The sequence below is a fragment of the Anopheles funestus genome, chromosome X (genome assembly GCF_943734845.2).
Source record: "Anopheles funestus chromosome X, idAnoFuneDA-416_04, whole genome shotgun sequence".
Classification (NCBI taxonomy): domain Eukaryota; kingdom Metazoa; phylum Arthropoda; class Insecta; order Diptera; family Culicidae; genus Anopheles; species Anopheles funestus.
Window position 1 is genome coordinate 9,896,428 of NC_064597.1, and position 121,896 is coordinate 10,018,323.

General features: G+C 45.8%; 11 protein-coding genes across 17 annotated transcripts; 4 read left to right on the top strand and 7 right to left on the bottom strand.

The window, feature by feature from the left end:
• Nucleotides 1-1,193: 1,193 nt before the first annotated feature.
• On the bottom strand, nucleotides 1,194-6,427 carry LOC125766145 (pupal cuticle protein 27). Its single transcript, XM_049431834.1, has 4 exons — nucleotides 6,285-6,427; nucleotides 5,868-6,067; nucleotides 1,900-2,155; nucleotides 1,194-1,826 (listed from the first exon to the last, which is right to left on the bottom strand). Exons 2-4 carry the CDS (start codon nucleotides 5,877-5,879, stop codon nucleotides 1,435-1,437), a joined length of 660 nt encoding a protein of 219 aa, XP_049287791.1. The 5' UTR covers nucleotides 5,880-6,067; nucleotides 6,285-6,427; the 3' UTR covers nucleotides 1,194-1,434.
• Nucleotides 6,428-27,360: 20,933 nt separating this feature from the next.
• LOC125766060 (uncharacterized) lies at nucleotides 27,361-40,055 on the bottom strand. The gene is made up of 2 exons (XM_049431647.1): nucleotides 38,531-40,055; nucleotides 27,361-30,933 (listed from the first exon to the last, which is right to left on the bottom strand). The coding sequence occupies exons 1-2, from the start codon at nucleotides 38,567-38,569 to the stop codon at nucleotides 29,194-29,196; spliced, it is 1,779 nt and encodes a 592-aa protein (XP_049287604.1). The 5' UTR covers nucleotides 38,570-40,055; the 3' UTR covers nucleotides 27,361-29,193.
• Nucleotides 40,056-46,704: 6,649 nt separating this feature from the next.
• LOC125766032 (syndetin) lies at nucleotides 46,705-53,892 on the bottom strand. Its single transcript, XM_049431613.1, has 5 exons — nucleotides 53,357-53,892; nucleotides 50,708-53,227; nucleotides 49,350-49,462; nucleotides 48,859-49,273; nucleotides 46,705-47,640 (listed from the first exon to the last, which is right to left on the bottom strand). Exons 1-4 carry the CDS (start codon nucleotides 53,408-53,410, stop codon nucleotides 48,886-48,888), a joined length of 3,075 nt encoding a protein of 1,024 aa, XP_049287570.1. The 5' UTR covers nucleotides 53,411-53,892; the 3' UTR covers nucleotides 46,705-47,640; nucleotides 48,859-48,885.
• Nucleotides 53,893-54,486: 594 nt separating this feature from the next.
• On the bottom strand, nucleotides 54,487-56,182 carry LOC125766129 (inhibin beta chain). The gene is made up of 2 exons (XM_049431808.1): nucleotides 55,490-56,182; nucleotides 54,487-55,422 (listed from the first exon to the last, which is right to left on the bottom strand). The coding sequence occupies exons 1-2, from the start codon at nucleotides 55,697-55,699 to the stop codon at nucleotides 54,592-54,594; spliced, it is 1,041 nt and encodes a 346-aa protein (XP_049287765.1). The 5' UTR covers nucleotides 55,700-56,182; the 3' UTR covers nucleotides 54,487-54,591.
• Nucleotides 56,183-56,256: 74 nt separating this feature from the next.
• LOC125766115 (uncharacterized) lies at nucleotides 56,257-57,794 on the top strand. 3 transcript variants are annotated; one of them, XM_049431789.1, is made up of 5 exons: nucleotides 56,257-56,366; nucleotides 56,434-56,606; nucleotides 56,691-56,939; nucleotides 57,029-57,191; nucleotides 57,280-57,794. In XM_049431789.1, exons 1-5 carry the CDS (start codon nucleotides 56,275-56,277, stop codon nucleotides 57,563-57,565), a joined length of 963 nt encoding a protein of 320 aa, XP_049287746.1. In that variant the 5' UTR covers nucleotides 56,257-56,274; the 3' UTR covers nucleotides 57,566-57,794. The 3 variants fall into 3 exon arrangements, with proteins under 3 accessions (XP_049287746.1, XP_049287753.1, XP_049287736.1); XM_049431796.1 differs by having other exon boundaries at nucleotides 56,434-56,603; nucleotides 56,688-56,939; XM_049431779.1 differs by having other exon boundaries at nucleotides 56,434-56,939.
• Nucleotides 57,795-57,915: 121 nt separating this feature from the next.
• Nucleotides 57,916-60,017, top strand: LOC125766093 (carboxypeptidase N subunit 2-like). Its single transcript, XM_049431697.1, has 4 exons — nucleotides 57,916-58,246; nucleotides 58,314-59,109; nucleotides 59,187-59,356; nucleotides 59,426-60,017. Exons 1-4 carry the CDS (start codon nucleotides 58,229-58,231, stop codon nucleotides 59,939-59,941), a joined length of 1,500 nt encoding a protein of 499 aa, XP_049287654.1. The 5' UTR covers nucleotides 57,916-58,228; the 3' UTR covers nucleotides 59,942-60,017.
• Nucleotides 60,018-60,110: 93 nt separating this feature from the next.
• On the top strand, nucleotides 60,111-62,621 carry LOC125766102 (E3 ubiquitin-protein ligase Hakai). The gene is made up of 3 exons (XM_049431727.1): nucleotides 60,111-60,860; nucleotides 60,941-62,078; nucleotides 62,142-62,621. The coding sequence occupies exons 2-3, from the start codon at nucleotides 61,088-61,090 to the stop codon at nucleotides 62,333-62,335; spliced, it is 1,185 nt and encodes a 394-aa protein (XP_049287684.1). The 5' UTR covers nucleotides 60,111-60,860; nucleotides 60,941-61,087; the 3' UTR covers nucleotides 62,336-62,621.
• Nucleotides 62,622-62,712: 91 nt separating this feature from the next.
• Nucleotides 62,713-71,309, bottom strand: LOC125765992 (regulator of nonsense transcripts 2-like). Of its 2 annotated transcripts, XM_049431569.1 has the most exons (3): nucleotides 70,833-71,309; nucleotides 63,335-66,268; nucleotides 62,713-63,257 (listed from the first exon to the last, which is right to left on the bottom strand). In XM_049431569.1, the coding sequence occupies exons 1-3, from the start codon at nucleotides 71,301-71,303 to the stop codon at nucleotides 62,931-62,933; spliced, it is 3,732 nt and encodes a 1,243-aa protein (XP_049287526.1). In that variant the 5' UTR covers nucleotides 71,304-71,309; the 3' UTR covers nucleotides 62,713-62,930. The 2 variants fall into 2 exon arrangements, with proteins under 2 accessions (XP_049287526.1, XP_049287530.1); XM_049431573.1 differs by lacking the exon at nucleotides 70,833-71,309 and having other exon boundaries at nucleotides 63,335-67,109.
• Nucleotides 67,384-68,324, bottom strand: LOC125766150 (probable phosphomevalonate kinase). Its single transcript, XM_049431847.1, has 2 exons — nucleotides 68,143-68,324; nucleotides 67,384-68,071 (listed from the first exon to the last, which is right to left on the bottom strand). Exons 1-2 carry the CDS (start codon nucleotides 68,238-68,240, stop codon nucleotides 67,591-67,593), a joined length of 579 nt encoding a protein of 192 aa, XP_049287804.1. The 5' UTR covers nucleotides 68,241-68,324; the 3' UTR covers nucleotides 67,384-67,590.
• Nucleotides 71,310-71,877: 568 nt separating the features above from the next.
• LOC125766068 (uncharacterized) lies at nucleotides 71,878-78,047 on the top strand. The gene is made up of 4 exons (XM_049431659.1): nucleotides 71,878-72,441; nucleotides 73,323-74,601; nucleotides 74,676-74,928; nucleotides 75,127-78,047. Exons 2-4 carry the CDS (start codon nucleotides 73,558-73,560, stop codon nucleotides 75,471-75,473), a joined length of 1,644 nt encoding a protein of 547 aa, XP_049287616.1. The 5' UTR covers nucleotides 71,878-72,441; nucleotides 73,323-73,557; the 3' UTR covers nucleotides 75,474-78,047.
• A 2,557-nt stretch (nucleotides 78,048-80,604) lies between these two features.
• On the bottom strand, nucleotides 80,605-117,267 carry LOC125765944 (uncharacterized). 4 transcript variants are annotated; one of them, XM_049431512.1, is made up of 5 exons: nucleotides 117,027-117,267; nucleotides 115,162-115,875; nucleotides 86,544-92,560; nucleotides 85,223-86,462; nucleotides 80,605-85,041 (listed from the first exon to the last, which is right to left on the bottom strand). In XM_049431512.1, exons 3-5 carry the CDS (start codon nucleotides 92,483-92,485, stop codon nucleotides 84,403-84,405), a joined length of 7,821 nt encoding a protein of 2,606 aa, XP_049287469.1. In that variant the 5' UTR covers nucleotides 92,486-92,560; nucleotides 115,162-115,875; nucleotides 117,027-117,267; the 3' UTR covers nucleotides 80,605-84,402. The 4 variants fall into 4 exon arrangements, with proteins under 4 accessions (XP_049287469.1, XP_049287460.1, XP_049287452.1 ...); XM_049431503.1 differs by lacking the exons at nucleotides 115,162-115,875; nucleotides 117,027-117,267 and adding an exon at nucleotides 95,060-97,956 and having other exon boundaries at nucleotides 85,223-86,459; XM_049431495.1 differs by lacking the exons at nucleotides 115,162-115,875; nucleotides 117,027-117,267 and adding an exon at nucleotides 95,060-97,956.
• Nucleotides 117,268-121,896: the final 4,629 nt, after the last annotated feature.

Genomic DNA, 121,896 nt, shown 5'->3' on the forward strand with positions numbered 1-121,896 from the left:
AATCTATTTTGAACGGGTGTGCAGATGTGTCAGAAAGGTGGAACAGTTTGTTTGAAGGTGATTACTGTTTGTACGCGCATATATCGATTCCTTCCTTGCGGTTTTCGTAGTGCACCCGCCTCTGCTTCAGGCTATTCGGGAGAAGAAGAAGAGACACACACACAAGAACAAAAAACATCTTACTAGTGATGGGTAAATTCGACAAAAAAAACGGAATCGCTTCCAAATGACTCCATAAATTTTGGAAGCGACTCCGGCAGGTAGGTGCAATACTACGAATTCGGAACCGTCCGGAGCCGTCCGGATCCGCTAGTCGGCAGCCGTAGCCGTCGGAACCGTCCGGAGTCGTCCGGAGCCGCCGGAGCCATCTGGAGCTGTCGGAGTCGTCCGGAGCCTTCGGAGTCGTCCGGAGCCGTCCGGAGCCGTCGGAGTCGTCGGAGCCGTCGGAGTCGTCGGAGCCGTCGGAGCCGTCCGGAGCCGTCCGGAGCCGTCGGAGTCGTCGGAGCCGTCGGAGTCGTCGGAGCCGTCGGAACCGTCCGGAGCCGTCCGGAGCTGTCCGGAGCCGTCGGAGCCATCGGAGCCGTCCGGAGCCGTCCGGAGCCGTCGGAGCCGTCGGAGCCGTCCGGAGCCGTCGAAGCCACTAGTTGACAATGATATAACCTAGAATATTGCACTATCAGCAAATTTTATATCATCTGGTAAAAATAACGAGTTGAAATGAAACATTTGCTTATTTCAACTAGCGGCACTGACGACTCCGACGGCTTCGACAGCTCCAGGCGGAATCGTGGTTTTAACCTAGCCGGAATCGGAGCCGAAGTTGCTATACTTGGAAGCGGTTCGGAGCCATGGGTGCGATTCCAAGAACCCATCACTACATCTTACCCCGTATGATATTGCGATTTGGTGAGAATCCGTTTTTATCATCATGTTTTACGAGTTACCTGAAAACAGTTTGGAAGAAATAGATGGACTCTCAACCCAACTTCCTGGCTGGAACTCCACATCCCCTTTTGGGGAAGATTTATCGATTCCCGTAGGCAATCGATTATTACCAAACGAGATGTTTTTTGGTTCCAGTTCCAGAGCCCAGAGGAGATTGCATGAACACCGTACATCAATTACAACCAATTCTGTCAGATCCAATCGTATCAACCTAGTAAAACACCTCTTTTCAAAACACCGTGTGAAGTTTATGTTTTTTTGAGGGGGAAAAATCGTTCTCTACCACTTTATTGCGCACACCCCTCCCTGTTGACTTAGCTTGGAACAGGAGTGGAGTGGATGAAACCTAATGTCGCACCATATTGGTGATTGGGTGGTACATCGCTATGGGAGACATCACGTTGACTTAGGATATTAGAGTTGGAGTTGGAGTGTGTGTCTGTGTTGATTTGGATTGTCTGTGCAATTTTGCCTTGCCACCCATCTTGCCTATCTGCCGGTGTAGCTGAGCGAGTACGAGCCAGTGTTGATGTCCACCTTTGCGTTCGGATGCCAGTAGTCGGCACGCTGCTGCGGCACGGGTGCCGCCGGCTGATAGTACTGCTGCTGTGGCTGCGGCTGGAATCGGTGCTGGGGCTGCGGCTGGTAGGTCGCTGGGGCAGCCTCCGGTGCGGCCGTGTTGCGGTAGTACTGCTGCGGTGCTGGGTTGTATGCTACCGGCGCTGGGCGCGCATTGTACGGTGCCGGTTTCGAGTTGTAACGCGAGTCCTTGTAGTAGATGCTCGGATCCTCCCGATACTGACCATCGTCTTCCTCGTTCGGGCCAAGCGGTGGGTAGTTGCTGTTGCTCAACGTTGGTGGTGGGACGTTGATGTCCGTACCTGGTGTAAGGTAGAGTGAACGAGCTTAGTACAAGCTATCGAAAACACCATCGCATCTTCTGATCTGACTTACCCTGCGGCTCGAAACCACGATTACTCGCGCCGTACTCGATTTCACGCAGCTTACCACCGTCATCCACGTAACCGTACTTGCCCTGCACCTCACCGTTCGGGTACTTGGTTTCGATCTTAAACGTACCATCTGCCGCCTCATAACCGTAGCTGTAGCTGCCATCCTCGTTGTGTCTGTTGATCTGCTTTAGGATGGGCACCGGCGTGGTGTAGTCTCTCTGGGCCGCAATAATCGTCACTATCGCGGAGAGTAGTAACTGTCAGCGAGCGAAACAAAACAAAACTGTGAAATCAATTTTACCCAAAAAAGGTTCTTTCTAGTTTCCGACCACCACAAAAATAAAAACTCCCACTCGTCAAAAGTCCGCATGTGTGTGTGTGTGTTTGCCCATATTCCCATTCACTCCACATACTTACACGGATTGGGCCCGGAAATAAAACAACAGCAAAGACGGAATAGACAATGAAACTATAAAATTCCACATTTCACATTCCGGGAATAAAAACCCGGGAATGCTGCAGAAGACATGAAGCACCCACACAAAAAAAAACGCATCTCCAGTATCAAAAGTGGTATTGGATATTTTTGGGGGGCCGACCGAAGCAGAATATTTCCGAAGTCAACATGTTGACACATCCCAAGGTTTGCCGTAGGCCATGCCCGCTTATTTACATACGATGCCAAAGTGATTCATTCCACCACCGTTCTGTCAACAGCTGTGTTCCCTGTCGCTGCCCTCTAACACCGGGATTGGTATGTACCGGGCCCAGGTTATCATTTCTGCTCTCCGATCGAAAATACTTCCGAAACCCCGGGCACGGTGATCCCAGTAAACATGGAACCGGCGCAATCTCATATCGAGCGTGCGGCTGCCGGGTGGCATTATTTTTACTGCTTCAAAGCTCCATCGGTACTTGTGCCTGGGTAGGTTAGATAATCATCCCTGCCTTCGCATGAATGTTGTGTAGGAATCTCGTTGAAACCCGCCTCCGCCAAATCCGTTGGATCCTTCTGGGTCACATCCGAGTGGGGACGGTGAGTGAAATTGCCTTCCACAGGACCGCCATCTTGCCACGGCCGGAAAGCCAGCTCGTTATGGTGAAGGTTACATTCTATTTGTCTTCCCTTTCGCACTTATTGCGTACACTGGCGAAAGTACCCAAAAGTACCAGGTACAGGTAAGATCATGAGACTGGGACCGATAGTTAACGTCACGATTGCAAATAGAAACGAACGAGTGTACGGTGAGTGCTCTTAACGCTTGTTCTCCTCAAAACAAAAAAAACCCGGCTACACCTTCCGCTGCGCGCGCAAAAAAGGGATTGGCATTTAATTGAAAAATGTTAATTCTCACAGATTAGCATGCAAAATTTAAGTCCAAACCTATCCACCGTATGCCGGAAGGTTTTACGCAGTTTTTTGGGAGGGTGAGAACACAGATATTGGAAGGATTTTTTTTTATTGGAGACCGTAAACACGGAGAGTTAAAAGTACCATTTTATTTCACGTCGCTTTCACACGCAGAAATTGGGCCAAGGGGGTGATGAAGCGGACGGGGACGGGTGGCAATATTTCTTCGACAGCAGAGAGAAGAGGAAAAAAAGCAGTGTGATCTGGAGCATTTGCACGTAAAGCCAACATCTTATTTCGGGTACGAACCTACCTTCGCAGAAGTCTCTAACGACATTCGGCTGAGAGTTTTAAGGTTATTTTTTTTTGTTGGAGAGCGAAGACATAAAGTAAGATGGCATAATAGCATAAACGTGCTAAAATTTTGTCAATTTACGGTCCTAATGATTTTAGCACAGGGGCCCAACCAAGGTTTCCTAGGAGGGTAAAGCCCTCCCATACCTTCATCTACCATGGATCATTGGATTACCTTCCTGTTGTTAAGGCTTTTTTTTTTGGGTTGTCATCTTCAACACCAACCATTTTTCTTTATAATCCAAATCTTTCCCAAAATCCTAAACGTGTACGGATAACTTATACAGCACAACAGCAAACTCATCCATTTGCAGTAGCTCGAGTTCTTCAAGGTTGGAAGCAGAAATTCCAATCTACTTACGATTGCTTTTTACCATCTTAACTCACAACCGACAGCACATGTTGCTCGCATCATTTAATCTTCCCCATCATCAGCTGTGCTTTCTTCTTTTTGCAACAACACATTGGACATTATATGGTCAAGCATTGGGCCATATCGTTTTTGGAGGCGCTGGCCCTTCCAAACGACACTCGAAAATGGGCAATGTTGAGATGGATGTTTCGCTTGATCGAATTCACTAATGGGCAGCGGATGAGCGATTTTTCGACAGAACTTTAGACACTAACCCCGCTCCTGCCGGTCCCCTTTCTCATGCCGCATGACTCAGTTTCTTTATTTTTTTTTGCTTTCCACCATCACTGCATATAACGATTGGCAAGCTAAATGAGTTGTGCAATAAAAGAAAAGCAACCCAAAAATCCAAAAAAAAAACAACAAAAAGGGCACATTGAATAAAAACCCATTAGGATGTATAATACATCTTGTCAGAGCGCATGCCCTCACACACATGTTGTGCCACACACATATGGGGCACTTCCTTGTTTTGCTCCAACAAGCAAAATAGGTGTCGACTCCGGCAGGGAGTGGGGGACCCGATATAGCCTGCACGCCTTCAGCCAGCTAATGAATAAATAAATAAATTATGAGCACCTCCTCCATTCGCGGTACACCGCGACAGATTGTCTATAAATCATGGCCCTCGCTTCATCACCCTCCCCCCCCAAAAACCCCGAACTCGCTCCACCTGCCCGTACGGTGTTACCCATCTGCCCGGATAATTACGCGTCGATGGCGGTGAAAAGTGAACCGAAAGTGAGTTGATACCTACTAGTGTTACGGTGAGGCTTTTTGGGGGGGGGTGCGATCGAAACTAATAGCACCGCAGCACCTGTCTGCTAGCTAGAAAATGGCGTTGTATATATGTCCGGGACACCAGGTCTTTCTGTTTTGATAATGGATTCTGATTTCTTCAGTGCGGTGTACGGTGCGTAATGGGTGGTATAGATAAGAAGGCTCGTGGTTTAGATTACTCTCTGCACGTCCCACCATACTCCAACCTGCTGTCCGCGACACTCGCCAGAACGCCAAAGTTAATTGCCACCCGCCGCCATCTTGCGAATGATGGTTCATTTTCCTGGTTGTTTTTTTTTTGTTTTTGCTTCATGCTACATTTCTTTTGCCCTTGAACAGAGAGAAACCAAACTGGGACTGGCGGAGAGCTAGTGTGCATCAAAATGTCATTAGCAAACCAAGAAACTGGCGTCCAAGTCAACGGCATCACGACCCGTACCGAGATAACTAGATTCTCGACGTACTTCTTTTTTTTTCACACTACTTCTCATTTCCACTCGCTCTCCTGAAAGCAGAACTACAGTTACGATGTCCATATTCGTCCTCGTCTGCGTGTTTGAAGCGACGATTGAAGTTATTCTAATGGCGGGGAGGTAGAGGAGCAAAAAAAAAGTATGTTCACTTTGGGCAAACAGCGGTAAAAGTTATCTTTCCTGAACCGGGGTACCGATAACGAGCTTAGGAAAAGCTGACCAGTCACATAGCGAAACGATAATGAGTTGTCTTTCCACCACTGTTTCTGTGAGGCTGCAAAAAGCTAGGCTTTTTTCTACTAGCTGCGTCTGGAACTCCTCCATCAAGAAACATAGCCACCTATCTCTGATTCGTCTTTCCGCTTCGAAACCTTCAAGAATTCAATCCGGTTCCCGGGTTTCTCCTCCAACAGGTCAACCATGAACAGTTCCACATGAAAAAAAAACCGGGAATACCAACTCCTCCTTTATGGAGTTGACACTTGTTTCCAGTAAAAACACGCATCACTTTGCCCAAGCACATGCAATTTCGCCTGTTCTAGTACTTTGATTTTTCGATCCCTCAAAATGCATCCATGGTGTGGTTGCGATTCACTTACCAGAGACTTCATTTTTGGTTGATTGTCTTGTGGATGTGAAGATACGGTGAAGATAAAAAGCGTTTTACAGGGACCCTCCGCTTGTGCTGCGCTTGGCTGGTAGCGAGATTGACTGTCTGTGCTGGTTGCTGGTTCGTTTGAGCCGGTTCTTCCACTTACTGTAACCGTTGATGCTTGCTGTTGGCTGCTGCGTCGATGACCTATCGTATGGTTGTTTTTTTTTTACAGTTCACAAGGTCACACAAACCGCAAAAGAAGATAAATAAAAATGGATCAGATGTCTCGCTTGTAAGCGGATATTACACTCTACACACGCCACAGAAACACCGGGGCACAGACACACCGACACACAATCCTCACAAGCGCAGACACATATGCACACAATCAAGAAAAAAAGGGTATTAAAAGACTGCGTACCTGCACCGAAACACTGTACTGTACAAGTCGACCAAACTCAAGCTCCAAAATTGGACTGATCCCGAGATATCTAGATGTGCGGTGGCGCGTTCGCAACCGCTGGCAAAGTTTGTTTGTAAACAGATCGTACGCAAATACGGCGCGTTCGCTTATATATAGACAGCACTCCCGCCCGGCTACACTACACCTGTTTCATTCGCTTGCAATACGGCTGCCCTCCTCACACCAAGCGCACTGGAGTTTGCCGGAGTGCGTGGGGATCGGCCAAACGGTGAACAGACAAGAAAAGGGAATGCAACGGCACGATCAGCTCACCTGCTCGCACACAACCTGCTTCTCCCCAACCCGACCACTAGCATAGGGTATGTTACCACCGCGCGTGCACACACCAGCAAAACCCAACCTAACTGTGGCACTATATCTTTAAGCTGACTTTATCCTTTCTCCTCTTGCACGCAGCGGGTGCCTGATACAGTGGCACGTTACGTTACGTCTGTGTGTCCTGCTCGTACGATCGAGCCGCTCCTTTCGACCGTAGACGGAAGTAAGTGCAGTACCACGACCGAACCGGTGGCGTTGGTGTTTGGAAATTACTGGAGCAGCGAACGATTTTTTTGTTTTCGGGCACCATGCGCCTATTGGGTTTTGGGCCACTTTTAAGTGGCTTAACGTACGCTTGACTGCACTACACAACAACTACAACAACAACAGCAAAAGACGAATCATCTGATCCGATCTAGTGCCTTTCTTTCGTTAACTGCTTTGACCACACGACAGGTGCAGCGCAGACGCTCAATCATCCATGACGAGACACGATTAGCTTCACGTGCAGCGAAGAATCTGGCATTGGACGGTGGCATTGGTTTTGGGCGATAGTGACTAATGAGCTGAAATAAGAGTCAGAGGCGTTCGCGTTAAATTTGCAATATTAAAATCCGAATCGAACAAAAATCCCCCACACATCGATGACCCCCCTGTGTGAAGCAGCTCCAATGACAGCTGTCAAACACCACTAACCGTGTTACTAGCAATCTGACATTTGTTACAGCCGAATAGAGCATTTAGACAATAAAGCGATATCCGCTGGCACAAGCGTAATTGTACGGTCGCGTTAGATTCCACAAGCGTTTTTGATTGATGATTATAAAGCGCCCGCATGCGCCGGCTGCTTTCGCCCGTGTAACCGTGCACTTGCCAACCATCGTTGAAGGCCTATAATCAGAACTCAGGCTCTCCAGTTGCTTGATTGAAGGCCCACACCACAAGGATGCGATACGATGTCTCGACCGGTCGGTTTGTACCATTTTTGTACCGATCGATTCCATTCATTCCACAAGTAGGCAAAACCGAAATGACTCTTATTGTGCTGGGCTGGCCTACTTCACGCGGAGTGGCATTCCATTTCCGCTAGCGCGCCGTTAAGCATTCGGTCGCGGAGACAGTCACCGGTGGTTGTGATTGTATGCCTGCATTCCGGAGGGTTTTGTGGTGCGCTTTAGAAGGGCAGAACTGCAACAGTTGCGATCCTAGAACGTTCTAAAATAATTCAAACGTTCAGCGGACATTTGCCGTGCACGGGCCGGAACGTGGTACTGCAGTAGGTACACGGTACCATAGACCCTGGACCACACCCTACTGCCAGCGATTACTACGTCCGTTTCCTAACCATAATACCACCACAACCGTCGTCCCGTTCTAGGCGACGCTGGTTCTGGTTTCTGTGTGGGTTGTTTGAACGGTGCCGTTCCGCAATCGTATTGCAGCGTAATGGCTGGTTAGTTCCTGCCACAGCCCAACAAAGCTCCAACACCGGTGCATAATCAAAAGAATCAGTCCCCCCCCCTAAACCTCATGCTTCGCGTAGAGGTTACTATTTCAGTTACCAATGTTCGACGGACTTTGTGTAGGATCACGGAAAAGCAATTGTCAACATGGCTGGTTGTTTGCCTGCGGCCAGCGGCTAGCGACCAGACGTCGAGGTCATAAAAACTCAGCAAACGCCCAAAGTCAACAGCACCTACTTTGGTTTTGGATGTTGCGTGTGGGTTATTCTGTTGTTGTTATTTTGCGTGACAATCACAGCACAATGTTTTTACACGGGAGTGCGTTATCGTGCGGCGTCGTATCGTCTGCTGGCGGGATAATTCTGAGGACGTACGCAGAGGTAAGGAAGTTACGGTATATGTCATACCGTACACAGTCGCGTTGTGGCACAAATACAACAAATACCGTGACATATTTCAACTATCAGGACAATACCTTAAATCTGTCAATCTTCATTATGCATTTCACTTTTCCGCGGTACCCGGCACACGGGATGGTTTTTGCTCGACAAAACTGACACGAACGTGCCAAGATGCGCGAACACCGGTAAAATGGTGCCACACCAGAGAAAACAAACCCCGTAATACCGACCCACCCAACCTGACAATCAAAGCTTTTATTGCAAAGACAACTACCAGCGCCAGTTACAAGAGGAACGAAAAGTTGTCCCTCGAACCACAGAAGTACCACATCGTTCCTCAATATTTCTTGAAGTAACTCCGACCCCGCCACCGGATCCGGTGGGACAAACCACCGGGGGATCGTGTGTTTCGTAGCACCATTCTCGACTACATTTGACTTTCTGATTATGCGGGAAAGAAAAGAATCGTAATCCTGTATTCTCACACCCCTTCTTGTTCTGCTCGAGTGGAGCCAAAGTTTCTTCACACATTCGCGCAGCATCCTCAATCCACAAAACCGTAAAAGATCCTTTAAAAGTTAACTCTCGTCGCTTTCTTAATTAGTGAAGCTGCCTGTGCCTTGTTTCAGCTGACCGCATTCGGCCAAAAAAAGGACCGCATTTACAAAAACCGTAACTTTGCCCCTCCCGCACATACGCAAAACCCTTCTTAACTCCCGGTTACACTACCTTTCATGGGTTTTTTTTGTTAGGCTCTCTCCAAAAGGTAGTAAAGTTCTGGGAAGATCTGCAACAAGGCGCAAGAAGCAAAATTTGGGTTAATAAGAGATAGAGAGAAAAAACAACAGTGGAATTGGACCTTTTATCTGGGTAGTATCGAATTCTGGGAAAGCTGAAAAGTTCATTCGTCTGGAAATCCGATAAAGCCCATCGTCATCGCTATTTCCTTCCGGTTCCCGGTGGTTGGCTCCCGTAGCTGACCCGAACTGACCCCCTCCTTCACCTTCCCCTTTCCTCCATTTACGTCCCGTTCGAACCCGTTTATGCTACTAGCATCGAGTACTTTGCAGTCGGTACGCAACTAGATAATAGCAACCAGATGGTCGACAGTATGTATGCAGCGCATTCGGCTTTTAAGAGCAGCCAGCCGGTATGTGTGGCGTATGTGTATGTGCGGACGGCACACATGTAGGTCGGTCCACCTATTGTCACCCGGTCAAAGGTTTTGCTTGATAATGGGATTGCAAGCGACCGCGTGTGCAGGAGAGGAGCAAAGACAAGCATTCCATTTGCACAAGCATCTACATCACCATTGTTCCGCCATTTTCAATGCATATTATTCAAATTCTATGCATGATGTCGGTCGGTATTGCTTGCCCCAGCTTGCTAACTTGCATCTGGGACTCGTATCTTCGTTCCCCCCTCAACTCCCTGCTTTGCTGTTTGCCGTCAGCCACGGTTGTTAAACAAATTGCAAACTACACTCTAGCAGTACGGGCGCACGGACTCACTGACACTAGACCACGTGGTTGAGGTCAACGCGATTCGGAGAAAAGCCGTTCGACTGAGAACTCCCAGAATTTCGGTTCTCGCCTTTTAAGCACATCCCGACCCCAAAAAAAAACCCTTTTCCCATTTTGCGAGTTCTCCAAACAACGACCGGAATGAACTTACCTCCCCAACAAAAAAAAAACCAAGCGTGCAGTAGCACACGGAGATAACTTGACAGGATTTCGACAGCTTCTTGGGTGTGCTAGCTCTCTAGCTCTTCGTTCCTACGCCTGCAAAACCCCCTTCAAAAGTGTGGTATTCCGTTGAAACCCATCAGCCGTGATAAACCCAGCACCAAGTTCCCAAGTGCCTCCGGTAACTCCGATCTGACACGGGGACATCAGGACATTTTTGGGAAAGCTCAAAAGCTTCACGTCTATTTCCTGGCCCGACACAAACACTATTTCTGGCCCAACACCTTGCTCTTTCGATTTGCCGATGACAACAGAAGTGTTGTGCACAGCTCGTTGTTTTTTTGTTGAGGATGTGAAGAACGGAACGCACCATTACCGCGTCCATCATTCAACGCGTTGGTCGAGCAGTGTGGACGAGCGTGGAATATAAAGTTGTTGTGACCGCGTTGTGAATGCGTTCCGTCCGTTTGGTACGGGGGCACATAGCGGAAGTCAAAACAGCACAGGAAGGAAGGATTACGTGGCGCTATTTATATTATTTTTGTACTCTCGTAATCTCGCTCAATATGCATTAAAGGGAGCAGCAGACTTGTTTTATTTTTTTCTTTTTGTGTTTTTTTGTCATGTTCAATCCACGCGGATGAAGAAACGGTGGCACGGTATGCATCCACACCGGGGTGCTTTACTTCATCCGAATGCCCCAAACATGATACCAAAACCTGCTGCTGTCCGCCGGAAATGTGGCTGGGCGTAAAAATATTGTCAACAATATATATAGACTGACAATAAAACAACACCAAACAAACGAAACAACAACCTTTTTTACAAAACAAAAGCACAACATTTTACCGAAACGAAGTAACCGACCCAAAACATGAACAAAAAAAACAACGCCCGACCCCGTGTCGAGTGCGCGAGAAGTCCTCCACAATTGAGCAGCAGTTTGCGGTGACTCCTTGCAAACACTGCCTCGGATCGGGCGCGCACATGAGCCCACCAGTTGACAGACAATTGGTGGCATTTTCATGAATAAATTTACAGCCCTTCCCCCAGGGGTGGGGGAGTTGTGTTTTGCCCTTTTTTTTGTAGTACAGCACCGGCACAAAACACTCGAACATCCGAGCATCCGAAAATGACACACCGATGCCGGGTGCAGTTTGTGAGCGCAGATAAAACAAAAGGAAGTGCAAAAGAGTTGACAACGAAAAAAAAAGGAAAAAGAGAGGTAAAAGAAATGCATTCCAGAAATAAAGGACCAGAGTTCCAGTTCTGTGTTTTGTTTAATGAAAATTTATTGCTAGCCATAGATATTTTTTGTGCTCTTGTCTTCACATCCCCTTTTGTTCACACAATCCTCTCACAATCTCACCCATTCTATTGTGACTGCTGCACCATCAAGCAGACCAATGTTTCACAATCATCTGCCCGGATTCAGGTGCAGCTCCCCGTGAGTGTACTCAAGTACACGCGGTACTTCCCTTTTTTGTTATGCAGGCGAAGCAATTCATCCAAGTACCTGCTAGATGGCGCTAGTTTATCCACCTGGAAGAATGCCAATTGGAGCCTTTGGGAGGGGGCAAAGTGTACACAAGCACAAGCGTACATCCTTCCGCGTACTGGTGGCGAAAGTGTTAAAATTTTAACAAAAGGTAACATGCGCTGCATTGCGAAAGACATTACCCATTTCCAGGGAACAGGGAAAATTTTTGCCCAGCTTTACGCCGCCCATCGTGTACCAAAAACGGGGCAGAAACGGGGCCCACTGCATATTTAATTTCCCGCGTCTCTCCACACCAACGTGAACACAACGTTACTGCATCGTTTGCGAGATATGCTGATGATGATTATCAAACAACGTGCTCCGGATGTAGACACTTTCCCGGGCACAAACCGCCAGGGTTGGAAGGTGGTCTTATTGAGGGCGAGTTCCCCCTTGGTGGCTTCCCTGGTGGGTTTGCCGGGGGGGAATTGGAAATGCAGGTACTATCACGCACATCACACCAATGCGTTACGGTGCTCACCGTGAGTTACCTGGGTCTCCCCCCCCTCCTCCCCCCGTTTTTGGGTAAATAAATATCGCATCACCACAAAGGTACAAGTCACACTTCATTACTTGGGGTTTTTGGGTTTTATAATTGCTACCGTACCTGCCGTTACCTAATCGATCTGATTGATATGACAAACGTTAAAGGGTAGAAAGCCAAAACCTAGGGGTGCTGAATCGGAATGGATGATGCGTGACAGTATCGATTTTGCTTTGTTGTGATTGAATCATTAGTTTTGAGTGCTTTCTTTCCGTATCGCGGTACATTCACCAGTTTGAAGTCATCATTTGAAGGTAGATTTAGACACTTTACTTAATCGTTTTGTGCTAGTTCGCTTAATTAATTGTTGCAGAAAAAAACAGGCATTTCTCAACCGATTATAAACGCCATCTCATTGACTCTGGCTTATTCCATTCTCCCTTGCATACCTACGACGTAAAACATTTGGCTAGCATTAGTTAACCAACCAGCGCCAGCGAACCAAACATTAATGTTCACCCCAAAACAACATCTCCGGGCGGTTTGGGTTACATTTCCAAATATCGAGCAAAACACCACCCAATGCTTAATGAATTGGTGGTACGATGGCTTTTGTCAACGTGTGCCTAACCACTCTGTTGCAAAACGCTGCTTTTAATCTAACTCCAAAACGGCAATCATGTATGCAGTTTATGTACATGGAGCACTTTCCAGCGCTTGTGTGTTTTTTTTTTGGTTATTAAAAACGCTCGTTCCGCAATCGATCGAACTATATGGTGCTCTGTATGTGTGCTGTATGTGGAGTACAAAATGGGGTTCGAATAAGTGAAGTTATGAGGCGGTTTGATTAAAGAATTTTTTTCTCCAAACAGTCAACTCCATCAGGCATGAACTCCCCCCCAGTTTCTCATGTTCCAGACTAGTTCTCATTACCAGGAACACGAGCACACACACACGATTGAAATCCCTATTTCTGCAATTGCACTCACCTGGTTCGGGAGGTGAAACGGGTGTTGCACTTACATAAGTGATCCAGTATTGCCGACTTTAGTTTTACACCGTTTCATACGGAGTTTTGGAGTTTTCTAGCGAGGACCTCCTACCCAAAAAGAACCATGTCTCTCCTGGTTTTTTTGGTTTGGAATATAGACCTCCCGAGTGAACACAACTTCAATGTCCAGAGTTTGGGGGGGGGGAGGGGGAAAAAGTGGTTATAGTCACTAGATCTCATCAACTTCTTTTATCCATTCCTTCCATGCGCTGGTTACCACATTTGATCTCAACCAACCTGAAAACATTGCAAAAGGTATGTATTTGGTACGGTTCCCAGAAGTCCTGAAGCAAAACGTGTGGGGGTTACACCTACACCCCCGTACCAGGGCTGGACGTAGAAAGTCATGAGCGACTAGACACCCTATTCGCTTAGGTCTTAGATTACGCAACAAGGGAGTCACGTTTGGATCGTTGTCCTGGAACTCTGGGCCACTTTTAAGCTGTAACGCTTAAGTAACGATAGAAATAATCCATGGTACAAAGTGTCCACAATACTTGCGCAATGCGAATCACGCATCTCAAGGCCGTACGGTCTCTTGAGACGACTACGTCTTTATCGTCTCAAAGGATACTAATGGTGTGGTTCTAACCGAACCCCTGCCTTCTAACGGTGAAACCTGTCCATCGCAGCAGATGGAGCGTTAATTGGCCACCCTCGATAACACATGCGCGACGGTTCCTTTCCTGTTGTACCGCGATTCGCCTTAATTATTGCTACCACTTTCATCATAGCGCATTCCACGACCCAACCTCCAGAGTTCTTGGCCGCAAACGGGGAACTGTCTGCTGACGTATGCAGCATGCCACACCATCGATACGAAATGCAACAACTCAAGTCGGTTGCCTATCGACGAAATCAACACGAAATCAAAAATGGAATGCAGTTCCCAGAAGGGGTTGGTTAAGAGGTTTTTTTTTCACTACTCCCACTAACCGCGCTGCTACTATTTTCCGCATCCAGAGGCAACGCTCTCGATGCGTTCGCAATACAACAACAGCAAAGCTAAATAAACAGCGCAAGGCCGTCCACCATGTGTCCGCCGGTCAGAAAATGGAGCAAGCGGTGCCAATTCGTCGATGCCGTGCAGAGTTACGTGAGTGCAGTGCGGACAACAGTGTGCAGCAGAACTGCAGCAATAGTGCAGCAGTGAGCGCGGCGTGTACCACGGCCAATAGTGCGCAATTACAGCGAAAGGCAAACCAAAAAGTGCTGGATAAATAACGAGATACCGCGTTTGGAAAATTAGTCCAAAATAACAAACAAACCGAAGCACCCAAGCAATATCCCGTGTGCACGCCACAAAGAAAAACACCTCGTCCAGAGGCTTGGATTGGTTATAACGAGCACACTTTCATTCATCAGCGAGTGTGATGACAAAAAAAGAGACAACACACACACGCATCCAACACCCAGTAACACAAAGCAGTGAAATGCGTTTATAGTGCGGAGTTGCCTCGTTTTCCTGTTGCGCGTGACGCACCTTGGCAACCTGTTGCCATGACGGATCTCTGTCCGGAATGTGAATGTAGCTCACCTTGCAAACGTTCCATACACTTCAAACTAGGCAGAGACACAAGGAATAAAAAACACAGAGCCAAAAGCCAAAATTATAACCGGTTTTCTTTCTTTTTTTTTTTGACAGTACGCCCTTTCTTTGCCGTTTGATAGCGGTATCTTTTACTGCACTGCGTTCCTTGAAGAGTGACAGGTGAAGGTTAATAGGGGATTTGAGTGCGATGATCTGTGTTCGATCATTACATCAAAATCCGAGCATTTTCGTTGACGTTACGTTGAGGCAATCGTAGCGTAAGTTTGGCTGCTTACAATGAATTCGCACGACTTTACATATCTGGTGCTTCTCTTCAATTATCTTCCAATTTTAACCTCAAACGAACATCAATCTTCAATTGATATCCCCATCAAATTGGTAGTAAAGCTACCATTTATTACTTCCCGTTTTTGTTGTGTACGATTCACCAAACACCAAATACCCCAAAAAGCAATGGATGTTTCCCCAGTTTTTTTTTTTTTTGCTGTGCCCCATTTCTTTCTCATCTTTCTGGTACTGGTTTGGTTTTTTTTGCGACAAGAACTATTCTTTTAACGATTTGGAACTGCACCGATGCGTTCGCATAAGCGCACCACCATAACCTTTCCGAATGCCTTTGCAGAGCCATCATAAATGAAGTCATAAATGCAGACCGTCATTAAGCATTTAATGATCGGCATGCATCCGGAACACCGTCCGCCCTCCTGTGTACCACCATCGGTGGAATGTATACGTCAGGGTTGACGAATTTTGTGCCCGGTTGGAAGCACTTGGGCCACACTGGCGCTACACTGGCGGTAGAGATCTATACTTTATTGGGCGGTTGTTCGAATTCGCTTGTACGAATGGTGGTGCACTCAATAACGTTGCTATACGGCAAACCATGTGAAACATGGTGTCCGGTAAGAATGGCAAATCTGTCGATGAAATAACCGATAGTGCTGTTATAGTTTTACGATCGGCAATTTTATTACCGCCATCGATTGCCAACTGTTCAACTATTAAATGTCAAACTTTTGGTATGAAATTAAGTTGATGGACTCTGGCAGATATGAACGCATACAAAGTCAAAGATGTTGATGATATAAAAGACTTGAGACTATTCGTGTAGTAAGATAAATTCATCAGCTATCTCTTAATGATGCTCAGTGTATTCCAGATATTCGAGTAATGACCAAGAAATTTGAGACTTGCAATTAAGTAAACTCTGGGAGACATAAATGTATACAGAGTAAAAGATATTGAAGATACAGAAGACCCTCTAACAAAATGCGTAGAACACCTTCATTGGGACAACTTTATCTACAATATCTTCCTCATACTCAGTATTTTCGACGAAAGCGTGACGTACTCAAACTTTCTTGGATATGTTCCAAGATATCCAATATATATATTTCTCTTTTAACTCTAAAAACACCAAGAGTTATTATGAGCTTCAGGAAGTTTCAAGAAAAACGGAAACCACCACATCATCAAAGAGACTGTTCCTAGGTACGTATGTAAACGTTTCCTTATTTAATCCATCGATCAACAACAAGAACACTGCAAAGCAGTTCTCGTTGGGTCCACTACTCTCCAATCGAGATATAACCCTTTCCCCTCCGACCTGAGCGTGTGTGTAGGTACGGGAAGTGATCCGCTCATGGGTCTCAAGAGCCTGACTCCCTATCATTACCTCCACCATCTCCATCAAGACAGCGCGGGTTTTCATTCTTTCGCACACTACTTTTTGCATAAAATGCTTCCTTTTCGCCCTTTTTTTTCTTTATGCCCGAGCGTGTGTGTGTGTGTGTGTGTGTTGGGTCACAAATTCCATTCGACGCAGCGAACTCCACTCCACTCAATGAAAGGAACGGGAGGGGTAGCTGGAAACTATCTTCGGGCAAGGTCGTGTCAGGGGTGGGCAACACGAAACCGGTTCCACAGTGTGACTGGTAACTGGGGACGGGACCCCTGATGCTCCTCCGCAGCAACCTAGCCATAGAAGAGAGTCCGTAGAATTGCTGCGACATAACACAACTTGCAGGTGATCTAGTTTCTCGGGCGATACTTCCTTGCTTGTAAGCCGCTCGCAAGTGTCCAACACGCACCAAGACAAACCACTGTACCGCTGTGGTGGAAATGGTAGCACACACCGTCGTCACTATTTCCAACACTTCAAACAAACAGTTCAACGACAACGGCGCAAAATACTGCCGTATCCTAAATGGGTAACGGCTGTGAGCGGAATCCTATCATCTACCGTACGAAATTCCATCAACCAGTGAAAATGTCAACGCTATCAGGGGTATTTGGGGTGTTTTTTTTGTTTTTCTTCTTCCCTCACATAACAGTCTCTGTCTCACATACCGAATGCCGCCCAATAAACAGGCATTAAACCCATAAACAATCTCTTTATGGGACTATACAACCTTTCCTTTGGACCGAAAAATAAAAGCACACACTAATGACCCGCGTATCAAACGGCATGCAAACGGACTTGCCGACAGAAATGTCACAACTCGCACATCCTACAATGGGGCAAACACGACACGGGGCCCACCGGGAGCGTGTATAACGATTGGAACAAATGCCATCGCGAAGGCCTTGCGAAAGCGCAGTGCGCGTGAAAGACGCCCGGGAGGAAATCATGTAACGCGAAGCGGGAGATAAATGCCTGGAACTGGATTTTGAAAACCGATGGTCAAAAATATGTGAGTGACAGAATCAGTGAAACCGTAACAAAATGCCAGTGGTAATAACAGCAGTCAAAATAATAAAAATTAAAAAAAAATAAAAAAGAACGTAACAAGAACTATATCAAGCGTGTTTATCAACTGAAACAAAGCGTTAACCATATGGTCGAATACATATGGATCGGATCGATGCGCGGGGGAGATTAAAATAAGGTGACCGCTATAAAACACCCATCGAAAGTGTGTTTTATTTTCGCGTGCTGCTTTGTCTGTACGATATTTTAGGGGCAGCAGTTTATTTCCCTTTCTCCCCCTCCCCCCCTCCCCCCCTTCATTTACACGGCAGGCTGCATTTAACGTTTCGCGCTACGGCTCGCCAGGAATGGCCGGGGCCAATGAGCCTGCGGGTGTGCACCGAACGGTATCAGGAAACCTGTTCTTCAAGGACACACGCTCATACCAGCGTCAACAATCGCGCGGCACAGGGTGATCCTTCATTCCTTACGGATGATTTGAATTGTTGAACAATCGCTAAACCCCGCCGTAAATGGAACCGTCCGTCAGGACCTGTAAATGGGCTAGATCTAGTTTGTTATAACCTTCAAACGGAGGAGGTAAACAGGTGGGTAACAAGGTGTCCGCAACTACTATTTTCACCTGTAGATCTTGACGCGAACTAGCTCAATTAGGGTGGTTTCGATTAACAAGCATGACGCAACATTGTTTTAACCAATTTAAGTGTGTTTACTGAAACGAAAATGATTTATACTCCACAGATTACAAAGATTACTTTGTAAATTTTTTATACTACTTATACCATTCGAGTACAATACCTTTTCAGCATAAAACATTAATCCCGAAAAACAAGTATTATGAAATGATTTTTTTTTTCATTATACATCTAGAATACAAATTGCATATTGCACTTCAACAAACAAAACTGTTGAAAACATAAATTGCGCCTAAAGGTATGCAATTTGCGTTGCCAAAATTACCTTTCTGTAGCGTTGTTAGCCGGCGTACATTACCGAAATCCGAACCATTGCTGTGTAGAGAGAGCATTCAAGAAACGGGAACCGTTTTTTTGTTTTGGTAAATATTTTCAAAAAAAAAGAACCCCATGCTATTTATGTGTTACCCCACCTGTTTTGTTCATCTCGCCACCTTTCTGTACCATACTGTACCATACTTTGTTTTTTTCTTTATAATTTATTTTCCCGCCTTTGTTTAAGCTACCGGCGCTTTTCTATTACGCATAAACATTTTCTAATTATCGCCAACAATAGCATCCGGAGTGGGGGCCAACAACAGGGTGCCGGAAAGTGGTGGGGAAGGGCTACAAACACATTAAAAAAACGGAAACTGCAATAAAAACAGCCCAGGACAGCCCCCGTCACCGGTTCGCTCCCACCCATCCGCCGCCGCTTTCGATGATTTAAAAGTAAAACAAAAGGATCACGGAGAGAAAAAGTTGCATCGTTAATTTGGTGTCGAGCGGGCGGATGATTTCGATCGGTGTGGTAAAAGTGTTGCGAAGCGTCACCCCGTACGGGTACCGACCCACACCCGGGTAATTTATCGCGAAACACTACGTAGCCCGCTTCGGCTACACAATGGCGCACAATATTTATGTTTTTATTTGCCTTTTTTTTTTCCTTGTTGTTGCTTTCCTCCTGTGGTTGTTGTTGCTAAAAGTTATGCTTTCCCGGTACACCTTGGCATCACTCAACGGTAAACCAGCGTAACACGGTATGGATAGCGGGGTAAGGTGAAACAGGCAAAGCGGTTTCGCGAAAATGTGTGGAAAACAAAAATCAGGGATCAAAAAAAAACGGGGCATCCAGTAAAGCATCTTGCCGGTGAACGTTTCACCTTTTTTTGCCCCCTAAATTGCTTCATGCGTGCCTACATTCAGGCGCTTGAACTTTTATGATTGATATTTGCGCGGTGCTTATCTTCTTTTCATTGTGTGTATGTGTGTGTGTGTGTGTGTGTGTGTGTGTGTGTGTGTGTGTGTGTGTGTGTGTGTGTGTGTGTGTGTGTGTGTGTGTGTGTGTGTGTGTGTGTGTGTGTGTGTGTGTTCAAAGATCAAACCTTAAGCACCTGCCAACCGCATGGTTGGATATGAGCTGTTGCAGAAACAGTCGGGAATATCCGTAAGCAAACGTGAATTTGCGCGCTGGCAGTATTGTGCGAAAAATTAGCCTGGAATCGATCCCGGCTACCAAGCGATTGTGTACATTTTAGATCCAAAAGAGACAGCAGCAAACCGATAACAGGGTGGTTATTTTTTTATTTTTTTTTATATTTCCAGTCGCTTGTTTTCTTTCCTTCTCTACTTCCTTCTACTTGCAGCTACTCCCTGCTTCCCGTCATCCTTTTCATTCAACGATATCATCATATCCATACAGAAGCACTCTCTATTGTTGCGACTTTTTTTACATTTTTTTTTCTTTTTTGTTGTTGTTGGTATTCTTCTACTTCCCTGCGGTACCGCACGGTAAAAGTGCGAAAGCTTTACCCGTGGTCGAGTGGCATCGAATAGCAGCCACATCCCTCGACCTCGACCGTGATATCGATTGTTCGTGATGCGCGCGGGAACACACTTTAGGAGTAGCGTGCGAAACACGAAGCTTTAACGTGTAGCTTCAAGTGGATGCTGGCAACCAAACCAAACCAAAAAACAAAAAACAAAAAATCAGACGAATACTCACCCACTCCAAACGGGGGAACCAAAAGGCAAATGGTGCCTTTTTTTCCCAGCAGGCGAAATTACTTTACGCATTGTGTAGCATGTAGCCAGTGGGCGATAAATTGTAAATTCTACCACCGTAGCTAAATGTGAGCAAATAGAAAGGCATAATGGAATAAGTGTATTACATACTATTCAATATTCGTTTCCACGTAAATTTCGCTGGAACGTAACGCATTAGTTATAAACGCCCGTAAAGTATGCAATTGGTATAGAAAAACCCCAATACACCACAGCTCTGTGGATTGCATACCCCTTAGGCGCGAATAATTTTACTGTATTATGAAACGTATCATGTTGCATACTTTCAGGCTGACAGAAAACGCTGATTGATTTTTTATAGAAAACCCTTCCTGTTTAAAACCTGTTTAAGCAACGTATAACGCGCATTTGCCTACTGGAAACATAAGCTCTTGCGGAAGTTTTATGATGGTAAAGTCACCCTTTGAGAAGCCTCCTTTAAACTACTCGAAGCGTAATTAAGGTGAAGTATCGAACGTACATGTTTATGTGCGCACGCGTGTATATGTGTGTGTGCATACTGATAAGATTGCTGATTGCAAGGATAGATACGATAGGTTTTCTCGGTTTCTAGTCGAAAAGTTGTTGCGGTTTGGTTTTGAAAACTTCTACCAGCTTCTTGCCAGCCGTACCGATTCGGGAATGGGAATGATTTTAGCCATACCGCAAACCTTTAAAACCACCGGATGCTGGACACTGTGTAGGAGAGGAGCACAATAAAAGGGGTAATGTGCAAAAGGAAGGAAAAATGTCATGAAAAAATATGTTTTTTTTCTGTTCTCAATCTCATACTGGGGGGAGAGAGAGTGAGAAAGAGAGAAAAAGTGGAAAAAGCACACGCACACAAGTGAATCGTGCAGAACGGGCGCATAATCAAATGTGCCATTATCATTGCCACGAAGCGAAGCGTACTTGGGAGTTTAGTGCCCTTTTCCTGCCCATTCATGCGATGGTTGCGTCTTACATTCTTGCTTCTCGTCCTTTTTTTTCCTTTTCTTTCTTTCGTTCCCTGCCGGCACAAGCTGCTTTTCCCGCATTTCCTTCATCTCACTAAAAGCATCTAATTCTATCATTTTCATTTCATTCCTTACATTGTGCGCTATAGAATCACCCTCCCCCCCCCCCCACCCTCACCCCCTTAAGGGCCCATGTACACATTAACGTCAGTCCTCGTTTTGTCTTGCGAAAGTTCGTCTGGATGCGGTTTCATTCATCTGGACCGCATGGGCGCACGAACGCATGCCAAGCGAATGGAGCGTGTATTCGAATCATCCATTAATTGATTTAGACGAGTCTTAACCGTTCCGGCAATAACCGTTCCGCCACAAAAAAAGGGGGGAAAGCTGCTAAACAGTGCTAAGAAGCGTTTCTTTGCTTCTACCAACTTCTTCAGAGCCGTGCACACACACACACAAACACAAACAACCAGGCACGTATCCGCACGATGAAGCCGAAATGGATTCTTTCGCAAGCAAGAAGGCATTTCTCCTTGGGCCGTGTTCATGTTCTTGCCTCTGTCGGTTTCAGCGCGTATAATGATCGATCATTCGACGGTACGATAGTGAAGAAAAAGGGTACGCCATTGCTAAGGATCCTTCGGAACCCTCACCAAACATAGCCCTAAAAAAAGGCCTACACATCACTCCAATTGCCTACATTTAGGCGCTTATGCATCCATACTGTTCTACGCGTTACAGACATCAGCGGCAAGCTAAATCGATTAACCTACTCCACTGCCTACTCTGGCCAATCCCGTGAAGTATTGCAAAGATTTATCTTAGTTTTTGAGGATTACTCGCTGACCTAGTTATGCACATGATCTCGCATACGATGGGCAACGATACGCGCGACCTAACGCGGCGCATACATTTGCTTTGCCTTCCATTTACGCCGGGTTCATCAGCACATTTGAGGATGGGGCGGTGGGACATTTTTCAAGTGCAGCACACTATTGACCTAAACCATGCCGTAGGGATGGGTCCTGATATGGTGCTGTGTGCTTCAAATATATCGCAAATGGACGCTTTCAATATACCGGGGCTGGAATTTCGTTGCTCATCTGCTCATTCCTACGAGAAAACCACCCACGGCCGTACCCGGACCAGAAAGGTACAGTGAAATTCTTTGTCTAAATATCCGAAATTCCATTCGAACGTGTGCGCTCCTGCAGAAGAGAATAAAAAAAAATCCAGGAATGTCAAGCTAAGCAATTATTAATATTGATTTCCCAATCCCTCCAGCTTCCCAGGGAACAAGCCTGGACGAGGGAATAAAAAGAATACATTTAAAAAAAGAACGTCGAAAAATTCTACCAAAAATTGTTTTAACAGCGCAGACGGAGTTGAAGAGCCTTACTACCCCTCGCAGCAGAAATTGCCAAGTATCAAGCTGCCGAAAAAAAGATTGTACAGTGTGGCGCTAATGTTCGCTAAAAGTTTTCATATCGATCCATCGTTAAGCAGGTACTTGGTACACATTTAATGATTATTATCACGTTTGCAGGCTCTTCTGTGAAGCCAACCCCTGCCAAACAGTGACAGTTGGCATCGGATTGCAACGCCCGGGACGAAACATTTTATTGGTGAAAGCGTGCACCGCGTACCGGAAGTGCGCCACGGGTGCGTCACGGCTTAAGCGTGCCAGCGTTGTTTGCACATTTTATCATGTTAAAATCATGAAAGCACGTACAGTGTGTCGGACAACGGACAAACTAAAGCCTGACCGAAGGTTTATGAGGAATGGAAGGGTGGGGAAAGAGATGCGTGGATAGAGGAGGTGGATGAAATGGGGCTGTAATGGCCATTCCAGGCACGTAAACTAATTTGCGCCTTAACCCTTACCTGAAGGCGCTTGCACGCAAGGTGCGAGTGAAGCGCAGTGAAGGTGCTGCAGTACAGTACCGTTTCGTTTACGTGCAAGATACCGTAAATAATCAAAATGTTCTTAATTGCAATCTGGCCATTCCTTGGCCGAATGAATCGGTCGGTTCGTTCGAGTTTCAGGACACTCTCGTTTTTAACACACAATTACTCTCTTTCAACATCCTACTCTCTCATTTTCTCTCTCTCTCTCTCTCTCTCTCTCTCTTTTACCAGAATGAGCGAAGTTGTTCATTTATACGCAAAAGCTTTGAAGTGTTGTTGGTCGATTAAAGCTTACCGCCGTTTGCTCGATCAAGGAGAAGCTTTTAGCTCAGGGATGTCAAACATGAAGCGTACAGATGGGTTGAAAAAAAAAAGAAAAAGTAAATAAATCGGCTAAAGTCTGAAATAAGGACCCCCCCTCTCACGGTCACTCATCTGCGTGTCAATTTTTCGTATAGGGTGGTTTGGAGACTATGCAACGTGGCCTGAATTTGATTTTTTTTTACAATTACGATTAAATTGTAAGGAGGTTTTCACGTAGTTAAAAGTGATTTATTAATCGAGGAACCATGTCCCTTACCCAGTTTGAGAAAATGTAAAATTTTCCTCATTTTTGAGCAATTTAGCAAAACTTATAAATATGATATATTTGAATGCGAATTTGTTGCAATAAGTTTCTTTTCACTCAAATAATGCTTTAAATTAAAAAAAGAATAAAAAATCAGAAAAAAATTTAAAAAAAAATTCAACTCGAAAATTTCATAAGGCTTACCCCTTACGATTTTTTTGGGAAATTTTGCAAAAAAAATTAAATTGTTTTATTTTAATGCCAATGGGTTGCAATGAGTTTCATTTCACTCAAATAATGCTTTAAATTGAAAAAGATTGAAAAATTGTAATAAAATAACAAAAAAATCTATAAAATTGCCTCTCCTAGGCTCATTTTTGCACCAACTTTTGCCTATAACTCGGCCGGTATCCAACGGATTGCCAATCTTTATCCTGTGGTCGATAGATGGCACCAATAGCTACATTTTCTTTTTGGACGCCCATGCAATCAGATGTCTGTGCGAGAAGTTATGCGAGGAACCAAGTTCCTTACCCTGTTTGAGAAAATGTAAAATTTTCCTCATTTTTCTGCTATTCAGCAAAATTTTTAAATGTGATATACTTTAATGCGAATTGGTTGCAATAAGTTTCTTTTCACTCAAATAATGCTTTAAATTAAAAAAAGAATAAAAACTAAGAAAAAATTAAAAAAAAAATTACACTCGAAAATTTCATAAGGCTTACCCCTTACGTTTTTTTGAGAAATTTTGCAAAAAAAAATAAATTGATTTATGTTAATGCCAATTGGTTGAAATAAGTTGTTTTTCACTCAAATAATGTTTTAAATTAAAAAAAGAATAAAAATCAGAAAAAAATAAACAAAATCGAAAAATTTGAAAATTACATTAGGCTCATTTTTGCACCAACTTTTGCCTATAACTCAGTCGGTATCCAACGGATCGCCAATCTTTAACCTGTGGTCGATAGATGGCATCAATGGCTACATTTTCTTCTTGGACGGCCATGCCCTCAGACGTCTGTGCCAGAAGGTATTCGAGGAACCCAGTTCCTTACCCTGTTTGAGAAAATGTAAAATTTTCCTCATTTTTGGCCCAACTTTCCTCCATAACTCGGGCGGTATCCAACGGATCGCCAATCTTTGACCTGTGGTCGATAGATGGTACCAATTGCTACATTTTCTTCTTCGACGGACATGCCCTCAGGTGTGCCTCGAAACATAATTTAAAAAAACACGCAGCCGTCACAATTACGATTGCGAACCACCCTGCACGAAAAATAGTCACTCAAGTGAGTGACCGTGGGTGGGGAGGTCCTTATTTCAGACTTTAGCCGAAAAAATAAATAAACCATTCAACAACACATCAATAGACCATCTAGTTACAGGCAATTAAAATATAAAAAAACTCATAACTCTATGCACGATTAGCCTAAGGAACGACGAGTTTGACACCGCTGCAACAAGCGATTGCGCTTTTCCATTCAAAGAAACTTTAATACAGAACTTGGAAAGCTCATAAGCTTCTATTTCAAATATCCTTGTGGCATAGATTTTATTTGTTCAACGATGCTTCGTTTCATATGATAAACAATCCAGGAATTTCAAGGCCCTCCTGAGAGATCCTAGCCTTAAGGTTTAAAAACAGAGACATTTCTTAATCCTTCTATTATTCCAGATCGATTATTCTAGAATATACTTAAAGTTCAATAATAGAAGCAAATCAAGTAAATGATTCATTCTATCAATCGATCAGTTTGCTGTGTACTCATAAACATTATCTTCCTTGCTATCTTCAGACTGTTCATCCTTCTCAAGAAAGGTTACATATTTCACCTTCGTACAGCGGCGCTACTATTGGCGCACCGTCCATCGCACTCATCTGTCAAGCGCACAATCATCCGGAGATCGTACGCCAGTCAGCTTTACATCTTTGCTATCTGGTTTCGGTTTGTTTTATTACTATCGAACGAAGATAAATGCTTCAATCACATCCCGTCCGCGGGACCAGATGTTGGGTGGACGACGGCACGCGCAACCACCAACACACTGTGCTGTGCTTATTGCCCTACTCCGTCAGATACCTCCGGGGGTCAAAACGATTTGTCATCATTGATGGTGTGCTAACTAGCCACATTTATTGCGGAATTGGCATGCCAGCACGCACGCGCTGCTTTATCTCCTTACACTTTGAAGGTAATTTCAGGCTGATGGAAAGGATGCTGCGAGATATGATAGCTGCGGTAACGATATGAACCAGTCTGCAGTGAGCGAATCCCTTTGTTTTAGTGACCGTTGCCGTACCGTGGTACGGTTGAGGTCGATGATCATTGGTTGGAAGAACTCCGGAAACTCCAACAATTGCTCAGGCTTCAAGGACACCACTGTACGGACATCCTAGGGCAGTGCAACCGCATCCGGATACTGATCGGCAATAAAATCTAGTTTTGTGTTGATTCACCAGTGTTTGGGGTTGCTGCAAGCGAACCATCTTGAACCGATCGTCCAGGGCAGATGCAATAACTTCATTAGCCTTTGGTGCCAGTTTTGCTACATGAAGTCGTTGGAAATATGAGCCCAAAAACGTTGCTGCCGGATTATGCGATCGACCCATAAATTGCGCTTCGTTACGAGCCATTCCGTGCATTAAGATTAATGGCTGATGATTAATAATCCATCAGTGCGCTCTTCCGTCGGTATGTGTGCAGATACCGAACCTTACGGGGTGTCTTGTTTCGGAATACTGGACAAACATCATTAGGCTCTTCAGCAGTTTTAATACCCGCTGCTCTCTAGGGCGATAAACCAATCTCAGTTAATTACTCCCGCTGGAGTTACTGGAGATCTTGGGCGTTGGCACCCAAGCAGGCAAAGAGGTTCGTAAGCTCCCGGACCGGAAATCGCGTGGCGCTCCCATTCGCTCCAAGCTTGCGATCAGATCTCGGCAGGGGTTTAACCTTCTTCCAGGTGGTTCCAAGGCCACACCGGACGGCGCCCAGCACCGAATTACCGATGGTTGATAATCCATCATTACCAACACCTCGGATATCCGCTACACAGGCTCTGCATCTTGGGTCCAGCTGACAAAGCGGCCCGCTAACACTGCTTGCACAGAGACAACGCCTACGATACACAACCGGAGGCTAAAGACAGGTTAGAGGACATACGCGCTCGCTCCTCATGCGCGCGCTACCATGCCCGCACACCGCCTGCAAAAGCGTTCCCAAAGCATGTCCGGCTAGTTTTGCATACTGACCGTTTCGTCCATTACAGTAGGGGGAAGCGAACGCATTCATATCTATCGGTTGATACTGCTGAAGAGTGCAAGAGTGAGTGCGCACGTTTTGTCCCACCTTCCATCGTTCGCTGCGTCCTGATTTACATGCACAACAAGTTCCCAAGATTCCATTTTACGAAACCTATTTTTAGCCATCACGACGTAACGTACGGTTTCTTTCACCACCGTACCGAGACGCAGAGACCCGTTGAGAGGAAAGAGACAACTGCTGCTGAATTTGTTCACGAGCATTCGGTTAGCTGGAGGCAATATCTGTATGATATTGTAGGACCCATCATGTCCTCAGGGGTGTGTATATCGATATGGTGTGATATCTTCACGATAGAATCGCGGAAATGGATCACCGCCCAATTACTAAGCCGGGAGAACTATTGGAAACTTGTTCCAGTGAGTGGAAATGGTAGTTATTTTGCTGAGGAAAGGGAAATACATTTATTACACAATTCTTATCGAAATTAATGATTCGGTTCTGGTGCAGTACATCCGGTTGGGCAAGAGAAGACACGTTGTGAAGTTGTTACGAAGGAAGAAGTAGATATATAGCAAAATACATCTAGAGCGTAATAGAGACAGGGAGAGATAGTGAGAGAAAGCGAGAGAGAGAGAGAGAATTTCTGAGGACCCCTGGAATGAACTACCACAATCTTATCAACTTAATTTAATTGGAGTTTCGTCACTATTTCCTCAAGATTCTTCAAAACCAAGATACAGCTTTTCTTACAAACTGATTACCTAACTGCTTTACCCTGACCGAAAGGATGCTTCTATACTTATAAGCCTAATATTCTACTGAACCTTTACTGCTAACCTATCCCCCTGGTAGCATGGTTGACAATCGATATATTGCTATGCCAAACCGTTTACTCCTAATAATCCTAAGCAGTGAAACGTTATAGTACTTCTTCGCTGCAGTTAAATATAGACGATAAAACTTGTTTCCGAGGTCGAGCTACTCGATTCCATATGGCAAAACCCGAACATCGCACTCTAGAGGATCGCCCTATTACCTTTCTTCCTCCTGGATCCTGACCTTCCTACCTGGAACTAGCAAACAGGCAAGGGCAACATTAAAATTGACTTGAGCAAAAAAACACACGAGCACAGCTACTCCCGGGAAAGGCGGGGGGGGGCAACAAGTGATGAAACCAATGCCTTACCAGTATACGTTAAGTTAAGTTAAATATCTCTACACTATTATCACATTTTAATTCAATAAAAGGGGTGACGTGAAGGACGGTGCTCCGGAACGTTTGACGTGCTGGGGCCCAAAAGGGGTCATTCTTCAATTCGAGCAAGTGACTGTTACTTCCTTCACCATAACTCCCATCATTTAGCGCTGGCCGGGATGGCCTTACGGATTTAGTACATACAGCGAAACATAACCCCCCCTACATCTCTATCTCTAGCTTCCGTTGATGTGCAGCGAAAACCCAATCAGAGTGGTATATACACTGCTAGAATTCTTTTGGCAAGTTACTTTCACCGCGCAACGTCTAACAAACACTAAAGGTAAAGAAACGGAAGCATATGGCAAACTGACGAGCCTGAGGAGCGATTACCTATTATACAACTATCTAGCTGGACTAATATCTGTTAAGCGGAGATGACTGCTGTCTCGGTCGAGTCATCCATCAGCGTGCTCTTAACATTGGTTCATCCAGTTCATGCGTTACCGGTGCGCTTCAAAACGGGGAAGATATTACTTATGTTTGGAATGCAGGCAATCCTGAGGATTTATTATTGGAGCAGTAAAAATTGGGCAGTAATTGGGGAGCTAGTAAATTCGAAAAGATGTAATGTGCCTAATATATTAAACTAGACTAAAAAGCTAGACTGTCTCTGTCTGGATGCATCTGTCGAGTTGGTTAGGAATATGGCATCAACTACATCTGCATCTACAGCATCCAACCCGACATAATTTCTAGCTTGCTTATCAATTCTTCACTCTTTCTCACCTCCATTCTTCCCTTCCCTTCTCTCACTTTCTCTCTCTCTCTCTCTATTTTTATCTCTCCCTCTTTTTCTATATGCGTCTCCCCATCTTTTATCCTAATTTTCCCATTATAATCGTGATTCTATCTCCTTTGACATCCAATCAGTTAAGCTCATCGCGCCCGAATGACTGTATATATGCCTTGCGCACTCTGTTACAACGATTTCTTGTTGTTGACTTTTTTGTTTTTTGGCTACTTATGACTCGACTTCAGACGCACGACACACTTTCGGGGCGTGAGGTTTCATAACGAAAGAAACTTCAGCAGAGCATCGTAGATCAACCGCGGATTTATGTCGGAATCGGCCGTATAGCGGACGCCACGAAGATTACCGTCGTTGTGCGACAGTACACCATATTCGCCGACAATGAAACCATCCGGGGTTTTCTCCTCCACGCGGTACTTCCGATAGTTGCGTCCTTCAACAACGTACCCTACCTTCGAATCATCTCCCGAACCGGGTACGGGAGCCAACGTCTGCACTACCGGGCCTGCCGGTGGTTGTACCGCAAACCCGTCATCCGGTGAATCACCCTGCTGTTCGGTTTTATCCAGCCCGTGGCTTTGCTTCGGGACAAACTTCCCGATCGCGCTGTGGATCGATCCAGCATCTTCCCCATCAACCGTCGGTGCATTTAGCTGATCATACGGGATTTTGTCTAGCTCGTTAAAAACTAACCGCACCGGTCCGACCGTTGTCCCGGTCGAGGTCGCAGGTGTGTACGATTCCGAGGTGGAGGACTCCAATGTAGTGGATGCCGCTGTCGTCGCGGAAGCGATAGTCGTCGAATCAAGTGCCGAATAAGCCGTCTGCCAATAACTAGACGGTTGGGAGTAGATCTTTGCCGGCTCCGAGTATACTTTAGCGGGCTCGGAGTAGATTTTCGCCGGCTCCGAATACACCTTCGCCGGTTCGGAATATACCCGGGCAGGTTCGGAATACACTTTCTCCGGCTCCCCGTACACCTTAGCCGGTTCCGAGTACACCTTCGCCGGTTCGGAATAAAACTGTGCTGGCTCGGAGTAAAACCGTGCCGGTTCAGAGTACATCTGGGGGACACTTTTATCCCTCGTCGACTTTAGCTGCGCCTTCTGGTCACTCTCCAAACGCGTTTCGCCGTTTATATCGCGCCATACCAGACCGTCTGTTGGTTTACGGTCGCGATAGTTTACCGCCTGGAAGGAGGGACCACCTTTTGACTCTTGCTTGCGCTGTGTACGATATCGCTGTTGGGATGTAACGGGGGGAGCTACCAGCTTCACCACCGAGGTTGATTCTCCCTTGGCCGAGTCGGGTTCTTCCTCCTTGCTGATTGTCGGTCCCAGCTCCTCGACCGAAAACTCACTCCGATGCGCATTCGAATGACGGACTGGAGATACCACCTTCGCGTAGTCTACCGGTTGCTGGATCGCTTTGGCACGCTTGGCGTGCCGTCCAGATGCTCTTACCGTCGGCACTATCGTCGCCTTCTCCTCCTCTAGTGACGGCCCAGCGGTTACCGTGGTAACGTCCTCTAGTGTCGTGAGCTCGGTACTCTCACCGGTGGTTCCATTCGTCTCCATCAGCGGCGTCGTTGGCTCGCCGTCAACGAACCACGAGGGTGATGAGGTAGTGACCGGATCGGTTGCGTCATGCACCGAGACCACTGGTGGTACCGTCGTTGTAACCGGTGCCGTACTACTGCTACCACTGCTAGCGCGCTGTCCACCTTTCCTGTAGCCGTAGAACCGCGTACTACTCCGGTCCAGATCTTCCTGGGACGTGAACAGTGCCTCGATCGGCAGTATCGTATCATCATCCGTGCTGGACTGATCGAAGAAGAAGTGGCGAAACTTGCGCAACCCGCGGAAGTTGCGCGACGGTTGCTGTGGTGCGGCAGCCGTTTCTTCGCCGGTCGGTTTCATGAGTATCGATAGGAACTCTCGCCCTGATATGATGTCACTCGGTGCAGGAACGCTGCCTACGCGAACGATGGCCAAAATCTAAGAAGAGAATAAAAAACAAGTCAAATCGATGAGATACTTTACACCGATTCTTGGATTCCCAACATAAACATAGTTTGATGCAGTAAATGCTTCAATCTGATATAATCAGGCAGAAGCTTCTCATTATTTCAACATTTTCATCTTCCTTCTCTTTAAACTCCAATAACCAATATGGCGCCTTCAATCTGACAACTTCGTCGTGCTCATCATCAATATCGAGCAAAATCTAACTTTATTTATATCAATACAGTAGGAAGTGAGAGATGCTTTTTGCGTTTCTAGCTTCCAAAGGAGTCTCACATCCACAAGAGTACCATCATTAGCCGACATAGCATTTCCTGTCTTTCAGCACACAGGAACCGCATGACATTTGCAAACTAATTAGTTAATTTTAACTACTTCCCCGCGGCACCAGCACGAAACATACGCAAAAGGTTAAATCTTTCGCTTCGAATGATGTGCGAGCAAGGGTAATAAAAATCTTCCAACTTTACCAAGGTTTTCCAAAATTCCGGCTGGAAACACCAAAAACCATTGGCTAGAAAGCGCAAGTTGGTAAGAAGGGTGTTTTGTTTTCGGCTGGTTGTGGGGTTTCATCTTCCCGTGAACGATTGCGGTCTATGTGTGAATTCTTGCGTACCATACCAACTCTGTTCGCGCGTATCGACAAGAAGGCGAACGACCCAGAATAGTGCTGCGTTGATGGCATCTTAGGACAGCACAGTCGCCACAACAGCAGAGCACCACACGAACGCTTCATCGCGAGGAGTGGCCAGGGCGTTGTTTCAGGTTTTTACTGCTGGTTTATTGTTTCTACCTATTCGTACGCATTACGTACGTACGACATACGTTCCGTTCCGAATTGGCAAACGCTGCCCATACTCCCTTCCATACTGTCCTGGGTGAGTTTTTGGCTCGCATGGAAAAAAATGGAAACCCGCGGCATTGCGGCTTGTGAGTAGCGCACATAACTTGCCTTCTAAAACAACAACAACGACAGCGCGTCGTCCATCCACCGCTCTCGATCCAAACGGGTCCGGGGGGGGAGGGCATCCCTTTACGGTGAGCAGCAACCGTACAGTGATCCTGCCATAGCGCATACTCTCGGCGGAGTATAAACAAAGACCTCACCGCTGTACGGGTGAGGTGGTTCTGCACAACCACTAGCAGAAGAAGGCAACCGTAGCAACAAAAGCCGGTAGGGGCCTAAATGTAGAACGGCCTACACCGCGGTTGAACGAACGGAGCGAAGCAAAACGAAGCAAATAAAGCCAAGTGAAAAGATAGACGGGGCGGGTGGTGTGTTGGGCAAACGAGCAGGATCGAAGTAATCGCCGATCGCCGATTGTAAATCGCCCAAGGCACGAATGTGCAAAAGGAAAGGAAAAACTTACCCTCAACCAACCCACCTTCCGCTTACCAACCCCTGCATACTCTCTTCTTCCTTCCTTCATCACCCGTGTGGTGATTCTCCAAACGAAAGAAGCGACCGGCACGAAAAGCCCATCCCAGCTGCAGGCAGCGAACGCGCAACAGCCAATTTCATGGCCATCCAAGGCCGTTCAATGTCGTTACCGTGGGCACACGCAAAATCTCCTTTCGGCTTGGGCAGTACCTCACTCAATCCGCGCGAACGGAAGGTGGGAAGCTTGCGCTTCTTCGCGTGCAGTATTCGGACGTCCGTCATATGCTAGCTGACCGCAATCGGACGAGGTAGATTTTGCAAAAAAAAAACGAGAGCTCTCCTAGCCGGAGACTTCGGCTTTCGGGTTGTGCACCCGGATTCTAACCCGGAACCTGCAATGGTGTCATGATTAATAGGGACATCAGGAGCGTAACTCCACAAAACCAGACCCTCGTACAACCTCGAATCGGCAGTGATTCATGCCAGCTGTAAGTGCACTGAATACCAGACTCCGTTAATAGACCACATCGCACCGGAATCGTGTACCTCCGGTGCGCTCAGGTTAGAGGAGTAGGACTTAGACCTAGCGCCAGGAATAGAGTGCTGCGTGTCGCCTGGTGCCTTGTCTATCCGTGGCCTTTGCAATGGCCTTCGCTATGTTATGACCACCTCGGACTCGCGTTTACTCGCCCCCGGGGAGGTGTTTTGGTTGGGCAAGTGTTAGTTTCCCCATATTTTTTTTTTTTTTGACCACAGACCACGTTCGCGGGTTCGCATGAATGGGCAATAATTAGCTCTAGCGCAGTAGCGGTCGCAACACTGCGCCACATATGCGACTGCGTGGGCGTCGAGTGTCGAGACCCTTCTGCAGAATCCATTCGCGTGGCCCTGAAATGCTTTTGCACATTGGTTTTATTAGAGACCGGCCAGAGCTTGTCATGTGCACTGTACCTGGTGCCGCACTGGCAAATCTAACGGGCGCTAGAAACGGGTTGTTTCGTTCGTCTAAAAGCCTAAACCTGCCGGATACGTATCAATGAAACGAGTCTTGGCCTGTGGTCAAACCACAAACACTGTTCATCGCACTCGGGTCCATTGATGAGCGTTTCACAAGCAGCAGGACGGCAGGCGCCGCATTCAAGGGCTCTCATTCCCGCACCCATGTTTCGGAAACTAGTGCGGCTTGCGATCAACGCCATTAATCACCAGTCGGTCTGCTGCCACCTGAATTCCTCACCGAATTGCCGAACGGTAGACCTGATGTTGGTGGTAGCGTCATCCAACAGAACCACGGACCACAATAAAAAAAACCAAAAAACACTTCCTTCTCCGCACAAAAAAAGCAATGGATGAAGGAGCCGGGGTTATATTGGTCCAGGAGCATGTCCACAGGAAATGGAATCTCTTTTGCGCCCTCACGCCCAGCACGATCGTACGAACAGAATTGCGTCAAACCGACAATGAGGGCAACATTTGTCTGAAGCTCAATCCCAAACCCCCGAACTCCATTAATCATGACGCAAATCATCCTTTTTCAGATCATGCCTGGAAACTTTTTACTCCAAACACATGTGACGTACTAAGACGCGTCTTAACTGTCAAATTTCAAACTTTTTTTGGGTGCGGCATCCTCAGGTATGGAGGGTGCAACAACAACAACAAAAAAGGATCGTGTACCTAAATTATCGCGTCACACCTTCGGGCCTGCAAAAGCGCCATCGTCCAAAAAAACACACACGATCTGCGGATGCATACACATTCCGGACAGTTTTAGGGATTCCTGGCAAAATGTCACATTCAGCTGAGCGTGTTCTTGAGCGTGACTTTGACTCCGTTAGGCGACGTCCGAATGGAAAGTATCGCATTACTACAACTCCCTCCCGCCGTGTGGTATGCCAGCTTGGCTCCAATCCGCAAGAAGTCGGCAAGCAGAAAGTCTGTCAATGTCAGGTGGCGTCCCCGCCCCCTCCTCCTCACCGACCACTCAATATACCGGGTGGGGATGTGCTGGGCAGGGAAACCTAATTTCTTCGGTAACTCAACCCCGGCGTGGAGGCATCCGATGCGCGCTGGTCTCATTTCGGTTAGGCCTTGCACTCGATGCCAAACGATACGCGAGAGAATCACGCGTGCCGATGCGGTAAGACGCGAACCTTTGCGCTGGTGTATACTACACCTCAGGCGCTCTGCGAGGTACTTTCACATCTGATGCGTACGCAGTACGCAAGTTCTGAATTGAACATTCCAACGGGAGTTTACTTTCAACGTCTAAAGAAATCCAGACAACATTGCTTATACCGGAAGCAGAACATTTCGTTTCATTTCCGTCAGCTAGTCTCAGGTAGTCGTTGCGACGTCACTCCCAAAAATTGAATTCTGAAATGGATTAGCCGTTAACTGTACGGACCAGTCGATCAATCCATCAAACGACGATCGCAAATTTGTATGTGTCAATTTTTTATTGTTTGTGTTTTGTTTTTATTTGTCTTTAGTCTCTGCAATCCATTCAACGTACAGTAATAGGACGGCGATTAATCGACCAGTAGCTACACAAGAAGCAAACACAAGAACCAAAACCAAAAATATCGCCTTACCTTCGCTGTGTCTCCTTTCTGTTATAAGAGCGTAAAATCGAAAGTATTGAAGGTAGTCGCTTTTAATCGCGTAGAATTAATATTCCCAGCAATAGCAATTCCCGCTCAACTTTGCTGCTTCATTCGTCCGTAGCAGCAGCAGTGGACCAAACAGCGACCCCGACTAATTACCATTTTTGCAAACTAAACATTATCGCTCCTTTTCATTCGCTCTGTTTTTCCCTCGTCATTCTCTCTCTCTCTTTTTGTCTCTCTTTGTATTTCATTTTCTACTTCCCGCAACTTCCCTTTGGCGGCAAGGATAAGGAATTTTGGGAGTGTTCTCACTAGTGGACCGTGAGAAACACACGACTCGTGCTGATGCTGTGATTATCGCTCCATTTTGCGGCCCCACCGCTCACCTGCCCAGGGTACCGATGGTGGTCTTCTCGGGTGCGTCACACATTTAAGCGCCATTGGGACTGGGCAAGATTTAGCGATAAGATAGCAAGATAGCTTAGTGCTCCCGGGGTGCAAATTAGCTACAACACTGACGCACCTTCAGGTGTTGGAGATGGTGAACGTGTGCGTAGTGTTGATGGATCCTCAAGGAGTTACACTCGTTGGTTACGTAATGCAGAGATGCGGAGAAGCAGATCGAGTCAAGGAAGCAGATCGTACCTCAGGTCCTCAGGTACACCGAACCAATATATCATGAAGGAAACAAGACGTCTGACAGGTTGCCTTACTTCCTAGCTGCTTCCAAACGGTCTAACGTGGTGGCACGTGTCACCCAAGTTACGTCGTCTGGACAGATAGAACTGATGTCATCAGCGAATTGTTATCCGTGATCGTCTCTCTCTCTCTCTCTTTCTCTTCTCTAGTAGAATGTGAAGTGAAAGCGTTGTATTGTTTTATTGGATCATTCTGTGATCGGTGATTTCGGTAACAAATCAGATGCCTGCCACAACAAACTGATACGAGAGCGTTGAAGTACCGGGACACAAACCTGTATTTCCTTTCAAGTTCACAACCAAGCTGCACCACCACCGTATCACAGCAGGGGCAGGGTCCGACCATCGGGAGGACTTGCAAACTTGTCCAGAAAGAGCGATCGGCTGCAACACGCCTCTGCGTTCTAATTCAGCGCATTCGGCTACGGCATACAATAGGACGGGACCTCTTTCATTCCACCTAGAGACTTGTCTCTCGCTCGCTCTTGCTCCAACGGTTGGGGGGACTCAGAATCTTGACTGTAGCTTGGAATGATCCAGTTTTTTTTTGTTGCTGTTGCTCCTTTACGTTCCCTTCCCATTCAGGTTTTTCAGGCAGGGGGTCGGTTTTTTTTTGTCGATTGTCACACTACTAGTGCTGAGCGGCTCCGTAACTGTTTCCTCGTCATATCTGACATATGAATGTGATCACTGATCGATCACGTGATCCTACGAGCTTGACGGATGACGTACCCGGAGCGTATGATCGTCCAGTACTTACCGAATGGTGCACGGCAGCTCTCAAAAAACCAACGCCCAAATAGGTACCTTCAGATATATTCGCTCTCCATACAATATTCGCATGCTCATTCTTGTGCTAAGCGATCATCACATTCGTTCTACTCTACTTGATTTTAAACACCTATGGTGTTAGAGAATGAAGAAAAAAAAAACACTCACAAAAAAAATACCCAATAAATAAATTACATACCCACTTACAGTGAAGCGGAATGGAAAAGTGAAAGTCACTCCACCCGCGCGCGCGCGCGCACTCGCGTGAAAACCGAACCGACCGTACCCAGACCCTTAATACACATACTGCGGTTCCGTGCCGCAGAGTACTCGCGGTCGGCGAAAACAACAACAACACAAAAAAAACATTCCTTCCAAGAACCAAAACAAAAAATCAATGAACCACTCTCGGGAGGGAAGCATTAAACCATTTCTGTTTCCCTTTTTTTTGCCGGTGGTGGTGCGGTGGGAGGGGGAAAATAAGATCAAGGTTGAATACTAATTAGTTCGCGCGCCAGCACCCAGTTCCTCCAATTGAACGGGGCAACCAACCAAACCAAACGAAACAACAACGTGAAAAAGAACCAGAACGGACACCTTAAGTCGGTGTCGGCAACAACGAACTAACTGTTCGCACAATAAAAAAAAATACAAAAAAAGGCCCACCTCGGATCCTCGGACAATCGACTGTACCAGGAACCTTTCATTATCAGGCGCCCTACTGGTGAAGGGTGAAGACACACGCAACTCTCAGCTAGGGGAGTTAACTCCCTGGGTGATTTTAATTTCGAACAGCACCTTTGAGAACCGGAGTTTTAAACGATATCCTCCAAACAAATAGACGTAGCACGGAAGGACTATTAGAGTCTATGATATCTTAAGTTAGAATGCCTAAATGGTACGACACTATCTACCAAACAATGGAGTAAATATCCAGCAGGTTGACTAGTTGAAGATATGATAGGCTCCATTATTTCCTGATACGGAAATACTCTCAATCATAGGAATTCTCAAAAAAGGTATGATTCGGTGAAGAGATGAACTTCAAAACCAAGCTTTAAATATCCTATTAGCCGATGGAATGTGTTGCAAAGTGTCCAGGGTCTACATGTGCCATGAAGCCACCTCAAAGATTTTTGTTGTTGTTGCTGTGGACGATGGTAGGGTTATGGATACGGTGGGAATAACACACGCAGCACAGCTGACCAGTAGCAGAAGGTCACGGCTAAGACACGCTTGCATGCATCGCAATGCGCATGCAACCGGCGTATGCTTTCACCACTCCACTCACAACACTGCCAATGCATGTGCGATGTACGCCGATGTATGGCGAGCAAGAATGCACCGCCGTCAAACGCGGTTTTGCACAACATTCCGAGGACTCGGTACGCGTTCGTTCGGAACCGATCGGAACTGGCAGGCTGTGGGCATGTCTAGGGCAAGGTTAATCGCTAGATCTTCATCAGCACCGGACGTAAGGACGTGTCCGTGTGTCCCATCCTCCGAAATGTCAACCTGTCAGCCTGTCAGACCAGGCAGACCGCATGGATAGGCACGGGTTAGGCATTACAATGGCTATTCTGGGCGTCCGAACCGCACGCTGACATTAGACGTCTTGTTCCTTCCGACTGCCCCGGGCCATTAATTGATGTCAATGGCACACAAGACGAACGAGCAGGGTTGCGTGTTTCACCAAAAGCGCTAGAAAAACGCACGGTGTGCCACAATTTCAACACCGTGCAACACCGAAAAAAAAAGAACTTCGTACAACCGTCGGAGGAGAAAGTTCCCGAAAGTTGCCATTCCCCAGGTGATTCGTTCCCCCACCCGCTCCGGAAGATCGTGTAGCAAGCGTACCACCGTTCTGACGACACTCTGTGACATGGTGATCGCCTTTTTTGGAGCATCACCACGGGAGGGAAACACACACATCGCTGGAATCATGCTGGTCTAATCACCCTGATCCCGACCGTGCACTGAGTCACCACTGACCGTCGTGGTTTCCCACGGTAAGTTCTTGCTTGCATGGGGATTTTGGAACTGTTGCTCCCAAACGTTACCATCGTGGAAAATCCTACTCGGTGTCAGGTTACTTCTCGCGCAAAACTTACCATTAAAAAGCAGACAATCGAGGTAACGATCTGTTCCATCCTCCCGGCGGTGCCTGTCGTCGTGCGAAGGAGGCGATTATTAGTGGGGGGGGGGCTGAGAGATCGTTGTAATGTTCCTTGTGTGTTCCAGCTGATGAGGACGCGTGGGTCCGGAACGTGACGTTTATAGCCGTTATTCTTCCGCCTTGCGTTGACTAATATGTACGCCTTACTGTACGATGAAAGACTTCCTTTCAGAGGCAGCTCGGCAATGTTTCCTTCTGTTGGCACCAAATTACTTCCCTTAACGATGGCGAGGAAGTACGGCAAAGAACTGAAACTAATTATCCTGCTACTAACGCTGTTTCGACTACTTGGTCCTGTACGGGTTTGAACCGTTAGTAGTAACCTCACACATACACACGCACACACACACAAACGCGCACACACTTTCTATCCCTCCCAGGGGGATGCACAATGGATGACAGTGAGAACAAACGGGAAAAAAAGCTTAACAATTACACTGTCACGTAATGTAATGCTCTGTCTTCTGGTTTACAGTTTGTCGCTGATTGTTTGAGCCAGTTCTGGCGCACACTCCGACCAAATCCTAATACATTGCATTCTTGATAGCAGGGCAAGCAAATGCGAGGAAGTGATCCGTAGACAGGAACAACACGACTCGCTTCTGCTGCTGTACGAGCGGTTGCTCCTTTGGCTGCACTGACCGGCAGACACAAGGCGTCACCCTACTGGTGGAACAGTGCACGGACCCAACCATATTGCATTCTGCAATCAGAACTTCACACACAGATGCAGCAAATATCCAACCAAAAACGTCGCGTCCCGTCCTGCCAAGGTTGAACTCGTCGCGCTAATGAGTTGATTGATTGATGTGCCAAAAATGCCTCGTACTTTCCAGCAAGATGATCCGGTTCGTGATCGAAGCTTCTTACTATCCAGCTAGCGTACTCCCAGCTATTGGGGATCGATTGGAGTGCCCCAAAAATCTGTTCTCGTTCTAGTCTGCTGACGGTACGTAACAAAGCATGCGACTTCTTGGCCGTACCGGTACGGCTCATCAAATTCCGGTTGATTGATAGTGGTCACCGAAGACAGAGTGTACTTCCTTTCTTTAGCTCAGGGAATCCAGAGAATTTCTATTGGACGCCGATATCGCAGCAGCATGCAGCTTCCGGGGACTTCTGCTCGTTCGTTGCCGGCTAACGCCACCGGAGTCGCCTTACAAAAAAAAGTACACACACCTTTTCTCTCTCTGATTGCGTTATCAGCAGATTCGAATCGTACCTCACCGCACTAGCGATAACAGGCGCGAGTACTCCTCTGCGGCTCGGAGCGATCCCGAGGCATCTATTCTACAGCGCGGACGATTCAGCACTGACAAATGCTAAGTGAAACAGAAATTAAATTGGCACGATATACATATTTTGTTTCCATTCTCGCCACCGCTGCTGCTGCTGTTGCTGGCTGGTTTGCTGCTGAGCGGGCTTCACCTCACCCAACACCTCACCACACCACACCTGTCGCCATTTGTGAGCTCGTTGTTTCGCGGTTGGGCTGCTCAGGCAGCAACCGGGCAGAGGGCGTACAAGACAACGGCAGGCAAAGCGGAGGCAAAGCAAATGGAGCGGTCTGTTCGTTCGCGCGTTCTCGTTCTGGTCCGCTTCTACGGTGGTGAAGGTCCGCCGCAGGTCCGGACACCGCACGATGGTGGGAAGCTGCTAGGAATGCGGAACGAGGGGAGGGGAGGGGAGGGGGCTTTGGTTGGTAGGATGGAAGCTACAAGCGGAAGGTGTTCCCGGCGCAAGCGCGCATGAGTGAGAGGGAGTAACTGGCAAAGCGCAACACCGCGCACGCCGCACATACCCGATGTAAGAGCACACGGGCCACAAACGATGTGTTGCGGCTGATCGCACTCGCGTGCGATCGATCGCTTTACTTACATACACACACACACCTAGATATGCGCACATGAGCGATCAACTGCCAGCGCTAGAGTGGAACCATCGACACCGACTCTTTAGACGTCGAAACGGAATCTGCAAAAAACAGAGGACATATCGAGGAATGGTGGGTAGATGTCTTACGGTAAAGGAATCCAACTCGGAACCGGCCATGATTAGACACTCGGGAGGTTCGATCACAGCCAGCGAACCCGTGGGAATGTTTCAGCAATCAGCCAAGTCCCAAGAAGACATCAGAACCTTCTTATCAACAACAACGAACTACCTCCAGAAAGCATTGTTCAACTTCCTTATCACATACTCCCCAAAAACAAATCGCCGACCTGACACATCTCACCGGGATGTCCTTTCCTGAAGGATGCGAATTCCTTACCAAACAAACTTGTACTCTCTGGACAATGAAAAACAAAAAAAACCTCACCCCAAGATCAACCAGTTATGCGAAACTATCCCATTCATTATTCTGTGGGCCAATACCCCGTGGTCGGATGACCATTAAGCGCAAGCGGTGCGTAACGCGGTGGAAAATGACAATCATACACAAAACGCTCCATACGGACACCGCAACGAATACTGCAGTCGTACACGGTACACGGTACAGGATCAGCAAAACCAACAAAATAAAACCAAACCCAAAGGAAAACGAACAAAATCAAGTAGCGCGCGTTGCATTGTTGCGAATGGCGCTGTAGCGCCAATTTGCGAACGCCTAGCATCTCCTGCGTATACCTGAAGGGAATTGGCAAGGGTACGGTGACTTCCTTTCACCGCACCGGCAGTTGCGCCATTATGACGAAACGTGTCTTCGTGCCACAGCTGGAGCTTAAGAGGAGGGAGTAGTATCCAGTATTCCGAGTGTCAAGTTCAAGATCACAAGGGCGTAAGGGAGTTGTTGGAGTATTTTTTTTTTGCTTTTGGTTTTGTTTTAGATTGTACAACCATTTTGTTTCCAAATTCATGACATTCGTACATTGAACTTGAAGCTATTCGCTGGCGTTGAGTGTTCAATTCGTCGGTAATGCCCTTGGACGTGATGCAATTCGACCATTGGTAAAGATGACAACCTATTGGCGTTTCCCAAGATCAAGGACATACCGAAAACTGGTTACTGGCGCACCAGAAGACCAACACCCGTGGCAGGAAACCATGATTGACAATCTTCGGCGTACTCGTGTACGGTGAACGTTCGCTAATCTGTGATGATCAATTGACGACACGGGATGCACGGGGTTGTGTCGTCGAAGCGATTAAACCGGCAAACGACAAACGGCAAGGGTTCATTACCTTTTAACGCATTGCCGTGTAAGACCTTTTGCGCAAAGGATTGCAAAAGTGCGATCGGTGATAATTCGATAATTCAATAAACGTTACTACTCCATTCGCCGCGCCTCGTCACTATTCCCGGTTTGCTGGCGCTGGCTTTGGGTTAAGAATCCCAACCGTGTGAATCCATGGACCCGGGTACGTGTGGTCTCATCCGTTTGCTAATAGCGTCTCAACTACTGTAGTTGCGTTTGTTTGTGTTCACCGCTTCGCTCCTAATGTGTTTGCCGGTGGTCTCTGGCTACTCGACGCCATTTAGCCATTGCCTACGCCTTCCCACCTGCGGCGAACCTTGTGAACTCTCCTGCTGGGTGCGAAACTGTTGATAAACCTTATGCACTTCTTCTGCCCGCGATGATACACGAGCCATATATACCGCCACAACTGGACAACACCCGAAATGCCTCGCAAACTCGCGATGCTCAATTGCACTCATAAACTGTACCCACGTTACATCCATTAACGTTCCTCACTGGGTTTTCTTATTCTTGTCTGTTTTAATTGTTGCGGGTTGATGAACGGCAGCGAAGAAGAAGAAAAAAAACAAATGTTAATACTACAGTGTGCACTTCGGGTGCAACTATCTACCCGTCCTGTAGATCATGCCGGTTGTGTTTAACTGGAAACCAGCATCAAAATATGTAATCTTGTTGCAGGTATTCGTGGCTAGTTTGTTCTTGCTTGCTTGGAGAACCTTTATGTTCTGCTCGTCTAACCACGTAAATGTCAAACAGGGATGGATGGTGGCGACGACCAGTTTCTTCCAGCTCATTGAATCGAAAAAAAGAAGAGAAAAAACACCGATCGTGTGCCGCCTGAAAGGGTTCCTGTCCAAACAGGGGATCTTAAAGGCACAATGGCACGCAAAAATCATCAACCATGCGTCCGGGAAGATTTATACCGGCGAAATCCGCCGCCATATTGGTTTTGTTGCCGTACAGATCTGTGCGATCCGTTCTTTTAAGAATCGTTTGTTTTTCCTTACTTCTGCATCCCCAACGGATCTATCAGTCCCCGTTTTTTTTTTTCTATATCAAAATTGGTTTTGCTACAAGTTTAATAAGCTAGCACTCGCCACACTCCAAAGACAAAGTGGTTCTGAGACCTGTTTAACAACAGGTAGCATTCCCGGGAAGGTCCACTTTGCCTTCGTTCGTCTTCTGGCGGATGTTTTTTTTTTTTTTTGCACGAGTGTGGTTTTGCAGAATCCATTTCGAGCGTACGTCTACCTACCGATAATGGTACCAAAGCGATCCTTCCCATACCTTCCCGTTCCGGGGGTCCGGTTAGGATTAAACACACACACCCGCTAGCACCGGTGTACCGTGAGACTCTTTCCGGTACGCCATACTACCGTACTCGCCAGTGTTTTGAATGATGATAATTTGCACCGATCAGGCGTGGTCACGAAGTCGCCGCAACTACACCGAATGGTATCGGATGACCTTTTCTGCGATGGCGGCGTACTAAAAATAGCGCACGCAAAATTGACAGCCTTCGCTGATGCGCGAGTAATGCTGAGGAGATCCCGATGTGTGGACGAAGGCCCAGAACGCAGGACAATTTGATAGACTCGTACGAACAAATAGACGCAACAAACTTACAACAACAACTCACACACATTCTTAGCAGTAGAAGTCTGCAAAGTGCGCTGGCACGTTCATGATCGGCCAGCCGTTCGAGTTGCTGCCAACTTTTGGGCAGGTCCGATATACTGCAACAACGCAACCAGACCGTCCAGAGGAAACCAGTTTCCAATACCATGCTCCGAGCGGTGTGGAGCAAACGAGAGGTTGGAGATCTTCGAACGTACTGCGCTGATTCTCGCATCGGTGGTGATGATAAATTCGGTATCGACATGGGCGAAATGGGCGAAGCGACATTTTTGCCCATCAGATCTTCAAATCCTGTTGCGGGGAAGAGGCGCCAACCGGGCCTCCAATTAATCAATTAAAGCCACCACACAATCAGTGGTAACATCATTATTTCGCGCATTATTTGCATATTTAATCACACACTTCCAACCACGACCCATAATAAGTACCCACCCGCTGTGTAGGGAGGGTCACCAATTCCAGGGTTTCCCAGTGTAGACTCAGTTGCATAGTCTCACATCTCACAGAGTTGGGACGGTGCAGTAGTGGTGATCTTACAACATGCAACAGTCGACCAGCCCTGCATCGTGCGCTGATTGCACAAAATGGGTTTTTTTTTGCACATTAATAAACGATCCGGTAATACATTGGTGACAACGTATCGAACAAACGCATGCGGATCTTCGACACTGGCGAGCGGCAATTCATTTTACTGACGCCTGTGTGTAGAGATTCGTTCGGACAATTCGTTTAACTTTCGCTACGGCGAGACTACTTCCGCGCAGCTATGATTATACTAGAGCGCGCAGGTACTGGCTAGACGCCGTACATTGAAAAGACGAGCCGCCGATAAGGCGCAGCCAGTTGGAGACATCGATCGGAGACGTCGGGGATTGGCTTGACTGTCGCAGATCTTGACCGTAAGCTACAATTAAAGCGTTCTTGAAATAATGAAGACCTATACTAAGGTGTAGAACTTATTTGGACGATGCCTTAACTTTAAATTCCACAAATCTACATTACTCTGGAGCATCTCTTCCACATGCGGCCATCTGATGGAAGCTAACCTGATTGCGCACCAATGAATTACCCATGACGTGGTGAGGAATTTTAACCGGACTGGTCAGTTTCGATCAGTGCGCGACGCGCATCGATCGTAAGGAATGCTAAAGGTGTACGGCAAAATTGCTTCCAATCAATCGTTTGGGGATTTTTCCATCGTTGCGGATGGAAACGGGTCAGACGGTGCACTCAAGATGCAAAGCTGTTACGATTTACGTAGATGCTTCCAATAAGAAGACGGATAGGCTTAATTGCAAGATGAAAAAAAACGGTGGTAACAACAACAAACAAAAACCATTCTAAAAAGCTACTATTACTATTATCCTGCATTGCAAAAACCTTGTGAGCCACATTCTCCAGGTACTTTGGGTCGTAAACTATTAGTACCTGGTACTGAAATGCTGATGTAATGTTCATCTCGCAAGGGCACGGTTTTTGAGCACCAGGAATCACATACGAGGTGACGAGGAAGCTACTGCAGGCATTTATGCGTAGGAAGCGAAATGTGCCCATTCTGGTTGCGGGAGTACACAAATAGAGCAGTCGGTCCTTCCATCGATAGTAGCGCAATGCAAATCGGCTACGTCTTTAATGCAAAACTGCTGCTGCTCACATTAATTCCAATCGTTTCGACGCGGCCGAGGATTAAGACGGGTCACCATTTTTACGATTCCCGCAACGCCCGGTGCGTATATGGATTATAAATTTCCTACTTGTTCACAGTAGCCATGCAGGAAGTGCTTACGTAGAAGCGTTTCTCTGGGTTTTTTATATATCACCAGAAGATCATGCAAAACTGCCTCCCAAAGCGATCAAGCTCTGGTGCCGCTGGAAACCCTTTTACTGAACACCGGTGGAAAAGAAAACACTATTAGCAATGCTTGCCTGTCAACTTGCCTCACCCAGGACGGCGGGGAGGGAAGTATGTATCAATAAATATGAATATCACCACCGTACGAGTGCGTGTGACATGTGCCACGAGACGGGCGATCGAAGAAGAAAAAAAAAGCTCACGAATCGCATTCACCAACAACCCCCTCCCGGAGGAATGGCTTTCTGGTGCCTAATTTATGTTGTTTTTTTTTCCTCTCCACGGTTTAAATGCATGCACGTCTTCGCGTTAAGCCCTTGTACGGAATGTGGTGGACGGGAGTGTAAATTTTAATTTACGACCTGCGCAACCACACACTGGACCCAGAGCGCTGGGTTTGCTGGATACCGGAGTAAGGAGTAAAGCAGATTTGTAATCGGTTTTACGAGCAAAGATTAGGCGAAGTTTTAATGGAGTGTTTATTACGCCGATCTGACGGGTGACAAAACGGATGTAATCTTCACGTACCGCTTTAAGTCGTGCTCAAGGTATTCCGGGTACATTATAGAGCTGGAGCTTTTCTGTACAGCATCATTAAAAGGGTTATAAGATTATAATCACAGGTACAAGAATTTCTCCACCGAGGTTAATTGGTACATACCGCAGTGGAAATAAGGAAGTAATATTAAAGATAGGTAAAAAAAATTACCTAACGCACTGTACATATTAAATATCTCTTAGCAAGTCGTTCCAATTTTATTGAAGATGACCTTGCAAGACCTTTCGAATTCTAATTGTTTTGGAATTCCTTATGCTACCGAGACATAAACGGAAGACTCCTAAACGGAGCCACTCCTAATAAAGTATTTCTTCTACTTTTTTGGATCTCAGGCTGAGCGTAAAGATGTACATCTGGTCGATGTAGCCATTAGTGATGTGACTCCGACTCCGCGTATGAAAAATTGGTTCCGACTCCGACGACGAACCAAAATTGACTCCGGCGAGTTCGCCGAGTACGGCCAAGTCCGGTCGACTCCGAGTTCGATCGAGTCCGAATGAGTCTGATCGATTCCGGATGAGTCCGGATGAGTCCAGATGGGTTCAGAACCTCCGCCAGACACCAGCTCCAGCTTTATAAAAAAATATTATTCCATCCCAAGGGATCTATATCCAGTAGAGTTGTAATAACTTGGATACTCAACCAAAGTGAGGGATCTGCAAGTCCATGTCCCGAGTTTCCAATCGTTGTCCTTGCTTCGGTGCATGGGTCTGTATCTGTTAATCCGATTCGAAGTGTCTTGGTTGCTATGGTATTGGAGGTAGCTTGCAAGGCCTCTCCCCTAACCCCCTGTCTCGTCGGAGGGCCTACGCATCCTAGCTGTTTAAAGTCCCGTCAAATGGGACTGGACCCAGCCGTGGATGGAGGACTGCAGCCCTGGACCGAGTTTCCTGGAAACGGATTGGCGACCAGGCCATGTCTACACGACGTGCTCGACCGTGACCAGGCCAGATATGAAGAAGACTCATCCAAAGTCCCGCATCTTCAAATCTACTCAAAGAATCGGATGTCTAGGATCCACTATTCCGAATGACTTCTGTACCAAATTATCCCAAAGTCTTATCTACTGTCTGCAGCGATGAAAATAGTCTTTAAAGATCGTCAGCTTGCACCTCACCTCATATGACATGTAGTGTACAGCTTTATTGTACACTTTTATGGACAAACTTTAAAACTGCATCAACGAACCTAACAATCTTAACAGTCTGCTGAGTTCATTTGCTATTCTTAGAAGGTTAGAACTACCCGCACCTTCTGCTCTTGTCGACGGTTCGTCAAAGTACGCAACAACTTCCACAGCTTTTTTTGTTTGTTGTGTCTCACTTGACCGTCTATTTTGGAAGGCGCTGTCAGACCATCATCGGCTTTGATCTAATTATTATAATTTCGACGCGTACGCTTCGCACCACTACCTCGGTTCAGCCCAATGTCCGTGTGCTGCAAGCCTTCATTCCTTTCCTTTTTTTGCTGCTGCTGCTGCTGTTGTTCTACATCTTTACAAGTGACTTATGGGCGGTCATAAATCAGGGAGAAATAAAAACACCTATATTGCGAACCGTACGGCTAAAACACAGCAACCGCAGGAACCGCTGTTTGCTTTTGGCCGGTTGTGTGCTTTGATGATGGTCTTCTTAGCTTTGCTTAAAGGCTGTTTTTTTTTGTTTTCTTACAAAGCACCAACTTTACCGAACGACTCGATGTCCGGATTTACTGCATCTCTTTCCCAAAAAGCGTACCAACATCCTTCGCGTTGGGTGTGGTTTACTGCCGACAATTGGCGAGTAGGAATTTGCGATCTATAAAAAAAACACAAAGTAACATATAAAGTTTCCTTACGAGACAAAACCAAACTACACCCTAATGCTGTGTTCTTTTAAAAGAATTAAAAAAAAAGCTCGACATAGGTCAATTGATCAGATACTGACAGATATACTGCCAAACATGGAGTGTGAGAATTAAAAAAAACATACATACTTAAACCAATAAAATGAACAAGTTGAGCTTAAAGGGAAGTATTTAAACCGGACCTCTTTAAATATGTTTCCTCTCTCTTGAGGTCCATTATTAATTCATCAGCATTCTCATAAATATATGCATTCATACGAAATATCAAGCTGTAAATGGCAGATACTAAAACTTCCGTACGTTTACAGTAATTAACAATGTAATCTTTTCAGTTAAATTAGACAAGTAACGCATTCAAACCATACAACTGTTTTTTTTTTTCTTTTATTTTCCACTGTTTCAACCATTTCTGGTTTGTTGTCTTTTTTTATTTCATCAGGTGTTAGCTTACAACTAAATAAGATTCGTTCTAAAGTGCGTTCCGAGAAACATAGGAAACACGGAATGGTGAGGAAACACCGATATTTCTGTACGATCTGTCGTTCCCTTCCCGCTTTTTTTCAGTAAGATTCATAATCGACTTATCGTTCCATCGGAACCGGAATACTTGCAGCGGCAAAATCCGCTCTAAAGATAATAACGGATGAGCGTATAACAATCATAAACTACACTAACTACCAAAACGATGAGGATACGTTATATTGCAAATGAGATAGAGAGAAGAGATATAATAAAGAAAAGAGAGAACAATAAGAGAGGAGCAATATTAACGAAAATATAGTAATACAGGTCATGCGTTACGTTTTGTTCGAGATTACAATTTTCTTCTGTTTTAGCCCTGATTGTACCAAAAATCCCATCTGGAGCAGTATCTTGCGTTGCAAAATTGTCATTACGACAAGAAGAAGAAGAAGCTCCGTAGATCCTTTTCGGGCTATCGGTGACAAAAGGAAAAGCTTTTAAAGACCAAAAAGGTCAGTTGCTTTCGAGATTTGAACCCAACCCCTCCGGGGTGGGCATACTTGTTAAGCTATCACGGGTACGGACGAGTACTGTGGGACAGGTCCCAGCAAAAAAAAACACAAAGAACCAAAACGAACATAAAGCATACCACTACAGCCTAATGGAGGGAAACGTAACAAAGCAAAAACAAAGCGATAAAAACCGACCACCACCAACAAGCAGGTTCACGCGATTTAGTTGTCGACCTTTTTCGGTCCGTCGCTCAGCGACGTACTATCAACGGACGGTTGCTGCTGCGTTGGTGATGCGTTAGTGGTGGCTCCGATTGGCGTTGTCGCCGACTCGACGAGCGCAAGCAGCCGTTGGCGGGTTTTCTTATCACTGCTGCACGCACACTGTACCAAACCAATCAAATGTTTCGGCGAGTAACCGTGCGGTTCGAGCAGCCACTGTTCGAGCAGATCCTTCGGCAGATAGTACGCCTTCACGTACTGTTCGACGTAAAGGCGGTGCTCGGGATGTTTGCCACCGGATACAATCTCCAGCAGGGACCAGAAATGGGTAAAATCAAGCTGCATCAAGGCCCGTCCACCGGCCGAGCACTTTTTGGCGTTCGAGAATCTGTGCGGGTAAAGGGAAAGACTTGTTAGTAGTTTCGTTCCACAGCTGGGAGATGAATGTTTCATCAGGCCATTACCCTTCAACGAGCAGATGCGTCAGTACGTGCACAAAGCTATCCCACAGTACATCTTGCGGCAGCATCACGGTGGTGGTTTGTTCTTCCAGCTTCATGGCAAAGTACTGTATACCCTGATAGGATAGAAGGAAGATAGAGGATGAGAAAATCGTACACCCCCGCCCACAAGCGTAAACCACTAGTGTTGGGTAAAGCTGATTCAGATTCATGAATTTGAATGAATCTGTGAACTGACTGAATGATTCTGAATCTGAGTATCAAAGATTCATGAATCATCAAAGATTCATGAATCCTCGAAGATTCATGAATCCACAAAGATTCATGAATCATCAAAGATTCATGAATCCTCGAAGATTAATGAATCTTCGAAGATTCAGGAATCCGTGAAGATCCATGAGTTCTCGAAGATTTATGAATCCTCAAAGATTCATGATTTTGCTTATAAGTCTTGATACGGCCAGACCGTTCTAGCCGAACAAGAAGAAGAAGAAGAAGACGTCAAGATGCGTAAAGAATACGCAAAATCATGAATCTTTGAGGATTAATAAATGATTCATGAATCTTTGATGATTCATGAATCTTCGAAGATTCATGAATCCTCAAAGATTCATGAATCCTCAAAGATTCATGAATCCTCGAAGATTCTTGAATCCTCAAAGATTCATGAATTTTCGAAGATTCATGAATCCTTGAAGATCCATGGGTCCTCGATGATTTATGAATCCTTAAAGATTCATGATTTTGCGTATTCTTTACGCATATTGACTTCTTCTTCTTCTTGTTCGGTTAGAACGGCCTGGCCGTATCAAGACTTATTTTACCACGTAGCAGGATAGTCAGTCTACGGGGAGACGGTCCGGATGGGATTTGATACCCAGTCCTGCAGTGTGTACCGGCGCCGTTTATCACATACACCATCGGGCCGCCCCAAGGCGCAGCAAGGCGCAGCTACACTACGACATTAAATAATTTGCTCTAAACTTTCCCACCTGCTAACAACCTGGGAAAATATTCATAAAAAATGCAAACCGACTTCCATCCACAAAATGGTTACAATTGAAGTCAAGATGCGTAAAGAATACGCAAAATCATGAATCTTTGAGGATTCATAAATCGTCGAAGACTCATGGATCTTCAGGATTCATGAATCTTTGAGGATTCATAAATCTTTGATGATTCATGAATCTTTGAGGATTTATAAATCTTTGAGGATTCATGAATCTTCGAAGATTCATGAATCTTCGAAAATTCATGAATCTTTGACATTCAGATTCAGAATCATTCATTCAGTTCAAAGATTCATTCAGATTCATGAATCTGAATCAGATTTACCCAACACTACTATAAACCACTCTTACCCGATTGATCGTATCGATGTACGGTGAGTGTTGTACATTCACATGGTTTACATCCCACTTCACCTTGGCCATCGCATTCAACACCGCCTGCAGATCGATAACGCGCGCGGTCGAGCACATGAAGATAGGCTTCCGTACATCCGGCACATACTCCGCAGTGCGCACAAGATATTCCCTCAATGCTGCCTGCGTCCAACCATCTTCGCCATCGGTCAACGGTACCGTCACCGTGCCACCGAGCAAACCGCCCAGATAGCTTTCCATCTGTCGGAACTGGGCGACCAGCGTGACGCAGCTTTCGGACGCGACGATACGCTTCTGCAGCCCGTACAGTGTGTCGGGATCGATCAAATCCGGCCGTACCATCTCATCGGACAGGGGCCAAACGCGGCGCAGCTTGGGCAGCAGTTCCGCCTGTATGCGCTGCATGGCGGACCGTAGCCGGGCGCTCGATAGATTATCGCGCGGTACGGGCAAATCGGCCGAGAAGAGATCGTGCGCGGAGTACAGATAGTAGTCGATTAATTCGGCCATCGAACGCACGATGTGGGGCGTGATCGGGTGAAGCAGTTTGCAGAAGTAGAGATACCGACCGATACAGCGCAACACGGTGAGTGAGGTGTTAACTACCACGATCGGTGGTGAGGGTGGTGACTGTGACGGTTGCGTTGGATGGGTATTCCCACTGTGTCTGTGTGGGGAGCCCGGTGAACCGGCCGATTGTTGCTCATTGTTATCGCTACTATCCTCCGAACAGTAGTAGGACGATTCATCCGCAATCCCCGCCAGTATATCCTCCTCCAGCATCGTACTGTCGAACCCACCATCGAACGGGGAACTTTTCTCGGTGAAGCGTAAAAAGTACCCACACGAACCGTACAGTGAGCTTTCGTCCTGCGAGTGCAGCGATGAGGCACTGTCCGGTAGCAGCTCCGTACCGGCCGGGCTGGTCCGGGCGGTGCCCGACGTACCGGCCCCCGTACGTGACAGTGCGTGCCGAAAGTTTCGATACTCCTGCAGCTGTGTTACATCGTGAAAGCTACCGATCGGTACCCAAACCTCATGGTCAAAGAACAGCCCAATCTCCTCCAGGCACGATGCATGGTACCGTTGGAAAAATTCCATACTCTGGCGCTGCATCGCACCGAGCAACTTTTCCGACCGGCTGTCACAAAACTCGCCGCCCACCTTTTTTAGCCGCTGCACGATCGCCAGTATCTGCACGAACTGATCGTACTTGAGGGCGTACAGCCGCCCGGTGCCGATGAACACGCACACCTTCGCCTGAATGTCGTTCCACAGCCGAAACTGTCCACTTTCTAGCTTTTGGCGTATGTACTCCTGCTGAAATGTGGCCGACGAACGGTCGGGCGATGCTTCACCTTCCGCACCGGGTGCTTTTTCGCACAGGCAACGGTTCTGGTGCCAGCAGCGTATCTGATGGTACGATACGAGTATCTTCCAGAACGCCCGACACAGTGCTGTCAGACAGTGGACGTATCGATCCATCGGTACACACTCGCACATCTGTTCGTACGTGAGCTTTTTGCTTTCCTCCACGCTAACTTCCATGTGTTGGCGCAGCACGGTAAAGGCGGCCGTATGTACGGACGAAACGAAGTTCATGTGCAGCTGATCCATTGCGATTAGCTGCTTGCCGAGCAGTTGGTACGCTTCCTGCAGCTTCTGGTAGCGGGCCGGTTCAAACTCGGACGGCATCTCGCCGAGCACACTTTCCAGCTGTACCTCCGTTAGGAGCAGCGTATCCTGCAGCTTGTGGGACAGTGACTCCACGCACCGGTACTGATGAAACCGCTGCGAAAGATTCTTATTTTCGAGCAGTATCGCTATCGCTCCGCCGTAATCTGCATCTGTAAGCCTTCGCTGCAGCCGCTGATCGATCGAACGCATGCTTTTCAGTGCGTTCAGCGTGCGCAACAAATTAACCAACGTTTGGCGCTTTTTGTACGCCGCCAATATCTCAAGATTAGTCGTTGTAAGCAACAGCTTCGAAGTGTCGAGCTTGAGCCGCGCCGTACGACACATTCCAATCGTGTCCCGCAGCAATCGTTCCGTTTCGCGTATGCGCTGAAACTCCTCATCACATGCAGATCGTTGCTCCAGTATCAGCTGTAGGACCTTCTTTGAAATTACACGATGCTGACGCCGCAACACACCCATCGACTGTTCGATCGAACCACAGTCGAGCAGCTGACCGGATTCGGACAATTTTCGTAGCTCGTGCAGTCCCGTATTGCTTCCACCGTCGAAGTAGATCGCTTCAGTCGATTCCAGCACTTCCTGGTCGGAGGCGGCCTGCTCATCCGGTTCGCCCGTCCGCTGGCCCGTTATTTCCTCCGCCCAGTCGTACTGCGGTATGCTGCTAACGACTGCTGTAGGAACGTTTTGGATCGAAGCTTTCGCGTGCCCACCCGGGGCAGGCGTTGCGGCAACACGGGCTACCTGCTGCTGATGCACATAATAATCCGTGAAGCCCATCTTTGGAATCTTTACCTCTTTCTACAATAGAAATAGAAAAATAATTCAATATTCGCAGTCTGGTGAAAGTTGTTATCCAGCTGATCATCACAAACACATGCATACTTTTGCAAACCCACCCAAAAACCGACCAACACAAAACATACAAACCTTTTTGTTGATCAGTTCCAGCACTTTGTACTTGATCTCTTCCACCTTTTCCATTGTGCTGCTTCGGTTTGAGTTGCCTGTTGTGCGTTGATAGTAGTACGTGATCGACAGGTTCGGCAAAGGCGAAATAATTGGTTTCGCTGTGTTATGTTATTGTTGCTTTGCTACCTGCTGTTTGCACTGGTGCTGTGAATCACCATCAAAACCTTTCCTCTTGTTCTACGCCCGCACAGAACTATCTCGTACGCATTGTCACACTTTCACGCCCTGCTTTTTTTTTGGTACTCGTGACCGTTTGCCTAAAAAGTTACTACTGCTTTTTGCCCGTGTTTTTTTTTCCCCCACAAAGCAGGAAAAATCGTCCCCTATGCTCCTAAACTAGCCTAGTGTTGTACATAATCAACACAGCAAATAAAAAGGAAACAACACTTGGCTGTTGCAGTCATACGGTCATACCGTTGCATGTGTTGGTATTGTTTGCTGACATTGTACTGGCCGTTTATATGCGTGGACTCAGCACTTCGCTTCTAGTCTAAAGCACCGTTTACACCGTTCGTGGAAAATATTCAAATTTTAACTGCCAAACGAAACGTGGTAACTGAAAAATGGTTTGGGATTTTATTTTCTTGTAGAATACATTTATCAGTTTATGGTACAAGGGTTTTTTTCAATCATTAAGTTTTCTGTAAACAAATTTTTCATATGAATTTAATTACTCTAAATATTGATATCAGTCAGCCAATTTCCAGTTGATTTTCTTTGATTCGTGCTCGTTATCTCGTGGGCGGCACTGATCATAATTTTTTTTCATACTTTTTTAAATCAGCAATAAATAAACTCAATCAGTGTCATCACTGTCCTCAAAAAAACTAGGAAAGGTGTAAGAAGAAACCTAAAATATAATGATTGCAGGTGCTATTATAGATCATTATCTTCCGAATAGGAGCGGCCTGGTGGTGCATATGATAAACGGCGCCGGTCCACACGGCAGGACCGGATTCAAATCCCATCCGGACCGTCCCCCCGTAGCAAGGACTGACTGTCCGGCTATGTGGTAAAAATAAGTCTAGTAAAGCAGAACTGACCGGCGTGACCTGTAAGGTCGTTAAAAGCCAAGAAGAAGAAGTATCTTCCGAATAACGTGTAGAAATTTATTAAGTATAGCTTATTGCAAATTCGATTCAAACTTCGTCATCATTCAAAAAAGGAATAACGTGCCTTATTTACGCACAATTTTACGGGCAGCCACACTCCTCCACGATCATCTTTGCGAGATCCTGCTTGATGATGCGTCCATCGGGACCGTAAAAAATAAGTGACATCGGTGAATACTTAACCGGCGCGCAGCATTGATGTATTCCGGCCAATCCTGCTCCACCGCCAGCACCAGCAGCACCACCACCACCGGCTTTGTGATGCATCTTGCCTAGACCTCGTCCACCAGCATTACCCTGCCGGCGGTACTGATCGATCACGTAATGATACTCGGAGCTAAATTTATCCGCCAGATGGCAGCTACCCTTGCAGTAGTTTGCGTAGTATCCGTGCGGTCTTATTATCCAATCGTCCCACTTGAGTGCTTTAAAATCGACGTAAAATTTCTGCTTGCAGCACTGTTCGTTCGGTGCCCCGGTACAATCGAGTGCGCGGCGACGTAACCGGCGGACCTGAGTCGTGTCCAGGCTCACGAACAGATGCGGCCGGTTGTAGTCGTCATCCGTACCTTCGCCGTATTTCGCTTTGCGCTCTTGGCTTTTCGGATGCTTTGCCTTTACCATCGATCGTGGTGCTCCGTTCATCATCATCACTGGCTTCTGCTTACGGCTGCTATATAAACCGATGCGCGCGAAATGATGCAGCTGATGTTGGTTGGCCGCATGCTCGAAGATGTGGACGCGTATCTTGTTTCCGCAGCCCGAACAGTCAACGAATAGCTTGAGGCTATCGTTACGCTTTTCGCCGTGCCACTGCCGGACGGCATTGGTAAGGTCGATCTGCTGCCATCCGAGCCCGGACTCGTGCGGGATAGTATGCTTGGCAATCATTTCCGTATGTTTGGAAAATTCCTGGAAAAAATAAGATGCTCACATAATCTTGGGCAGTGACTCTCAACACACGCTGAGCATTGCTTACCTCTTCCTTGCTCATCGTTTCCGCCGGCTTCGATCCGTTGATGATGCGAAACACCCACAGTATCAGCACCTTATTGCCACCGTGAATGCTCCAGTGGTTATCCGTACCGGACATACTGCCTGCACCTTTGTTTGCCTTACTTTTCGGCTTCAGTTTCAATTCTAACCGTATCCAAAGGGTGGCATTGTACACCCGCATCGTCGCATCCATTGACGATGGGATCGAGTTAAGGGAGGGAAACGTAAAGAACTGATGGCCAGGAATAGTTTCACCTTGAAACGATCATAAGGCCACGTTTGTAAACAACATATATTACAAGTCAGCCATATTGTTTACTTATAGAAATTGTAGTAGCCATATTACAGACATATCACATTATGGAGTAAAACAAATGCCATTTACATACTGTTTTAAGACTAGTTTATTACTGTTTCGTACGCATACATATTATATCAGCGGCAGCTTATCAATTTTCCAACAAAAAAAAAGTATTAAAATCTTACCTTACCTGGAACGTTTTAAAAGCTTGAAGAATTTTATCATTTTTAAATCAATGCATATTATCACAATGCGTACTCGCAGTTGATTAGATTGATAGTGTATGTGTTTTACCTTTTTTACCCTGATGCCGGCCTCTATTGGTGTACGTCATGTATCATGCTTCAGATAACTGCGGGGTTGCGAATGATAAGACCATCTACGGTGGGTGATGGAATATTAGCAGCACATCAGTTACTCACCGCAGTTACTACTAGACACATCTTATTCATCACCTTGCACCAACCATGTTGACGACATTCGCCGGAACCTTAAGCTGCCCGGTAGCGATCGGGCATATCTTTCACATACGCGCTAAATCCATTGACGACGCTGAAAGGTAGAGTGGTCCTGTGACCGGTGTCGCTAGCAAAGAACTACTGCTTTAATCTCCCTGTTTGCAATAGGCTCGATATTGGGTTTCAAGCAGACAAGACAAACGATTCGGACGCTCTGTTGCATCTTTCCATACGGTACGAAGATCAACGGATAGTACGTAATGCTCGGTTGGGCGGACAGTGGCAACAACCCGAACAACACAGCGATCCATCGTCGAAAGTGCTTCAACGGATTGTAACTGGTGCGACATTTTGTTTTTTTCATATGTGTGCGGGTGATCTTAAACTAATTGCCAACATTTCCCCCCTCCCTCCACATCCACCAGGTAAGGTGTTCACCGTGTACATACTCGTCGGAGACCAGCAGTTCCACATCGCTTTCGAGGGCAGCCATGTTTGCTCCTTCCCGATCAAAGGCCCGTTGGCTGAAGTGAAATCTATCACAATCACGAAAGACGTCCATCAGGTACTGTGCGTAGACCATCGGCAGTCCTTCCCGTTCCCATTTCCGGCACTGCAGAGCGAGGATAGTTCGTACTACTTTTCCAACGATGTTCCCAAACCATTCCTGCCAGGTATGCCAAACAAAAAAAACGCACTGTTGCTTCGTGCAACGGAACCATGTCTTGCCCAGTGGACGTTTACAAGCAAATTGCACTTGAAGGACACATCATCATACTAACTGCTATCCCGTTCGGGAATCCACGCGGTGGCTTCATCCTGAAGTTTAATGAGAATGGAAGCAAAAAGCAAGCGCTACACTTCAATCCACGCTTTGATCCGCACTACGTGGTCGTCCGGAACTCGCACGCATCTGACGCACTTGAGTGAGATACATATTTGCCAGGTGTACGGCGCGTTCTTCCAGTATAATCTCCATTCCTTTGCCCTCTCTCTCTCTCTATTTTGCTGTAGCTTCCGACAGGAGGAACGATCCGGCGGATTTCCCTTCATTATCGATCAGCAGTTCAAGCTGGCTATCGGGCTAGCGGAGCAAGAGTTCAAGTTTGCCATCAACGGTAGCAAGTTTGAGACGTATACCTACAAAAACAACCGTCAACTGGATGTCCTCAATGGGTTCCGCATTGAGTGTACGAATGGTTTACAGCTTGAGGTTACCGCTGTCGACCATTACTATTCCGGGGTGCCCAACTGTGACGGGTTTGAGGAATACTCCGATCCGGACGTGGACATTATGTAGTGTAAGTTACGCTTGGTGAAGTTAGTTACTTCGTACCGGGTACGATAGCTTTAGCTTATCGAGCTTGAGGCGTGAAAAATACTGACTGTCATACCTATACCTTTTTTTCATACAAAGAGATACTGTAAGCATGCGCCTGCGTTGCGATTAAATCAGACATCAGTACGTCATGCACCAAATTCACATATAATACAAATTTGGAAAATATACATCCACAATGTGACAAACATCTGCAGCAGTTCGTTATCTTGTTTTTTTTTTAATGAAATTGATAAGTGATCACCTTCAGCACGAGTCATGGATGAGCTCTTAAAGCTCTTTAAATGATCAAAGTCTAAATGCATATGCTAACCCCAAACAGCATTGCAAATTTCCCATATTTAAAGAATGTGCAAGCAAGCTTTTGTTATCGTTTCATGGCTTCGGCAACACGGCATGAATAAGCACACCCGGCACGGCTTTTCACCACCACACCCAATGCCATACTATCGATGACAAATTAACCAAACAAGATAAGATAATGCACTGTTCCGATAAGAAATCGGAGAACTCATGCATCAGGTTCACAGTATGAAAGGGGTGAAAAGTATGCTACGTCCAAGTTGGAATACGAGGTCCAACTGCTGGAAGTATTAGTATTGGTTTGTTCGCACAGGAGAAACAATGAAAATACCTAGTAGCGTAAGAGACACTTTGCTTCTATTCATTGCCGCTGATCAATTGCCTTACATGTCGTTTACTTCCACAGATACTAATGTTACTGCTGATTGTTGGTACGGGAGCGCAAGAAATTTACGAAGATGGATTATCCATTTGTGACAAGTGCACCTGCGTGATCGCGAATAAAACGTCCACCGTACTGAGTTACGACTTGCTCGACTGTTCGCGAAAAAATCTAGTGAACATGATCGACATCTGGCCGGAAAGATTCGTCACGACCGATCCAGATCGGGAGATTGTCATGTCGTTGTCCGGCAATAACATTACCAAGCTACAGCAGCTGCCTGCCACCAACACGACGCTGGTGTTTAGCTGTCGACATTGCAATTTGGAAAGTTTAGCCGGTGGTCTGTTTATAGATACGGCCAATATTTTGCGCGTCGATCTCAGCTTTAACCAGCTGTCCGGTGATTCACTCAGTAGCGATGTGTTCCGGGGACAGTACAGCGAAGCAGGCAGCAGCAAACCATTGCTGTTGGACGAGCTGGATCTGGCATCGAACGCGATAACACAACTCCAGGATAATGCATTTGAGCATATCTTTAGCTTGCGCCATCTGTCGCTCGCTCGGAACCCGCTCAGGCAGCTAACGGACAGTACGGCAAGGGCGTTAGCGCAGCTGGTTAATTTGGAACACCTCGATTTATCGCACAGCAAACTAACTGATATTGATGAAACGGTGTTTGCTGAAATGCACGCACTCAGGGAACTCTACATCCAAGGAAACCTTTTTACGACGATACCCCAGGCAGTGTATCAGTTGGTATCGTTACATTTTCTACACCTTGCTGAAAACCCTATTGAAGTGCTTAACTTTGCTCAACGTGAGTAAACGGAAACTAATTATTTAAACAGTGTCATAATTCTGTGTTTCTACTGTTTGTAAACATTCCTTTACTAGCACTAGAACAATTGGTTCTGTTGAACGTAAGCAGTATGTCAGTAATGCATACCGTCGAGATTGAGTCTTTTCAAAACGTGAAACTACTCAAAACATTGATAGGACGTAACAATACGGCGCTGGAAGTGTTTGACTTGACAGTACTGCAACACATATCCTCCCTGAAAGAGGTAACGTTCTATCATATATCGCAGTATCCACCTTTACTAAGTAACTACTTTTTGCTTTCTTTTATTCAGTTGGATCTATCACAATCAAATCTTAAACACCTACGAACACCGGTTGAAAATGGTGCTACCGAAGAGCACGAGGACGAGAGTGCATATAAGAATGCACTGGATGTACTATTGCTGAGCGATAATCCATGGCACTGTGACTGTCCCCTCCAGCGAGTACTGAAATACGTACATTTTTCCAACGAATTAGACGATGATGAAGACGATGAAACGCGTTGCGAAACACCGCACATGCTAACATCGCTACACCTGTCGCATCTAATCCACATCGAGGTGTGCGATCAGCCAGTACACGATGGACCAAACAATCCGGTCTACGAGAAACCCGCCTTTCTACGACCAGGAGCCATCTTCCTGTCGCTACTGTCGGTAGGCATCGTGGTCGGACTGGGCATCATTATAGGACTAGTAATTGTGTGTCTTAAACGAAGGCTCAAAACCCAACGGTTGGGATTTACATCTCCGGTTCGCTATACATCGGTAAGGGACAGCACAACGTCTGCTGTTTATCAAACCTGACCTGCCGTAGGATGAACAAGATGAGTTTTCTGTAAAATAACAGCAGTAGTAAATTTTTTAACCAATTGTATAATAACTATGTTTATTATGAGTTTACACCCGGTGGATGCATATCTGAATTGATTTTCAACAGTTGTTGGATATTCAAATCAACGGTGATGTATCAAACTGTAAAAAGATCTACTTCCTAAAAGATCTTTCCAAAAGATCCTTGACGGTTAATTCAATTACTTGCAACAAATTAAACGTTATTCCGGCTGAATAACTTTGAAGCACGTGTACCTTTTAAAAACCCCAAGCAATTCAACTTCAAAACAATTTTCTTAACGTTGGTTTTGCAACGAATTCTGTAGCATGGTTTTGTACAGCGAATCTTACTTAATTTTAACATTCAACAATGCACTAGGAATGCTGAAAACATTATACACACACATTGCAAATCCAGTTTTTTAAAACAGTTTACACAAATACACAAATGTAACCCACGAATAAACTGTTATTCGTGTCAAATTTGACACTAGACAAGTCCTCTCTATATGTCATTTTTAAAGCACTTTGACAGTTCGATCGAACATTATACAAAACATGATTCCCAAATTAAATTGATTATTTATTTAAAACGATACAATTTCGCCTCGCCAACTCTTAAAACACAGCGTTAAATAATTACTAAACGTTTCCTGTTTAATTTTACGTTGTTAACAAACGAAATTTGCTTCTTGCAGCGCAACTGATTCCAATATGGCCAGTACTCACGTTGACACTATAAACAAAGCAAAATCAAACGTAAACAAATCAAGAGGGAAACAAAATAAAGATGCAAAATATATTTTGCTGTAGAAGAAAAGACATCTGATTGTGCGGAGCGAGTGAAATTTCAATTAAAAAAGCTCATTTAATCAAACCCACACAGTATTTTGTGAGTATATTATGTATTGTTTAATTTTCCCAACTGCGTCTGTACTAAATTCTGTTCTGTGCTCCTACCCATTTCCTCAGGAAGCAAGCGGCATTGGATAAAGCAAATTTGTGTTCAAATATCACCATCACCTTCAGGAACGATATTACGATATTAACAGATCATAGGCAGTATAAGAGTGAAAGAGTATAATCGCTAAAAGCGTTATTAATCCACTGCACAGCATCATGGATTCGGATGATTGTGGTACAAAAAGATCCGGTCGGGGACGTGGACGTGCCAAAGGCACCCGTGGTCGTGGTCGCGGTCGTGGCCGTGGTCGTGGTAAAAAAGCTACACGTGTAATCTCTTCCGACGAGGAAGTGGATGTCGCATCATCTGAACCGGAAAAGGAATTGATTATACAGCCGGAAAAGCATCATTCTACTGCAATCAAAAAACCAGCAATAATACTACCACCGATTGCGGTTGCTGAGCCAGCCGAACCAGACCCGGAACCGTTGGCCCCCGCGAGTATTCTTCCGGCGCCTAGTAGCGCTCCATTAATTATCGACATGGAGGCAGACATTTCGCAGTTGGAAGCACCCACCTTCACCACGATTAGCCGCGGTCCACCGGAACCAATGTTGCGGCTGAGCTGGAACCATAAGGTGAACCTAATTGGCGAAAAGGTGCTTAATCCGATGATCTACTGCTGCGATCAATGTGACAATCCAATACTCATTTACGGTCGTATGATACCGTGCAAGCATGTGTTCTGTCTACGGTGTGCGCGTTCCGACACCTTCAAGGTGTGTCCGCGCTGTAACGAAAAAGTAGTACGGGTGGAACAAACGCGCCTCGGTACGGTCTTCATGTGTACGCACGGTGGTACACGGTACGGTAATACTGGCTGCCGGCGGACGTATTTATCGCAGCGCGATCTGCAAGCACACATTAATCATCGACACGTGACAAATCCAGCGCCGCCAGCACAGCCAACGATACAGCCACTGGTTATACCGTCACCAAACACTACCGTCCCGATACAACCGATGGAACTGTCGCCGATGAGTAAGCTGCTATCGGAAAAGGTAAACTCCGGTGGGGTAGCCTCGTTGCGCAAGAACTCCTGCGAACAACTCAATTCGCCACGGTCCGGAATGATGCGACAGAGCGAACACGGGGACAGTTACTACAGTTACGGCAGCTCTGGCTCCTACAATACCAGCCATACCGGTAAACAAACGGAAACAGATGGAATTGTTTGACGTTTTTATTTACATTATAATCCATTTTTAGCTTCCAACCAGCAACATCACATGCCGATCGGTGTATCGCAACAATCGCCTGCACATCAGCATCTGTCCCGCGCCGGTTACTCACCGTACGGACATCAGACATCATCTCCGCAACAGCAGCAAATACAATCATCCACGACGCCCTCCATATCGTCGACGCTCTGGAGCCAATCCACCAGTCAGTATTATCGCTAAACGGAAAATTTCTCATCTGTAGTGGTAAAACTCACGCTCAATTTTCAAGAGTGCGGAATGTAAAATATTACTAAAATATGAACTCAATGAAACACTGTATTTACGTTTTGGAACGTAAAAACATAAAAATAATTATTTACGCTTTAAGTGAATCGGAATTATAAACGTTTAAAAAAAATCCATTAGAATATACTAAAAGTGTATATTAAAAATGAATTGAACTTTTTCGAACTGATATTACTTTTAGAAACAAAAAAAAAGTTTTTTTATTTTTTTATTTTTATATTTTTTTCTTTATTTAAGAAGATGTACGCCCATAAATAAAATGCAATATTTGCATTACAAGGTGCAATAAAAATTCAAAATCATCTTCTCAGTTGTGTTGTTTATCGCTTACAAGATTTATTTGTAAAAAAGAAACTAAATAATTTTTTTCAACTTTTTGTTTTATTTTCATGAATTTTCACTTTCATTTCCTGTAACGGCTTGTATTAAATGTATTTTTACAGCTTAGCCGGATTTCTTACTGCGTGGGCCGGTCCAGATGAAAATTCGAACTCGAAGCATTCCATCCTTACCTTTCCCTGCTGTCCCATCAATGAAAGATGGCATCGATATCGGGTACACCCTTCGGATGTTTAAACTTGGCCGGTTTCAGTGGTCGCATACGCAACGGATCCGACGTGCGTGACGGTTGATTCAGCGACTCCTGGTAGTCCTCTTCCTCGAGCCGTTCCGAGATATTCAGCGTCAACCGTTTGACACTGTCCTTCTCCTCCTGTAGCTTCCGCTCCTGTTCCCGTATGTACTGCGCCAGCGAACTATCCTCCGGTGCTTCGAACGTTTTGTACAGCTGCTGCTTGCCCTTTCCGCGTATCATCAGCGCGAACGGTACGGTGTCGGATTTAACGTTTGTAGGTTCCTTAAATTGAATGTAACGATTTGATAAACACATTATAGTTTACGATTCGAATGAAACATCACGGCATTCAGGTCTACCTGCAGCTGGTCGTACGTTTTCTTCGTCTCGTTGCGAAAAGTAATTGGAATCGGGACATGCTTGGGATTGACTTTAGCCGAATCCTTCGCACGCTGCTGACAGTACTCCGAGGCCATCCGCTCAAACTCCCGCTCAAACTCGAGATCCTCCGGTTGCTTCTGTGGCGGTGGTTCGGACACCACCTCCAGTTCACAGTCCCGATCATCGCCGTAAAATTCGTTATCCTCATCATTATCATCTTCCTCATCATCCTCATCGTATCCCTCGAGTTCCTGGTCAACGCCCTCCATCGGTGGCGAAGGCGTATCGTCATCCTCGTCATCCATCGTGTGCCGCTTCCCGTTCGATCGCTTCGTTCCGTAACCTTCGGAAATGTCATCACCCGCATCCGACGTACATTCGTCCGATTGCAGCGAATCTTCATGATCGGATGATTCCGGTGCATCGCTCGTCGTTCGCTGGCTGTGCTGCCCATTAGACTGCTCCTGATCCTGGTTCACACGTTCCAGCTCCTCCACCGGGAAGATCTTCTGACGCAACGAGTTGACTGCTTCCTTTGCCTGCTCAAAACTGGCGTATAATTTCAATTTCGGTCGCAAACTCTTCAAACACTCTCGGTACATGTGATCCATAAGAATTGGAAATAAATCTTTCACGTTCAGCCTAGCGCCAGGGACGGACTTTTCATCGTTATTCGCGGCTCCAACTCCACCAGCGTTACTGCCCGTAAAGTACGGGTGGGATTTCTTGTACCAGTAGTACCGCTGGAAGAAAACGAGAAAGTAATCCAGTCGACGACGGTTCTCACCGGTGGTGAAGTACTGCCCACACGTATCCAACAGCACACATGCCAGCTTCAGCCGGAACAACGATTCCGGTGGATCGACAATCGACGGTGGTCCATCATGCGAAAGGCTAACGCCGAACGAAATGATCGAGTACAGCGTGTTAAGAATGTTATCCGAATCGACCAGCTGGTAGTTGTACAGCTCGCCCAAGTACTTTACCATCGCTACGCGCCGCTGTGCTAGCTTGTTATCGTGTATCTCCAACCCGGCCCGTATGTCTTCCAGCACCGTATCGATAACATGGATTACGGCCCGTTCCTGGTACGAGTTTAAACCAGCCAGCAAGTCCGCTAGACTGCGTATCAGATGATATCGGATATTATACGCACGAGACAGACACCGAACGGCATAGTTGAATGTGCCCACATCGTCCCAGTTCAGGCGGCGCAACAGTTGTATCATTTTGTCCACGTTTGCTTTATCCAGCTCTTTAAATATAAGCTGCCGAATGTAGGTATGGATGAGGGGACGTTCCTTTCGTGCTACCTTCAAACCTTCCGGCCTTTTTACTAGATAGTAGACATTCTCCACCTGCTGCACGTACCGGTCAAGCATCGTGGTGTTCATCTTTAGTCGCATCATTTGCTCGAGGAACGCGTTGGTGCGCATACGGCTATCCGGGCAGTTGTATAGATAAACGCCGCACACCTCCAGAAACGCACACGTCATCTCGACGTTGTGATGCTGGAAACTGTGCAGCAAACAGCGTAAACAATACAACGCTTCCAGTTTCTTGTAAATGCCAAACTTTACCAACTCGCCAATGTAACGCACTACCTTGATCTTCGTCTCGATGTTGATTTGGTCCTTTTTCTTCAGATGGTACTTGAAATCAATCTTCAGCATCTGGCATAGCTCGTGGGCTACGTCGGGCGATACTAGATCGATGATAGCGACAAAACGCGCGTACATCGGCAACAAATCGAGTCGGGTGCGTTGCACTCCGAACAGTACCTTTACCAATCGCTTCCGTTTGCTTTTCGTATTCAGATTCAGCAGGAAGTCGATCGCCGCGTTATCGATCAGCTCGCGGTTTACGCAGTTTTGCAGATTTTGCACAAATTGCTCGAAATAGCGCCGGTTGCCATGGTTACTCGGTGTGCCGTTTCCACCGCCGACGCCAACGCCTCCTAAATTCGCTCCATCTTTCAATGTTTCTTCTTCCGCCACTTCCTGATCCACTGCCGCTACCGCATCTTCCTCGTCCTGCAGTGATGATGTGGATTCCGAATAGCTGAGATCCCCGTCCAGCTCCGGCATGTCCATGTCGAGCGTTTCCTCTGTAATAGGGGGACCGGCCAACATATTTGGTACCAGCTCACCCGTATCCTCAATGTCTTCTTCATCGTCCTGTTGCTGTTGCTGCTGCTGCGGATTGTCTCCTTCCCCGCCCGGTTGCTTTTTATCGCAGTAGTTTGGTAGAAACTGGCGGAGATCGGGTAGATCAACATAAAATGATTTCGTTTCCTCGTCTCGCCACGGATCCAGGTTGCCAAATTGTAACTCCTCACCGGCCCGTCCATCCAGTACGGACCCTTCGCTCGGTGGTCCCGTTTCCTGCAGCTCTTCCAGCTGTGGCATAGCTTCACCGAGCAGATCGGCCAGCGCGCTCGTCGATGCGTGCAGTTTCTCGTACGATGCCTGCAGCTGGGCCAACTGCTCACGCTTCTCTGTCGTTACCTCACCCTTTGACTGCAGCATCTTGCGTCGCGATTTCTCCGCCAGCTGTAGCTGCCGGTGCTCCGATCGCAAATGTTCTGCTAACGACTGGTAATAATCGCGCAACAAATTTCGCAAATTGCTTTGCCGATCCGGTGGTAGCAACGGTGATACCGGCATTGTCATATCGTGCTTCTTTGCCAACTCAGATATTCGTGTTGGCACTAAGCCGGCATACTCATCGCCGCAGTGCTTGCAGAACGATAGCACTATTGACAGATTCACGTGTTCCTCCTTATCCTGTGTAATCAGCCCGGTAAGGCACGCACCGAGTAGCGGCAGACCCGTCTTGTTGGAAAAGATGCCCATGCTGATCAGTTCCGCATAAAATCGCAAATCGACACGCATCTTGCTCGGATTTGCCACCTTCTCGCCCGGTTTAATCAACAGCAACTTCTGCCAGTTCTCAAACAGCGTTGGCGCAAAGTCGGCATAGTGTCGATGCAGATGATTGCACAGCGTCAGCACAGCCCCGATGTCGCTCATCTTTAGCTTCGCTTCCACCAGTGCAGCGCTTACCTCCGAGATGTATTTCGTCAGATTCAATCCCGACACGTCCTGCATCAGTGATGGCAGTTGCTGGGCGGTGAACTGTTTCAGCCGCTTTACAAACGCCGTGTTTTTCTTCAGACTCGAGTCATATCGGAAGAAATCTTCCTCAGCCGGACGTTCTGGTGCTTGGTTCTGTTGGCGCTCTTGTGCCCTCAGCTGGTATCGTTCCTGCAGGCTGACCACAAACGCTTCCAGTTCTGCCTTCTCTGCGTTTTCATCGCTAGTTGGCCCCGCGCCAGGCTGGAAAACCTCATCATTTTCTTGTGCACCGTTCTCCATGGAACCTATGTTATGTGATTCTTGCTTTGTTGGATATAGTACCGTTTCGTTTTGCGTGCCTAGCTAATACGTGAATCTAATTCGTAACTAATGGCTCTTAAATGACAAAGATTCTGCAAATAGAGCCCATATATCACTAATTCTTTTGTACTTCCGTAGGGAATTTTTCTTCCATCTGCTCCTATATTATGTTCACCTTTTTATGTTTACCATATGAATGATGTTTATAGCTACAGGCCGAAAGATCCAGTATTGTCATTATAATTGTTTCGCGGCAAACGGTTATTTTTCTCTATTGTTCTATTGTTTGGATTATAGATTTTCCGGAATTTTATCATAATGCTTAAAATATTTCTCCTTACAACGGCTAGACCATATCTGAGCGTTTTTTCTGATACATCTACGTTGGAACATTTAAACATTCGCAATGTTTAAATATTCAGATTATTCAGATGCCAACACCAGGGGCCCAAACATTCCTCGATTTTAATAATTGTTCTTTTTATGGTTATATAGAAGTTTAAATACTTAAATAAATGCTTCAGAAACTCGCTGTTTTGTAAATCATAAATAAAATCTAACAACGCTTTCATTTAATTGGATATGAAGCGATTTTGCCGTGATTTTGTGTAAAGGAATAAACAGACATATATTAACTTTTTAATAGAAAATACCCGTTTCTTATTATAGTCCTGTAAAACCAACCATTTCCAATAACAACTAACAATATCAAATAAATTATTACTAACCTACATGGAAATCATGGATTTTTTGTTAACATGTGTTTATGTTTTGCTTAATGCATGTTTTTTTAGATTCGTTTCTCCTTGAAAGATACTTTAGAGGTGATGTCGTTTCTATTTGTTCTCCGCTAAGCACTGCAAAGTTGCCAACAGTCCGTCCACCTCATTCGTGTGCTCGTTCGTCAACAGCAAATCCCATGAGCCATAGTTATCCAGATCGCACTCTGACTGTACGTCATCTACACCCGATTGAAATTGCCACCCGCGTTCAGCACGCACCGCTTCGCTTGCCTCAATCCGCACCGTACGTATCCGTTCTCGGCCGAACGTTTCCTGGAAGTAGCGCACATCCGTCTGCCGTCGTACGTCGCTCACGATGCAAATGTTACGGTCAATTGCGGTACAGGCGGCACGGCAAAACACACCGTAGTCTTCCTTCCGACGAGCATCGCTCCACTCGATCATTTCCTTGCGGTAACGTTCTTTGTACGCACCGTCACCCAGCAGCTCACTCATGTCCAAACCCTTCCAGTCAGCCCAATGCCGCTTGATGGGCTCTGAGATGCGTAGAATTTGTGCTTCTTCCGTACCAAGCCTACAAACAGTAAAAGGTTTTTTGTCACGCAACTGGAACGATCGAGATGAGCAATCAGTGTACCCGCTTACCGTTTTAACAGCGCGTCCGCGAGGAAGTCTTTGCCACATTTACGTTTGCCACTTAGAAGGATTATGATTCGCGGCAATACAACCGGTATATTGTCCATAGTAACTCCTTGTGCTGCAATTGATTCTTACCTAAATAAAGACGCTTTCTCCACTGGAATTGAGAGATGCAGTGTTGTCATCTTGTGACAGTTCCTCGCCGGTCAGTCGGAATATTTACAACTCCCAACATCATGATGGAATCCAGATCATATTAACTGTTTTTTTTAAATTGAAAAAATATTTTTGACCTTTTGTAATAATGAAGTATAAAACATGAGACACATATAGATACGACATTTATTTAGATGCTCTTTTATTCGGCAACAATTGATTGCAATGATTTGATAAATATATTATGGAGAAAACGATTTAAATAAAACTTCAAGGCATCGTGCTGTCCGTCCTTGGCCGTTGTGCACCGTGTCCTTCTTACTATACGTACTTCTTACTGCGTCTTTCGCCTGCTCAAAACTAATGTATAATTGCAATGTTGGTCTCAATTTCCTCAAACACTCTCGGTACATCTGATCCGAACGAATTGGAAACAAGTTTTTCCCGTTCAGCCTAGCGCCATGAACTGACTTTTCATCCCTATTTGCGGCTCCAACTCCACCAGCATTACTGCCCGTAAAATACGGATGGGATTTCATGTACCAGTAGTACCGTTGGAAAAAAATGAGGAACTCGTCCAGTTGACGACGATCCTTAGCGGTGGTGAAGTACTGCCCACACGTATCCAACAGCGCACATGCAAGCTGCAACCGGAACAACGACTCCGGTGGACCGGTAATCGATCCATTCTGCCGAGAACTAAATCTAAACGAAATGATCAAGCGCAGCGTTGTAAGAATTTTATCCGAGTCCACCAGCTGGTACTTATACATTTCGCCCAAGTATTTTACCATCGCCACGCGCTGTTGTATTAGCTTATTATCGCGTACACGCAATCCTGCCCAAATATCTTTCACTACCGTATCGATAACATGCATTACGGCCCGTTCCTGGTACGAATTTAAACCAACCAGTAAGTCGGCTAGGCAACGAATCAGATGATATTGAATATTATACGCACGAGACAGACACCAAACGGCATAGTGGTATGTTACCATATCATTCCAATTCAGACCGATGAACACTTCTAATACTTTGTCGACGTTCGTTATGTTGAGTTTATCCGCGATTAGGCAATGGATGTATGTATGGATGCGGAGACGTTCCGTTGGATCGTCCTTCAACAGTTCCGGATGCTTGACCACATTATAGACATACTCCAGCCGTTGCACACACCAGTCAGGCATCGTGGTGTTCAGCTTCAGTTGCATCATTTGTTCGAGGAAAGCGTTGGTGCGCGTATGGCTATCCGGACAGTTGTATAGATACACACCGCACACCTCCAGAAATACGCATGTGATCTCAACGTTGTGATGCAGCAAACAGCGCAAACAAAACAACGCTTCCGGTTTCTTGTAAATGCCAAACTTTACCAACTCTCCAATGTAACGAACTACCTTGATCTTCGTCTCGATGTTGATTTGATCCTTTTTCTTCAGACGGTACTTTAAATCATTCTTCAGCATCTCGCATAGTTCGTGGGCCACGTCAGGCGATACTAGATCGATGATAGCGACAAAACGCGCGTACATCGGCAACAAATCGAGTCGGGTGTGCGGAACTTCGAACAGTACCTTTACCAATCGCTCCCGGTTACTTTTCGTATTCAGATTCTGCAGGAAGTAGATTGCTGCATCTTCGATCACTTCGAGGTTCACACACTTTTGCAGATTATGCACAATATCCTCGAAGCTGCGCTGGTTACTGCGATTCCTCAGTGTGCCGTTTCCACCACCGACGCGAATACTTCCTAAATTCACTCTCTCTTTCAATGTTTCTTCTTTGGCCACTTTTTGATCCACTGTCGTTCCTGCATCTCCTGAATAACTGCGATCTCCGGGCCCTGTAACCTCGGCATCTTCGTATTCTTCTGTATCATAGGACAGCTTTCGCATACTCTGGCACAGATAGGGCGGGCTATAAAATAATTCCATGTCTTCGAATCGCCACCAATCTTTGTATTCAAATTCCAACTTCTCGTCGAATTCTTCGCACGATGGTCCCGTTTCTTCCAGTTCTTCCAGCGGTGGCATAACTTCACCAAGCTGATCTGCCAACGTGTTGGTCGATGCGTGCAGCGTGTTGTAAAATGTTTGCTGTTCAATATATTCGTGAAACTTTGCGTTCACTTCATCATCCATTCGCATCCCCAGCATCATCCGTAGCGATTTCTTCATCAGCTCTAGGTGCTTGTGGTCCGATCGCAAACGTTCTGCTAACGACTGATAATAATCGCACAACAAATTTCGCAATTCAAGTTGCTTTTTTAGTGAAATCAACGGTGATACCGGTATTGCAATGCCGTACTTCTTTGCCAGGTAAGCTTTTTCCTTTGGCACTAAGCCTGCGTACTCATCTCCATAGTGCGTACAAAAATCTAGTACAATTGACAGATTCACATGTTTCTGCATATCATCTTTCACCAGCGCGGTAAGGCACGCACCGAGTAGCGGCAGACCCGTCTTGTTGGCAATGATGCCCATACTGATCAGTTCCGTATAAAATCGCAAATTGATACGCATTTTGGCCGGATTCGCCACCTTCTCACCCGGTTTAATCAACAGCAACTTCTGCCAGTTCTCAAACAGCGTTGGCGCAAAGTCGGCATAGTGCCGATGCAGATGATTGCACAGCGTCAGCACAGCCCCGATGTCGCTCATCTTCAGATTAGCTTCCACCAGTACAGCGCTTATCTTCGAGATGTATTTCGTCAGATTCAATTTAGACACGTCCTGCATCAGTGATGGCAATTTCTGGGCGTTGAATTGTTTCAGCCGCTGTACAAACGCCGTCGTTTTCTTCAAACTCGAGTCATATCGGAAGAAATCTGTCTCCCTTGGGCGTTTTGGTGCTTGGTTCTGTTGGCGCTCTTTTGCCTTCCGCTTGTAACGGTCCTGAATGGCGATGACGAAAGATTCAATTGCAAACTCCTCATCGGAATTAGTGCCTTCATCATCGGTCATTGCAATCTCCTCGTCGGAGCTAAAATCTTCATCTTCACTATCGGCCATTATTCGTTTGTCGTTCGCTAATGAAAACACACAAGAAAGTTTTCTTCAATACTCTAAAACTTGATGGTTAAAAATCAACACTTACTTTTAAGCTTTCGAATGGTTTGGTTTTCTCACCTGTTTCTAATTCCAATGAATTTGGGACTAACAGTCAAGTTTCAATAGGCTACTGCGTGTGCACCGCAAGATGAATGCCCACGTGCAAAATCGAAATTTGTCTCACTCTGTCACTTTTGATTGTGGGTTAGGCAGAGCGAGAAAACACAATGTTCCATTCCTGGAAATCGAAACTATGCGATTCGTTTTTCCGCCAAAAGTATGTCAAACGCCATAAGACGCTAGAAATTAAAAATTTCTTATTAATTTTTTTATATTTACTCATCAAGTTTAACATACTTTTGTGGCAGCTTTCAATGCTTTATTAAAAGCATTTGCAATGAAAATCCTCACTTCTTTAAACTTTTTTTTCCATAAACACAAATTATTCATAAATTATCAAATCATATGTTGTCTTCATATATGTCTGTTCTTGTCAACTCCAGTACAATGGTACTATAAACGCACGCTACCCAAGTCTACCCGACCGAAGCAGATTGACGGTCCTGACAGCCCAGTCTTATTTCTCAGCACGAAAATGGCTGAGTTGTGAGCGTCCTTCTTTTAGCAATATTTCCGGTCGATTTCAATGGTTCCTTCTACACGCGACCGATTTATTGAACGTTCCGTGCTCCGTAGCTGGTGGACGCATTCCTCCCCACCCCCGTCCGCGCATCGTTGCCGATAGGTTGCCTACCTGCCGAATGTAATTGAATGTAACAAAAAGGCAGACGAGCGTACACGGTTTGCGAACGGGGAAGAGAAAATCGAGCCAATCGAAAATACTGCATAGCAGATAAAGCAGGAAGCTGGCTGGGTGATAGCAGTAAGCCTAAACTCCAGAGCAGCAACTGTGAAAGGACACACACATGCCGTGCAGATTCCGTGCCACAAATGGTTCACACATTTGGAACGCTGGTTGCAATAGGGAAGGATTGCAATAGACGGGAAAGTAGTGCCTGTTAACCTGTTAAGTATCATCTTCTTGTTGAGCAAACTTCGCACACATCAACGGAACGCGCCGAACCGCAATCGCACCATAGTAAGTACCTGCTTGCAAAGGGTTTCACATAATTTACAATTGCTTTTTTTCTCTCCTGTATTTCCTCCCCTTCCGCGAATGAACGGACACGGTTCTTTGTGGGTATGATGATCTTTTAGAGGATACTGTTATTCATTAAACGCCTTCCTTCTCTTGCCCCGCGTAAAACCGATTAGAATTTGAGACATTGCTGATACACATTTCCTGCACGAAAGATTCACGAAACGTCCCCGGCATATACGGTGCATTTTTTTTCGTATTCATTCATAATTCCGTTTTATCTTATGACGCATATCTAAGAGATGCGAAGGATCTACATTTGATAGATATTCAACTACTTGATGACTAATAAAATGTCTCACGAATTTTCGTGGATTAATTCGTAAGGAAATTCAATCTCTGCCAGGGTTTTTTTTCCACCGACATTTCTGAGCGAGAATTTTGATAGAATTTGTATGAGTCATTCAGATACAGGCTGGTAAACTCACGAAGCGATCGTTGTTTAATCAGTTAAACCGCTATAGGCGGTTTTACCGTTTAAGATAGATAAAATAAAGAGGCATTTTAAAAAGAATATTTTATTTAACATCTTATTTGTATACAATAATTATATACCATTGTTTTATGTAAATAAAATACGCCACCATCAAGAATCTTGTAATAACCATATATGCCATTAGCTACGAGATTCGCCTTTTTATACGCTAATTTACGTAAGGGGCTGATCTTAATCTACGCTCAGTACGAATGCGATTATCAGTGGAGAAGGTGTTGTATACGCACTCATTTGTTTAGATTTCAATTCGTTGAAACCAACGTTGTCTGTGCATAGCAATTGGTTTTTTTGAAAGAATTACAATATTTTTTTTTATCTATTTCAGAGCGATCATCTATCAAAGCCTAGAGTGGCCTTCCCGTTTTTTATTTCTTTGTTGTGAAAATTAGCAACAACGAAAACGAGAGCAATATTAAGGGACAATCAAAGCCGACGAAAAAAAAAATATCAGACTAGCGTTATAGCCCGGCCGAAGGGGAAAGTGCAAATTGACGAATACACCGGCGCAGCATAGAGCACTCTACACAGTCCAGTGAATCAATAACGATTGTTGCCACTTGATGCATAGCACCTCTCAAGGAGGTAGTATGGCTGCTACTCTGCTACAGCAGAAAACCTTCATGAACGGCCTGACAGGCGGTTCCAGCAATGCCGGTGCGCCGGATGGAAGTGCCAGCAGTACGGCAGTGACGAGCACCGGCACACCAACAGCTCTAGTGGGCACACCATCCTCAGGAAGTGGTGTCGGTATTGTGAAAACGTTCCTGCCCGTTTCAAAAACGCTCATTCATCACCTGCTGCCTAATCACACACTGCAAACAGACCATCACAATGCACCCGGTGGTACGCTGTTGCATCGCGGCAACAATACCACCGGTGCGTTTGTCGTTGTAGCGTCACCGACGCTCGATAACATTAGCAACAATCATCACAGAACTGAACAATATCGAACAAATCGTGGTACGTCTAGTGTAAGTACATTTAACATTCTAACACCGAGCGGATGTGATGATCCGCCCGCTAGTGCGCTGGATGAGATCTTCAGTCCGCTACCTCGCCAGCTGGAATCGACCGCACAGCCGTTGGAAATCGCGACCGATTGTGTGTGGGATGCAATTGATCCTCCGGTCACTACGCCAGCGGCTGTTGGACAGTGTCAGCAACCCACCACCACACCAACCAATCATGCCTCAATCAACACGCAGCACGCGTTGAACAGTTTTCACGCCGATTTGCGTAATGTCGATGAACGGGAAACGCATCGTACGGTGGTACCGGATGGATCTACTACCAGTGAAACGGTAGCCACTGTACAGATGGAACATACCGAAACAAAGAACGAACCGTTGCCAACCGTGGTGGAAACTGGCGAAGAACAGGATGCCGAACCGGAGCCGGAAATTGATATCGTAATCAACAATGTCGTTTGCTCCTTTAGCGTTCGGTGCCATCTAAACCTGCACGATATCGCACTGAACGGTGATAATGTTGAGTTTCGGCGTGAAAACGGTATGGTGACGATGAAACTGCGTCGCCCCTACACGACCGCTTCAATCTGGTCGTCGGGCAAAATCACCTGTACCGGCGCGACTTCGGAAGATCAGGTACGGTAAACGTGGTAAAAGCTTTTATACACCAGCCTGCCAGTTGTGTTATTATTGTGCTTCGAAAATTTCAGGCCAAAGTGGCAGCACGTCGCTACTCGCGTTGTCTGCAAAAGCTCGGCTTCAATGTGCGGCTGCGGAACTTTCGCATCGTAAACGTACTCGGCACCTGTGCCATGCCGTGGGGTATCAAAATCGTCAACTTCTCGGAGAAGTACAAACAGGACGCTAGTTACGAGCCGGAACTGCATCCCGGCGTTACGTACAAGCTGCATTCGCCACGTGCCACGCTGAAAATATTTTCCACTGGAAGTATCACCGTTACCGGTAAGTGGAAGCAATTGTTGATGTTTTTTTTTCTTTTTGTTTGATATACGTCAAATAGCATAAAAAGAAGTGTTCATGTGGTTAGTGTTGGTAAAAAAATATTCTTAAGCTCTTATAATGGAACAAACGTAAAGTAAGGCCGTACGAGGAAATGGGTAAACTTACCTGACAAACATAATTTTCCCAACATTCCCACAGCTGCCAGTGTGGCCTACGTGCAAGCTGCAATAGAGCACATCTTCCCGCTGGTGTACGAGTTTCGCAAGAAGCGCACTCCGCACGAACGGCTCGAACTGCTCAAGCAGCCGCCCACCTTCGATCCGCAGGACTTCGATGTGCCGGAGGATTGTGATCTCGATCCTGCCGGTGCTGTGAACGGACCTTTGGAGGATGAACCTTTGGAGGTGCTTGCGCCGGCGGAGGATTACGAAATGCAGGAGGAGGAAACTGCTGCAAACCGAAACGGTAACACCAAAGCAATAGACAAAAGCAATAGTATTAGGGCAGAATGTGCTGCAAAGGGAGGACAACGTTTTGTGCACTAAAGCTGCGGAAAGCTCGGTCCTCTCTTCCCCCCTTTTTCGTAACCGTATCACCATGGGATCATTATTCTATCGAATGCTCAGTGACGCGGTTCACTCCTCACAACTAGTCGCGTTCACGAAATCCATTAATATATAGTAATAAACTTTATCTCGGATCTTCCATTGCACACAACACCCACCCTTCGATAAAACAAAACTATACCGTAACATTTTTATCTCTCTTTCACTCTGATTCTCTCTTATCTCTTACCTTTATCCTTGTTACATACTCAAGATGCTTTAGCCTGAACGGTTGAGCCTTAAAGCAATGGAGCTTTTTTCAGTTTTTTTTAATTTTTCCTCTAAACTAACACACAAATGATGGAAAACATAAATTGACCATTTACCAGCCTAGATATATTTGGTCAAAATTATGTTGTTTTTTTTTCCTCCCCCTTTACACGCCCCCTGTTGGTGTGCTTCATCAATATTTCCCTACTTAGTTTATCTTGTATTTATAAACAATATAGAACAAATTTGAATGAGTTGAGTTGCAGTGTAATAGCTGCAACTAGAGTTGAGTTTCCACTCTGTTTCTACTGTTGGAACCAATTGTTTAAGTAAACCAATTAATAAGATACAGTGTTTCTTACGAAAGGCTACACTGCCATTGCCTTTTGCCGGTGAACAGCTGGCATCAGTCTGTACTAATTTTTATAATCCCCCCCGCTTTATATACTCATAGGTGCGATATTAACGAATATTTACGTTAAGCTTTGTATAGACGATAGACTTTTTCGCGCACTTTTCGTTTTTACTATTTGCCGTGAGATTAGGAATTTGCAGTGGGTGTGCGTACAGCTTAGAATTGTTTTTTTTCTTTAAAAAAAAACAAATGTTCACCTTTCAATTTTAACCGGTAACAGTAATATGGTTTTCATTTAAGTAATTAAATTCTGTATCTAACTGGAAAACAAAATCACAATTTTTTTGCCGTCAAGTCGTGTCAAGTTTTTGTGACTGGGGTTTCAGTTTGCAGGCCTACTGGTATAATTTTAGCAAGAAAAGAAAAAAAACAACACAAATACACAAATCTGCAGTGGAATTAATGAAAAACCGCGGACAAGCCTATCATCCGTACGAAGCCTTACATTTATAGCGCAGGAAGCAGTTCGAGCAGCGCATCACAAACTGCCTGAGAAAGAGGTTTAACTAGTAGTGAGAAGAAGAGGGAATAATTTAGTTATTAAATAGAGCTTTTAATGATAAATAGGCTTTAGCGTTACAAAAGTGCCCCTAGCGTAAGGTCGTACAAAGAAAAACCCCCCCTGTACAAACCGCAAACCATTCCCTGGTTGCGCTTGTTCTGATATTCGCAATGAAACAAAAGAAGAAAAAAAGCAATAGCCGTAAACCGACAAACACATCTTAGTTCCAGTAGGACTGTCATCTTGTGTGGCACAAATCCCTTAATTCCACTGCGGCCTGAAAACGAATCAAATGATTACCAAATTGGGGATTTACGTTTGAAAACATGTACTCACAACAACAACAAAAAGGCCGTTTTAGGGCGGGTGAAGGATAAAGTGTGTGTTAGAGATAGGGACGAACTGGCGATGTAGGTGCGAAGCGGCTCTGGTCATTCACCGGTCATTTATAGCCAAGTACATGACACCAGTAGATCTGTTACGGCAAGAAAAATGAAAACGAAAAAAAAACATTAAGCGCGTGTTACATCTTCCAAGTGATTTAGTGAGGCCGTTAGTACCCGAACTGTTTCACATTTCGTAGCTAATTCGTTTTACTTTAGCAGAATCATATGGATAAGTCCAGTGTACTACGATTTTCCAAAGCAATGTCAACAGAGTTATAAATTCTATTCCAATCCTACGCATGGTTTTTGTTAAAATATTTTACACCTTTTTTTTCAATCGGTTGGCTTACAGTTAGGGTAATTAGAGGGCATTGTTGAGTATTTATCTTTATTGTTTTAGTAGAGCGTTTTTTGTTTTTGTAGCACAATAATGGATTAAGAATTGCGTTAAGTACGCTGGGGTATAGTCGCAGCATATCTCGCTTAATTTACGTACGGAAGCGACTAGAAGACAACATTGAATAAATAAGTGAAGAAAGATACACACAAAAAACACACACATTGTAACCAAACAAAACCAAGTGCTTGCAACGGGAAGGAGGGAAAGCGTTTAAATATAAGGCTCATAATCTCAGAATGTTCCCTAATGACGGATCCACAGTACCCCGTAAGGCAGCAGCAGAACGCAACAAAAACGTGCTGTAGCGCTGAACTGAACTTATAGACGATAGTACCAATATCTATAGCAGTAACAAAAAAAAAACATTGAATCGTTGTATATCAGACAGTGGCAAACTTCAGGCTGAGCTCTACCCTCAAATGAGACACAGATCACAATCCGTAGTACTGTAGGCGTGATGAAACCAAAGACTTACATTTGTATTATGCACACATCAAAAAGAAGGAATGGAAAGGAAAATCGAAGTGAAAGTCGCTCATAGGAAAATAAAAACGTGCTTGCGTTAGCTTTTGAGACGCAATATTTCTAATGAGAAAAATAAGTTTTACTGTTTCTGAATCTGTATTTAATGTTGAGAAAAGGACACGATTTAATTCAATGTAAAACATTACTTTTATACCGATAGATAACCGTGCTTATTTGGAGTTGCTTGATGGGATGCAGATGCTGATTGATTTTTTTTATTATTTTTCACTCATTTTTTTATTTCAAGCATTATTTGAGTGAAAAGAAACTCATTGCAACCCATTGGCATTAAAATAAAACAATTTAATTTTTTTTGCAAAATTTCCCAAAAAAATCGTAAGGGGTAAGCCTTATGAAATTTTCGAGTGGAAAATTTTTTTCTGATTTTTTATTCTTTTTTTAATTTAAAGCACTATTTAAGTGAAAAGAAACTTATTGCAACAAATTCCCATCAAAATATATCACATTTAAAATTTTTGCTACATTGCTCAAAAATTAGGAAAATTTTACATTTTCTCAAACAGGGTAAGGAACTTTATTCCTCGAATAATTTCTGGCACATACATCTAAGGGCATGGCTGTCCAAGAAGAAAATGTAGCCATTGGTGCCATCTATCGACCACAGGTTAAAGTTTGGCGATCCGTTGGATACCGACCGAGTTATAGGCAAAACTTGGTGCAAAAATGAAGAAAATTTTACATTTTCTCAAACAGGGTATGGAACTTGGTTCCTCGCATAACTTCTGGCACATACATCTAAGGGCATGGCTGTCCAAGAAGAAACTGTAGCCATTGGTGCCATCTATCGACCACAGGTTAAAGTTTGGCGATCCGTTGGATACCGACCGAGTTATAGGCAAAACTTGGTGCAAAAATGAAGAAAATTTTACATTTTCTCAAACAGGGTAAGGAACTTGGTTCCTCGAATAACTTCTGGCACAGACATCTGAGGGCATGGCTGTCCAAGAAGAAAATGTAGCCATTGGTGCCATCTATCGACCACAGGTTAAAGATTGGCGATTCGTTGGATATCGATCGAGTTATAGGCAAAACTTGGTGCAAAAATGAAGAAAATTTTACATTTTCTTAAACAGGGTAAGGAACTTGGTTCCTCGAATAACTTCTGGCACAGACATCTGAGGGCATGGCTGTCCAAGAAGAAAATGTAGCCATTGGTGCCATCTATCGACCACAGGTTGAAGATTGGCGATCCGTTGGATACCGACCGAGTTATAGGCAAAACTTGGTGCAAAAATGAAGAAAATTTTACATTTTCTCAAACAGGGTATGGAACTTGGTTCCTCGAATAACTTCTGGCACAGACATCTGAGGGTATGGCTGTCCAAGAAGAAAATGTAGCCATTGGTGCCATCTATCGACCACAGGTTAAAGATTGGCGATTCGTTGGCGATCGAGTTATAGGCAAAATTTGGTGCAAAAATGAGAAAAATTTTACATTTTCTCAAACAGGGTAAGGAACTTGGTTCCTCGAATAACTTCTGGCACAGACATCTGAGGGCATGGCCGTCCAAGAAGAAAATGTAGCCATTGATGCCATCTATCGACCACAGGTTAAAGATTGGCGATCCGTTGGATACCGACAGAGTTATAGGCAAAATTTGGTGCAAAAATGACCCTTAGTAAATTTTCATTTTTTTGAATTTTTTGATTTTTTCATTATTTTTCACTCTTTTTTTTATTTCAATCATTAATTGAGTGAAAAGAAACTCATTGCAACCCATTGGCATTAAAATAAAACAATTTAATTTTTTTTGCAAAATTTTCCAAAAAAATCGTAAGGGGTAAGCCTTATGAAATTTTCGAGTTGAAATTTTTTTAAAATTTTTTTTCTGATTTTTTATTCATTTTTCTATTTGAAGCATTATTTGAATGAAAAGAAACTTATTTCAACCAGTTATTATTAAAATAAATCAATTTTTATTTTTTTCAAAATTACTCCAAAAAAAGGTAAGGGACCACAAGTGGTCCGCGGACCATAGGTGTGGGACCACTGCCGTAGAGGACTACCGGACGTATCAGTGTGCGATATAGCGTACATTTCGTGTGTTGCTGGTGTGTCTACTCGATCGCAGGAGTTTGTGGAGCTCATGTTTTTGTCCGAAGCTATGATCGTACCAAGGTAGCAGAACTCCTCTACCACCTCGAGATCTTCGCCATCAACCGATACTCTGCTCCCGAGTCTGGCTCTATCACGGTCAGAGTCTCCGACAAGAAGATACTTTGCCTTCGTCGCATTGATCCTCAATCAGATGTCCGTCCGATGATGTCGATGTCATCCGCGAAGCCGAATAATTGGAGAGAACGGATGAAAATCGTGCCTTGAATTTTAAACAGCAAACAGGAGAGTCCGTCCTCTTGCATTTAGTCATTCATATGAATCTTTAGTGAAGAGTCATTCAAATCATGAGCCGACTCCCAAAATATTAATCAATGTTCATAAATTCAAATGAATCCCGAAAGATTCATGAATCCTTTATTATTCGCTACCGAAACTCTAAGGATTCATCAATCAATGAGGATTCATGCATGTTCAAAATCGAGATTCAGAGTCATTAATTCTTTCTCTATCACAAACGGACGCAATGAAACTACACACCGTAACACTTGGAGGATTTCCTCATTTGTTTTAGATTATTTTTATTAATTCGGTTTTTTGGGGGGGGTCATAAATAGCGTCATGAATATGATAATGGTTGTGTGGTATGTACGTAAGTGTTACAAACAGCTTTCTTTTTTCTCTTCTTTCTTTTTGTTTTTTCAACACACCATTGCCGCTTCCTCATGTTCTCAATACGCACTACGACAACGGCTTCTTACGCAACTAGATCCTAACTCCATTAATGTGAGATGCTGCATCGGCCCGTCTTTCTGTGTCATTAATTATTAATATATCGTATTTTCTTCACTTTCCACATTGCGTTCTGTTTTTTACGTTTTCTTGTTCTACCGTGATTCCAACTAGTACGCGGGATGGGGGGGGGGATGGTTTCTTAATTGTTTCGCTTTGAACACAATGTTTAAGGCATAAATTAAAGTACAGCCCACGGTACCACACTCTTTCGGTCTTTTACACTTTCTGTCTGTTGAGTGTGCCATCTTTGCCACCAAACAAAAACGAAACATAAGGGAACGTTACAAGCTAGATTGTGACTGCCACCATTTTTCAATAATGTCGGTGTGACTGTAAGAGATTAAAGTTTTTTGCACAAGGTTTCAATCCAATTCCGACCATCAAACCCTCTTACCGTGTCCCAAAATGAGCAAAGGAAGGACAAACTTGCTACGGAGGAGTTGCTCTGTATATATCTTTCCAATTCGTTGCACATCTATTAATTGGTAAATGGTTTATAGGTACAGATTATACAAGCTCTTTCTTTTGTCCATCATCATTTGTAGAGTGGTTGTGTTTAGCATGTTTCTTCTTATAATGCATTTTTTTTGCTTGCATTTTCTTCTTGTATGTTTTTAATGGCACTTGCAGTGAATTCTTTGTCCCACCATGGTTTCCGTTTCTTCCTATCTTCATTGTTTTTTCCCCTCTCTAAGCAATATGCTCACTAAGAGCAAAACATTCATCTTTGGGCAATTTGTTATACTGAATAATTTATAGAAGAGAGAAACAAACGTTTTTTTTAAACCTCTTAGTACATGCTTCCTGCAACAAAAGCTACTAAACGTTACTACCCCTTTTCTCGCTCGCCGTTTCGCAGCATCTAACTAGTGAAAGCATAGAATTTACTATTCCCGCACCTACACAAGACCCGTTCACTCATTCAGTACACACTCACACATTCACGCATACACACGCAACGGTTCGTTAGGTTCGTTCGCTACTAGGAATTTTAATAGTAAACACATCAAATTGAATAGATTGATATAAGTGATATTGCATTCGTTTGCAATCCTACTGCTACAGGGGAAGAGAACAGAAGAGAGACGAGGCGGAATGTGTACTTCTCCCTTCTTTTCCATCCTCCTTCCTCTCTTCCTCTCCCTTCCCCTCCCCTCCGTCCCTTCCAAGTCTTCTTGGCCCATGCTATTCTTCAGACGCGCCTGCAAACCGTCCCAATGTACACAGGGGTTTTCAAGCAGTCGAAGCACATTTGCCTCACCTAACCACCCCCACACTCTTGCAGTAACACCTTTGGTCGTATTGCTGTATTTTTTTTTCCACACTCCCTTTACCACCTTACTAATATATTCGTTACTTGTATTGGCTCGTATTGGCATATAAAGAGAAGAATGTTCATCTTTCCTTTTCCATGTACTGTTTTCTCCCTCTTCTCCATTCAAAGCGGTTTATTGAACGCTGTTTGTCTTTAATATTACATTATAATTTGTTGTGTCCTGTTTCTGGCTCTCTAAAAACGGATATCTTTACCTCCCTTTTGCTGAGGACATTTGGTGCATGAGAGTACTGTACGTGTGTGTGTGTGTGTGTGTGTGTGTGTGTGTGTGGAATTGTTTGTCAGTTTTATATTCATGACTCATTAAATAAAGTTATAAATTAAAAATAAAACAACGCAACACATGTATGTCGCGTGCGTAATGAAAATGTTATCTATTCTTCCCGTTTGCTTTCTATCCTAAAATCTATTTATATATATCGCTAGTTGGTAGTTTGTAGTAGCGTCCTTGCACACTACACAACACTCATTTAAAACAAGGTTATATTGCTTTTTACAACCTTTTTCCGCTCCTGTGCACCGCGCACCACCCATTGGACTGAAATCATGCTATCAAGGCAAAGCAAATTATTATTTTCTTAATACATAAGGCTCGAACACGCGGGAAACATTACCCAATATCATATCTGTCTACTCCCCGCTCTGCGCCCCCTTTCAAGTAGTCTGTTTTGATCGTTTCAAATCAAATTTAAATCACGATTAAAAATGGCAGAGAGGGAAGCGGCTCAAAATCGAGAACGTGAAACGTAAAACATGCAACATATTATATTGGCTTGGCTCTGGTACATATACACTTTTATAGGCACTTTGATAGCATTAGCGGTACAAAAAAAATCATATTCAGTATAATCCGTTTCCGTTATAGTGATTTGGTCCTATTCATCTTGCCACTTTTAGTAAAAAATAACTCATTCCATTTACACGGGGCTACTCAACTGTTGAAGCGTCCTAAACACTGCATTGATGTTTCCATAATTCTCTTAAACACACTAAACATATTCGCAAATAATTCATGGAGTAAATTCAGATTTTTTTAAAATATATTATAAGTACGCGCCTAGTGGTAAGAAGCAAACCACTTAGTAATATCCCACTAAAACCGAAACGAACAAAATAAATATTTAACAGTATTGACAAAATTCAAGATAAAAAAAAATAAACAAAAAAAAACTCCTTAAAAAGGACTCACTCTCATCCATGCGTCACTAGTACACTTCTCGATAGCTTTTGCTTTTTTTCTTCTTTTTATGGCTAACCTGTGTGCTTGCACTATCCAATAACATTTGCAACGTACTTTGTCTTCTACAAACACATTCGGTTCCCAAAATCTGGCCACAAAATAATTCTGTATGCGTATTATAAATTATTCCTTCCATTATAAGTAAATAAGAATGTACGCGCATCCGCACATTGGTTAAAATAAAGCAACAATGAAAAAAGTACTAAAAAAAAGAAAACTAAATATTTCAAAGTTGTAATCCTTTTTTGCAGTGCTATATAGCAGTGTGGCTTTACACAGCAACGGTTAAATACTGTCAAGACATACCTGCAATGGCAGGTTTCTTGAGGTTTTGAATGCCAAAACACAAATTGAACTGGAACTCTTCTAGTTGGGCTATGCATGTTTTAAAGATAATTTTTGTTTTACGATTATGTTAAATCAAATAAATTGTAGGATTACATTCATAAGGTATTATAAGTAGTTGTAGTATAAATATAAGTAATATGTAGTTTTGATTATGCTTTTGGAAAATGTCGTATGCTACGCGAGTGCATTTTCCGATTTTCTAACTTAATTGAAATTAAAAGATCAAATTTAAAATCCCTCTCTCTCTCTTTATCTCTCTTGCTGTATCTATCTATCTCTATCTTTTTTCCAACATTTATCTTAGGAGCTGTTTCTTTAAAACAAAATATTTACACAAATAATTATGAAAACGTAAAGGATATTGAAGCATGCTTTTGAATCCTTTTTCTTCCTATATGAACGACTTGTTTAACCTCTAATAACAAAAATTAATTTAAAAAAAAAACATATGCGAAATCCGCCAGGCACCATCTTTGTGTGTGGAATGCACATTACCATCGAGTATCGTCGGGAACTAAGCTGCTCCTCCTTTGCTGGTTTGGTGCGTTTCTGTGCAAGTGCGAAACCAGCAAGTGAATGTCACACGCCGGTAAGTGTAAGTGCGGGTTTTGCGTTGTTTGGCTAAACCGGTCACGTCACTTGTCGACACCGAGTAACTTGGCAGCTTCGGAGGCAGATGAGAGCAACACCCGGCTCAAGATGCCTTGGTCGCTGATGCCGAGCAGGTTACCGATCAACTCCGAGTGCTGCTGCTGTTGGCTGTGGTGCTGGAAGTGATGGTGATGGTTGTAACGCTTCCCTCCTGCGATGATGGCTGCCGATGCTGGAACCGCTTGGATCTCCGCAGTGGTGGTTTTGGTTCCACATTCGGCTGGTACTCGGTGGCTATAATCTTGCTGCTGCTGCTGCTGTTGCTGTTGCCGACTAGATAACGGTGGGCTGGAGCACTCCGCGTCCTCATACTCGTCGTCATCGGTAAGATCGGAACCGCTGTTGGGATCTGCGTGTCCGTTGCTCTTACCTGCTCTACCGTCCGACTGATCGTTTGGGCGACGAACGGTATGTCGCCGACCGGAGGAGGATGAGGATGAGGTGGGTGAACTATTGCCACCGCCAGTGGTGTGCTTCTTCCGGTGGCGTAGCATACTGTGCTTGAGGGTGAATCGGCGATCGCACACGTCACACTGGAACGGTCGCTCACCGGAGTGCGTCCGCATGTGCCGTCTCAGGTCTTCCGTCGACCAGAAGCGACGCAAACAGAATGCGCAGATAACCTGTGAATTGGTTGGGTTTTTTTTTTGGGTGGGAGGACAACAAAAAAATAAGAATGCAAAACGCACCGTTAATAAGGTTCCATGCTTACGCGAACCATTGATGAATCGTGAGCCTGGTAGCGGAACATTCGCCGTCAACCAGACTGCACGAGTATTAGTTAAGGACTGACCTTAGACCTACCTTCCGATTGGCATAGTCGAGATACTTGCCACTGTTGTTATTGTTGTTATTATTGTTGTTGTTGCCACTCTCATCATCGTCCGGTGAGCCGGTGTGTGCTTCACTCTCCGTTGCTGATGCGGCCGCCTCGAGCGATACCTTCGCCATAAGTGTCGTGAACTCCTGTGGATGCGTTTGCTTAATGTGCTCCAGACAGGACACTCGCTCAGCGGTTGAAACATCGCACAGGTGGCACTTGTAGGGAAGATCTGGCAAACCACCAACCGAAAACAGTCCTTCCTTGCCCTCACCTTCCTCTTCCTCCATCGCCGTATCTGGTGTATTCTCCGAATGGTGTTGATTGAAGCGACGTTGACGGCTTTCCTCTTCATCGCCGTTTTCCATCGTCTCATCACGATGATGACGGCGTGCTGACCGTCGATGACGAGTTTCCTTCACTTCTTGCTCATTCGACGTTTTGTCTTCCAATTCTTCCTTCTCCTCATCCTCGTCCTCCTCCTCTTCCTCCTCCACTTCATCCTGTTTTCCACCTTCACTGCCATTCTTCTTGTCGAACACTGGGTTCAGCTTAACATTCTCCTCGTCTTCTGACTCGCGACGGTTTATCGCCGCTACCACAAGTGAATCGTTTTTTGATGCCACCGCAGCTACCTCGCAATCCTTATCCTTCGACTGCCCAGCATCTGGTTGGTGTTCCTCCTCTTCGACATTAACCTGTTGCTGCTGCTGTTGTTGTTGCAGCTGCTGTTCAGGTCCCTTTAGTGAGGTAACCGCTGCTGATCGCGTTCCTTTGCCAGATATCTTCTTGCACATTGCTTCGGCAACTGCCACCGGTATCGGTTCCGGTTTCGGATCCAGCAGATCGTCAATCGGTACCGGTATCGAAACGGCCGATTCCACGTCACCGTGCTTGCGGAGTAGGTGTCGGTCACAGTTAGATTTGGTGGTAAAGAGCAGCGTACATTGGGAACACTTGAACGGCTTCTGGCCGGTATGCGTGAGGATGTGTCGACGCAGCGAACTTGACCACGGGAACATGCGCTGACAGTACGGACAGCTGACACGATTCGGGGCCAGGCTGTAGGCGGACTTCTTTTTCTGCTGCTGATGGGCAAGTGCCACCGCCGAAGGGTTCGGATCATCCGTGCCAGAGTTATTACTCTCCGACGCCGAACCAGACGCCACCAGTCCCTCCTCATCGCTGTGATCCTGAGATAGTGGTACCTGAACCTCTGGTCTGCTGCAAAGTATATACATGCGAGTTTGTTTGGTTAGTAACGTTTGTCCTGCCGATCTGTGAGCTGTGCTGTTATTAACTTACCTGAAAAAGCTTTCCAATGCCGGATTGACAGCGTTATCAAGCAGCTTGGACACGGGTACTAGATCACTGCTCCCACTTTCATCGTGGTTGATCAAACTACTGCTGCTACTGCTGCTGCTGCTAGATGACGTCTTTCTCGTAACGGTGGGTGAAGCTGTTGCTGTTTGGTTGTGCTGTTTAGACTGCTTACAGGAAGGTTGTTGCTGTTGCGGAGAGTTCATCGTTGTTTGCTCCTGTACTTTAGCAACCTTATCACCAATCTCTGCCTTCGTACGATTCTCTTCCAGCTTCTGTTTCAGTATGCGATTCATGCTACCACCATGTTCGGGATGTGAGTCTCCATCACCACCATTTGCTCCCAGCCCGTCTTTCGGTTCGTTGTACGCTGCTAGATTTGGAGCATTTTTACTGTCCGGTACTTGCAGCTTCAACATCCTTGTTCCACATTCTTCTTCCTCGTCAATCACGAGCTGAGCATCATCCTCCTCATCATCCTCCTCCGCTTTGTCATGTCCTTCCTCAGCTGCTCCCTCTTCCTCCTCATCCTCCTCATTCTCTTCTTCCTGGTGGTCTACAGGTGGAGCCATTTGACGTTCTTCCTCGTCGTACGCCATCTTGTGAAGGTTGCCACCTTCGTCGAAACCACGGCGCAGAAATTCACCATCCTGATCAAGATGCGATTGCAGGCGGCGACGACGGCGACGATAACGTTGGCTAAGTATCGGTGTGGCACCTTCGTACGGTCGATCCTCCCGACAATCGTCATCATCATCTTCTTCCGTTTCGCCACGCGCACCGCCACCCATACGTCTGCCGGCAAGTCCGGACGACATTACGGCGGTTTGCTGCTGTCCGTAATGGTGGTTGAGACGTTGGTGTTGCTGTTGCTGCTGGTTCCACTGTCCTGCCGCACCCTGTACGATCATGTTGTGCAAAAGTGGGTTCAAGTGACTTGCAGCTCCATCCTGGCTATTACTACCAACACCACACATCCCTCCACTGCCCTTGCCGGACTGCTGCGCTAAGATGGCGTACTTTACCTGCTCGGAAATGGCACCACTTCCATTGCCACTTCCGTGCATACCTCCACCAGCACCAAACGCTCCCTGCAGTGCTGTTACAAGCGACCCGACGGAGCTGTTTGTAGCCGACATACTCGCAGCGCTACTGCTGTTGCCTCCACCACCACCACCGCGACGCATCAGATGATGGCCACCCCGCTGTCGCTGAGACCAGAACTGTGGATGTTGCTGCTTAATATGCCGCTCCATGTTGGATCGCAGCGTAAATCTAGCCGAACAATGTTCGCAAGCAAATGGCCGTTCGGTACGGTAGCGACGTTGCTTCTGCTTTGGCATGAGGACTCCATTTTTAATCACCATCTTGACCGGACCAACGCCGGACGAACTGGCGCCACCTGCCGCTGCCGATAAGGGCGATACGCCGAAGCTACCGACACCGGCGGCGGCGGCTGCTGCTGCTGCGGCTGCTAATGCAGCGGTCGAAGTCACTGGCGAACCGCTACCGGCATGCAGTTGTTGATTGTTGCCACCGTTTGTTCCTCCAATCGTGCCACCGGTACTACTACCGCCGATCGGTGTCGACATCGGCGAAGGCGATGAGGGCGTTAGCAGCTGCTTCGGTGTTGCAACGGTAGCAGCCGTACCGATATCACCAGTCATACAATCGCCCGACTTGGAAACACTGTTCGGTGGTGTATCGGTACCCGGCGGTGGATAGAACGGATTCACCAGCAACGGATGACGATGGTTGCGGCCACTGCTGGTTGTGGCCGCCGCTGTTACTGCTGCCGCCGCTGCCAGATTCGGCAGTGCGCCCAAACCAAAGTCCTTGCCCAACAGTTCGCCGAGGGCAGCCGCCGAACTCGGTAGCATGTGGCTTTGCAAAAACGGTGCCGCATGCAGCGGAAACGATGGTAGCTGCAGTGAGTTGTACAGCTGGTAAAGCTGGAAGAAGTGCATCGGATCGAGTTTGGCAAACGTATCGTTGAACAGCTGAAACTGTTGCTGCTGCTGCGCCAGATTAACCTTCGACAGCTTCGGCAACTCACCCCGACGGTGAACCGTCTCGTCGTCCTCCGCATCCGTGTCCTTTGCTGGTGGTGCGACGTGCTGCTGTTTGGTTCCATTGCCGGAATGCTTCCTAGACACCAGCGAGCGTGGTTCGCTATCAACACCATTGACCGGATGCAACAGTTCCGCCCGGTGGCGATGCATTGGCACACCCTCCATATCATCGTCTTCGTCCTCACCGTCTGTGGACAGCATCGGCACTGTTGGTGTGCTTGTCGGTACAGGTTTACGACTAAACGCGTTCGACTTCTTGCTGAGATCGAGCGCATCCATGCTTAAATCGATTGGTAGTGGGTTACTGTTTGCTTCTCCTGCTACACCTGCCGAATGTTTAGTAGCAGCCTTTTGCGATAATGCTTCACCACTGGCTGGTGCAATCGGTGTTGTTTGCTTGCTAGAAATGTTGGTCGAATCCTCCAGTAGCTGCTGTTCCTGTTCCTCGTCGAGTGCATCCTCATCCTCATCCTCATCGTCCTCCTTCGGTGGTGTCAGTTGGTTCAATTTCTCAAGGCTCTTCACCTGTATTTTGGCTGCTACCGCCGTACCGAATGTACCATTGCCCACACCTCCAACGAGTGGTGTTGTCTGCAGGAGCAGGCTTGTATCTAGCTGGGGGCTATGGTTCGTACCGGCTGCTGCTGCGGCTGCTACAAAGCTTAGCGACAACTGTGGCATAAGCATATCCTTCAGCTCCTGCGACTGCAGCGGGGTGCTGCTGCGTGCTTCCGGCAAACTTTGCTCATCCTGGTACGTGGCACTCGCCAGCATGGTCGGCGTGTACGAACCGTCCGCCGGTGGTGTGTTGAACAGTTGCAGCTTCTTGAGCGGATCGTCACAGGATGAATCCTCCGCCGGATGGTAGATGATGGCGCGCTTCACATCTTCACGGGTCGTACGTCCATGCCGGTTGCGGAGATGCCGTTCACAATTTGCCTTCGTCGTGAAGGCATAGTTGCACAGGGCACACTCGTACGGTCGGTCCCCGTTGTGTGTGCGCATATGTCGGATCAGTGTCGCCTTGTCGCTAACCACATACCGGCACATATTGCACTGGTACGGACCCGGTCCGGCCGCCGTCACGTGCGTCCGATTGTGACCCTTGAGGGCACGCAGATTCGGAAAGACTGCCGTACAGATGCGGCACGGGAACTGCCCACGCAGCTTCATACGGCGGAACTCGGCAGTAAACGCATCCTGCGCTTCTTCCGGCTCGTCCCGTGATCCAGTCGAGTGGGCATACATGCCACTGTCACTGCCTGCACCGTCCTTACCGAGCGAAGCAGCGTCGAGCAGCCCAGACAGTGGTGTATGGCTGCCACCATCGAGTTGTCGACCGAACAAACCACCCGACGATGCCACATTGATGATTGACTGAATGTCGGCTAAATCCTTACCGCTGTCAACCATCTGCTGGTGTTGCTGCTGCTGCTGCTGGTGTGCATGGTAGAGCGCCATGTTGGAGGAGTAGTACGTTGGCAGGGCGGCGGGTGGAGTCGAGTCGGTCGGCGATGCGAGCGGTTCCTGCTTCAGTACCGGCACCGGTGACGAGAATGATTTGTCCAGCGATGATGGTGTGGTCGGTGCCTCCGAAAACGTACCGACCGAACGATTCTGCAGATCCAAGTTGGCGAAGAAATCTTCGCGCCGAAGATGACCCTGCTGTACGTGGTGTTGCTGTTGTTGCTGTTGCTGCTGCTGTTGCTGCTGTTGATTGCGATGATCTCGATGCCGGTCCTCATCGTACGTTCGGTTATGCTGCCGATCGTCGTAACACGAACCCACATCCGAACCGGACACATCATCCGACGAGTCCGATTCGCTCGGTGCCCGCTTGCGTCTTTGCCCAGTAGCAGAGGTTCGTTCGCCACCGGTACCGCCCACGCCACCACTGCAACAGTCGGCCGCATGCATCGAGAGCGTCTTCGAGCAGGGGAATGCCCGGTAGCAACGGGTACACTCGTACTTCTGGCTCGTCACCGGCGTCCGGATGCTCTGCTCGCACAGGTTCTTCGCGATCAGTGGAAACTTCTCGCTGGAAAAGTCCACAAAGGTAAGATCCTTGAAGCCGGGCGTTATGTTTTGGTAGTTGTTATTGCTGCAACGGTGCGCATTCAGCGCCTTGTGGCTGCGGAACATAATCTCGCAGTGTCGGCATTTCGCCGGTATGGTCGGATGTTCCCGGTCCAGATGCTGCTCCAGGCTGAGCATGCTGGCGAAATCGTTTCGCACACAAACCGGACAGCAGTACCGCTGGCCACTTTCGATCACCGAGCCTTCCAGCAGATTGTTGTTGATGGTGCGCACCTTGCGATACTGTTGTGCCCGTTCGCTACCACCTAACGTTGCCTTCCGTTTGCCACCGCTGTGTTCCTCATCGTCAAATTCACCATCGTCCTCCAAGTCTGCCTCCTCGCGATGATGATTCAGATGGTGTTGCTGTCGATCCTCCATGTTATCGACGTTCATCAGCAGATCGTGCTCCTTACGGCGACGTCTAGTACTGCTCGCCTGCTCCTCCATCATCGTTAGCTCTTCCTCGTCCTGATCTTCCCCACTAGCGAACAGTGCACGCTTCTTCTTCTTTGGCTGCCCATAATCATCATCCTCGTCCGCGTCTTCATCCTCCTCTGGTTCTTCTTCCTTTTTCTTGCGATAATGTCGATTTGCTGCAGTTGCTGCTGTTGCTGCTGAACCACCGTGACCCGTGCGGCCACTGCTGCGGACAGTCTTGTTTCCTCCTGCTCCTCCTCCACCGCTACCGTCAGACGATGAACCGCCTCCGCTGGCACTAATGCCACCGCCGCCTCCACCACCACCACCACCACCGGCATCACTCTCGAAGCTGTCACGTCCCGATGGGTACTTGTGGGTGCGCATGTGCCGATGCATATTCCCGTTGGTGGTGAACGTGAGGCTGCAGTACTTGCAGTTGAATGGCCGTTCGCCCGTATGTACCAGCACGTGCCGATCGAGCGATGATGCCGACGACAGCACCTTGGAGCAGATTTTGCAGCAGAAGGTTGCTGACGCAACCGCCGTCGCTGCCGACTCAGACTCGGCATTGTGCAGCCGGATGTGATCGGTAAAGGCACGCTGCGTCGGTGACACACTGTCACAGATTGGGCAAACGTATCGCTTCCCCGGTTCCGACCCAACGGGACCATCCTCCGTTTCTTCCTCCTCGTCTTCTGCTCGCCTATGGCCGCCCGTACCGCGTGTATGCTGCTGCTGTTGCTTCCCGAGCGACGTTGCTGTAGCCGCTGCCGCCGCTTGGCGACGCTGCTGCTGCAGTAGCATCTCCGCCGTCGATTCTAGCGACCGTTTACCGACTCCACCGCCCCTGGTACTGTTGTTGTTAGGCACTGTGCTGCTGTTGTTGTTCATCGTTTTCCGCCGCAGCATATCATCCGTCAGCTGGTGCAGATGCTCGCTGCGTTGCTTATTGGCCGACTGCTGGCGGTGAGTTGGGTTGCTGCCGCTACTGCTGCTACTCCGGCGTTGCTGGCGATGGAAATGATTTGCACCATCCTCCTCGCTACTACCAGCTGCTGCCGGTGATGTGCTTTTGACGACCTCCAGCGTATCTGCTGCCGGTGACGGTACTTCCACTTCGCGGTGCAGCACCTTCGCACCATCCACCTCCATATCCTGATCGTTGGCTGTGTTCTCTGTTTCGCTCTGCGGTGACTCTGCCGTTGGTTCCGGTGACTCCACCTTTACCCTCGTATACCGCTCGGATGTACCGGTTGCAGCAGTGGCTGGTGTGGCAACGCTGGTAACTTCTCCCGCACTCTCACTTCCGGCTTCCATGTTTTGAGCGTCCGGTTGCCGCGAAGCAGAAGAAACCATCACTCTCACCAAAGGAAAGGCTCTCCTTCCGTTGTGTTTGGCAACGGGAAAGTTACGAACAGTCCTAATGTATGCCTGTGTGGTTGGGAGAAGAAAAAAAAAATAATCAAAAATAATATTTTTTTTAAACAAATAAGCTTAAGCCCACTACACACTGCGTCTCATCTGATATTACAGCTAATTATAGTGGAAAATGTTACAAAAAAAACACACACACACAATTACTGTAGTACAACTACCAATTCCGCCATTTTATGCCTTTGTCCTCGACGACGGACACTCCGCGCATTCGATCTTTCCAAATCGTCACATTCTCCATTCGTTCGACCTCGAGGTCACACCTCGCCCCCAAACCAACCCCATTCGCGTTTCTTATCGCATGCTGTAATGTATGTGTGTGTGTATATATGTACATCCAATAATCGATTCGTGTGCCGCCCCAATCTATCCAGTTGGGCTGGTTCAATGCTAAATTACGAATGAAATAGCAAAAAAAAACAATACACCTAAAATCAGTACGTCTAGAGAAGAAAATCACTGGAGATTAACGGACAGCCAACCCCATATATAGACACACACATGTGGAGGTAGGTGTTGGTGTGAACAAGCGCGCCCTCAACGCCCGACTGACGACCGTCGAATGATGATGAAGTTGCACATGAGCACACCAGCGAAATAAAATAATAAACCACGATGGGAATATAACAGAAAACACAGAAGCTAAAGAAGAGAGGAGAAAAAAAACATATATTACTGCCAGTCCCAGCAGCGGTCGCCAACTTCGCGCCCAAACACACACACACCCTAGTAACCAGATGGATCTGTAATGACCGTGACAGTGTTGCCAGCTAGTCGGGACGGCAGGATGAGGCAATGGCAATCGGGTTACTCTCTTCTTTTGTCCAAACAGGCACCTCGTAACGCTCCTGGGCTTTACGATTCCCCAACATTTTTACATGGTTTGCTGATGTCCGACGTAGACGGTAGTCTAGCACCCGAAACACGTATCCTCTCCCCTGCTCGTTATCAAACGAGCAGTAGTAGAAGCTGGGGCGGGCTCCGAGATGAGGGTGAAGAAAACCTATCCTCTAAAACACGAAACCTGACCCTCCCCTAACCCCCCATTCCACCTCTCAGGCACAGTAAGGGGTAGAGACGACGACGGCCGATAACGATAAGCGCATACAAATTTGAAGTTCATTTAGATGGTAATCACTCATCGCGATCTGAAAAGGGTCCCCCTGCCTTGGTGCGACGTTGGCAGAACAGGGTGTTGGTGATCGGGCTGAGTGATGGTAAATTGATGAGAATCAGCAACCAAAATTGATGTTGATGACACCAGAGGTGTGTGGGCTAACTATGGAGTTGTAATCATAAGCGATGACACTTGCGTGGTGTCATGGATGTACCCTGCCAGACGCAAGTGCTCTGAAGCTGGTTCTCAATCCAAGTATCCATCGCGCACGGTACCGCTATAAACCGTCTCGATAGATACACGCGCTTGTTATGAGACTTCAGGAAGGAATGTTCGGTTCAGTCGACAGAATTAGCCGTGCTGCTCCAGGAGCTTTCGAGGAAGAGTAGATTCCCTGGAATCTACAAACGCGACGACCCTTGATTCGTCCCAGAAGCCCCATAATAGCCGAAGGACGGACAACATCGCGGGGGAGAGAAAAAAATTAATTCCATTAAAGCACACTCCTCTCCTCCACAAAGCTGTCCATACGAGCAGGATGAAATGTGTAAGTAAGACACACGCAGCAGACATACTAGGCTCCCGCCAGTTCCAGAACACCGTGTGCCCAGGGGAAAAAATCGTTAGAACAGCGAAAGATTGGTCGATTGAATGCGAATAGGGGGAAAACTCCGCTTTGTACATAGAAAACCACAGCTTGCATTCGACAACAGTGTATTAGAGGTTGTGGGACCAGTTGCCTCCGCACAGATAACATAAAAGTGGAGGAAACGTTTTACAAGATAGAAACTCTCAGAAGCAGGATATTTGACGGGCGAAGAAAAAAAACTGCAAACGATAGAGAGTAAAAATGAATCATCGTCACGCAATGATCTCCTTCTCCCCATCGCTCACGCACAGTATAACCCCTCTTATATACATATATACACATATATACGTATACATGCATGTGTGGCTATAACTTCCGGTCGCGGACATGCTGTCTCCCCGGGACTCCCCGGTCCATATGTCGATTCGGATTCGGAGCACATTCACATCAATGTGTGCGTGGACACAAAAAGGGAGGATTTCAGCTATATTGAGGTTTGCTTTTTTAGGTCCGGTCTCTCCGAACGGGAACGTTGGACGTTTCTCTCCTCCACATGGATATCATTACCCGAAAACAGAAAGGGAAAGCGTGTTAAGCTGGTGATGAAAAAAAACCGCATCGGATCCCATTTTCCCGAGCGCTCTTTTGCTAGTACTTCGTCAACCTCATTTCCCGGGGATCTTTCTAAGTTTCTAAGAAGGGGGAAGCCATTCAGGATGCGCTCTAGCGCGCTACACATACGTTTGCAACACAAGACCCCTGGTCCCTGTAAACCTTGCTTACTACCCACCATTCAGGTTACACACGGTAGCTTTATTCTTGGTGGGTGTTTTTTCTGGTATCCCCATGTATTTGATAGTAGTCGCCCGACCGTCACGTCGTCCCTTATATACACATATCGGTGGATGATGTACTACTGCCAAAGGACGGTTTGAGGAGGCATGGCTTAAAATCCTGCCGGTGTGAATGGATGTATTGATTGAAGTAACATAGTCTGCATGGAAGGATGTCCTCCAGTCTGTTGTTAAGCTCCCAAATCTTCATATTGCACAAGTTGCGGGTGAAGCCAGTCCATAAAGAAAAACGCACCGATGGACGGCAAAGTCTATTGCACAAAAGATGGCACTCACCAAAACGCACTAATGTTTTGCCATGAATTACTGGACGTCAGAAACAATCAGAGGATACCAATACTAATGATGCTAGACGACACTTTTGTAAGGTTTCTTCTTCACGTTTAGAAAAACTTTAAAAGCCGACTTATATTAGAGATTTTTTTTACTTTAAACCCATCATAGATGTGTTAAATCACACCGGACCAAAATCGTTACATACATAGGAGGAGTCTTTCGCACGCAGGAACACGGGAACTTATGTTTTATCAGCACAGAACAGAACTTATAGACGAATCACACAACACACCACTCTTTAGCACAGGCACACAATCAATCACACCGCTGCAAGAACTATGGTATAGTAGTATAGGGAATCAATCCAAGCACAAAAATATCACACAGCTCTGCACCGTTCCCTTAAACGCTTGTGTTAAAGCGACCGGCCAGGACACCAATAGGCGCGGTGTAAGCTGCTTAAGAGCTGCCGTGCATTCCCGCCGTACGCACGCACGTACACACGTTCTTTCGTCTGAAGCTCGACTCCCAGACTGAACCGAGGTCGAAGGCGACCGGAGCTGCTGAGACCGCCTGACGGATGTACACCTTTTTTTCCCAGCAGCAGTAGCGGCAGCAGCAGCAGCAGTAAACACTTGCGTGTCGGAGAGCGTACCCAAGAGAGGGAGAGAGCAAAACTCAGCAAAGGGAGAGATCATAGCCGGAGCGATCTCGTTCGACGTATCCTGAGCGCAGCAGCACCCCCGAGTCGATGAAAAAGAGAGAACACACAACTGCGCACCATCCGCAACACACAACTCCCTCGCACCGTACTGCTGGAGGGTTGTTTCTTTCTTTCTTTTTGGGGGGGTTGCCGGGGGAGGGTGTGGGGTGAGTTCAAAAGGGATCCGCTTGATACGGTCTCTCCGCGTTCAGGTCGTTTCGGTGTCCATACACACATCTGGTTTTTTGTTCCTGGCTAGTTCTGGTGAGAGTAATTCTTTGCGATCTATCTCTAAAGCTTGGGTGCGGCACCACTGCTATAAGTATATAAACGTACATAAACACATATACGCAATAGCGGCTGAAACAAACCAGGGGGCCCACAGTTTGCAAGGAAAGATGTCCTCACGGGCTCCATACTTTCAACCAATAAGGTTCCTCTCCTATCTATCTCTTGAATCTTTCCCAGCGTCCCTACACCGTTTTTGTCTCTCTTTGCGTGCGCTCTCTCTCATGCACGGTGTGCTGTCTCGCTCCCGCAGCGGTACAGCGGGTCACCGGTCGGTCACACACGATTGGCTGCTGCTGCTGCTGCCGCTGGTCTCGGCTTGCGCATCAAGGCATTCCAAAAAACCAAAACGACGACCCGGATTCGCTCGTTTCGAGATGAAGCGCACACACACACAAACCGAACGGTATGCGTGCGTATGCGAGGAGTCGCACCCCTTACCTGCGTATGCCAAGTGCTCGTGGAATGGGGTGTACTCCCCAAAAACGGTAGCTGAATGTATCATGCGTATTTTGGATTAGTTTTAGCAAAAGTTTCATCTACCCATGTAATACACAAAACAAAATCCCTCGTGTGCTGCACAAATACGCATGAAATCATCAATCATCCAGACCTAACAAATATGGCGATGGACAAGATGGAGATGACCGTGAGAGGAGTTGAAAGAGAAAGGTATATATATAGAAGGTGAGCGCCTCCACCGTACTAACTGTAAAGGAGCTGGATGTAAAGGGTGTAGGCTCCACAGCGAGATTCTAAGCAGCTGCGGCATAGCTTAATACTATGCAGATAGAGATGTATGGGAGTCATCACCACTACTCCAAAACCATCCAAAACAAAGCATCCCTTTTTTTCCGTGGTCTTGCGCATATGTATCAACCGTCAAAAAAAGAATAAAGTGGTGCCCAACATACACTTCTTCATGGCGGAGGGGGGGGGGGATGTTTTGCTCTGCCATTCCAACAAGAGACGCAGCTTTTAATTCCCCGTTTTCTCTCGCTTATCTGCTACACGCTTCGATCTATACCACGCTAAAGGAGCAAGCATAACAACGGTTTTTCCTGTTTTCCTGTATTGCCTGTAGCTAATTCACCACAAACAGCCACATTCATACAGGCAAGCGGCACAGAGATATGGAGAAACCTGGAATATCCCGCGCGTAAGTTGATCTAAAGAAAAAAGCAGATGAGGACGAATGAAAGCGAAAGAAAAGAAAGAAAAAAACAGAGGAAAGGCAAGATAGAGCGAGACGCAAAGCGTGTGTGTGTGTGTCGCAAGAAAAGGGATGGTGGAGCAGGTTAGTGGTTGGGTGGAGTTGCATGGGAGCAAAAGAAAATGAGGTATAAAAATCACCCAACCGTAACGTGGCACGACACATCACGAAAGGAAGGACGCCCCCGGGTTGTGTGCTGTCGGTTATTTTCCATTTTTAAACAATTGTTTCCAAAAGGGTTGAAATGGAGTGGAAGAAAGAAAAAACAAGCGGAAACAGAGCGAAAGGGAGATAAAAGCTAAAGTATGAATATTAGTAGGAGGATAGAAAAAGAGAGCATCACAACAGATTGAAAGGAGGCAGGATTCGATCGAACAAAACTGCCATAGGGAAGGGGGGGGGGGGGGGGGGGGGGGGGAGAGGGAATGGGGGAACGGGGAGTGGGGAGCTTTACCCTACAGCAATCATCCCCCGTTATGCTTTACCTCGTCTGTATTCTCTTCTCCACTCTCCTCCCCTCGCCAAACCCCCATTTCTTGCAGGTGGCAGTTGGGCCCTCTCTTTTCTCTTTCGCTTCTCTATATCTCTCGTTCTCGCTCTCGTATGTAATGTGCTTTAACGCTTTTTCTGCTAACAACGGCCGGGACACGTTGCGCTACGAAAGAGGCGAAATCTTATTGATTCGTTACCAAGGAAACTGGCCGGGACCACCACAGAAAACCGAAATCCCTGTTTAACTCTGCGTCTCTCCAGAGCGTTTGAAGGAAAGGAAGTTGAAGGGAGAGGAGGGGGGGGGAGAAGAGGGGAAGAGGCAGTTAAGGGAGTACAGGAAACAGGAAAGGAAGGGGGAAGGGAGCTGTTTTGCCCTTCCTCCTTTGTGGAATCTATGTGTGCGTGTCGTTGATTCCTTCATCTTGGCAGCTCAATATACCTTTTTCCCCGATTTGGTGTCCTCGGGGAGACAACGGCCTCATTTGCATACATCAATCACCCATACACAGACGAACTCGGCACCAGGAAAGGGAAGTTTTCGTATCAACGAATATCCAATACCATTATACCTCTAAGATTAGATAAATTAAACTTTTTGGTTCTGTGGAGATGAGCGTCTAATTCTTGGAAAATATTCGTTGTACGCAAAACTCAAGTCCCAAGAAGTGGTGTTAGGTCCTTGGAGTCAAGGAGATAGCCTATTGCAATATGAGTCATCGGCTCAGTTTGTGGAGCTGACACACACCCAAAGATCACACACTCGAGAGGAAACCTTGAGAGCTGCGTTGATAGCCCACTACGCCCCTGGATCCCCATACACTTCCTCTTCTTTTTGAGCGTCTGAGGTGTTTTTTTTTTGCCAAGTTCGTCACACATCGAAACGTGCGGCTGGCTACGATTTTATATGCGCCTATCCGCCACTTCCTTCCTTTCGCGTTATTGTGCGCTTCCTTCGAAAGGCGGAACGACATTTTCACGCGATGCCGAAGGTCGTCCGATGAAGGTGTAGCAGATGATCGCAACCGAAAGATCGAGCAATGATCAAGAGGATGGGAAAGGCATCGAAATTTGGTCAGGTGATTATATCAAGGTGGACATGACATCTCTCTCGCTCTCTCGTTCACTCTCAAGCGTTGCCTGTTGTTCACTCAAATATATCCGTGCGATCTTCAAAACGAAGTTTTGTGACATTCATTTTGCACAATGAAGGATTTGGACATTCAGATATCATTATTTATGGCAAGTGTAAGGAAAGAGCTATATCTCTCTGTCTTGAGAATAGAGGTAACAGTCAAAATTTCTTAGGTTATGGCTAAAATTTGCATTGTTTTTCGCCATATTCTTCGTTACTTTTTTTTTGAGTGTGTACTTAAATAATTCCTGAGAAGTCTGAGAGGAAGGACGATATTAGAAGGAGGGAAACCAAATAGCCTAGCTTCATAAAATATCGACATTCAATCGTACCCGGGGTCTCTTCTCATAAATTTTGATTGCTCCATGTAGCGCGCGCGTTTGCTTCTTTTTTTTTTGTTTTTAGAATGGCAATTCGAAGACAAATCTTTTCTCCTCCCAACCATTCCAAAACCCCCCAATCCCCAGGCCTATTCTAGCACACACCAAACTCGGAAATCAACATCAATTTTTCCCTCCCCCCAAGTGTTTGATGTTTTTCTCGTTTGATTTTGCTGTGCTTGTGCCATTTCGCAACGGTTCAAGTCCTGCGCAAAACCGTAGATATCTCTCCCGCTCTCGTAAAATGGCGGATTTTACTCCACACCATACACTTCCCTTCCTTAGATTTTCCTACTCTTCTACCCCCCCTACACACACACACACACAGATAAAAATCCTGTCTTATTCATCATCATCCCCCATAGATTTGTTGTCCTGTTTCGGCACAAAAAGGATGTTATTGCCTCTGTTGGTGTTGTTTGCCCTCTCTGTTTCCCATATTCGGTATAGATATTTTTAATGGATTTTTTATTATTGTACTCCTGTAGAAGATTTCATCATCATCGCATGGTGTGTGTGTGTTGGTTGGTAGAGTTTTGCTTTTTTTATTACATTATTATCGGCTGACCCTCGTAGCATCCACCGTCGTATAATAAACACTCGCTCTCGTGAAGTTTTGGGCAACGTGAAGGTGGCTCTCGGGGATCTGAACTCATTCACAACCTTGATGTATATAGCAGCAGAGTTGCTAACCAGCGTAATCGGGCAAGAATTGTGAATAAGAGCACGTCTTGCTTAACGTCAATGTATTCGTTCGCCCAACTTTGTACTTTATGCATTAAACATTAATAGCGCTATAAAGCGAATGTCCTTCTCGGGCAGATGGACAGACCCAGATAAGATAGTTCTATACAGATACATTTATTCACCCTGTATCGATCCACCTTTCTGGTGGATGTCGGGGCGGAGACGTACTAACGCTCTCTCTTTGCGCGCCATCTTTTATCCTGTGGCCCTTGACAGTATTCACGTCAGCAAAACACAATTATGGACGAACTACTTGTATACCCCTTGAGAGAAAAACCCCCCCGGTTGCTTCGTTTCTTTGACGGGGTTTTTTTGTTGCAGCCTAATCAAATTATGCGATTAGTTCTTCACCACCCACGCTATCTTGCCTTCGGTGCTGCGCTTCGGGTCCGGACTCTTCTCATACAAGGTAAGATGAACCATGCACATTGAGAGTTACCCACAAAAAAAAGCCCGTACGTACTATAGAGCTGGGGATATTGATTTTAGATCCCGTGGTGGGACACATTCTCTCTGCTGGCAGTAAAGTAAAAAAAAGCACACCAGAAGGCGTACCAGAAATGGGGGAGAAGAGTATATTACCAGTTACAAACGTTCGTATCTCAACCTACCCAAGGGGCACACTCGGATGGTGGAGAGCAGGGATACAGGGAAGCCTAAAATAAATAAAACAGTCACATATCATGCACGCGACTCGTGTGCAATAGTATGACTGTAGTATGTGTGCGAGCAGATGGAGATTTCACGTTTTTACAACCTCTACTTCCTCTACCCTTATATCAGGTGATTTATATCTGGTGGGTCTAGTTTTATACATCTTCACAGTTCTACCCAACAAAGGAGAACTCTCTGTTGTTAGGTTCTTTAAAACGTTCACTTAAGGAGCAACAGAAGGCACAAACAATTGGTGTCTCAATTTTACTTGCCAGGTCTCGTGAGATATACCAATCCTGTTGGCGATGTCCAACTTTCGGTAGAACTCCTCAACAAAGAACTCTCCTCCAGAGGTCATTCTTGAGTGACACAAAAGACAAAACTTGGATACTGGTGTTGAGGCCGATAGATCATTCAATCTCACCTTCGATTATCTGTCCTCCTTTATTTATTCTCCCCAAGAATTAGATAACTTCAGCATTGCGTCATTTCCTTCCCCCAACAAAAAAAAATTCGACAAAACGCTTTCGCATTAGTCCTTCAGATTAGCATCGGATAAGATCCTCTATATACCTTGGTGAATGTTACGAAATCTTGTTGTATAAGGGTGTCCACAACACCAGTAGCATATACCTGTGCCAGGATTTCATGAGGACTCCCTTTACCCCGAGAGACGATCAATAAGTGTGTGCAATGTATGTATCTGTATGTGCTACTGAGTTAGATGGGCTGTAGTACGGTTAGTTTGGTTCTGTAGCCATTTCTGAAGGGACGCGCGAGCGAATGAGATTTCCCGGAAAATTACTTTCACAGAACAAAGAAACCAAAACGCAAAGACTTCCGCGCTTGGTTTGATCCTGGATACTGGGGAACTACACCCTAACAAAATGAGGACTCTCGTAAGGCTGCAGGAAAAATAAAAGAGAGAGAGAGAGAAAGAGAGAGAGAAAGAATTGAGGAGGAGGAGAAGGAGAAGAGCTTCATTTCCGGTCGTTGATTGGCGTGTGGCAGTGTCTCCTTCCATACCTGCTCTGCCCTTCTTCACCTTCGTCATTATATCTCGAAGTTTAGAGATGCAAAAGAGGACTGTTCTGTCTGTGTGGTAGCAGCAGCAACCAGCAGGTGCGCGACAGGAAACAGGAAAGTGAACAGAAAACAAGATGGCGTCACGAAACGGCAATCTGCTCATAACGCACACAGGCAAAAAGCAAAACCCTGATGTCTAACGCCCTCTTGCTTCAATCGCACCCTCGCGCAAGCAAAAATCAACGGGCGCTCCCCACTAGCTGTTTATGCTAGACAGAAGGGGGATAAACATTGCATCCCTATAGGTTTGCCAAACAATTCACATACTAGCAACATCGGACAAACAATGTCGGTGAATAGTCTCCGGACCCCTTCGGAAAACAGATCTCCCTTTTGCTGCGTTTTTTTGTTACAAACCAAGCGCACTATAGCTACACGATACTATGGATCTGTATCCTGCCTCCTGATGTTGCTCTTCCCGGTTTCCGCTTCATCTATAATTCACCCCATACACCTCCATCAAATCCGAGAGTTGGGTCGGGTTCGCGTGTGTAGGTGACTCATGAGTTATCCCCTTGGTCTACACATCATTTTACCTTCTTTTTTACCCTGCAATCTTCCACCAACGAATCGGAGTTTCCTGTTTTTTTTTTTTGTAGTATTTCCTTGTGCAGCTGGTGGGAAACCGAACTCACCACACCAAAAAACCCGGAAACCCTGAACACACGGTTTTGTTCTCCCTGCGCGTTCACTACCACACATTCAAGCTGCATACCATAATCTTCCCCACCCGGCCGGCCACTTCCTTCGTCCACCTGCCCCCTCCTATCCCACTCTGCTGCTGGCAGTGCAGTACCGTAGGATGGAAAGTTCAGATGAAAAAGCAGCCCGAAGAGACCCGGAGAGAGAAATCGATTCTACCTTCCAACCACCCCCCCCCCCCCCTTCAAAGCCACCTCTCACCTATCCTACCACCTTCCTCCTGCTCTTAGCTAACGAACTTGACCCAACGGGGGGAAAGGGAATGGAAGCGAATGGTAAGGGGACACCTACTCAACCTCCGAACGTTGCCAGGCAGCGACATCAGCGTTCACAAATAATGGCTGCCGCAGGATGAAGGAACCATACCGACCCGACCCACCACCACCCTACCCTCCCCACAAAACGAGAAGCACACCAAAAGCACGATGTGTGTGTGTGAGTGCAAGAGCACGATTTGCTGCTTTCCATTCTTGACATAACTCTTCTTATAGCCTGACAGTCTTCCCCCACTCCACAGCATAACGAATGAAGAAGAGAAGAAAAAAACGGTAAAAAATACTGGTTTGGACTACCACCCAAGAAATGCGAGGAATTTCCTCCAAAGCCGAGAATTTATATCCCTGCCGCGTTCCTTTTTTTTTGCTCTTCTGTCTCATTCTATCTCCCTGCAATAGCTTTCTGCATCCAATAATGTGTAGTTCTCTTCTTCCCTTTTCCCCCCAGGCACATCCACCCACACACACACACACTCATTCATCCCCGCGCACCTGCAAAAACTCAACGTCTACCATCGCCACAAATTCTCGAGGCCTTCCTGCCCGGGCCGAGTGGTATACACTACTATGCACAATAACCCCCCAACATTCGACCAGCACCGGAATCCTTGGTGATGCGCTGTGTTGATGTTGGGGTGAGGTGGTCCCCTTTTCATGGAAAGGTTTTCAGGGTGGTAGTATAGCTTACCGAAACAGCATTATAGCATCCCCTACAGCAGAATAGTAGATGGTTTAAAATTATAGAAACATAAAAAGGGATTTACGCGTCTTTCTGATTTGAATGTTTTTTGTTGTTGTTGTGACAGCTGTCAAATGCATATATTAACCAAAACGGGAACTAGAAAGTTATTGGTTGGATATTAGTAGTTTGTCAAAAAAAAACAGTTGTATCCAAAAATGAAAATTTTCCTACCAAAATGGCATTAGACGACAACCTTTTCTGACGACATCCTCTGTGGGGAAAGTAGATTTGTTTTCAAAGACCGATAAGCTGCTTTTAGCTAATGAAATCACGAAATTGATTTTGAAATGCGTAACCATCTTCGGCTAGTGTTCGGAAGCTCTGCTTACCCTCAGCTTTGTGCACAAGCAGGAATCAATAGCTGGTGGACGAATATGACCAAACAGGCGTATAGGAAAGAAGACGCCACTTCTCCAGAATATCCACCCAACCGCTTGGGAGATATTGAGTTGATTTCACAGGTGGGACAGAAGATGAAGGTAGAACAGTGACAGAGAAATGTGTTTGCCTGGGTTGCTACTTCCTTTCCTCCCCCATTTGCCCGACAAACGTACAACTATCTTTCCATCTTCTGCACGTCACAATTCTCCCCCCCCCCCATAACATTCCTCCCCTCAAAGCCAGCACATTCCCTACACACCAGCAAAAAAAAGGCAGCTCCGGAAAAGGCTCGGTGTGCGCAGGTCATTAAAAAAGAGCGCATCATCATTCCGGGGAGTCCGGGACGAGCGTCATATCGTGTTGGGTTGTTCTCTGCTCTGCTCCAACGCCAGAGAATAGGGGTTGATGATGGTGAAGAAATCGCTTTTCGCAAAGCCTCTCCCGGCAGAGTTGTATGGTTTTTTTTCTGGCAGAGAGCTCTAGAAAACATTGTGCTACTGTACCACACACAAAGCATCACCATAAGTACGGATCGATAACACCAGCAGCCCGTGTATGTGGTACAAAAGCAGGCAGCGCCACCGAAAAACTAAATGCCCGAAAGAACGAAGAGAGAAAAAAAAGGGGATGAATAAGACACAAAGCGCAAAAGTAATTGACTACGGTTTCGCCCACAACAATCAACGGCGCCCCGAAAGGTGGCAATCGTAATGAATCATGATAAATCTTTTAATGCGAAAGGAGCAAAAACCAACCGAAGGCATTAAACCATCAGTCATTCTAGCATGGAAAGAGGGCGTTGCTCTAAGCGCAGCGTCCGCCATCATCTCTGGAGAGGCGGCCATCTTTTATCGTCGCTGTCCATCTTCCCCGCCGCCGCCAGGGAGACCTGGTGTACCTATAGGGATGCGCTGCGCTGAGATTGGTTCATCGATCTCAATGAAAACACAACACGTCTTCTCGTTTTCCCATGCCACACTCAATATCCACCTGCATATGACACACGCTTTTATCGATCGACGCATAGGGGGAGAATAATGTTCTGGAGATTCTTTTATTTCCAAGAGGAGAACTCCCCATCTCCCCCAGTGCTGCCGTTGGGCTCCGCTTTACAAAATCGTAGCAAGAGATGGAAGCTACAGCAAATCGATCGGCGCGCAGAAACAGGTTTTTCGGTCGCCGAGACTTTCTCTCCTTGTCTCGAACACAAAACACGCATTTCAGCCTCTTTTGTATGGCTTTTGTACCTCTCATCTAGCATACATACACTACAAACGCAGCAGCAGAGCAGAGAAACCATAGGAATAACGTCCTGATTTGACAGCCCTGCACCGTGGATAGGAGGCGGGCTTGAAGCACAGGAATCAAAATGGCGGATATGTATGTTTCGGCTTATCCGAAATCCTTACTGCAACATCTTCATAACATCGAGAGAAGAAAAATACATTCCATTTTTTATTTTTGTATTATGACAACACATCACCACATTAGGAGTTACCCCCCTTCGCCGCTATATGTCTGTACGTAGCGATAATTTAGTCGTGCCCACACATTAGCACATCCAGAGAGCCGTTAAATGAGTGCGACACGGGGAATAGGTGTAGCAGGAGGGGTTTTTTAACACCTTCCCCATCATCCTATGAATGGTATGGAAATCAAGCACCTAACCAAAAAAAACAACGTGGCGTCAAAACATTATCACATCAACATCGTTGCGCGAGGCAGGTACTCTCGGTCGGTACATCAGGAGAGAGGTGGGTGTACTAGCGCAAAGGTAACGATGCGCGAAATGATGTACCCTCAATGTTTTTGGTGGAGGATTTAACACCGTTTGGGGGGTTTATCCCCCCACCCGGGGGCTTGGAACAACGGGAAGGTGTTGGACCTTTGTTTCTTTTTCTTTTCTTTATTATCATTGACACGAGCTAGTCGCGTCAACACGCTGATGGCGGGTGTACGCTTCAGTGTACTGTGCATTACCGCGGCGAATCGATTATATATTTTTGTACTTTCTGTCTCCATTTCTGCTACGGCCCCAACCAACAAAGAAAAAACACATTACTTTCATAATCTTCGGTACAGAAAGATGCATGCTCCAAGTGCGCTACATAAGCTATAGAGCTATTTTGCAACATCCACAATTGGGATTGACTCGTCGATAATATGTCTAGAAGTTCCATACATTGAAGTAGCCTAATGCATCTTTCCAAACCTTATTGATGATATAAAGTCATCTAGATGTCCTTCAGGAAAATTGATGTTTTTTGAAAAAGAATTGTGACAGTTACCCATCTGATGTCGAATATCTGATGGGGTTCCCCAACAATTCTGAAACTCTACCTCTCTTTTACATATTCTATCCATCGATTCACGCGGATGTTAAATATCCAAAGATCTCTGGATTCCCCATAAGACATTGTCACTCCTACCCTTATTCCCCCGTCATTCGACTCCTACAGAAAGAAGAAATTACCAGCCGGGAGGATAATACGCTGCACCTGTCCATATTGTTGTGTCTGGCAATGGTTGATGCCACTCCGAGTGCGGACTATTGTTCTCTGCTTAATCGCGAACAAGCGTTCAAAACGAGCAAAGCAACACACGGAGTTGACAGGTGTACGCACATGCCGCTGTATATGTGTGTGTGTGTTATGCTGCAGACAGTTCCGGGACCTACAAGACCGGGACCAACAAACGTAAGCTGCAACGATTCTCGATATGGAAATGAAACAATCGTCTTGAAGACACCGTGTTACCGAGTCATCGCATACTGATATATAGTTGCATACCGAAGGGACAGGGTTAATCATGGGAATAAGTTTGGTAACGAACTTTCTCCCCTAAAATGGTGTGCCGAAGTGTGTCGGTGGCAGGACATAAACGAGACGTATAAAAAGGCACAATATCTCCTCTTAGAACGTTTTAGCTTTAGAGTGTATAGTCATCCCCTGCAGCAGCAGAAGCAGCAGCAGTAGCAGCAGCTGAACCTGAACGGAGCCCTCTTGGAAGAAGAACACCACCGCACGGAGAAGAATAAAGTTGTACCGAACAAAGAGATGAGCGAGAAAAAAACTATATATACAAAATACCACCAACAAAATTGATGTAGCTCGAGCGAACCCAGCAGCAGATCAATTCCCCCCTCATTCATCCCCTGTGCTCTTTCCGAGCTGGAACTTCTTAGTTTGAAGATTCACCTCTTGAATGCGTTAATTTCCAGAGTCAGAGTCATCAGCCAACCGTGTCGCCTCTTCTTTGCTTCTACGTGTTTTTTTTCTTCTCTCCTCCTTCAACTCTTTGCCTTCCTCTGTACGGGAGATCAGAAGATTCACTCTAAAAGGTCTCGGTCTCTTAGAGTATGTGTATATGTTACTGAGGCGGCTGAAGAAGGCGGTAGAGACACATGTGCAGACACAACGGAGCAATCAGAGACAAGATTATTGTCTGATCTTCAGCAGCATGATTATCGTTCTCGTCTTCTTCTCCATCTGCTCTCTCGAGACAATCAAACACACACACACTTACTACACATCCAGCTTAACTTCCTCTTTATCTACGCTTAATAGCTTCTACCAGCCCCCCAATCAAAAACGCAACGGCCATCTCGAGAGAACCACAACCACCTTTTACGTTGAGTTCCGCTTTTGTTCGCTGCTTCTGCCGTGCTTCAGAGGCAAACGATCCTGATCATTGTCCGGGACGATCAGCACCGTGTGCACGGCGCGTCTTCTAAAGCTTAGCCGAGATGAAACACTGGGAAAGTCTCTGGGGGCCTACTACTACACCCCCTTCGAGTTCCTACGGGAGCGAAGCATCCACCGAGACGGGACACGTTTGACTGATGGAGTTACACATACAGCCACATGCACGAGAAGAAGACGCGAACGGAAAACTCAGTCAACCGAAGCGCGTGTGTGTGCGCTGCTGCTGCTGCCACCGCCATCTTCCTTTGGAAAAGGAGAAGAAAAGCCTACTGAAAACAAAAATATACAGAGAGGCAGGGGAAGACGAGAGTGGGCGATGCCATGTCCAAAAACCGGGAGAACAGATTCCAACCAAGCTCCAAAAAGCGGGTAAACGGATCAGGGTAGTTAAAGAACTACAGAAAGCAACAAAAAAGAAAATCGAACCAAAAATCATCAACAATTGCCATTCAACAAATCAGATTCTGGCGGAGGATGTGGGGATGGGGGGGTGTGATGGGTATACGTGATGAGAATTGCGAAACATAAAATTTAAATTCAGAGGAAAAAAACACACACACACACAAACGATGTTCTTAAAAGCAACAGAATGAAGATGGTGATCGAAACAAAAAAAAAATGAAGTAATATTTTTCTTATGTTGTTACCTTCTCCAATTTTTTGCACTTGATTTTGTTTCTTCTAAAACACCTTAATTAAATTCTTTTCTTTCGATTACGATTTTCGTTTTCATTTCCAATACTTTACATCAGTTACATACCATTTGTTTCATTTCCCTTTGCTGGTTTTTTTTCTGTTTTCTATTCCCTTTTTCTTTTCCCCCCCCTGCTTGTGTGTTTTCATTTCATTTTCATTGGTGCATTTTGTTTTCATTTTCATCCTCATCCTTCGGTATTTTCAGTTTCAGTTTCATTCTCGCTTTTCCACACCCGTCGTGGAAAATATGCATCATATTTTCCCTACCCCCCGCTATTTTCTCTGGGGTGGCTTTTCCAGCTGAATGCCCATTTACATCGTTTTCCATCGAGTGAAGGTGTGCAAAAAAAAACAACACAACAAAGACACACTCCTAGACAAAGTGTGCGCGAAAGAAGCGGGTAAGAGGGGAGCAGGGAATGGGGTTTTGCAGCCAACATTAATGTAACAGCCATCTACCCACCCCACCCCCTTACCGGTTCCTGAATTTTCACTCAATTACGTTCGTCGCCTGCTCACACCATAACTAGTTCTTTTTTTTGCCGGTATTTTTTTTTTTTTTGCTCCACTACCACTACCGCCAGGTTTGGTATAAGAGAGCATCCCTCCCTCGCCGGCATCTCCTCCACCAGCTCCAAAATATGCTCGTGAAGGCTCCAGAGCGCGCCCTTTTCGTTCGCGTAACTAGGGCCAAGGAGTTTGAGGGCTCGCAGTAAGAAACCACTGGACCGTGGACCCCGTCCGTCCACGGGATGATGGGTCTCTCTCTTTCTCTCTCTCTCCCTTCGGCAGTGCTCCTGTCACAAAAGCATAGATCTCGTAGGTGAAGCAACAGGAAGGAAGGGTGCAGATGATCGAGTAGCCACAATAAACTGCCTGCCCGAGGAGATGTGTCAAGAACACAGGCAGCAGACACACAAGCCAACCTCAACGGCCACCATTCTTTCGATTTCCTTTTTTTTTTGGTTTTTGGATAACTCTTAGGGAAATGTTTCCTAATTTTGTGCCGTTTGCTCTCCACTCACAAAACAAAGGTGAAGGTCTCTCTTCACTAAAAAAAGGTAAAAAACTCTTACTGTAATTTTTTGGTTATATTCAATAAGGGAATATCTGAATGAATCAGTCAACTAGGAACTCCATTACTCTCGTTTCAAAATCGATTTTAATTTGCAACGAATAATGCCTACAAACGTTGTACGAACGCCCCTAGAACGAAGCATCGGGTTTTTTTGCATCCGCCAAATTGCGAAGAGTGTGGCGATGTGGAAAAGCGTGGAGACCCTATAGCGACCACGGGACGCAACGGGGTACAGGCGAAATAAACAACAAACATACAAAACCTTAAAGTAACGATCCAAACGACAACAGTGGGTCTCCTGCGTCGACCTGGGAGAATGTACATCTCCCGCGAGGAAGAGGAATAAAATAAATTTCCATCATTATTATTAATCACCCGCTTTACGCATCGCGGGAGCAGCCGTTGAGCTGAACGAAAACTACAACCACACACACACACACACATATACGAAGAAGGTTGGCTTCTTTGTCGGTTTGAGCTTTTCGCTTATTCGTTTAACGGGCTATGTCCAATGGTGAAGATACATCTCTCAAGGTGAGTGAACAAGGCACAACTTTATTTCTAGATGGGGAAGAACTTAAAGGCCAGATAAGGGGGAAAACGGGAAGAGGCCAGATGTTTGGAGCGCCGGTTTTGCACACGCATACCAGGCAAGACGCGATATCATCAGCATTGCCAACAAATTTCAGCAATATTAAATAAAACTTATTTCAATTTTATTTTTACACTTAAATATATGTTATGCACTGTAGCAAATAAAAATTTTCGTTCTCTTTTTTATGTCCATCTTGTTGCTCATAGTTCAAGCTCGAAGAAACGAAAAATTCTTCTTCAGCATTATCCAAAAAAAAACTGTGAAATTCTCGCCAAAAAACAACATTCGTCAAAATAAAATGATTCCGAAAATCAATCACAGGTACATCGAAAACCAAGCGGCGAGGATAGAAGAAGATCTTATTTTTTGCAAAGACGAATAATCGGAACAATTTTCTTAGTCATCCGCGAGAGAAGCTCATTGGCGTTTTGTCATTGTTTCCCGCCAAAGCTGAGATGGAAGACTTGTCTTGTCGGATAGTAAGTAACGACACACAACACAAGAACTGTAAGAAGCGTTCGAGAATCAGCCGGGGCAAGGAAAAAAATCACGATCAACGCAAATTTGCGCACACCGAAGGCACGTCTCTTTCCTCTTTCATCTGCACACAGCTCTGCACAGGTAGACAAGTACAAAGAGAAGAAATCAATCAACGCCACCGACACTGGTGGAAGCCTTCTTTTCCACACTCGTTTTGGGGGTACGGAAAACAATGTCCAGCAAGCGAAGGATTCAAAAAGCCACGATTACCACCATCGCTCTTCAAAAACGTTAATGCTTAGAGCACTCGAGACGCTTTTGTGTCTTCGGAGCCCTACCCATATCTCGCCGTCCACGACCAATCATCTTGATCTCCCAGCAAGAGAGACTGGATTTGTTTTTTCTTCTTCAAACTGAAAGTGTCTGTGTTCGCATCACGCATTCGTTTGCAGAATAAATATCAATTCCACATTCAGCAACAAACGGTGACCAATGCACGAGAAAAGAATACCCAATCGAAAGAAAATTGTTATGTCTTCGTCGTTAAGTTGTTGAAGAAATCATGTGAGAAGGAAGAGACAAAAAAAAACAAAAAAGACGCACCAAGTGATCCACAAAGAATCTGTTGGAGGATCGTAATCAATTGCTGAGCATCTTGGACATTAACTTTCGGGATAAGTTTCGATAAGTTCATCCCCAGCGGACGACATATTTTCTTAATTTGAAGGGGGGACAACATATGTCAAAATTTTGACAGCTGTCAAACAGAGTCGAGTAATGTAAACAATGTCCAATAGTTTCTCACCTCACTGTTGAACGTTTCTCTGCATGAACGCACCTCTGAAGATGCGGAAATTTGCATCAAATTGTCAAGCTTCACTGGTATAACGTTTCTCAAAATGCATCGAATGTAAGTTTGTAATGGTATCCATTCGATCGCGTTCACTACTTATTACGCGATCTTTCGCTCTCCACGTTGCGCGCGCTACAGTGCCATTGAAAGGCTATGGCTTTTACCTACGATCGATACGATCGATTGGGACGCTGCTGCCAATTTCCAACCATCATCATCATCATCATCTCCCACCAATCCAATTGATTACATATACGAGACGGTCAGTAATTGCGTTCATCTTCCTTTTTCGCATGCAAGTAACGGCCGCCACCGTCGGAGATAAAGGAGGTAGGGAAACTGTGTGCGAGAGAGGTGTGGAAAATAAATGTCACGCAAAGTTGTCAATCGTGAAGAACGTGACCGCCCTCCGCGCGTACATGAATTGCTAGCTTCCCCTAGCTTGTCACCAAACCGCTTTTCGTCCGGCATCCCCCCCCCCTCAACTCCCTACTCCCCAGGTTTTGAAAAGAAAAAAAAACCAAGGTAAGAGCATCAAAATGGGCAATTTAAACTCCGTACCCCTCCCGCCCGCCGCCCAACTTACCACAAAGCAAAATGGGAGGAAGAAAAAGGCTGGAATGAGCGAAGAAGGTGAGCTTCGATTTCCAATGCACGGAACGATAGCAGAAGTTGGAGCCACTCCAGCATTGGGGTGCTTCGTTTATCCCCCATCTTGCTCTACCCCTTTTATCAACATACTTCTCCACCCCCCCCCTTTCACTGTACACAGCAGCCAGCAGCAAATAGTAGAAACCATGTTTACTACCCCAACATCACAACAAGCGCTTATTAAGCGCTGCTTAGCGGTTCCTGGTAAGATTAAACGCTTCTTTTACCCGATTCGCTCTCTCTCTCTCTTTTTTATACTTCTCTCCCTCTCTCTCTCTTCTCTTACTGTCTCTCAGTGCCTAATTGCATGCGTGGAATGTCTTTTCCCCACCCACAGTGTTGATAGAGTGAAACCTCTTTTCGATAATCCTTCGTTTATTTTTAATGCGTTTACTTCATATGCGTTAAAGCACTTATTGGAGGGGGTTTGGCGGGGGGGGGGAGATTTTTTTGTTGTAGCCTATTACGCCGCATTGCGTTGCAAGATGGAGGGGGGGTGGGGGGAGAGATGACACCTTGATTATGCCATTTCGTCGTGTCGCTTGGTTCGATTTGGCTGTGCTGGTCGTGACGCACCGCCAATGAATGATCAATGAAATGTGAAAGATGGACAGATACGGAGGAGAAATCTCTTCTAACCTATATTTTCCGATCGTACTAAACCTTTCCCCCCCCCCCCCCCCCCCCAGTGGGCAAACTTTCTTTCACCCTCTACCGAAACAATATGGTGACAGGCGGAACAAAAAAAACCTAACCTTCCTTTCTATTTGGGCTTTTTTTTAGCGCGGAGGGTTTAAGAATGAAAAAGGGCAAATTTTACGTCGTCATCGAAATATCGATCTACACCGTTTGTGAGGAAGTGAACGCAAAGTGAAAAGACAAGAAACAGGACATCAAGCATAGGAGCTGGGATCTGGACCTACTTCATAATTCGTTTCTTCTAAATTAATACAGAAAGCTATCAGAAATGTGCCCGCCATTATGGCATCAAGAAGTCAATCATGTAAGTAAAACATGTGTCAAACAAGAAGTAATTTCCAGTTGCTTTGACATTTTGCTTCTTTGCTATACAGGCGTCCCCCGAGTTACGACTGTATTTTGGGTCCGAAAAAAGCGCCCAAAGCATTGGCGTAATTCGAAATCGTCGTAAGTCGAGAATATATCGTTTATAACCATACGTAGAAGAGTCGAAAGCTTTATTCATATATTCTAGAGGAAAAAATAATCTAAAAATCATTTTAAATAGTATATTAATTAAGCTTCCCATTATCTATTCCATGTTTCCTTAAAATATGTATCGAGAATTTATAAGTTTTTTCCAACAATTTAATTTTTATATTCAATGAAAACCATGTTTGTTTAACGGTTGCCGGTGAAAATAAAAAAAAAACAGACAATTTGAGCAAAATAGCAACTGTCAACTGTCAACTGTCAAGATCAAAATCTCGAGGATCAGTAATCTCGAGGGGGTCGTAACTCGCGTATAATAAATGCGCATCTCCGGTGAGGTCACACTTCAACGATAATAATATTATTCCCAGAATATTATATCCAACAAAATGGTTTCAGCATGTCCTTGCACACATGTTAATAAGCAGCATAATGTGAAGTGGAGGGGGGTTAAGGAGGGGGGGGAGAGAATAAGCTATACATTAAGCCATTATAGAAAATCACAATAAATGCGAAATCCAAGAAGCCCCAACAAAACGGGGGAATGTTACTTCAATAGGGCTCTTATAGGGAGGGTGCTAGTACCCAAGCAAAAAAAACGCGTGCAAAGAATGGGGGGATGCAGCTTTTGTTCAAATTTCAGTGAATCATACACACATTCACACACGGACAGCGCATAACGAAGTGATGAAGGCGCGCACCAGAGTACCGAGAAAAACGCGACTCCAACATATCGGACGACTCCGCGGCGTCCGGAAAGATGATGGGAGCGAGAGAGAGAACGAACGAGAAAGAAAATTCTCTCCAGGATCTTGGGGATGATGTTCACCACAGTGGCAGAGTTTCCCCCCATTCCGTAACTGCTTTTCACTGACAATAGTTCTAGCATCGGCGACAATCTGCGCATATTCCGCCCCAAAAAAACACATCCCCATTGGGATTAATTTGAGTCCTCCCCCCCACACACACACACAAAAGGGAAAGGAAATCTACTTCGATGGACGATGGATGAGCAGAATAACGTTTGTATGTATATACGTGAGTGTATGTGTGTGCGTAAAAGCAACGAGCATAACACAGCATAGACCCACTACTAAACATACCCTCGCAATTGTTATTGTACGTCGTACGTTCGATTGCTCGAAGAAGCACGTCCGGAGTGAGTCACAACAATCGAATAAAAAATAATTCGAAAAAAAGAACAGTTTAGCAACAATCATGTATTGAAATACCTAGAAAGATTGTAACTAAAGCTATCTATAACACGCTTTAATATTTCTCTCCCTCTCTCTCTCTTTCTCTTTCTTGCTCTCCCTCTGCTTATCGAACACTTACGCCGGGGACCCGCAAATTGTTGGATTGTTAAACGAGACAAAAAGAAAGCAAAAAAACAAATCATACACAAATCCGTCTCATCGCGTCCCCTTTATCGCGAGAATTTCGAGATTTGCACCAAAAAAAAAATTGTTTTAATCCTGAACTCCTCCCACGACGACTTCTTTTGCGCAATTCCTTCCAGGTAATTGTACCCACACATCTCAAGAGCAGGAAGAAATCATGATAACATCTTGCTGCCAGAGGGAAGAAGAGAACAAAACGACAAGTGGTTTCCCCTTCCCCCACCCTTCCTCCTACGTTCTCTTCTAGTTCGGCCTACTTCAAGTGTTTCTTGCTTGGCGAAGAATTTGTTGGAATTTTGTGATCAATTCGGGGATATATATAGTAACATTAGATTCCTACCTTTATTTTTTACACAGCATATGAATCCGCTTGTGTGTTCCGGGGGCATTACCGCATCGGGTTGATTTTTCCCTTTAATTACTTTCACACAATCTCACACACTCACACACACACTGATAGAACACGTTTTAAAATTATATTTAAAGTTTTTGTTTTTTTTTTATTTTAAATTTGACGTTTAGCAAAGTGTCAGTAAGTTTGATTGATGCTGTTTGTGACACTTATGCACTAGGTTTTAATTGCTTGACAGAAAGAATCCACATGCGCGTTTGACGCCTCCACAATACAGCGCAAAAGAGCGCGCGCGCGCGCACGCCCGCACACACATGCACAAATGGCGATGGCGGAAGTTGGCGAATCTTTCAGATGCTTTTTTTCTGAACGCGCGCGCACCTTGCTTAACGTTATTACCACACTATACGTCCGGCTAACAAGGAAAAAAGTGAGCATGAATTAGGGTAAAAAGGGATGCGACCTTCTAAATGATGAACTGGAACCAGTTTTTTAAATTTTTGTTCTTTTATTTTCCTTATTCGCAAACAACACTTTGTTAAGCCACAAACCACACACCACTTGCGTGTGATACAATCGTAATAATAGCACACACACACTTAGCTTTCAATCGAACACTAACTCGTTGTAGTTTTATATCCTTTTTTTTTCTTTTCTTCACTTTTCTACTTTAGGTTGACGTTTTTATTCTTTTTTTTGTATCTAAAACCGAAAAAAAGAAATATAAAGTGAAAAACAAGTATGAAACATTTGTGACAGAACTTGGCGCCTTGGAGTTTCTTATGCGGCGAACCCACCCCATCCGCCTTCACCCCCCCCCCCCCCCTCTCTTTCACCCACCAACACTCACAAGTACACACACACACTTCCGATCGTTGCAGTTGCGCGATGCAACCAACATATCGTTCTAGTGTACACTCTTCTTAATGTTTTGTGATTTCCTATTTCCTTCCATTCACATTCACATTTGATTAGCATTAAATTTAGCAAATAATTTTTAAAAAATTATTAAAGTAAAATACACTTTTCTCCTATAAAGAAAATCACTACAAATTTTTGTTAAGATTCCAAATCGTCCTTTATGCATGCACGAGCCAAATCTAACGTCCGCAGTCAACGCGTTCAACTTCGCCACTGAGCCCACGAAACTGCTCCAAAAAACTAAAACCGCCCCCGGCGTGTGGAAGCCACTTGCGTTGCCAACTCGGTCGGAAGGATCTTTTTTCTTCTTTTCTTTCGTACTAAAAACACATTTTTTTTGGTGCAATTTTTCCGTAGAACTCGGATAACTTGAGGGAAAAAAGCGAGAAGAGTAAAAAAAACGTTGAGTTTGATTGTTGAGGAACGGCTCCACCTTTTTCAGATTTTTTAGTAACGTACAATCACATACACTCCGATACACATAGGATCACAGCAAGTGATCACAGTCGCGTACATTTTTGTTTCTCCTTGATGTTTTTCTCGTAATTTTCTTTCCATTATAGACGTCTCCCCCCCCCACAAGAAGAGGATAAGTTTGTAATGGAAAGAAAAGGAATAAAATATAACAAAAAAAGGTTGATGGCAGTTGTTGACATTGAGGCATGGTGTGAGCGGATGATTGTGAATGGAGCAATATTCCTGGAAACGGCAACGCAGACTACAGCCGGAAACAGTATTTTAGTAGCGCAAGTGTTTTGAAAGCGTCATTAGAATATGCTATATGTAAACACGCACGAAACACATTAATAATGCTGTTTTAAATTTAACACTAATCCTTTTTTCTTACTGTCAATTTTTTTCCCACTTTTTTAAAGTTTTTTTTTTAAACTGTATCACAACACATTAAGATATAATTTTTAATAATTCATTACATCTCGTTTTGTTACACACAAACACACCAAGCCCGCACTTGCACCGAGTTGATCTTACGCTTTTTTTTTTAAATTTTATTTTAGCTGTTTCGGTACACTCTGTGCGCCAAGGACACAAACGATCACACACACCCAAAAATGCAACTTGTTTGGGGCCCGGCGCTTGCACTCGATCCACGACGCTGTAGCCTCGACGACTGACTGCACAGTTATGATGAGCCCGCGGATATGCTGCTTCTAGCGTGTGGTTTGCGCCCTTGCTCACGTGCACGCAGAGTATCTGCGCCTGGGAGAGTCTGCGCGTACGTGCGTTTGCTCGCTCGCACGCACACGGCACGATGTGCCCGTCTCGCTCACCGTTGCGCTGAGAGGGCATCAGGCGAGCGAGAGAGAGAGAGTGCGCACCCTAGCGCACCCTATACGCGCGTATGTTCACGGCTCGATGATTCATTCATCCGCGGCGGGTTCATTCTTCTCGTCTGCACGAGTGAATGGGTTCGAGCAGCGCGCTTCAGGATACAAAACAGCGCGCGGGTTTTGCACGTTTCCATCAATTCGATTGGTATGAAATTTATGGAAAAAATTACAAAAAAATTAAGTTCTCTATTTGATCTCTTGACCAATAAAAACTTTTTTTTTAATTAAATAATCACAAATGCAGGGTTTGCTGCTCTTGCCGTTCCGCCAAAAAATGTTTTCAATTTCAGTAAAGGGTTAATTTATTTAATGATAAATACTTCATGTTACTCAGTGTCCAAAACACTCTTCAGGATAATATGTTTGTTTAAATTCGATTTAAATCTCGTCTCAGAAATCTTGGTAAATTTGTGTGTGAAATCATTGCTCTCTCTCTCTCTCACACACACACTTCTTGGCTTGATCATGATGAGTTCATGCTATTGGTGGCATTTAAATCATTTGTTCAGATACAGTCGAAGAATCGATCATACACTTTTTCTTCTCAAAAGGTATTTACAAAACCGATTTAGACATTATTCATAAAATCCCAGCAAAATGCACCAGAACGGTGCGAGATGCGGAGACAGACAGATGACGGTAGCGACTGGTGTCTCTGCGTACCTGTGACAAAAGGGCTAATTGAGTGGCAAACCAAAGCCCATCAAAGATGCTGACCGTCGACCTCGACTAAGCTAATAGGTCTGTCCATTCAACTGCAAAACAAGGAATAGGATACTATTGAAAAGCATCCTTTTGGACTTGTGGACATGATGGAGTGCGAAAGTGTCTATCTTTGATTCCAATTTATCGACGCCAGCCCATATAAACAGATTGGGCTCTTGTCCAGACGAGAGGTATTGATCCTGTTTTGGGTTGATTCTTCAGCTCCTGATCATCCTCAACAATATACACGCCTGAAAGTTTAATGTAAATGAGACTAGCAAAGAGAGAGAGAGAGAGAATTCCTTGATTGTCAAGATACATTTTTAATTCTCTACTGAAGATAGCGTAAGTCAAAGTATTCGAATACGTTGTTAAATACTCTGGACTTAGAGGAAATAGAATCGTTCTTGGTTTAAGAACCTCAAGGTCCTGGGGCTATCATTTCATTTTAAAATAATAATAAGATTACCGATATCCGATTTTTTATACTACAGAAAAAAGGAATTCATTTGGAAGATTCATTTGGACTGAAGTCCACAAACAGGAGTTATAACTCCTTCGTAACCTAGAAAGCGGAGCTGTAAGGACCTCAAAATGAAAAATCCGCTCGGGACGGGCGGATAATAATTACATCATCACCCACCGGACGTCGACCCTGGTACGGCTAGTGTTGCTTGGAAGGTTCAAGACCCTCGTCTCGAAATACCCTGGCGCCCCCCTTCGTTCCGTGTTGAAGTTTGCTGAAGAAATTGCAACAACTGTATATACCTGGATAGGCACTCGGTTATGACACTTTACGCGCTAGAGACGGAAGGTGCAGACATGGTAAGAATAGAAGATGGAAAGTCTCATCAATTCTAAGCGCATCCGAGAAACCTGTTCTCGGACTCGGAACTCTCCCTCGTGGCAAGACGGCAGGCGCAGTAGAAGATACATTTGGTACGTGATGACATAAAGCTCACTTCCGGCATAATCGCTTTATTCTTAGCAAGCCCATGGTGTAAAGCATTGAAATGAATATTCAATTTCATCATCAGTTTTTTGGATGCAGTTGGTTTGTTTAGAATCCTTCTAAGTAGCAGCACACAACGCAGACGTTCTTAAGCTTATCGACCAAGGACCCAAAGAGAGAGAGATGATACGGACGGTGATGAAAGATAAGAAAGCAAGCATCCTACACAGTACAAAAGGTTTCGAAGTATTGGGCGAAAGAAGCAAAAGAAAGAAACGAAGGTGCGATAAAAATAAAACAGGAACCAACACAGAGACATTAGCATCTGTTTTATCCGGCGGTCAATGATATAGCGACACTTTTTTTTCTCTCTCTCTCTCTTCTGGTCATATATCAACATTCTGCCCCATGCTATCGGAACGTTCCCAGCAGCTTCGAAAAGCTCATGGTCGAGGTTGGATCATATCACCGTCTGTACTGAGACAGCAGGTTCCGTTTTGTTCTGCAACATCCGCCAGTTTTGGGTCTCCCGTAGCATATGGGTGCATCCAATTCCAATTTCGCATTCCACATCCCGTCAACGGTAGAAATGCGTGCCCAGGTCGTCTATATGGAGATACCAGACGACCTGGGTTGATGAGGTCGGTTTATGGGAAAATGTAATCTGACACTAAACAACACACACGCTAACTAACTACCGTTCCCGCAAACGCATCCCGTACTGGGTAGAGAAGGATAGATAATGGAGAGAGAGAGAGAGAGAGAGAGTGAGCGATGCTCCAAAACCGTACTACTGTTGTGGTCATCTTCGTCTCCAGATATCCAGCATGAAGAGGGGGTCTTGTCGGGACATGCGTTTTGTTGCTTTGTTTTGCCGTATTAATTTGATTATTTATGTAGATGTGTGCGTTTGTGTTGTTTTTTTTTTCTTTCAAGCTGCAATTCCATACCGCACACGAGAGGTTCATCTGAAAGATCCCATCATCTTACCTGCGAGTCGTTCGCGTGTTTCATATTTATCTTTTTTTTATGACACAAAACCCCCCGTTTTCGACACCGCGACATTCTGGTATCTGTTCTGGTACGTCTGTCCGCAGTATATCACATTGACACTCGATCATCCGCCCTTTCATCTCTCGGTATCTTTAACACCATCTCGCTCCTACTCTTGATTAAACTCGGCACCATTATCTGCACGGCGGTACGTAATGGTTAACATCGCTTACTTTCTGGACGACACTTTCAACAATTACCCCCCCCTCCTCAGTTCGCTGACACACGTTGCACCGGAGCAGCAGCTCCACAAGCTCCACAGCTGCCGGAGATCTTTCTTGGGATCTGAGAATTTGCCGTCCTCCCCGCCCTGGGGGTCCACCTTCCTCGCATACCCGAAGGTCAGCTAGAGCTGATCTCGCGTATATTAACCGAAACATTGGACATGCTCACATGTGTAGCTTCGTTTACTGCCATTCAACAAGCAGCAGTAGTTTCCGTTTCACCTTTCGCCAAGATACAACAGTCTGCCAACGAGACGCAAAACGATAACAGCACCAGGTTTTTCTGTACTGTACACTTCTCGTTAACGGGGGCTTTCTTTACCCTTTGGAAGGTTTCGTTTTATTACTGTTTTGTTGTCGTTTTGTTTGTGGGTCTAGGATCATGCTGCATTGCATGATGATGTTTTTTTGCGTGACGCTATCCTATCACATTCTTGATTTGTCATCCCTCCGTAACCCATTCCTGGCACCTTACCTCATCTGCTCAGGACTGGATGGACTCCAGCTCTGCATCGTGGACTCTTCGCCAGCGACCCATTCACAGTGGTTCTTACACTTCCAGGAAGTGTTTCGTCCGGCATGCCGTTTGCACATCCAACGGATTTGTAGCAGAGTGCGCGTTGCGTAACACTTACCGTACTACACTGCTAGTCGCTCCACTTCGTGAGAACCGGTCAGGGTTTTTTTTGCCTCGTGACCGAGTCGCCGTTTTATGCGACCTCTGGGTTGGGTCAGTTGGACAAGGGACAAGGCGAAGACAGCGAGACAGCGAGGTGTGTGTGAGCAAGAGGATGCGGGTCTAGGGGTTTTGGGCCAGTTGGGCTCCGAAACCCGACGGCGTATTGGATGCATCCCGATGCCCTATAAGCATCCGGTGTTCTGGCGCGACACCATTTGGCGACTAATTGGGTGTAGTACCTGGACCTGGAGATACCGTTTCAACCCGAATGCCTAGCGGTTTGCGTTGTGTCATTAACGAATGCTGATGAGCAAACAGTGTAATGCAACAGTCGCCTAATGGGAGATAATGGGTGAGAGTCGGTATCGTACCGTTCCCCAGGAAAAGAATGTGCACAACGTACAGAAGATTGCACATAGCCGACTTCTCGATCCGGCAAGCCGTAAAAGATGTATCTACATCCTGTAGACATCTTCAAAAACCTGTGTGCAACCCGGTAATGGTCGCAACCATTCCGTATCCGTACATCCACCCTCGAGCGATCGACTGGCGGGAAACTGACACCGTAACTGATATCCTTAATATCCGTTTCCCCCAAACAGTGCCGTCGGCAGGGTTCACCAGCAAGCAAATGAGCAGACGACGGTGCAGAGAATCTAAAAACAAAGCAGAACAATAAAACAGCTAAAACGGCAGGCAAGGCGACCAACGGGAAGCAAGGTCGGCCCTGACGTTCGAGAGGGCAACGGAACGGAAATCGATCGGACAACCGGTGGCGTTGATCGAATTCGTACGGACGTCCGTCGATGTGTTTGACTCCTGCACACGTGAGCGCAGAGA

Bases quoted from the DNA above. Each gene is read 5' to 3' on its own strand.
- LOC125766145 (XM_049431834.1), bottom strand. The intron at 1,827-1,899 runs GTAAGTCAGATC...ACCTTACACCAG, and splicing joins TCGTGGTTTCGAGCCGCAGG to GTACGGACATCAACGTCCCA.
- LOC125766060 (XM_049431647.1), bottom strand. From the start codon at position 38,569: ATGGAACAGATCGTTACCTCGATTGTCTGCTTTTTAATG. The intron at 30,934-38,530 runs GTAAGTTTTGCG...TTCTCTTCTTAG, and splicing joins CGATTGTCTGCTTTTTAATG to ATTTTGGCCATCGTTCGCGT.
- LOC125766032 (XM_049431613.1), bottom strand. From the start codon at position 53,410: ATGGAAAAGGTGGAAGAGATCAAGTACAAAGTGCTGGAACTGATCAAC. The intron at 53,228-53,356 runs GTTTGTATGTTT...TTTCTATTGTAG, and splicing joins TGGAACTGATCAACAAAAAG to AAAGAGGTAAAGATTCCAAA. The intron at 49,463-50,707 runs GTAAGAGTGGTT...CTATCCTATCAG, and splicing joins ACATCGATACGATCAATCGG to GGTATACAGTACTTTGCCAT.
- LOC125766129 (XM_049431808.1), bottom strand. From the start codon at position 55,699: ATGGATGCGACGATGCGGGTGTACAATGCCACCCTTTGGATACGGTTA. The intron at 55,423-55,489 runs GTAAGCAATGCT...TATTTTTTCCAG, and splicing joins AAACGATGAGCAAGGAAGAG to GAATTTTCCAAACATACGGA.
- LOC125766115 (XM_049431779.1), top strand. From the start codon at position 56,275: ATGTTGACGACATTCGCCGGAACCTTAAGCTGCCCGGTAGCGATCGGG. The intron at 56,940-57,028 runs GTATGCCAAACA...TTGCACTTGAAG, and splicing joins TCCCAAACCATTCCTGCCAG to GACACATCATCATACTAACT. The intron at 57,192-57,279 runs GTGAGATACATA...ATTTTGCTGTAG, and splicing joins CACGCATCTGACGCACTTGA to CTTCCGACAGGAGGAACGAT.
- LOC125766093 (XM_049431697.1), top strand. The intron at 59,110-59,186 runs GTGAGTAAACGG...TTCCTTTACTAG, and splicing joins AGTGCTTAACTTTGCTCAAC to CACTAGAACAATTGGTTCTG. The intron at 59,357-59,425 runs GTAACGTTCTAT...TCTTTTATTCAG, and splicing joins ACATATCCTCCCTGAAAGAG to TTGGATCTATCACAATCAAA.
- LOC125766102 (XM_049431727.1), top strand. From the start codon at position 61,088: ATGGATTCGGATGATTGTGGTACAAAAAGATCCGGTCGGGGACGTGGA. The intron at 62,079-62,141 runs GTAAACAAACGG...ATCCATTTTTAG, and splicing joins CTACAATACCAGCCATACCG to CTTCCAACCAGCAACATCAC.
- LOC125766150 (XM_049431847.1), bottom strand. From the start codon at position 68,240: ATGGACAATATACCGGTTGTATTGCCGCGAATCATAATCCTTCTAAGT. The intron at 68,072-68,142 runs GTAAGCGGGTAC...TACTGTTTGTAG, and splicing joins GCGGACGCGCTGTTAAAACG to GCTTGGTACGGAAGAAGCAC.
- LOC125765992 (XM_049431569.1), bottom strand. From the start codon at position 71,303: ATGGCCGATAGTGAAGATGAAGATTTTAGCTCCGACGAGGAGATTGCA. The intron at 66,269-70,832 runs GTGGCGAATCCG...CCGGGCGAGAAG, and splicing joins TGATTAAACCGGGTGAGAAG to GTGGCAAATCCGAGCAAGAT. The intron at 63,258-63,334 runs GTAGACCTGAAT...ATTCAATTTAAG, and splicing joins AAACGTACGACCAGCTGCAG to GAACCTACAAACGTTAAATC.
- LOC125766068 (XM_049431659.1), top strand. From the start codon at position 73,558: ATGCATAGCACCTCTCAAGGAGGTAGTATGGCTGCTACTCTGCTACAG. The intron at 74,602-74,675 runs GTACGGTAAACG...CGAAAATTTCAG, and splicing joins GCGCGACTTCGGAAGATCAG to GCCAAAGTGGCAGCACGTCG. The intron at 74,929-75,126 runs GTAAGTGGAAGC...ACATTCCCACAG, and splicing joins TGGAAGTATCACCGTTACCG to CTGCCAGTGTGGCCTACGTG.
- LOC125765944 (XM_049431495.1), bottom strand. The intron at 86,463-86,543 runs GTAAGTTAATAA...TATACTTTGCAG, and splicing joins GCATTGGAAAGCTTTTTCAG to CAGACCAGAGGTTCAGGTAC. The intron at 85,042-85,222 runs GTAGGTCTAAGG...ACCAATTCACAG, and splicing joins TCGACTATGCCAATCGGAAG to GTTATCTGCGCATTCTGTTT.